At 41.8% G+C, this 127,304-nt stretch overlaps 4 protein-coding genes across 6 annotated transcripts; 3 read left to right on the top strand and 1 right to left on the bottom strand.

Moving 5' to 3' along the window:
- The first annotated feature begins 23,198 nt into the window (after positions 1 to 23,198).
- On the top strand, positions 23,199 to 34,944 carry LOC109900408 (synaptopodin-2). Its single transcript, XM_020496098.2, has 3 exons — positions 23,199 to 23,441; positions 27,503 to 29,703; positions 32,980 to 34,944. The coding sequence occupies exons 1-3, from the start codon at positions 23,204 to 23,206 to the stop codon at positions 33,517 to 33,519; spliced, it is 2,979 nt and encodes a 992-aa protein (XP_020351687.2). The 5' UTR covers positions 23,199 to 23,203; the 3' UTR covers positions 33,520 to 34,944.
- A 3,994-nt stretch (positions 34,945 to 38,938) lies between these two features.
- Positions 38,939 to 52,109, top strand: LOC109901048 (myozenin-2). Of its 2 annotated transcripts, none has more exons than XM_020497035.2 (6): positions 38,939 to 39,082; positions 40,345 to 40,467; positions 42,068 to 42,234; positions 49,291 to 49,393; positions 50,827 to 51,010; positions 51,393 to 52,109. In XM_020497035.2, exons 2-6 carry the CDS (start codon positions 40,386 to 40,388, stop codon positions 51,622 to 51,624), a joined length of 768 nt encoding a protein of 255 aa, XP_020352624.1. In that variant the 5' UTR covers positions 38,939 to 39,082; positions 40,345 to 40,385; the 3' UTR covers positions 51,625 to 52,109. The 2 variants fall into 2 exon arrangements, with proteins under 2 accessions (XP_020352624.1, XP_020352625.1); XM_020497036.2 differs by having other exon boundaries at positions 38,953 to 39,124.
- Positions 52,110 to 53,676: 1,567 nt separating this feature from the next.
- On the top strand, positions 53,677 to 107,326 carry usp53b (ubiquitin specific peptidase 53b). Of its 2 annotated transcripts, none has more exons than XM_031837610.1 (19): positions 53,677 to 54,364; positions 58,199 to 58,389; positions 58,661 to 58,836; positions 59,093 to 59,185; positions 59,608 to 59,742; positions 61,909 to 62,022; positions 62,494 to 62,576; positions 67,394 to 67,499; positions 73,342 to 73,488; positions 75,305 to 75,454; positions 78,429 to 78,597; positions 81,176 to 81,286; positions 83,108 to 83,230; positions 84,601 to 85,396; positions 85,783 to 85,847; positions 98,723 to 98,801; positions 98,932 to 99,815; positions 100,101 to 100,189; positions 103,300 to 107,326. In XM_031837610.1, the coding sequence occupies exons 2-18, from the start codon at positions 58,323 to 58,325 to the stop codon at positions 100,175 to 100,177; spliced, it is 3,375 nt and encodes a 1,124-aa protein (XP_031693470.1). In that variant the 5' UTR covers positions 53,677 to 54,364; positions 58,199 to 58,322; the 3' UTR covers positions 100,178 to 100,189; positions 103,300 to 107,326. The 2 variants fall into 2 exon arrangements, with proteins under 2 accessions (XP_031693470.1, XP_020352622.1); XM_020497033.2 differs by having other exon boundaries at positions 85,780 to 85,847.
- A 183-nt stretch (positions 107,327 to 107,509) lies between these two features.
- fabp2 (fatty acid binding protein 2, intestinal) lies at positions 107,510 to 109,517 on the bottom strand. Its single transcript, XM_020497032.2, has 4 exons — positions 109,340 to 109,517; positions 108,763 to 108,935; positions 108,120 to 108,227; positions 107,510 to 107,793 (listed from the first exon to the last, which is right to left on the bottom strand). Exons 1-4 carry the CDS (start codon positions 109,404 to 109,406, stop codon positions 107,743 to 107,745), a joined length of 399 nt encoding a protein of 132 aa, XP_020352621.1. The 5' UTR covers positions 109,407 to 109,517; the 3' UTR covers positions 107,510 to 107,742.
- Positions 109,518 to 127,304: the final 17,787 nt, after the last annotated feature.

The following is a 127,304-nucleotide window of genomic DNA, read 5'->3' as shown; positions in this document are numbered from 1 at the left end:
CTTTCTTTCTCTCTCTCGGAGGACCTGATCCGTAGGACCATGCCTCAGGACTACCTGGCATGATGACTCCTTGCTGTCCCCAGTCCACCTGGCCATGCTGCTGCTCCAGTTTCAACTGTTCTGCCTGCGGCTATGGAATCCTGACCTGTTCACCGGACGTGCTACCTGTCCTAGACATATTATTTCACCATGCTGGTCATTTATGAACATTTGAACATCTTGGCCATGTTCTGTTTTAATCTCCACCCGGCACAGCCAGAAGAGGACTGGCCAACCCTCATAGCCTGGTTCCTCTCTAGGTTTCTTCTTAGGTTTTGGCCTTTCTAAGGAGTTTTTCCTAGCTAACGTGCTTCAACACCTGCATTGCTTGCTGTTTGGGGTTTTAGGTTGGGTTTCTGTACAGCAATTTGAGATATCAGCTGATGTACGAAGGGCTATGTAAATACATTTGATTTTATTTTATTTTCTAACTGCTAGCTTGTTTAGCATCGGCCTGCTAACTGTCTGAATCGCCGTGGACCCATATGTTCACTTGGCTACGCATGCCTCTCTCTAATATCAATATGCCACCTCCATTACTGTCCTGTCTTATTTCACTCTAGCCCTGTGTCACGCCCTGACCTTAGTTATCTTTGTTTTCTTTACATTTTTGGTTAGGTCAGGTTGTGACATGGGTGATTATATGTTTAGGTCCTGTCTAGGGGTTTTGTATGTTTATGGGGTTAGTACCAGTCTAGGGGTTTTTGTATGTCTATGGTTGCCTAGATTGGTTCTCAATTCGAGGCAGCTGTTTATCGTTGCCTCTGATTGGGAACCATATTTAGGCAGCCATATGCTTTGGGTATTTTGTGGGTGATTGTTTCCTGTGTCAGTGTTTGCGCCACATGGGACTGTTACGTTTATATTCATTTTGTATTCTGTCATGTTCATTTATACTATTTAAACATGGACACTTACCACACTGCATATTGGTCCGATCCTTGCTACTCCTCTTCAGACGAAGAGGACGATATCCGTGACACCCTGCTCAATATGCCTTAACCAACCATGTTATCCCACCTCCTACATATGCGATGACATCACCTGGTTTAAACGTCTCTAGAGACTATATCTCTCTCATCATTACTCAATGTCTAGGCTTACCTCCAATGTACTCACATCCTACCTTACCTTTGTCCTTAAACTATGCCTTGAATCTATGCTATCGTGCCCAGAAACCTGCTCCTTTTACTCTCTGTTCTGAACGTGCTAGACGGCCAGTTCATATAGCCTTTAGCCGTACCCTTATCCTACTTCTCCTCTGTTCCTCTGGTGATGTAGAGGTTAATCCAGGCCCTGCAGTGCCTAGCTCCACTCCCACTCCCCAGGTGCTCTCATTTGTTGACTTCTGTAACCGTAAATACCTTGGTTTCATGCATGTTAACATTAGAAGCCTACTCCCTAAGTTTGTTTTACTCACTGCTTTAGCACACTCTGCTAACCCGGATATCTTAACCGTGTCTGAATCCTGGCTTAGGAAAACCACCAAAAACCTTGAAATCTCCATTGCTAACTATAACACTTTCCACCAAGATAGAACTGCCAAAGGGGGTGGAGTTAGTCTGCAGAGGTATGTTATGCTGTCCAGGTCTGTGCCCAAAACAGTTGGAGCTTCTACTTTTAAAAATCCACCTTTCCAGAAATAAGTCTCTCACTGTTGCCACTTGTTATAGGCCCTCTCAGCTCCCAGCTGTGCCCTGGACCCCATATGTGAATGGATTGCCCCCCATTTATCTTCAGAGTTTGTACTGTTAAGTGACCTAAACTGGGATATGCTTAACAATCCGGGGCATCTAAGTTAGATGCCCTCAATCTCACACAAATGATCAAGGAACCTACCACGTACAACCCTAAATCTGTAAACACGGGCACCCTAAGATGACAAATATATGGTTTTATCTATTGTCCTATAATGATGGAATGATGCCAAACCTATATCCTAGACAGCCACCTGAGCAATCCACCCACTAAGGAGAAGTCCTTGTCCATTTCCTAGGCTTACTGCAAGTAGCCTAAGCAGACAAGACAGAAAGGTGAACGCGGTCAGAGACCCACTAATGCAGCACTGCCTCAAGAGTCTGAGCCTGCCTGGCAGGGTTGGTCCAAAAGCCAAATCCCCCGGATGGGTGAGCATAATATACAAGTATTTTCTCAAAGCTACTAATGAGAACCTTGATAACCTCGTACCTAGCTGATGGGAATTCCATTGGAGTACCACCACCCAAGTAGTGGCAGTGCTGTCAACACTGGCTGCAGTAACACATGGGGTGGGAGTCACACTAGCCATTCAGAGAGGGGGCATATTATTGTGGCCCTGGCGACACAGAATAATCAACAGGTTTGACTGCACAGAGGTGCTTCGGAAGATGGGTTACAACGGGAGACAAGCGTGTGTGTGTTGGGGGAAAGGGAGGTATTTGAGCTCCATCAACTAGGACTAGATATTGGTTAATCAAATCTTCCCATTCCTGCTCAATTTGGCACGTCTTCTTAAACAGCCAAACTTGATTGACGTTCACACATCAAGTCCTCTCTTGAATTGGGCTTGGGGATGGAACAACTGTTGAACATTTGAGTTTCTGGTTGTGTGAGAGTGCATGTGTGTGGGAGTACTGGGGTGAGTGAGTTTACGTTTCCACCTCTGTTGACAACAATGTAGATTTTCTACTGCCAGTCATTGTTATAGTTAACAATCCTTTGTAGAAGTGCTTGTATTATTTTGCATATTATTTGTCAATTGTTGGAATAAATTAAGATATGCAAGATTTTTTTTATAAATAGGTGCAGTACAACCTAGGTGAATGTATTATAAATGGTTTTGGCTGCAAAACTGGTTCTGTACTGTAGGTGGCACCATGTGCTCTTTTTAAAGGATGTGGGCCCCTATCTCTCAAAGGTCCTAGGATCCATGTGTACAGGGGTGGTCAGCCAGTCACGGGGACGGCAACCCAACATGGAATGGGGGGAGGTTTTAGGTTTTAAATTTACAAACATATATTATGGTAACTATAATCAAAATGTGTATCTCATTATGGTAAGTGTGGAAATAGGTATAGCTAGTTATGATTGTAATGGCTTTGCAGATAATAACAAAAGACAATCCGTTTTTACCTGGCTAAAAAAGAAGGAATATAACTCATTCTACACCTTTAGTCAAAATTGTAAGGAAAAAGGAATGGGGGGCTAAATATATTTCTCCCATGGGCAATTAAACTAAAAAGGGGTGATGATATTAATTAACAATAATTTTGATCCGAATGTGAAAACTGTTCAAACAGATCAGCACGGTGGATCTAAAAGGTGGATCTAAAAGGTGGATCCTTTTATATATGATATTGGACCATAAACAGATTTGGCACATTAATCTATATCGTCCAAATGATGATCCATGCTTCTTTGAAAATATATATAATAACTTATCCAGTTTACAGGCAATCCATGACTCAATTATTATGAGATTATAATAGGGTTTTAAGTAACTAAATGGACCGGACCGTAAAGGAAATCACACTACAAACTATCACCCTTATGCACTTAAGAAAATCACAAATGTTATGGATATCTTGGAACTAGTGGATATACAGTGCCTTGCGAAAGTATTCGGCCCCTGTTACGGTTTTCTAGTGGTGATGAAGGAGAGTCGGACCAAACTGCAGCGTGTCGATTGCGATCCATATTTATTTAAACAAAAACACGACTAAACACTAAAAAACAATAAACGGAATGAAAACCGAAAACAGCCTATCTAGTGCAAACTAACAGCGAGTACACGTAAGACACTAAGGACAATCACCCACGACAAACTCAAAGAATATGGCTGCCTAAATATGGTTCCCAATCAGAGACAACGATAAGCACCTGCCTCTGATTGAGAATCACTCCAGACAGCCATAGACTTTGCTAGAAAACCCCACTAGCTACAATCCCAAATATATACACACCAAAACCCCAAGACAAAACACACCACAATACAAAAACTCCATGCCACACCCTGGCCTGACCCAATACATGAAGAAAAAACACAAAATACTTAGACCAGAGCTCGGGAATGAGAGAATGCTCAGGAGTGAGAGGAAGCTCAGGAGTGAGAGGAAGCTCAGGCAGGTAGATATATCTACCAGATCCTGGCTGGCTGGCAGATCTGGAAGAGTCTGGTTGACTGGCAGATCTGGAAGAGTCTGGTTGACTGGCAGATCTGGAAGAGTCTGGTTGATAATAATTTTGCACACCCAATTTTTCAGTTTTTGATTTGTTCAAAAAGGTTTGAAATATCCAATAAATGTCGTTCCACTTCATGATTGTGTCCCACTTGTTGTTGATTCTTCACAAAAAAATACAGTTTTATATCTTTATGTTTGAAGCCTGAAATGTGGCAAAAGGTCGCAAAGTTCAAGGGGGCCGAATACTTTCGCAAGGCACTGTATGGAGGCTTAAATATCCTGACCTAGTGACATATACATAGCAGAGGCTCAGTCAAACTAGTCATATTGAGTACTTTCTTATGTCATTTTCGCTGGCACCAAAAGTTAAAAGAATGTTGATAGGGGACAGAATACGGTCGGACCATCAAATAATTGATATACACATTACTCTTACAGATTTTCCACGAGGGCAAATATATTGGATATTTAATAAAAGCCTAGAGGATGACAACCAAGACAGAAGAATTTATAACATACTTTTCCCTACATAACATACTGTAGGTACAGCAGATTCCCTTATTTTATGGGACACTTTATATGTGCCTTAAGAGGTCATGCAATTCAATACTCATCTTTAAAACAAAAACGATTTAGGTCAAAAGAGTTCATCTTAACAAAGGAAATAGAGGAACTAACAGTACAGACAGATAGCAATAAAAAACTGTAACATAGAGGCACAGAATAAGTTAGAGGAAAAATACAAATAAATGGAGGAACTTATTCAAGAATGATCAAGTGTAATATATTACAAAAATGTAGCGAACTGCATAGAATATAGGGAAAAATGCACTCAATATTTTTTACATCTTCAACATTGAAATTCTACCAAAAATAAATTACATAACATAAACTTGTTACAAATGACGGAGTCATCCATGATTCACTATTACTACTACTACTACTAACAATATTTTGAAAGAGGAAGCAAAGTTCTTTAAACATGTGTTTTCATTGCAGTCTCCAGTAACTGAAGTTAATTGTAAATATGTTTTATATTAATAGTGTAAAATTGTACAGAAAGACTCATGTGAAAGCTTAATTACAGAGGAGGAACTAAATTAAATTAAATGCAATTAAAGTCCAGGAAAACTCCAGGTCTGGATGGCAATTTTCAATGTACTCAAAGGTCCATTATAAACATGTTTAAACCTTTCCTATAAAAAATGTAAATGATCAGATAATCAGCAAGAAGGTCTGCTTTCACTATTATTGAAGCAGGACCCAGGTGGTAAATATAAAGATCCAGTCCACCTAAAAAACTGGAGACCACTTACACTTCAGTGTTTTGATGCCAAAATACAACTTTTACATTACCGTTTAGTTTACCAAAACAGTGGTCTGACGGTGAAGTGGACATGCTCTGTATTCATGTCCCAAAATAAATGAATAATCTCACTGCAATACATTTTAATAGAAAGTTAGCCAAATTAGATAAGGTCTTGTTTTTGTGTAGAAATCCCATGAATTCATTCTTTAGTCATATCCCAGTTTACCTATTTACTTATGGCCCTGCCTACACCTAATGACAAAAAAATATTCCACTTCATTTGGAACGGCAAGCCAGACAAAATTAAATGGGCCTATTTATATAATTCATATGAATTCGGAGGGCAGAAGTGATTAAATATTAAAACTTTATACCTGTCTCTTAAGGCTTTAGTCATGCAAAAACTATATGTAAATCCAAGCTGGTTCTCGAGCAGACTAGTCATTCATTCAGATTAGAACCCCTCGCTTTTGGTTTTTGTAAATGTTTTGATATGCAGTAGGGTAAATGTTTAGCATGTTTATCCATGTAATGTTTCAGAACAAGTTATCCTGATTATTGATTCTTTGCGTGTAGCGAGTTTGTTCGTGTTAGACTTTAAACAAGGGATAAAAATAGCTTTTCCTAATTGAGAGCATATTGTTCACACTGAAGCACTCTACAGCCAAATAATCTCCAAAATATCCCTATTTTTAAAACAAGCCATAGAATGCTGGTTGCAATTTCAGTTCAATCAAATAAAATAAAATTTGATTTGTAACATGTGCCGAATACAACAGGTGTAGTGGACCTTACAGTGAAATGCTTAATTACAAGCCCTTAAACAACAATGCAGAATTATTAAAATACTTAAGGTGGAGAGGGGGGGGGCAATGCATATAGTCTGGGTAGCCATTTGATTAGCTGTTCAGGATTCTTATGGCTTGGGGATAGAAGCTATTTAGGAGCCTCTTGGACCTTGACCTGGCACTCCGGTACCGCTTGCTGTGTGGTAGCAGAGAGAACAGTCTATGACTAGGGTGGCTGGAGTCTTTGACAATTTTTAGGGCCTTCCTCTGACACCGGCTAGTATAGAGGTCCTGGTTGGCAGGAAGTTTGGTACCGGTGATGTACTGGGCCGTACGCACTACCCTCTGTAGTGCCTTGCTGTCGGAGGCCGAGCAGTTGCCATACCAAGCAGTGATGTAAACACTCAGGATACTCTCGATGGTGGAGCTGTAAAACCTTTTGAGGATCTGAGGACCCATGCCAAATCTTTGGGGGAATAGGTTTTGTTGTGCCCTCTTCACGACTGTCGTGGTGTGCTTGGTCCATGTTTGTTTGTTGTTGATGTGGACGCCAAGGAACTTGAAGCTCTCAACCTGCTCCACTACAGCCTCGTCGATGAGAATGGGGGCGTGCTCAGTCCTCCTTTTCCTGTACTCCACAATCATCTTCTTTGTCTTGATCACGTTGAGGGAGAGGTTGTTGTCCTTGCACCACATGGCCAGGTCTCTGACCTCCCTATAGACTGTCTCATCATTGTCAGTGATCAGGCTGTTGACACTGTTGTGTCATCAACAAACTTAATGATGGTGTTGAAGTCGTGTAGTCATGAGTGAACAAGGAATACAGGAGGGGACTGAGCACGCACCCCTGAGGGGCCCCCGTGTTGAGGATCAGCATGGTGGACGTGTTGTTACCTACCCTCACCACCTGGGGGTAGCCCGTCAGGAAGTCCAGGATCGAGTTGCAGAGGGAGGTGTTTAGTCCCAGTGTCCTTAGCTTAGTGATGAGCTTTGAGGGCACTATGGTGTTGAACGCTGAGCTTTAGTCAATGAATATCATTCTCACATAGGTGTTCCTTTTGTCCAAGTGTGAAGGGCAGTGTGGAGTGCAATAGAGATTGCATCATCTGTGGATCTGTTGGTGCAGTTTGCAAATTGGAGTGGGTCTAGGATTTCTGGGATAATGATGTTGATGTGAGCCTTAACCAGCCTTTCAAAGCATTTCATGGCTACAGACATGAGTGCTACGGGTCGGTAGTCATTTAGGCAGGTTACCTTAGTGGTCTTGGGCACAGGAACTATGGTGGTCTGCTTGAAACATGTTGGTATTACAGACGCAGACAGGGAAAGGATGAAAATGTCAGTGAAGAATCTTGCCAGTTGGTCAGCGCATGCTCAGAGTACAGGTCCTGGTTATCCATCTGGCCCTGCGGCTTTGTGAATATTGACCTGTTTAAAGGTCTTACTCACATCGACTGCGGAGAACGTGATCACGCAGTCGTCCGGAACAGCTGATGCTCTCATGCATGTTTCAGTGTTACTTGCCTCGAAGTGTACATAGAAGTAATTTAGCTCATCTGGTAGCCTTGTGTCACTGGGCTCTTGGCTGTGCTTCCCTTTGTAGTCTCTAATAGTTGGCAGGCCCTGCCACATCCGACGAGCGACGGAGCCAGTGTAGTACGATTCGATCTTAGTCCTGTATTGACGCTTTGCCTGTTTGATGGTTCATCGGACGGCATAGCAGGATTTCTTATAAGCTTCCAGGTTAGAGTCCCTCTCCTTGAAAGTGGCAGCTCTACCCTTTAGCTCAGTGTTAATGTTGCCAGTAAACAATGGCTTCTGGTTGGGGTATGTACGTACAGTCAATGTGGGGGCGACATCCTCCATGCTCTTATTGATAAAGCCAGTGACTGATGTAGTGTACTCTTCAAAGCCATCAGAAGCATCCCAGAACATATTCCAGTCTGTGCTAGCGAAACAGTAGTTCAGCATCTGCTTCATCTGACCACTTTTTTATAGACCGAGTCACTGATGCTTCCTGCTTGAATTTTTTGCTTGTAAGCAGGAATCAGGAGGATAGAATTATGGTCAGATTTGCCAAATGGAGTGCGAGGGAGCATTTGTATGCCTCTCTGTGTGTGGAGTAAAGGTGTTGTAGAATTTTTTTCCCCTCTGGTTGCACATTTAACATGCTGATAGAAATGAGGTAAATCTGATTTAAGTTTCCCTGCATTAAAGTTCTGGGCCCCTTGAAGCACCGCCTCTGTATGAGCGTTTTCCTGTTTGCTTATGGCGGTATACAGCTCATTGAGTTTTAGTGCCATGATCGGTCTGTGGTGGTATGTAGACAGCTATAAAAAATACAGCTGAAAACTCTCTAGGTAGATAGTGTGGTCTACAACTTATCATGAGATACTATACCTCAGGCTACTCTAACTCAGGAGAGCAAAACCTCAAGACTTCCTTAGATTTCGTGCACCAGCTGTTGTTTACATAAATGCGTAGGCCCCCACTCCGTGTCTTACCAGAGGCTACGGCCACTTCTCCAGGTGTTCAATATTTTCTGTGTGGGAGAGCTTCAGAAAAGCAAACTAAATCAAATTGAGTGCATATTCTATAGTCATGGTTGATGTGAAATGTCCTAAATATCAGTAGCTAATTTGAATCTGCCATGAATAAGAGAAAATGCCCTTTCCGAGAGCAGCACACGTATACACTCTATAGCAAGAGAACAGGGAGGGGGCGAAAAAGTAGTCTGTGTGTCGTTTAGGATTGACATCACATTTATTGTAGCCTATCTCACAATGACTGTGTAACGCAAATGAATGATTACAATGTGAAAGTTTGCCTACTTTCAGCAGGCTACACACGGTATTGGTCCCACATACAAAATCTACAAAAATGTAAGCTTCTCTGAAATGAAGCCATATACACAACAACTGTCATTTTGCACACATTGTTTTTGAAGAAAATCCCCACGAGGACTGGTAGCCCAAGATCCGGTCATTTAAACAGCACACACTTAACCATTGATTCAGAACCATGGAAAGATAATGTTAGATGCATTGCCAATTTCAGCGTTGCCTCAGCACAACCAATAGGCTGCATTGGTCATTGTCCCCATACCCGAAAAATAACGCAAAGCTACAGTGGGGCAAAAAAGTATTTAGTCAGCCACCAATTGTGCAAGTTCTCCCACTTAAAAAGATGAGAGAGGCCTGTAATTTTCATCATAGGTACACTTCAACTATGACAGACAAAATGAGAAAAAAAATCCTGAAAATCACATTGTAGGATTTTTTATGAATTTATTTACAAATTATGGAGGAAACGTGACGCCATCCCTATAGGTGAAGCATGATGGTGGCAGCATCATGCTGTGGGGGTGTTTTGCAGCAGAAGGGACTGGGAGACTAGTCAGGATCGTGGGAAAGATGAACACAGCAAAGTACAGAGAGATCCTTGAGGAAAAACTGCTCCAGAGCGCTCAGACTGGGGTGAAGGTTCACCTTCCAACAGGACAACAGCCCTAAGCACACAGCCAAGACAAGGCAGGAATGGCTTTGGGACAAGTCTGTGATTGTCCTTTGGTGGCCCAGCCAGAGCCAGGACTGATCCAACGTCTCCGGGGAGACCTGAAAATAGCTGTGCAGCGACTCTCCCTATCCAACCTAACAGAGCTTGAGATGATCTGCAGAGAAGAATGAGAGAAACTCCCCAAATACAGGTGTGCCAAGCTTATAGCGTCATACCCAAGAAGTGTCGTGCCTGTAATCACTGCCAAAAGTGCTTCAACAAAGTACTTAGTAAAGGGTCTGAATACTTATGTAATTGTGATATTTCCAGTTTTTTTTATACATTTGGTAAAATGTATTTTTTTTAAAGGTTTTGCTTTGTCATTATGGGGAATTGTGTGTAGATTAATGAGGAAAAATAACAATTGAATCCATTTTAGAATAATGCTGTAAGGTAACGAAATGTGGAAAATGTCAAGAGGTCTGAATACTTTCCAAATGCACTGTATGTCTCAAATGTTAATCCATGTTTCAGTGCCAACACCATTTTTTTTTTTTGCTCTTGGCAGTGCCCAGCCCTTTTCGGATATTCATGCTAATTAGCCATCTATAATTATTCAGCTCACCGCTTCCAAAACTTAACAAAGCTATGTGGGTGTAGCCTATAGTGTGACACGGCACAACTTTCTGTATTCTAAGAGGACTGGATTGAATTCTTGGACAGCCTCACAACTGACCATCACCCAATTCATACTGCAGATAAGAACCATGCGGGGTCCCGGTACACATCCCTGAGTAACTTCAACTGTTTGATCACTTGGCTTAAATCAGCACAGCAGTGCACTGGTTGCTGTTTTAGGGTTTTTCCCTACAGGAATTCTTCATTGATATTTCCAGGTACCTAAGGTAGGTCATATTAAATAAATAATAATGGATACTTCTAGTTGAAAAGAGTTGTTGTAAGTGTGAAAATTGTTTTGTGTTGATATTATCAGAAATAACAGGGCTGGAGTGACAATACTTGGAGCAGTGTTACGTGGGGGAGAGGTAATAGTGCTAGTAGTGAAGTTTTTAGTTTTACAGTAGCAGTGTGATATTCTATTTGTCTATTTATTTATTTAGGTTTTCATTCAAGGTTGCTATGGAATTCAGAACTGTTCAGCTCAGGGCAGATATTATAAAGTAATTTTACCATTGGAAATGTAAATGTAAAGATTAGTTATTTGCATGGTCCGTGCAAGCAAAGTGTGTGCAGAGCCTATAGAGTATTTGGTATATACCTCAAGTACAATATGTATAACATCGTCAGAGACTTAAACAAGGAAATATGTGTACAATTAACTTTACACTATAAACGGAATCATAAGAGTTTTCAGCATGTTACTTGTATCTATGTGTATGTTTTGCATTTCACATTCATTTGGACCCCACACTGGGTTTTAAATCAAATATTATATTATGTAATGAAGATAATGAGACATTATTTTTTAAAGTTTTGCGTAATATACTATCCCTTGCTGCTATAATAAATGATATTTTAATGTAATATAAACATAACAAATCCATTCTCACCCCTTAATTTTATCTGAATGTTTTGACATCTTAGCCATGTACTGTTATAATCTCAACCCGGCTCAGCCAGAAGAGGACCGGCCACCCCTCTGAGCCTGGTTCCTCTCTAGGTTTCTTCCTAGGTTCCTGCCTTTCTAGGGAGCTTTTCCAAGCCACTGTGCTTCTACACCTGCATTGCTTGTGGTTTGGAGTTTTAGGCTGGGTTTCTGTATAGCACTTTGTGACATTGGTTGATGTAAAAAGGGCTTTATAAATACATTTGATTGATTGATTGATTGATCTTTTAGAATCATACTGTAATTGTTAAATATCCACAAGTGTCTTAACAACTATGACATTTGAGATTTGTTGAGGACCTGACAAAAATATTATATGGTTCTCATTAGTGGGTGACATGAAGTGGTCTAATTGGCTGATGAGACCATGGAAATAGCTAATCCCCTGACTCCAAGCACAACCCCCCTCTAGGGGTCATACACCAGATTATGGGGTCATCACGGGGTCTCCACTGGTCATGGATGCTTATTTCACTTTGCCCTGGCAGGACGAGTCATGATACTGAGGGCATTGCCTTACTAGGTCAAAATTGAAGTCTTCTTACTGATGTAAGGAAGGAGTGCACCAACCTTGACAGTGGATCATGACAGTTAAGTGGTATCGCATGAATTACTGTTGAATGTGCTTGAAGGGACATTCCAGTCCAAAAACTATGCTTTGGAGACCTCCAAAGTGGTGTTCTCTAGAGATGTTGTATTTGTATTTATTAAGGATCCCCATTAGTTGCAGCTACTCTACCTGGGGTCCAGCAACATTAATGCAGTTATATACAATAAAAAATATTACATGACAAAATATTACATGACATTGCATTTCATAACACTTTTTTCACAACACATTAAGTGGGTGCCCTCAGGCCACTACTTTGAAGATCTCACTCCAAAATCATGGGAAGGCTTTCCACTAGATGTTGGAACATAGTTACAGGGACTTGCTTCCGATCTGCCAACTCCTGTCTGTAGCGTCCGAAGAGTTTGGGCTACACATTAATATGACCAGGTGAGACTCTCACGGACATGAACAGTAACAGTTAAAAGTTTGGACACACCTACTAATTCAAGGGTTTTTCTTTATTTTTACTATTTTCTACATTGTCGAATAATAGTGAAGACATCAAAACTATGAAATAACACATATGGAATCATGTAGTAACCACAAAAGTGTTCTTTAAAAAACACCCTTTGCTTTGAGGACATCTTTGCATACTCTTGGCATTCTCTCAACCAGCTTCACCTGGAATGCTTTTCCAACAGTCTTGAAGGAGTTCCCACATATGCTGAGCTCTTGCTGGCTGCTTTTCTTTCACTCTGTGGTCCGACTCATTCCAAACCATCTCAATTTGGTTGATGTTGGGGGATTGTGGAGGCCAGGTCATCTGATGCAGCACTCCATCACTCTCCTTCTTGGTAAAATAGCCCTTAAACAGCCTGGAGGTGTGTTGTGTCATTGTCCTGTTGAAAAACAAATGATAGTCCCACTAAGCCCAAACCAGATGGGATGGCGTATCACTGCAGAATGCTGTGGTAGCCATGCTGATTAAGTGTGCCTTGAATTCTAAATAAATCGCTGACAGTGTCACCAGCAAAGCACCCCCACACCATAACACCTCCTCCTCCATGCTTTACGGTGGGAAATACAAATGCGGAGATCATCCATTCACCCACACCTCGTCTCACAAGAGACACGGTGGTTGGAACCAAAAATCTCCAATTTGAACTTCAGACCAAAGAACACATTTTCACTGGTCTAATGTTCATTGATTGTGTTTCTTGGCCCAAGCAGGTCTCTCCTTCTTATTGGTGTCCTTTAGTAAAACATTATTTTCAGTAATTCAACCATGAAGACCTGAGTCACACAGTCTCCTGTGAACAGTTGATGTTGAGCTGTGTCTGTTCCTTGAACTCTGTGAAGCATTTATTTGGGCTGCAATTTCTGAGGCTGGTAACTCTAATGAACTTATCCTCTGCAGCAGAGGTAACTCTGGGTGTTCCATTCTTGTGGTGGTCCTCATGAGAACCAGTTTCCTCATAGCTCTTGATGGTTTTTGCGACTGCACTTGAAACTTTAAAGGTTCTTGAAATTTTCCGTATTGATATAATGTCTTAATATAATGATGGACTGTCGTTTCTCTTTGCTTATTTGAGCTGTTCTTGCCATAATATGGACTTGGTCTTTTACCAAATAGGGCTATCTTCTGTATATTCCTCCCCCTACCTTGTCGCAACACAACTGATTGGCTCAAACGCATAAAGAAGGAAAGAAATTACACAAATGAACTTTTAACATGGCACACCTGTTAATTGAAATGCATTACAGGTGACTACCTCATGAAGCTGGTTGAGAGAATGCCAAGAGTGTGCAAAGCTGTCATCAAGACACTGGGTGGCTATTTGAAAAATCTCAAATCTCAAATATATTTGGATTTGTTTAACACTTTTTTGGTTACTACATGATTCCATATGTGTTATTTCATAGTTGTTATGTCCTCACTATTATTCTACAATGTAAAGAAAATCCCTTGAATGAGTAGGTCTTCTAAAACTTTTTACCAGTAGTGTATGTTCCTGAATGTATCTAAGCATGGCCAAAAAGGACAACAACCACCCAAGCCACTGCCTGTTCACCCCGCTATCATCCAGAAGGCGAAGTCAGTCCCAAAGCTGGGACCGAGAGACTGTAAAACAGCTTCTATCTCAAGGCCATCAGACTGTTAAACAGCCATCACTAACATTGAGTGTCTGCTGCCAACATACTGACTCAATCTCTAGCCACTTTAATAATTCATAATTGGATGTAATAATTGTATCACTAGTCCCTTTAAACTATGCCACTTTATATAATGTTACATACCCTACACTACTCATCTCCTATGTATATACTGTACTCTATACCATCTACTGCATCTTGCCTATGCCATTCAGCCATCGCTCATCCATATTTATTTTTATGTACATATTCTTATGTATTCCTTTACACTTGTGTATAAGGTAGTTGTTGTGAAATTGTTAGATTACTTGTTAGATATTACTGCATGGTTGTAACTAGAAGCACAAGCATTTCGCTACACTCGCATTAACATCTGCTAACCATTAACATCTGCTAACCATGTGTATGTGACAAATAAAATTTGGTTTGATTTGACAAAGGGAAGCATGATTTATGTCACTTTAGATCATGACCGCTAGAGGGAGCAAATGTACAATGTTATAAAAAATGTAAAGCAGTCAGTAAATTCATATCACACATCATAGATACAAATTGTCATAAAAAACTGTAGCTTTACAAGGTATAACATGGTGTGTTACAGTATAATATCATAATATCATAATAATAGTATAATGTATTTGTGTATTTGGATCCCCATTTACTGTTACGATCCCCCCTCCCCCCAAAACATAACTAATCAAAACAACAATGAGACAATAACAATACACAGACAACAAAACACACTTTTTTTAATAAACCCATGTGAGGACAAATTACTGATAAAAAAAGGAAAACAATTATCATCAGGCTGAAATTAATGTTAATCAAATCTGTTTTGACATTGTTGTAGTAATGACACTGTGTGTACTGTGTCTAGGCCTTATTGTTGAAAGTAAATGAATGTGTTACTAGCCATGCCATAATTTTGAATTATTGGATAATTAGTGTGCCTGCAAACATTTTGTGTCATCTTCATAGCACAAAAGCAGTATGCATGAAAAGTGCCTATTATTCCATTGAGCTGCCTTCTTTCACTGTTGTGGTCTTGGACTGTAGCCATGTGCCCCTAATTAGTTCCATGGTCCTGTTCAGTAGCCAAATGTTGTCGAATGTTGCAAATAGAAATACAATGATTCTTATTCTACATGTCAGAGAGGCATGTTTTTGCAACATGGCATATTTCTATTTGAATGTTCCAAAACGTTGTGTCTTGCTGAACGTCCCCTTGTTCATCCCTATTTGAACATGGATCCCTTGCAAAACAACTCTCAACTCCATGGAAAAGAAAGACGGGTATCTTGACCTACTTCTGAGAAACATTGTCATAGATCATATTAGAAATATGCTACTAGCTCGTGTCACAGACATCTCAGCGGCCAAGAGGTGGCTGCACAGTCGCGGCTTGAGGACTTAAATATCAAAGTATGGCAGTGAAGAGTAAGCACTTCTTATGAAATACGAAAATATGCTTTATCTCAAAGTACCAGCTCTGAGGGGTGACTAATCTATCCAGCAGGTATATCTCTCTAGTCACCCCCAAAACCAATTCTTTCTTTGGCCGCCAGTTCTCTGCTGCCAATGACTGGAACGAACTACAAAAATCTCTGAAACTGGAAACACTTATCTCCCTCACTAGCTTTAAGCACCAACTGTCAGAGCAGCTCACAGATTACTGCACCTGTACATAGCCCACCTATAATTTAGCCCAAACAACTACCTCTTTCCCAACTGTATTTAATTTTAATTTATTTATTTATTTTGCTCCTTTGCACCCCATTATTTTTTATTTCTACTTTGCACATTCTTCCATTGCAAAACTACCATTCCAGTATTTTACTTGCTATATTGTATTTACTTTGCCATCATGGCCTTTTTTGCCTTTACCTCCCTTCTCACCTCATTTGCTCACATTGTATATAGACTTGTTTATACTGCATTATTGACTGTATGTTTGTTTTTACTCCATGTGTAACTCTGTGTCGTTTTATCTGTCGAACTGCTTTGCTTTATCTTGGCCAGGTCGCAATTGTAAATGAGAACTTGTTCTCAACTTGCCTACCTGGTTAAATAAAGGTAAAATAAATAAATAAATAAAAATATCATGGACAGGTTCACATGTAGGAAGTGACAATTTGGCGCAGATTTTACTTCTGGGTAACCGAGATAAGAGGTGACATACTAGCTTTGGAGACCCTTAAATGTAGTCTGCTGTATGTTAGTCCTAGTTAATGCTGATAGTGCAGTATATCTTAAACGGTTGGCGCAATGGTTTCTCTGTAAATCAAGGTTGATGCCATCAACTTTAGGCATAAAGGTCCCTTAACATGGTAAAATGTGTAGCTATTGTTGCACCACTACGGCAATTGCGGACCATTCCACAAGGTGGGCTCAATGAGTTAAGTAAATTTAAAAAATACAAATCCAAGATTGAAGTTTTGCAGATGTTTTCAGACCTCCAGAGAAGTATTTTGTCAAGAAGAGTCCATGTCTCTGGCCATATGTCGTGCAGATCCATATTATGTCTCAACCCAAAATTTATGGAAAACATAAGCACATTTGGAAATGACATGGTACTTATATTTGCTATTTTGACATATAACTGGACATGGACTCATTTTGATATTAGACTACTTTAAAGTGCTGAAAACATTTGACTAAATTAGAGTTTGGAGAATAATTTCCCTTTAAATCCTGAATAAGAACTGCCTTTCATGCTCTAGAAAGAGAGCTCACACAATGTGTAGTTGCATCAGAATCTTTAGCAACCTGGTAGAAAAAGTACCCAATTGTCATACTTGAGTAAAAGTGAAGATACTTTAATAGAAAATGACTCAGGTGAAAGTGAAACTTGCCCAGTAAAATACTACTTGAGTATAGGACTAAAAGTATGGATAGCCAGGGGCACACTCCAACACTCAGACATCATTTCCAAACAAAGTATATGTGTTTAGTGAGTCTGCCAGAGGCAGTAGGGATGACCATGTATGTTCTCTTGATAAGCATGTGACTGGACCATTTCAAATCAAATCAAATGTTATTTGTCACATGCTCCGAATGCAACAGGTACAACCTTACAGTGAAATGCTTACTTACAACAAGCCCTTAACCAACAATGATTTAAGAAGTTAATAAAAAATGTTTTAAAAAAGAAGTGTTAAGTAAAATATATATAAAGAAAAAATAGAAAATAAAAGTAACAAATAATTCAACAGCAGCAGCAAAATAACTAGTGAGGCTATATACAGGGGTTACCAGTATAGAGTCATTGTGCGGGGGCAGTGGTTAGTCGAGGGTTGAGGTGATATGTACATGCAGGTAGAGTTAAAGTGACTATGTATAGATTATAAACAGAGAGTAGCAGCAGTGTAAAAGAGGGGTCTGATTAGCTGTTCAGGAGTCTTATGGCTTGGGGGTAGAAGCTGTTGAGAAGCCTTGAACTCAGTGAGGATGTTGCCTGTAATCCATGGCTTCTGGTTGGGGTATGTACGTACGGTCACTGTGGGGTTGAAGTCATTGATGCACTTATCAACAAAGCCAGTGACTTATGTGGTGTACTGCTCAATGCCATCGGAGGAATCCCAGGACATATTCCAGTCTGTGCTAGCAAAACATTCCTGTAGCTTAGCATCTGCTTCATCTGACCACTTTCTTATTGACTGAGTCACTGGTGCTTCCTGATTTTTTTGCTTGTAAGCAGGAATCAGGAGGATATAATTATGGTCAGATTTGCCAAATGGAGGGCGAGGGAGAGCTTTGTATGCGTCTTTGTATGTGGAGTAAAGGTGGTCTAGAGATTTTTTCTTCTGGTTGCACATTTAACATACTGATAGAAATGTAGGTAAAACTTATTTGAGTTTCCCTGCATTAATGTCCCCGGCCACTAGGAGCGCCACCTCTGGATGAGCTTTTTCCTTTTTGCTTATGGCTGTATGCAGCTCATTGAGTGCGGTCTAAGTGCCAGCATTGATTTGCAGTAGTATATAGACAGAAAAATATAGATGTAATCTCCTGGTAAATAGGGTGGTCTACAGCTTATCATGAGATACTCTACCTCAGCCAAGCAAAACCTTGAGCCTTCCTTAGATTTCGTGCACCTGCTGTTGTTTACAAATATGCATAGGCGTCGCCTCTCATCTTACCGCTGTTCTATCCTGACGAAAAGCTTAATACCCGCTAGCAGTATGTTAATCATGTCGTCGTTCAGCCACGACTCAGTGAAACATTACAGTTTTTATTACAGTTTTATTACAGTTTTTAATGTCCCGTTGGTAGGATATACGTGCTCGTAGTTCGTCTAATGCACATTGGCTAATAGGACTGATAATAAAGGTAGATTACCCTCTCGGCTATGGATCCTTACAAGGCACACGGACCGTCGTCCACGATTCAGTTCAAGTCGGAAGTTTACATACACTTAGCTTGGTGTCATTAAAACTAGTTTTTCAACCACTCCACAAATTTCCTGATAACAAATTATTGTTTTGGCAAGTCGGTTAGGACATCTACTTTGTGGATGACACAAGTCATTTTTTCAACAATTGTTTACAAACAGATTATTTCACTTAATAATTCACTGTATCACAATTCCAGTGGGTCAGAAGTTAACATACACTAAGTTGACTGTACCTTTAAACAGCTTGGAATATTCCAGAAAATGATGTCATGGCTTTAGAAGCTTCTGATAGGCTAATTGACATAATTTGAGTCAATTGACGGTGTTCCTGTGGATGTATTTCAAGGCCTACCTTCAAACTCAGTGCCTTTCAAAAGAAATCATTCAAGATCTCAGAAAAATGTAGACCTCCACAAGTCTGGTTCATCCTTGGGAGCAATTTCCAAATGCCTGAAGGTACCACGTTCATCTGTACAAACAATAGTACGCAAGTATAAACACCATGGGACCCTGCATCCATCATACCACTCAGAATGGAGACGCGCTCTGTCTCCTAGAGATGAACGTACTTTGGTGTGAAAAGTGCAAATCAATCCCAGAACAACAGCAATGGACCTTGTGAAGATGCTGGACGAAACAGGTACAAAAGTATCTATATCTGCAATAAAACGAATCCTATATTGACATAACCTGAAAGGCCGCTCACAAGGAAGAAGCCAGTACTCCAAAACCGCCATGAGAAAAGCCAGACTATGGTTTGCAACTGCACATGGGGACAAAGATCATACGTTTTGGAGAAATGTCCTCTGGTCTGATGAAACAAAAATAGAACTGTTTGGCCATAATGACCATTGATATGTTTGGAGGATAAAGGAGGAAGCTTGCAAGCTGAAGAACAACATCCCAATCGTGAAGCATGGGGGTGGCAGCATCATGTTGTGGGGGTTCTTTGCTGCAGGAGGGACTGGTGCACTTCACAAATATATGGCATAATGAGGCAGGAAAATTATGTGGATATATTGTTACAACATCTCAAGACAAGAAGTTAAAGCTTGGTCGTAAGTGGGTCTTCCAAATGGACAATGACCCCAAGCATATTTCCAAAGTTGTGGCAAAATGGCATAAGGACAACAAAGTCAAGGTATTGGAGTGGCCATCACAAAGCCCTGACCTCAATCCTATAGAAAATATGTGGGCAGAACTGAAAAAGCATGTGCGAGCAAGGAGACTCAAGTAACCCAGCTCTGTCAGGAGGAATGGGCCAAAATTCACCTTTATTGTGGAAGGCTACCCGAAACGTTTGACCCATGTTAAACAATTTTAAGCCAATGCTACCAAATACTAATTGAGTGTATGTAAACTTCTGACCCACTGGGAATGTGATGAAATAAATAAAATCTGAAATAAATCATTCTCTCTACTGTTATTCTGACATTTCACATTCTTAAAATAAAATGGTGATCCTAACTGACCTAAGACAGGGACTATACTAGGATTAAATGTCAGGAATTGTTAATGTCAGGAATTGTTAAATGTATTTGGCTAAGGTGTATGTAAACTTCTGACTTCAACTGTATCTCCGTCTTTTCCTCCTGAAAATGACGGGGATAAGGGTTGGGTGTCTGGAGTAAATCCTTCCCGTCCGACTCATTGAAGAAGAAGAATTCCTTCAGAATGGGGTGAGCTTTCGCTGCCCTGATATCAAGAAGCTGTTTTTTCAGTCATAAGACATGGTGGCAGAAACATTATGTACAAAATAAGTTACAAATAACGCGAATAAACATACACAATAACACAATTGGTTACGAGATCGTAAAATCGGCTTCCATCTCCTTCGGTAACATTATTTTCCTGTCCTGCTAAGCATTCAAAATGTATTATTGGGTGTCAGAGATTTGTATAGAGTAGAAAGTACATTATTTTCAATGGGAATGTGGTGAAGTAAAAGTAAAAGTTTTCAAAAATATAAATAGTAAAGTACAGATACCCCCAAAATGACTTAAGTAGTACTTTAAAGTATTTTTACTTTACACCACTGATAGCAACGTGTGCTCTACCTAGCCTCCTCACAGGGTAACTCAACTCACAACTCAATTCACATGTTCTCTCAACCAATCAAATCAAATTCCCTCCCTCCTGTAAGAATTACATCACTCAAGATTTACTGAAACACAGGTCCTACTATTTACCCCATATTACCACAGATAACTACAAACAACCCCATACAAGAAACTACCCAAAACAGCTTCCACAAAACTATGCAAAAACAAAAAGTAGCTGTTTGGGGTAGTCTGGTATTTTTTGGATGCTTGAGGTAGTCTGGGGTGTCTGTTTGCTTTAGTTTCTAGTATTTTGGGGTTATTTCTGGTATTGAAGATGTTTGCAGTAACTGTTTTGGGTAGTTTCTAATATGTAGGGCTTGTTTTGGGGTAGTTTGTAGTACAAATCAAATCAAATCAAATCAAATTTATTTATATAGCCCTTCGTACATCAGCTGATATCTCAAAGTGCTGTACAGAAACCCAGCCTAAAACCCCAAACAGCAAGCAATGCAGGTGTAGAAGCACGGTGGCTAGGAAAAACTCCCTAGAAAGGCCAATACCTAGGAAGAAACCTAGAGAGGAACCAGGCTATGTGGGGTGGCCAGTCCTCTTCTGGCTGTGCCGGGTGGAGATTATAACAGAACATGGCCAAGATGTTCAAATGTTCATAAATGACCAGCATGGTCTAATAATAATAAGGCAGAACAGTTGAAACTGGAGCAGCAGCACAGTCAGGTGGAAGTTGAAACTGGAGCAGCAGCATGGCCAGGTGGACTGGGGACAGCAAGGAGTCATCATGTCAGGTAGTCCTGGGGCATGGTCCTAGGGCTCAGGTCAGTTGAAACTGGAACAGCAGCATGGCCAGGTGGACTGGGGACAGCAAGGAGTCATCATGTCAGGTAGTCCTGGGGCATGGTCCTAGGGCTCAGGTCCTCCGAGAGAGAGAAAGAAAGAGAGAAGGAGAGAATTAGAGAACGCACACTTAGATTCACACAGGACACCGAATAGGACAGGAGAAGTACTCCAGATATAACAAACTGACCCCAGCCCCCCGACACAAACTACTGCAGCATAAATACTGGAGGCTGAGACAGGAGGGGTCAGGAGACACTGTGGCCCCATCCGAGGACACCCCCGGACAGGGCCAAACAGGAAGGATATAGTACAACTGTTAGGGAATTTTTTGGTGATTTTCGTTATGGGAAAATTAAAAGTGTTATTTGCTCATGCATTTCTTACATATTACACTTTTACTGTGCCACAATATGAAATAAAGAGCTCCCTTAATAAAACATTTTTAAAAAAGAGCTTCCTTAGCAACAGTACTATCATATAAAGTGCTACCCTTAACTGTAATTAAGTAGCAGTGGCTTTGTTGCTATTTAACTTTGAGACTTCTTTTTGGCAACACTTTATCAAACACATCTAGGATTTAGTTCTTAAATGGAAATGCCAGCAATCCAAATCCGCTCAGCCGAGTGATATGTTTGTATGGAGGAGTGGAAAAAAACTCTCTTTGTATAAATCATAGCTTGGAAAACCGCCTTGGATGTGAATGCTGTTTCCAGTGTGATATTGCATACCATTCCATTTAGAGTGGTGGCAGTGCTGAAGAAATTGCTGACGCAAGCCACTGCGCCTCCTATTAGGAATAAAGAATGCATTGATCACACAGTAGCTGAATTGCAAACTCAATTTCTTGTGGAACATGTGGCTAAATCAGCTGCATAAGTTAGAACTGTAGTTGCTTGTATTTGGTGTCATTAGCTAATTTAATTTAAACATCAAATATTAACTTCACTGCTTGAGATAGTTAAAGAATTCTCTCATCAGAATTGACAATGATGGTGGTGTGTGTGTGTGTTATGTGCGTGTTTGCATGTACGTTGATGCATGCACATGTGTGCATGTGTCTGTGTGCGTGTTCAAATCGTATCACATTGCTTTGCTGCTTTGTGTTTACAGCTGCAAGGAGATATTGTTGACATTGATAATGAATACTTAATACTGTATACGTGATCAATTTCTTAGTGGAAGGTCCCTGTCTTCTTATTTATCATGCTCTCTTGTCTCTTGTCTTGTTCTAAATGTTGCATTTGTCACATCCAGGACACTGTCTGTGTCTGTAACATACTAGACATGGAGCCAGAAACAGAGGACCAGGAGAGCACTGTCATGGACTCTTGGTCAGTCTCTGAGTACGGCCACTCCTCTGACGACCTTTACATCTCAGAGTCCCGGGATGGATCCTACTATGAAGAAAGGAAGAGTGATACAGAGCTCCCCATAGATCCGCAGCACACCCACATTAGACAGGCCGAGTCCCCCCATTCTGTGGAGTCCCCTGAACCATACACCAAGAAAGCCATGGTGGAACATCAGAGACCACCATCGAACTACAGCCCGGAAGAACGTAGCCAGGTCAGTGGACTGAGCCCCAGCAGAAGCCAGGAGATAGACACCTTATCACAGGGGCCAGGTAGCGTCTACCCTGGGGAATCCTTGAGCTCCGATGCCGAATCCTACCCAAGCACCCCTTCACCGATTCCCCCAAAGTCCCCACAAGCCCCCACCCCGAACCCCAACTTGTGTCAAATGTCAAGGCAACGGTCATCCTCCTCTTCCTCCATTGGCCGGAGTGAGATGACCCTAACTCTGACCCATGGGCAACCCAGGGGGGACGGCAGGAGGCTGGGCTCTGGGACCGGGGCCAGGGGGAATGGGAGTGTTGAGTCTCTGGAGGAAGGAGGGCACAGCGAAGCACCTCCTGCTCATCTATCCTTTGGAATTTCAGCGCAGGGTGCTGAGCAGGCAGAGCAGTGGAACTCTGCGTCTGAGAGAGATCTCCCCAGTCCCAGCAGACACAGGGTGAGGCGCGCACGTAAGTAGCCACCCTCCTCCTCCCCCCACCCCCTCATTCATTTACTGTAGATCGTGTACCAATGTAAGTCTGTGCAACTCAAAACTATGTGGTAACTTTCTCTGTGTCGCATTCGGCTTATAATGAAATAAAACAATGTTAGAAATGTTATTTTAATGCAATAATTTGAAAAGAAAAGGCATGTCAAAATGTAACTGGCTTGTTGTCACTTAAATCATGTTCTTTGTCATGTCAATGAACTGCTGTTATTGCTGCTACAAAGTACAGTGACGTTTATAAAGCAAAATAGATAATGATGCAATGTTTGAATTTGGACTAAAGGGCATGACTGCTGGGATGTGTGTTTTATTTGAACTGGGCTTATAGGCTGACTCTCCTGTGCATTTAATAGTCTGAGTGGATAAGAATAAAATACGACCATGCCTCTGATGAGGCTGGCAGATGTTAATTTGACGGACACCAACATGTGTCATCCTGGCTTGACACCCGATCCCCTTCAAACCGTTAGCTTTGACTGTGTAATGGAAAGTTAGCTCCTCAATTTTCTTGCCTCATAGACCCCCCCCTAAGTTAGCTCTGAAATGACACTAGTGTTTTTATTGCATCTTGCAATGTGGACCTAAAAATAAAAGGACACAGTTGCAGAGTCGGCAGGTCCAGGTGATACTGAAAGCACATTAAAAGTAGCAGTCCAACGTTGCTGAATGTTTACCCTCTTTGGATTTGCTGTCTGCTTGCTCTATGCACATGGCAAAAAACTTTGTTGCAAACACCGTGCAAACAATATATTTATTAAGTAGTCGATTTCGTTTTTTTTTCATTAAATGTGACGTTTTCAATGGGGCCACAGATGTTTTGATAAATATTATTTAAATTAACACAAAGTGTCATTATGTGTTTATACATTGTTATTCTTTTTTAAAGTCTCAACTATATCAAATGCAATGAATAATTTGCGTTCATTCAGTCTACAACACTGGCAGATGGACAATAACAGAAAAACATGGATAAATCAGGTTGACCGAACATAAACTGGTGCTTCAAGACATTTCGCAATAACTTATTTGAAGTGTTTAAGGAGAAGTTGAGTATTTTAAAATGTAATTTTAGATGGTTTTCTTTCAACTTCAGCTAAATTTAGCCACCACTAGCTAAAAACAATGGGAGTGATGGTGGCATGTGGTGCCTGTTAAAAAAAGCTGGATCACCTTCAATTCAAGTAACTTTAAACAAAATAACTTAGTTGATTTAAGTTGATTTGGCCATGAACATTTAAAAAGGCACTGCATTACTTCCATAGATTTGTTGCTTCTGTATAGTATAATACTGAACATCCCTTTTAAGATTTAAAGTGTTCATTTGGCAACAATGTAGGAGTATAGTAGTTAACATATTATTTTAATGTAAAGATGAAAGTTGTAATATTGACAGGTTGTGTCTGTTGTCTAATGTTACAAATCCTAGTATGTAAATTGGATGTATTTATCAGCAAAAATACATATATTATCATCCTCTAGTGAGCACTATAAAAACTTTATAGCTCTAGGATAAAATCAAAATAAAATCAAAATGTCAACTGACTAAAATCTAACTTGTATTCGTTTGCTACTTAATAATAAAAGTATTACTCGACTGCACAGGGTCTTTATATAAGCTACAGGTAAGTGGCTAGGTAACTATAATGGGTTTAGCTAAAACTGTGCAGTCAGTTTATATGACATCCATCACGTCAATGGATGACAGTGTTCCGTAGACCTTAGGGTGGAAGCTTCAAGTAAAGGGAAGTGTTTGCTATAATACAATATGATAGGAAAGACATTTGTCAGGAGTCATCGTGACAGGATAATAAATAGAAGGTCTGGAATTACATTTCAAATCTCTAGCTCTCTATTTGTTCCTTTTATTTTGGAGATGTCTAAATGTTATGAAGAGAAAGGTTACTCTAAAATATTGGTCATTAATGTTCGAATGATTTGTAATACATTATGAAATAATAGAGCTTGTTGTTTCCAAAATTGTCTGCCTCCACGACTTCTATTTATAATGTAGTAAACTAAGGTACGGTACGTGATAAATTCCTTTCCTCATGAATCATGTCATGATATTAGCACTGTACATTCATAAACACTAACTGTTTTGCAGAAGGGCAAAGGATTAGATGTGAACCATACTAATTCAATTATATTCCAGACTAAGAATGGCTAGATTTACCATAGGTGCTGAGATCAATAAGTCACAAGCAACTAAGTTGAACAATGTCAAAAGATTAACTACTTGACATTGTATAGTATTAATCAGATATTTCTATTCAATATCCATTATATTCTACAGCTATCACCATGTACAATGCATTCGGAAAGTATTCAGACCCCTTCACTTTGTTAACTTACAGCCTTATTCTAAAATGTATTCAATTTATGTTTTTCCTCGCCAATCTTCACACAATACCCCATAAGTTTTGCAAATGTATAACAAAAAAACCCTGAAATAACTTATTTACATAAGTATTCAGACCGTTTGCTGTTTCCATTGATCATCCTTGAGATGTTTCTACAACTTGATTGGAGTCCACATGTGGTAAATCAAATTGATTGGACATAATTTGGAAAGGCACACACCTGTCTATGTAAGGTGCCACATTTGACAGTGCATGTCAGAGCAAAAACCAAGCCATGAGTTCGAAGGAACTGTCTGTAGAGCTCCGAGACAGGATTGTGTTGGAGGATTGGATCGGGGGAAGGGTATCAAAAAATGTCTGCAGCATTGAAGGTCCCCAAGAAAACAGTGACCTCCATCATTCTTAAGTGGAAGAAGTTTGTAACCACCAAGACTCTTCCTAGAGCTGGCCGCCCAGCCAAACTGAGAAGGGCCTTGGTCAGGCAGGTGACTAATGACCCAATGGTCACTCTGACAGAGCTCCTCTGTGGAGATGGGAGAACCTTCCTGAAGGTCCACCATCTCTGCAGCACATCACCAATCAGGCCTTTCAAAAGCAAGGCACATGATAGCCTGCTTGAAGTTTGGCACCTAAAGGACTCTCAGGCCATGAGAAACAAGATTCAAGATTGAACTCTTGGCCAAGCGTCACATCTGGAGAAAACCAGGCACCTCTCATCACCTGGCCAATACCATCCCTACGGTGAAGAATGGTGGTGGCAGCATCATGCTGTGGGGATGTTTTTCAGTGGCAGGGACTGGGAGACTGGTGAGGATTGAGGGAAAGATGAACAGAGCAAAGTACAGAGAGATCCTTGATGAAAACTCCAGGGCGCTCAAGGCCTCAGGCTGGGGCGAAGGTTCACCTTCCAACAGGACAATGACCTTAAGCACACAACCAAAACAACGCAGGAGTAGCTTCGGGGGGCAAGTTTCTGAATGTTCTTGTGTGGCCCAGCCATAGCACGGACTTGAATCCAACATCTCTGGAGAGACCTGATAAAAGATGTGCCAAGATGTGACGTTTCCGCTGCCCGCCTGAAAGAGCTTGAGAGAATCTGCAGAGAAGAAATTGAGAAACTCTCCAAATACAGGTATGCCAAGCTTGTAGTATCATAGCCAAGAAGACTCGAGGCTGCCAAAGATGCTTCAACAAAGTGTTGCGTAAAGGGTCTGAATACTTATGTAAATGTTATATTTCAGTTTTTTTATTTTTTATACATTTGCGAAAAAATCTAAACCTGTTTTTGCTTTGTCATTATGGGGTACTGTGTGTAAATTGATGAGGAGATCAAAATTATGTATTGCCTTTTAGAATACGGCTGTTACGTAACAAAATGTGGAAAAGGTGAAGGGCTCTGAATACTTTCCGAATGCACTTGAACTTAAATGGCAATTGAGAAAGCTACACCCTAAAGCAAAAATGAATCGGTTGATGACATTCTCAAGACACAGATCATATGAAATGGGTAGACAGTTCTCTTGTAATGTACTGTATGTGGGCTACTTTTATGTGATACCATCTCACATTACATATGCATCATTCTGAGGTAGCAAACAATTATAATTTATGTAATTACATTCTCTTTCTATCTCTGTGCTCTCTCCTCATCTCTCCCTCACAGGGCCCAGACAGAGTGAGAGCCAGTCAGACAGGCAGGTGAAGGAAGCCAAGTCTAAATGTAAACGCATTGCTTTGCTGTTGACCGATGCACCAAATCCCAGAAACAGAGGGGTGTTAATGTTCAAGAAGCGTCGGCAAAGGGTTAAGAAGTATACACTTGTCAGCTACGGGACAGGTCAGCACCAGTTTGACGACCAAAGCGGCAAAGACGAAGAAAGTGAATACGGCAAAACGGTCAGGTTTACTTTGGCCACGAATGATTATTCAGAACTTGATGAAGACTACACAGTGAATGTACGAGACCGAGACGTCAATTTAAACTGGGAGAACCTTGGAATAGACAAGATATTTCACCACCTGGAAGAGATGGAGCAACTGCCAGAGACAAAAGGCAAGGGCGTGGCAATGTTTGTGCAGCGCCGCCAGAGGATGGATGAGATTGCCCTAGAGCACGAGGAAATGAGGCGCAAAGGCTTACCCGTCAAAGGTATCGTAGAGCTTGAAGACACAGAAATGTACAAGTCTTACAAAACAGATGAAACGTATGTGCAATCCAATCAAATTCAATACAGTGAAAGGCATGCTGGTCAGATCTACATGGATGGTCATGGCAATCAACATCTGCAGTACAAAGAAAACCAACAGGAGATGCAACAATATGCTCACATGATGAACAGTATGCCCAACCTCCTAGCTAGTGCCATACCAAAGCCTCTTGTGCCCAACAGAACAGCTAAGCCCTTCTTGGGATCCCAAAACAGAGTGCCTGTCCCATTTTCTCCTCTTAGTGGTGTCACTAGCCCAGTGAAGCATCATGAACTCAAATTCAAGGTATCAGTCCCTATACACACAGTTCCACAGGTCTGGTCCCCAACTGGGGACTTCATAGCTTCGCGTGACGAACGCATATCTGTACCAGCGATAAAGACGGGCATCCTACCAGACTCAAAAAGAAGAGGTGCTAATAGAGCGGCCTCTGATCAACCCTCCAATGCCTATATTCAAAACAGAGGGGAAAGAAGATCATATATTGAGTCAGGCGAAGAGGAAGACTACTTTAGTCTTGGTGCTGAGGCATGCAACTTTATGCAACCCCAAACAGTCAAGCACAAGAATCCCCCACCTGTTGCCCCAAAGCCTATCATTAACCCAGTCTGTCCACCATGGTTGAAGGAGAGTCCCTCGAATGTGCTACTTCACCTGGCAAGGAGTCCAATCCCGGCATCTTTCCCAAATCCAGTGGGGTCTCCTCCTCAGCAATACTTCAAACAACAAGACTGGCTTTCGCCTCAGCAAACGGCGAACCCTCGGGAACCACCCCAAACTCAGTCACGACCACAGCCACCCATGAACACTGGGGCACCAGCCAACTCAACATCACCCTCTCAACTTCATCCAACCATGAATAGCTGGAGTCCACAGCCACCGCGGTCCCCAGTGAGTATTCAGGCCCCGAACCCAACTCACACGGCACCTCGCCAACCCACAGTCTCAAAGAATAAGTCCCCAAATCCTTCGGTGGCATCGTGCCCACCCCAACGAGGGAGCTCTTACAGCCACGCAGCCAAGGCACCACCTACTTCTTCAATGGGTCACATCTCTGAGGGCCATGTTAGTCCAGCCATAAATGGTCCAACTCTGAGGGGAAGAGGTGCCGAACTCTTTGCCAAGAGGCAGACCCGTATGAAGAAGTTTGTGGTGGATGCCGAAACAGTTCAGGCCAACAAAGCAAAGTCTCCTTCCCCCACCGCCTCCCTTCCAGGTGCTTGGAGATACTCTTCCAACATCCGAGCCCCACCTCCTGTGTCATACAATCCCCTTCATGCTCCTTTCTACCCCCCTGCAGCAGCTAAACAGCCCTATTCAACAAGTCCAAAAATCAAACCAAAGGCCACTGTGAAAACCAAACCACAACCCTCCAAGCACCTGGATGCCCTAGATGTCATGAAACATCAGCCCTATCAGCTGGACTCATCACTCTTTAGATATAACGTAGGCACTGAGGCTGAAGGCCTTAGCCCTAGCCTCAAAACGGCCCCCATCCCAACCCCTGAGTCAAACCCAACCTTGAGCCCTAAACCTGCCCCTGTTGTCAGCCCTAGACCTGCCTTTACCATTTCTCCTTACTCTTACCCTGGCCATGACCTTCCCCCAGCAAAACAACAAAGCAAGCCCATAGCTCCTGCTAAGTCTACTAGATCGGTGAGTGTCCTATACCCTTTTGACTGTCAACCTACACAGTCAAGTGAACCACTCCCAGTTAGCAAGCAACTGGATTGGAAGCATAATGCTTCACCTGCTGTGCATGATAGCGCCAACAAAGCTCATCAAGCTCCAAGCACCCACTGCCCTATACCCACAAGCACTCCCTGTCAGCTATCTCTCAGTGTCAACTCAGCATCTTTGTCTTCTATACCCTTTGATGCTGATGTCCTCTCTAGAGGTACCATTCAAATGGCTCCTCGGCCTACATTTTCTGCCAAAAAACAAGCGGTAGCAACCAAACAGTGGAGGCATGTCGTTCTCCAACACTAGTTCCAACCCACTGCCCCATTTTGATGTTGCAGAAAATGCAGAGATTATACACTATTTCTTACCTTTTCTAGAGAACCATTTATTTAAAAATATATATATATAATTAACTTGTTTTTGGTAATATCTTTGCATTGTTGCAGTTTCAAAATGTCATCCTATATCTTCTTACTTTCTGCTGTACATAGTATGCAAACATAGCACAAAACATTTTAAATTACAACTTAGAACAACAAAACTAAACAATGAATTCAATCTTTAAAGAATGTGCAATATGCATGACAGGTCAACAAGGGGAAACAATGCTTTACCAAAATGTTGAAAGAAATAGCAGGACATTTACATTTATAGGAAATTAACATAAGAAAACCAAATGCCTCTGTCTCACTGAAGTCATTTTCCAGACCAACTATCTGGCTTATAGCAGTGATTTTATACAGACAGAATATTTCAATAGATAGATATCACTTCATATGGTTGTTATCATTAATTGGCCACCCCTCCTCGATCTACCTCCTTTGCTTGAGTTAACGCCCCACTTCAACTTGATAATGCTGTCTGTTTGCTTTATAGCTTGTAAAACAATGAAATTAGAGGCTATTGTAGCTGTACGTGAGTGTTTCTCAGCTGATTGAAAAACTATTGAGAATGAGAGACTATTGTAGGTGTTGTTAATGAAGATGTGAATGAAGCTAATGTTAGCTTCTGCTAATACCAATGAAGGTAATGTTTGCCAATGAAGCTAGTTAGCTAATTTTGCTAGCTATTGATACACAGTTTAGCAAGTAAATTCGTTAGGTAGCTGTTATATTGTTTTCTGCAGCGCAGGTCATTCATGAGGATACAGATACTAGCAGGGGAAAGTGATATACACATTAGGCATAAGAGGCAGAATTCAACAAAAAAGTCCCCTCCTTGGCTGAAGCTTTGGTTCCACTAGGGATACATCGTGTTGAGTAATTTCAGCAAAATGAGATCAGTTGTGTGTGCAGCTGAAAAGAGGAAATATTTCTAGTTTGTCTATGGTGCCTTGCCTCACTTTTTTTTTTGTAAATTAATTTATGTTTAGGGTAGCCTTTATTCACCAGTGGTCTCATGACCACATGCAACATTACCATTTTTGGAACAGTAATGTTCATACCCATAAGGAAATGTAAAACAGTGTAGGTAGGTTGGATGCTAGTCAAAATCATGTTTGCAATGTATGCAATATGATAGCAATGAGAGTGCATTACATAAAAACAGGGGGGTTTGTCCATACTTTTATGATGACGCTGATTGGAAGAGATATAATAATAGAAGAAGAATAATAGGCACTATATTTGGATGCAGACCTCTTACAATTCCTTCAGTCTCATTCCAAACTATATTTAATAGTGTGATACAGCTCAAAGCTTTTGCTAATTGTGTTTTTAAAGTCCCCTCTACATCTTTGTGTTGTTGACAATGTGGAATTTTGTATTTTATTGTCAATTATGGCCAGTTACTTAGTTGTTCATCAAACATTATTTATTTTCAGGTTAAACGCAATTGATATATATATATATATATATATATATATATATATATATATATATATATATATTACAAATAATCCTTCCAACCAGATTGCTGACTTTACCTTTCCTGTCCTTTGTTACATTTATTTTTCCTCTTTTATCTGTTCCATTGTATATTGCACTTCTTGTACTCGGCACAATCTTGCTATTAAATATCTCCCTTTAACTTTCCCTGTGTATGTTTTCATATTTCATTACTACTGCATGGACTCTTGCAACGTTTTCTTTTATGAATGCATCACACTTTAATTATTGTACCACACTCTTTATTCATTTGTAATACCTCTTCTATTTTAATGTTGCTTATGTATTCATTAATGTTGCCAATTCTTAGTACCTTAAGCAATATCTGGTTAAAAACAGTAATGATACAACAATGATTGCCTCACCGTGCATCATGCAGGTTAGATCACATCTTCTACTTTACAGCAAATTAAACTATATTTGAGTCCTTTCCACCTGTATAAGACGCTTTGGTAAGTTTAAGTTTTCAATAAACCACAAGGCAATGTGTTACGTCCTCTAAACAGGTCTTTGTTGAAACCCAATGTTTGCATGGAGACCTGCTATGAGCAAAGGGCTCATCTGTTTCCAAATATAGCTCAGACTCACCATCTTTAAAACCTGCTATCCCTTTTGAAAAGTTAGCTCTGCTAAGCAGAGACCCGATAGGATCAACCCATGCCAAAGGTAAGTGCTGAAAACTAACTCTCTTCCCATCCATTGGTCTTAATTGGCCATGGGGACTCATGTATTTTAGGGAGAAACGACCCCATTACGTCACCCAGATATGTTTGGAACATGAACACTGAACAAAATGTGCAGTAATGTTGCATCATTAGGTTTGAGGGCCGTTCACTACTGTGATTATTTATAGGTGTTAATCTCCAGGCAACAATGACACTGTATGAGAGAGTGATATGACTTCTATGTTGTGAAAAAATAGCAATAATCATGGGGAAATGTAATGGACGGTGATGAACACACAGTTGAGTAGAATTGGCCTGTGTCCATTTTGAAGAGTTTGAAAGGGGATAGCCTGCCCTTTCACGGGAGGCAATGCTCTCTGACACTGTGTGTGTTTTATTGGACCGCAAAATGAATCACCTTACTCCAGTGCACAGGATGAGAATCTTCTCCCCTTCTCGGCTCAATCCAGGCCAAACCAGGTTGTGGAGAACTACTGTTTTTCTGTGTATTCTACCCCAAATTCTTTGTTGGGAACAGAGGGTTACAATGTCATGAACACATTTATTTAATGCCTTATAAATACATGTGAATTACAGTATATTTGGTATTTTATATTTTGACCCTGAGCCCCAGTGTGTACAGTATGCTTAATATTACCAGAATCACATCAATCCAGTACAATGTCCTTTTCTTCCAGGGACTTGGCAGAAGCTACTCTCTGTCCCTACCCAGACGGATGTGCTCCATGTCCTACATGCCCTCCCAGTCATCTATGTCCCCTGTGACCACCCCTGTCTTCCATCCATCTCTCGGGAGGCAGACCTCCTGGCAGGAAAAAGCTGCCCTCAAGCCCCCCAGCCCTTGGGAGGCTGCCTCCCGGAGCCCTCTGGGCCTGGTGGACGATGCCTTCCGATTCCAGAACTTCCCTCAGTCCATCGCCACTAACGTCAACTCCGCCGCCAACCGACGATCTCTTCCAGAACCTCCGGACGAATGGAAGCGCAAGGTGACATTGGACGCCCCCAGTGTCAGTGGTGGTTACTATCATGCTCCACCCCCAGCCATGCATACTAGGTCTATGAGCATGACCTCTGCCCCTGTCTATGGGCCTCCCTTCAGACAGGCCCAGCCTCTGTGGTCAGCCGTGAGTGCTAGCGCTGGACATATGGGTCGAGGCCCGGGCCACCCGAGTCAGTCCCTCTACGCTACCTTGCCACGCACAGCTATGAGAAGGTAATCTCCTCAGCTAGAATTCAAACATATAAACAGTGCACTTGTAAGAACAAACGTAGAAAATATAATTGGATGTACAGATGTAAACAATAGGGCCAGCATATTATAATTAACAATTTGATCAAGGTAGTGTTTATTTTTAAAGACAAATGTTTGGAATCAATGAGGAAATACTGACCCAGATAGTGATAACGGTCTACAGGAGCATGATAAGGTGAATTACACGTTTGAAGGTGGATTCTGCAGGGAAATGGCGCGACTGTTTGCCCCACCACCATTGTTATTGTTTTTGTTTTGAGGTGAGGAGCGTTTCACAGCGTGAAAAAAAAAACATTTGTAGTATTAAATCTGCTGTTCTATCATGCGTGCAATGATGTCAGAGGGGGAAAAACAGTGTTAGTTGTTTTTAGTAACTTTGTTTCACCATTATGGAGTCTAGCTTTAAAGGTTTTCATTTCTGGGGGGAAAAAAGTACTGATGTTAATGGTCTTTGGTTTAAAATGGAGTTTGTTTTTCTATATGTGTGTGCATGTACAGTATTTTGGTTTGAGCATGGATTGTTTGTGCATTTTGTCCTGTGGCCACAGGGGGCAAAGAAGTGGTTTCTCGCTCTCCACTATAATTCTGATCAGTGAAGTGCATTCACACACATCTATAGTATGTACTGCATGTTCCATTGAATGTTCTGTACCTGAAAGGTTTCAATTCTAAACATGTTTTATGAATTTTGATAAATGGATACATGATAGGCCTATTATTTATTTGCATGTGCATAAAAATAAGAGGTTTGCAAGGTGATGAGTGAGACAATGACAGATGGAAGGGAAAAGAAAGTTAGATGTGTTGAACCTATAACTTGTTTTATTTTCCACATAATATGAAAACGAAATAGAAACATGGATTGAGTATTGTTATGTGATGTAAGCGGTAACATCTAAAATATCAATACAGTAGAGCGGATTTCAAATGTACTGCTAGGGTTCCTTGATGGTTTGTGTAATATGTGCGATAGCATGTGTAGCAGGTTAGATAGTAAGTACCAAGTGCACATACGGATGAAAACAACCAATATTCAAGTTCACTTTCTGTTACTATGAAAATTAAGGACATTTACAAATGTCTTACATTTCTTAAAATAATAAATCAAATGTCAGATTTCATTGCTGAAATATAGAACATTAACAATGTTTTTGTTCATACCATTGTCAGTTTGCAAAACATAGGCACACACTATATTCTAGACCACGTCATTGAATACAGGTTGACGTTTCTGCGATTGGTTTGGCACTTCCGTGAAAGGCATATGAAATGTGCCACACTTGTGAATGTGTTGAAGATATTGTTACTTTTATCACTTGATCGTGTTGTTCATTTGTTGCAGCACTGACGATAAATATTGTACTCTTCCAATAAAATGTTGTTGAGTACACCGTGCCTCTGATGTTTTATTTCATTAACATGTATGTAAGATATGTAGGATTTGTCAAATGTTTTTTACACTTTGGAAATTGTTGGTTTACCTATTCAAAATGTGTGGTATGCTGAATTCGTTGAGAAACAAACAATTGCTGAAATACCAATAAAACACGTAGTAATATATTAGATTACATGTATAGAAATGGAGTGGAATGTGGAGTTAGTAAAGTAGAGAAAGTACTTTTCTAAAGTTACACTCCACTGCAGCCAGTGTTTGATTTGCTAACATGTCAGGTTATTGCTCCGACATCCGTCACAAAGCATCTCCACAAGTCCATCCAGGGACTAGTAACCAAAGAGATGGTTACATAATCACAGACTGAGCTATTGGGAGACGACTGTTGGGAGACTTTACACAGGAAGTTGAAAAGAGAAAGTTAAAATGTTAAGTATGAGAAAAAAACTAAAAATGAATCTCACTCATCTCATTGCCAAACATTTTTGTCGTTGTTAAGAGAGCCACATGACACCCCAACCATTTAAATCTATAGTGAACAAAAATATAAACACAACATGCAACAATTTCAAAGATTTTTCAGTCACAGCTCATATAAGGAAATGTGTCAATTTAAATAAATAAATTAGGCCCTAATCTATGGATTTCACATGACTGGGCAGGGGCGCAGCCATGGGTGGGCCTGGGAGGGCATATGCCCAGCCAATCAGAATGAGTTTTGCCCTAGAAAAAGCCTTTACTACAACCAGAAATACTCCTCAGCACCCCCCCGTCTCCCACTGACAATCCCGCAGGAGAAGAAGCCGGACCTGGAGGTCCTCGGCAGGCGTGGTTACTCGGTCTGCGGTTGTAAGACTGGTTGGACGTGCTGCCAAATTCCCTAAAACGACGTTGTAGGCTGCTTATGGTAGAGAAGTGAATATTCAATTCTCTGGCAAAAGCTCTGGTGGACATTCCTGCAGTCAGCATGCCAATTGCACGATCCCTCAACTTGAGATGTCTGTGGCATGTGTACAAGGTGCATGTGTAATGATCATGCTGTTTATAATCAGCTTTTTGATATGCCACACCTGTGAAGTGGTTGGATTATCTTGACAAAGGATAAAATGCTCACTAACAGGGATGTAAACAAATTTGTGCACAACATTTTTGATTTTTGTACGTATTGAACATTTCTGGAATCTTTTATTTCACCTCATGAAACATGGGACCAACACTTTACATGTTGCGTTTATATTTTTGTTCAGTGTACTTTTGTAGTTTCATTTTTACTCTGAATGTTTTAATATTAAAATGTATTGACACAAATCCTCCAACATGTCTTTGTATGAGGGTGGAATAACATGAGAAGAACCAGTCACTTCAGAAGTAGTTAGACAATTCAAGGCAGTAAGCTTGTTTCTTGGCAGCACTGTGAAGATAAATGATTTAGTATCTTGACAGCACTTATCTTAGAAGTCCCATGAACATACAGCTATTTCTATAACATTACCCCTGCAAAGTTGTTTGCTTGATTGCTACAACACAGTGTAAAAAATAAGTTCTATCTATGCAGTGGCAATTTTAGCATGTAAATCTTGGTGGGGAAAACTCCCCACTTTTTTTAGATGCATGCCAGCAAAGCCACAACACAACACTAAACAATACATTAATTGCACTATAACGGTGATAAACAGTGCCCACAAACTGTTAGTGCCTACATAAAGCTGTCCCAACAGCAGAGCTTTCTTTTCAACACCTTAGAGTGAATCGTTACCACTGCTACACCTGGCTATCACCGGAGCCTTGTCTGGCAGTGAAACAGTTCAGCCTCATTTACTGACTTAAAAAAAAACATAGCTGATATGGCTGACTTGCTTAAACAAATGTGGTTTCTACTGACAATTGAGATGTAAAGACTATGGCATAAGGAGATGATGAGTGAATAAGAGGCAATCCGTAATTTCAATTAAGACAATTAGTGAGCTAGGATGGTCAATAAATTATTTGTTCAGCACTTTTGAAATGTACAGCGACAGAATTCAGAACATGGGCCGTTCTTACAGTATTCTCCCTGTACAACAAGTCAGAACCGAAGGATACGTAAAGGGGGCATACAAGCAGACAATAAAAACTCTTACAATATTCAATGATTACATTTCTCTAAAAGAGTATAGGCTACATTTTATTTTTATTTTTTATTTTACCTTTATTTAACCAGGTAGGCAAGTTGAGAACAGGTTCTCATTTACAATTGCGACCTGGCCAAGATAAAGCATAGCAGTTCGACAGATAAAACGACACAGAGTTACACATGGAGTAAAAACAAACATACAGTCAATAATGCAGTATAAACAAGTCTATATACAATGAGCTATAGGCTACATGTGCACCATCAAGTCAGAACAGTAAGCTAAGTTATGAGGGGGATAGGGACTAAATAGTTAGGATGATGCACATGGGCCACTAACAGCATACTACACAACATACACATAGTATTACTTTCTTAGCTACAGTATACATATCTCCCTGGCATATTACACCATTTATGCAGCAGCATACAATACATTTTTGGACTCACATTGTTGTGCTGTGATCTCTTGAACAGGGAGGTAGCGCGGCAGTCCTTGTGGGCAAATTTTGGCATTCTCTGGATTTATGTTGCTTTCAAGATAACCAGAAACTCTGAAAAAAACAAGGTTGAATCATGATGTCAGTGATCTCCAGGTCAGAGCTTTAGAAAGAGGCCCAAATTCCCAACTTGGAATTTTCCCAGTCGGAGCTCTTTTTTTCCTTCCAGTTTCCAGTTGTCTTGAACTCACTGAAGTCTAAGGTTTCCCAGTTTAGACTTTCCAGTTGTTTTGAACGCTTCAGAAGTCATGCTGGATTGACAGCATGGCCAATGTATTCATCCTTTTCTGGCCCATGGTGTTGAATACTTATCCTTTTAAGATTGGAAAAGAGACCCTTAAACACAGACTTGGACCACACACACCTTGCTTGGGCCAAGAAACACGAGCAATGGACATTAGACCGGTGGAAATGTGTCCTTTGTTCTGGGGTCCAAGTTTCAGATTTTTGATTCCAACCACTGTGTCTTTGTGAGACGCAGAGTAGGTGAACGGATGATCTCCGCATGTATGGTTCGCACCGTGAAGCATGGAGGAGGAGGTGTGATGGTGTGGGGGTGCTTTGCTGGTGACACTGTCTGTGATTTATTTAGAATTCCAGGCACACTTAACCAGCATGGCTACCATAGCATTCTACGTCAATACTCCATCCCATCTGGTTTGCGCTTAGTGGGACTATAATTTGTTTTTCAACAGGACAATGACCCAACACACCTCTAGGCTGACCAAGAAGGAGAGTGATGGAGTTCTGCATCAGATGACTAGTACTCCACAATCACCCAAACTCAACCCAATTGAGATGGTTTGAGATGAGTTGGACTGCAGGGTGAAGGAAAATCAACCAACAAGTGCTCCATATATGTGGGAACTCCTTCAAGACTGATGGAACTGCATTCCTCACGAAGCTGGTTAAGAGAATGCCAAGAGTGTGCAAAGCTTTGCAAGGCAAAGGATGGCAACTTCAAATAACACTTTTGTTATTGGTTACTACATGATTCCATATGTGTTATTTCATAGTTTTGATGTCTTCACTGTTATTCAACAATGTAGAACATAAAATAATAAAGAAAAATCCAAACTTTTGACTGGTATTTCATTTTTTTTTTTAGACCAGAGTTAAGAGTGCCTCCTACCGCCCCTCCAACACTACTTTCAGTGTCATGTCTTCCCTATACATACCTAGGGTCCAGGAAACACAAGCGCTCTTAAGGGGAGAGCCCTCCTTTGGTGTGGTTCCAGTGGCATAGGTCAGGCGCCCCATCCTCTCCCTCTCTCTGATAGCCTCCCCCCGTCCCCATTGCTTTTGTGAGTGGTTTTGAGTGTTTGGTCTGCTAAATTTAGCCTATTGATGTAAGCTACATTCCATTGACAACAGACACAGAGACACCCCCCAGCAGTTTGGCTTCAGTGGCCGGGAGTGTGAAGATCAGGGTGGATCAAAACTACCTAGGTCGACCCCTGAGCCTCCTTGCCTTCCAGTCAAGGATACAGGTCGTTTAAAAGACAGACAGGACACACACACACAGGTATGGACTAGTCCCATCAAGGTGTGCAGTTGTGATTCCGAGGTATGGCAAAATACTAGTGTCAATGTGTTGTGCTTTGACCATTCACAACAACTAACTCTGATTATGCTATTTTCTGTCGTATTCAGTCATATAACCTTTGTATTAATCAATATCTCACATCCCTTACTAACAAACCTCATTATTTTGTGAAGACAAAACAAGAAGCTACAAACAAAATACAATTGTTAGGTTCTACTGTAATCACTCTGAAATAAGGTTTCTATGATTATGTTGTATGAAGAGCTGATTATGAACATTGTGTTCAATAACATCTCTATGTTCTAATTATATTTCTCATGTTCGATATGTAATTTATTCTTGTAAATATTTAAAGCACTATAAATGATCTACATTTTAGTCATAACATTGAGAATAAAGATTTTGTACAACATGTCTGAAACATAATGCAAATAGGAGAGGATATGAACATGATGGGGTAACATTGAGAGTTTAGTGAAAGTTGTGATGTGAATACAAAGGGCATTGTTGTTTCGTTTAATTTGTTTGCAAGGCAAAAACATCTACATTTTAGCACGGTAACTTCAGTTTTTTAGGACTGCTGCAATTAGATTTAGGGTAACTAGGCTATTATATTTGTCACGGAAATTTATCTTTTTTTCTCTAAACGCCATTGTGCCGAAGTAAAAATATTTATTTTGTCAAGATCACGTTAAGGATTTCCAGTGTCACATACCTGGGACACAATGTTCAGCCCTCACCCAACACTGATGATTCACAATGCTGAATGCCATGTGACACCTTAATGCGCATCAACTAGTATTCTTTACAAGGTTATTTTGTTGACTTTGCTCTTCAAGCGCAAACAATGAATGACACCTGCCATGTAATGTTTTGGTTTGGGGTTGACAGAAACCCTGTCCTTGAAGTAAATGTCATAATGCTTACCTAATGCTATCATAAACCAGACATGAGGCCCATCATAATATTTTATGACCGTTAACTCACAGGACATTAATGGCATATCATAATGTGGTCTAAACAACATGCAGTAGTTATCCGATAGGTCAACCAGTATTGCACGTGCTATGTGAGCAATAACTCTTTACCACAAACCCTCACTAACAGTAATCTTATTTTATTTATAGCAGTACAGTATGTTGGCTCTCTAATGTTCAGTTCATATCAACACTATAACAGGGAAAACATTTTCTGCTGGGGTAGAACAGAAAGTACATCCTGTGTCCTTTATGTGTTTCCAGTACCCAGGGGAAAATCGTGTGCCACCCTTCCCAAAGCCACAATGTCGCAATTCTGTACAATGCCAGCTGGAGAGAGGAAGATGCATGCAGCGGCTATTTCTCGAGAGGTCCACGGTGCCAATGGTATGATCTGGGCCCCGGGCTCAAAGACAGCCTCAACAGCAAAGAGAATCAAACTTATTCTGGTGGAGGGCAGTTATTCAGATCCGGGTTGAACATGTCAGGGCCATTTCTCTAGCAGTTGCCATAAATAAGCTAATGAAGATTTTTTACTACCTATGGCGACAAATCCTTCTGTCGTTGTCCTTTTGAAAGTGCTATTTTGGGGCGGGTGAGGTGGGGAGTTGTGGAGGGCAGGGTAGGACAACTGTGTGTAGCCATTTAGGGGACCGTGAGTGTTTGCGACAGCTGAAGTACATTCTGTCTGGGTATAGCGCATCGAAGCAGTATCATGTTCAGCATACAATAAGTAAAAAGAACAATAACATAATAAAAATGGAATTCTATAAGAAATAATACATACAAAATTGCAAGACTGCATTTGTCTCAATCAGATTTGAAGAGTACAATCATAATTCACCTAGACTTTCTAGAACTTGCAAATAGCAAGTAGCATTAGCACTGTTGAGTGCAAATCAATGGAAATTCACTAGGCTGTGGTTGCATTGTCCAAAGAGCATGCCTAAATCAACTCAATGCACAATTTTGTTTAACAACCATACAATGTAGAATTACTGAGAAACCAAATGATTACTAAACTATTCAGATCAAATCAATCAAATCACATTTATTTGTAAATCCCTTCTTACATCAGCTGATTATAACAGAACATGACCAAGATGTTCAAATGTTCATAAATGACCAGCATGTTCAAATAATAATAATCACAGTAGTTGTAGAGGGTGCAACACGTCAGCACCTCAGGAGTAAATGTCAGTTGGCTTTTCATAGCCGATCATTAAGAGTATCTCTACCTCTCCCGCTGTCTAAAGAGTTGAAAACAGCAGGTCTGGGACAGATAGCACGTCCGGTGAACAGGTCAGGGTTCCATTTCCGCAGGCAGAACAGTTGAAACTGGAGCAGCAGCATGGCCAGCTGGACTGGGGACAGCAAGGAGTCATCATGCCAGGTAGTCCTGAGGCATGGTCCTAGGGCTCTGTATACTGTATATTGAGGCAACCAATTATTATTATATACATGCAACCTTTTATCATATTGTGATGCGTACTATACATCTTGTTTTGAAGCTACATTCATTGGATTTAGGCATGCTAATTGTCAGGAGAAAGGAATTTTGAAGGAACAATATGTCGTTGATATTAACCCTTCAGATGATATCAGAATAATAATGTGAATTAACTTCTCCTTTGATAAAGGTCTCGCTGTAATCATAAATGGTTAAAAATGCATGCTATGTACAGTATGTCTTAGGGAGAGTGTCAGAACAAAATATATACTGTATATCTTTAGGGAAACTATATATTTTGTGCAACTAAGACATACTAATAAAGTCTTGAGGGAATCTTGCACTATTAGCTCATCCTAATATGGACATATCTCAAAAGTGGGTACAAATTGCAAAGAACCAATTGTGGCAGATTTTGACAGATTTAAATTCTGTTGTTATTTATGTCTGTAAACAGGAAGTTGTTCAACCGTGTCTACCTTTAATGGAAAGTCAGTCAAAGGCATCTACTGAAACTTGTTTTGGTTCTTTTCCCAGGGGACACCATGGACCTGGGGATAAAGGTTAGCACTCCCAAAGACATCATGCTGGAGGAGCTGTCACTGCAATCCAACAGAGGCTCTCGTCTTTTCAAAATGCGCCAGCGAAGATCGGAGAAATACACGTTTGAAAGTATCCAAAATGAGGCAAACGTGCAGCTGAGTGTAAGAACTTTTACATTTACATTCATGTAATTTAGTAATCTAGACGCTCCTATCACAAAGACCAACAATAAGTGGATGCAAATATGGAGACTTAAACAACCACAAAATACAACACACCTCACAACTCACATTCACTACCAATATCATACATCTGGGTGACGCTACAGCAGCCATCTTTGATAGACAGGTCAGATGGATAGTGCTGCAGGACGCTTGTTCCACCGCTGTGAGGTTGTGGCAGAAAGAGCTGTGACAGGCAGGGTCTTGTTTGTAGAGTTTCAGAAGACAGCTTCATTTTGGACTTACACTCAACTCCAGGACCGGCACTAGGACGAAATCCATGGGGGTGCACCTGAAATGAATGAAGGTCACAACTCGTATTACATTATAGCCCTTATAACACAAGGTAGATATTGGTCCCACTACGACATACAAGTGTATTCGAAATGTAGCCATAGGCTACACCTAAACCATAGCCTATCAAAAAATAATTTCACATACAGTATGTAATAGTAGATGTAAAGACAATATAAATTGTACTATGAGGCACAGAATGGAGTGCAATGGCGCATGTTTTTTTATAACAAAAAGGCAACGTTTTTAAATTCTCATATACAGTCACACGCAGCCCATATTATTTTTGTGTCTATATAGAATTGAAAAAAAGACATCTTATTAAAGAACGACTGCAGTTCCTGATTTTGCCTCGTTTTAGACTTGGTTCATTAAGAATTGCTAAAGACCATGACAGAATTAAAACGTGAGTTGGTTTCAGGGTGTGGTTTGATATTGGTGTCTCGTGTGTGTTCGCAAGTGGGAAGAGTAAGACAAGTTATTTTGCCAATTAGCTTCAGCCGGCTTGTTTTCAACCTTTGCCTAATTAGTTTGATTTTGGATAGCCTATTAAGGGGGTAGTTAGGGACCGGCAATACATGTAAATGAGAAAATATTTTCATGTTCCACACCTTTTTTCTCATTAAATGCTTTCAATATTTGTATATTAATTCGTACAATGTATTATTGGTCTGAGATTTTTAAGTCATTTAAATTTGGAGCTATTGGAATTTTAAGGTATTGTCCCATGTAAATTGTGCCATTTACCGATAGTTCCTAATATCCAAAGGGATATCCAGAGTCAACATTTACCACAGCCATTACAATCGGGTCACGTGCAGCTGCACTCCCAATTGATGATTAATTGTGCTGTCAGCTGTTGGCATGTGCGCAGGATTGAAACAAACCCAAACTTAATTTACGTTGTAATGCAGTCACGATCAGTCTCATAAAACTCAGACTGACTTTATAACCAAAATCCTATTTACACATGCCCGGTTCTGCCACCCCCTAATGCCGGGCCTAATTATATCAGACACACAGTTATTATTGTATCTTGGACATTATGGGTTGAGGGTCCAAATCCTGGGATCACATTATTGGATCTCTGGACTTACGGATTCAAAAAGTATTTGCGATTCTTTTCATTTACGGTACAGTAACATTGTTTACTTGGATCCAAAAGTGCTTTATTGCAACCAGATAACTGGATTTTAAATACGTTTCTGAGTGTCTAATGGTTGCATTAAGGATGTGTGCACCCCGACAAAAGTGTTAGAACACATGGGAGATATGGTGAAACATGTGCCTGGTGCCCTTTCCCTGCACCTACTCTGGCCAGAGGCTCCTGGAGCACTTTGCTCAAGAGTATCTATGCTGCTTATCAGTTGCTTGCTGATTGTGTGCGTGTGTGTGTGTGTGTGTGTGTGTGTTACTTCAGAAAGTATTCACACCCTTTTACTTTTTCCACATTTTGTTGTGTTATAGCTTATAGCCTGCATTTGAAATTGATTAAATGCCGATATTTTTTGTCACTGGCCTACACACAATATCACATAATGTCAAAGTGGAATTTTGTTTTTCGAAATTTTTACACATTATTTTAACATGAAAAGGTGAAATGTCTTGAGTCAATAAGATTTCAACTCCTTCATTATGGCAAGCCTAAATAAGTTCAGGAGTAACATTTTGCTTAACAAGTCCATAATAAGTCGCATGGACTCACTCTGTGTGTAATAATAGTGTTTAACATTACTTTTGAATGACTACCTCATCGCTGTACCCCACACATACAATTATCTGTAAGGTCCCACATTCGAGCAGTGAATTTCAAACACAGATTCAACCACAAAAGACCAGGGAAGTTTTTCAAAAAATGACTATCCCTTTTTGCATGGTAAAGTTATTAATTTCACTTTGGATGGTGTAGCAATACACCCAGTCAGTACGAAGATACAGGTGTCCTTCCTAACTCAGTTGCAGAGAGGAAGGAAACTGCTCATGAGCCAATGGTGACTTTAAAACAGTTTAATGGCTGTGATAGGCTGTTTAATGGCTGTGATAGGAGTTTAATGAGTTTAATGGCTGTGATAGGAGACTGGATGGATCAACAATATTGTATTTACTCCACAATACTAACCTAAATGACATAATGAAAAGAAGGAAGCCTATACAGAATAAAAACATTCCAAAACATGCATTCTGTTTGCAATAAGGCACTTAAAGTAAATTTCTCAGTCAATGATTTTGCAGTTATGTTTGGTGGCAAATCTAACACATCACTGAGTACCACTCTTCATATTTTCAAGCATGGTGGTGGCTGCATCATGTCATGTGTATGTTTGTCATAGGCATGGACTACAGAGTTTTTTAGGATAAAATAAAAACGGAATAGAGCTAAGCACAGGAAAAATCTTAGAGGAAGACCTGGTTCAGTCTGCTTCCCAACAGATGCTGGGAGACAATAACCGAAAACACAAGGCCAAATATACACTGAAGTTGCTTACCAAGACGACATTGAATATTCCTGATTGGCCTAGTTACCGTTTGACTTTAATTAGCTTGAACATCTATGGCAAGACTTGAAAATGGTTGTCAAGCAATGATCAAAAACCAACTTCACAGAGGTTGAAGGTTGAATTTTTAAGAGAATAAATGTGCAAATATTATACAATCCAGGTGTGCAAAGCTCTTAGAGACTTACCCAGAAAGACTCACAGTTGTAATTGCTGCCAAAGGTGATTTCATCATGTATTGTGTCACGTTCTGACCTTTATTTCCTTTGTTTTGTCATTATTTAGTATGGTTAGGGCGTGAGTTGGGTGGGCAGTCTGTTTTTCTATGATTTGGGTATTTCTATGTTTCGGCCTAGTATGGTTCTCAATCAGAGGCAGGTGTCATTAGTTGTCTCTGATTGAGAATCATACTTAGGTAGCCTGGGTTTCACTGTGTGTTTGTGGGTGATTGTTCCTGTCTCTGTGTTTTGCACCAGATAGGGCTGTTTAGGGTTTCACACGTTTCTTGTTTTTTGTAATCAGTTGTTCATGTTTACGTATTAAAAGAACCATGGACACTTACCACGCCGCATATTGGTCCTCTGATCCTTTTCGCCTCTCCTCTTCGGAAGAAGAGGAGGAAATCCTTGACATATTGACAGAGGTGTGAATACTTAAAATGAGATATTTCTGAATTTTGTTTACAATAAATATGCAACTGTTACGGTTTTCTTCCGTCGAAAGAGAGTCGGACCAAAATGCAGCGTGGTAAGTTAGATATATGTTTAATAAACGAATAAACACGAAATACAAAACAACAAATGGAACGTGAAAACCTATACAGCCTATCTGGTGAAATAAAAAACACTGAGACAGGAACAATCACCCACGAAACACTCAAAGAATATGGCTGCCTAAATATGGTTCCCAATCAGAGACAACGAGAATCACCTGCCTCTGATTGAGAACTGCCTCAGGCAACCATAGACTTTGCTAGAACACCCCACTAAGCCACAATCCCAAAACCTACGAAAAACCCCCATATATAAACACAACACAAAATAAACACATGTTACACCCTGGCCTGACCAAATAAATATAGAAAACACAAAATACTAAGACCAGGGCGTGACAGAACCCCCCCCCCCCCCCCCCCCCCAGGGTGCGGACTCCCGGCCGCACACTAAAACCCATAGGGGAGGGTCCGGGTGGGCGTCTGTCCACGGTGGCGGCTCCGGCTCGGGACGTGGACCACACTCCAACCAAGTCTTAGTCCCCCTATAACGCGTCCTTTGATTGGCGACCCTCGCCGCCGACCTTGGCCTAATAACCCTCACCCCTTGGTCCTTACCCCACTGGACTGAGGGGCAGCTCGGGACTGAGGTAGAAGCTCAGGACTGAGGGGAAGCTCGGGACTGAGGGGAAGCTCGGGACTGAGGGGAAGCTCGGGACTGAGGGGTAGCTCGGGACTGAGGGGTAGCTCAGCACTGAGGGGAAGCTCAGCACTGAGAGGATGCCTAGTACCGAGAGGAAGTCCAGTATTGAGAGGAAACTCAGGCAGGTAGTAGGCTCTGGCAGATCCTGGCTGACTGGCGGATCCTGGCTGACTGGCGGACCTGGAAGATCATGGCTCACTGGCGGATCCTGGCTGACTGGTGGATCCTGGCTGACTGGCGGATCTGGAAGATCACGGCTGACTGGCGGATCCTGGCTGAATGGTGGATCCTGGCTGAATGGCGGATCTAGAAGATCCTGGCTGACTGGCGGATCCTGGCTGACTGGCGGATCCTGGCTGACTGGCAGATCTGGCTGCTCCATGCAGACTGGCAGCTCTGGCTGCTCCATGCAGACTGGCAGCTCTGGCTGCTCCATGCAGACTGGCAGCTCTGGCTGCTCCATGCAGACTGGCAGCTCTGGCTGCTCCATGCAGACTGGCAGCTCTGGCTGCTCCATGCAGACTGGCAGCTCTGGCTGCTCCATGTAGACTGGCAGCTCTGGCTGCTCCATGCAGACTGGCAGCTCTGGCTGCTCCATGCAGACTGGCAGCTCTGGTTGCGTTGAACAGGCAGGAGACTCCGGCAGCGCTGGAGAGAAGGAAGGCTCTGGCAGCGCTAAACTGGGGGGAGACTCCGGCAGCGCTGGAGAGGAGGAAGGCTCTGATAGCGCTAGACAGGCGGGAGACTCCGGCAGCGCTGGAGAGGAGGAAGGCAGTGGAGAGATACCACCCCCCCCCCCGCCAGCTCCTCCACCATACCCCTCATCTCTTCCACCAGGGCACTTTCCCCCGAGTCCACTTGCTCTTCCACCGTCTCCTTCTCCAACACTCCTCCCTCGCTTTCTTCTCTCTCATGCTCCTCCACTCGGTTGCCTTCTTCCGCCGCTTTTCCTGGTTCTCCCACTCCCGTGCCTACCGTTTCCTTCTCTCTTCCATCCGCCTCTTCTTGCTCCTCCTCCTTCCTTGTGGCCTTCCCCTCTGGACCTGTACTCTGGTCATGAGGCGTGCTTCCGTCCCCTCCTCTTCTTCCCCCATCCCCCGCTCCTGCTCCCCCCCCCCAGCCGCAGATGCATATGACCTCTGACGAGCCGGGCACCCCCGCCACAGGTGTGCTGACGATCCACACCCGTGGCACGCCTTAGGCTTGTCACAATCCCTCGCCTCGTGTTCCTCAGATCCACAAAATCTGCATGTTCTTGTGCTGCACGAGGCGAATATGTGGCCGTAGGCCATACAGCGCCTGCAAAATGGGGGCTGACGTGCATAAAACAACGTCCCCCTGTCAGCCCCTAGGGAGAACATAGCAGGAGGATGGAGGTAGCCACCATGTCCCTTTGGGTCCTCCCTGAGGAGGGCCTGGAAGCCTCTCCTCCCATTCCAAAACCCAAGGGAGTCTTTGAGGTGCCTTGCTGAGGAGACGTTATCCATGTATCTCCCCAGAAAGGCCCTCACCTCTTCGTCCTTAATGTATGGGTTGTAAATGTTGACAGTTACAACCCTAAAGTTGTTCTTCGCCAGGCTTGTTATTTCATAGTGGCTCATCGGCCTCTCACCTCCCACTGCTCTTGCCCTTCTCAGGATATCATCGTGTTTCTCCTCTGTATATAGTGCCACGTCGTATGCTCCCTCCAACGAGTTGCCTTGGAAACAAAACACGTCCTTCACCGTCAGCTTTAGAATACCCATCAATATTATCCTTCCAAAAGTTTCCCGTCCTAAAGGCTCCAACTCCTTTTCCTTCCAAGCAAACCGAATCGTGTTGGCCAGCCCAATCCCAGGGACCGAACGTGTTGATGTATTTAGCACCATCTCCGCAAGGAGAATGGCGCTCGTTCTCTTCTCTTCCAAAACAATGAAAAAAGAAAATCCAAAGTGACTGAGTCTATCTGGTGACAACTAACACAGAGACAGGAACAATCACCCACGAAACACTATGAATATGGCTGCCTAAATATGGTTCCCAATCAGAGACAATGAGAATTACCTGCCTCTGATTGAGAACCGCCTCAGGCAACCATAGACTTTGCTAGAACACCCCACTAAGCCACAATCCCAAAACCTACGAAAAACCCCCATATATAAATACAACACAAAATAAACCCATGTTACACCCTGGCCTGACCAAATAAATATAGAAAACACAAAATACTAAGACCAGGGCGTGACAGCAACAATGTCTACAAACATATTATCACTTTGTCGTTATAGGGTATTGTGTGTAGATGTATGAGAAAAATATATATTTAATCCATTTTTAATTTAGGCTGTGAAAATTGTGAAATAAGTCAAGAGGTATGAATACTTTCTGAAGGCATTATATGTTCATGTGTGCATTGGTTAGATGCCAGTCCACAGGGGGTATCTGGGGTGGTGGGGGTGTCTGGTTGCAAATTACTGTTTTTACTTTTGGCAACTGTTCAAATGGAGCAACATTGCACATAAATTCTCAACATTGCAAACAAACATGAACTAGTTGCTATTTCAAGTATTTTGATGGACATTTTGGCGGTAGCTGATCTTGCTTTGACGTTATGCCCAAGCTTTAGCTCAGTGTGCTAAGCTAACATGCTTGTAAAACCTGTGAGCGCCCTACCCATTTACCTAGTGGGCCTCATTTACGCAAAGTTAACAATTTGGTGCAGCTAATCCCCAAATGAATAAATTAGATAGGTTCAGAACTGCGCAAAGGGGGAAAGCTTAGCTAATGACAAAATACTTTCTAATTTTTTCCAGAGCGATCTTCTAGCTGAGAATGCAGACAGTGCCGAAAACAAAGAGGGATCGAAAACACTTCCTTACACACCCACCCCAGGAAACCCAGAAAGCATTGCACCAGGTATGTAGCTATCACATCAAAACATACCTTCTGTTATTTTCAAAATGTATGAATGCTTATTAGGCAGAATAATATAGATTAAGGGGATAATAAGGCCTTATTGAAATATCTTTTTCATTATTACGTAGTGTTATACATGAGTAATGCTTCACTTGAAGGGATACTACATAAGGACTTCATAACACAATCATAACTCATACATACCGCATTCATAAGTAAATGGTATTTATCAACAACTACAAATTGATATGTACGCTATGTCTTGCAATGGTTGACTTTAGCATTTATGAACTGCTTATGTACTGCTTATGAATGGGTTGTGAATGTATTTTTAAGGCCTATGTAGATGCTCATGTTACCTCTAAGGACAAGTCTTATTCCCCATAGCGACTCAGCAGACCTCTGGCCTTTAAGCAGGATACATGAGAAGCATTTCCTTTCCCTGTGGTGCCTTGCTCTCTGTTAAATTGTCAGCAGGGGATCCCAACAGAACACTCTTGTAGAATCTGATATGACCAAGCATGGTGTCAACCCATGTCAAATGGACCAACCCGCTTTTCACACCAAGGATGAAAGCACACTTACGGTGTGCACTATTTTAAGACTTGAGATGATAAAGATCGACAAATTGTGTTGAGTCTTCATCACTTTTTCCACTGCTCTAGTTAATACTGTTATTTAATGACAGTGGCTATTGATAAAACAGCACTGCCACAGTCATGTTGACACCTATTTTGTTTCCCAAACAATAAAAACAGATAATACTAAACCAAAATGTACATTTTTTTTGTTATGTCTTGATAAAATTAGCATGGATGAAAAGGTGGTAACAACTGAGGGACTAATTTGTTGTCTTTGCTACCTTGCTCAGTCTACACCAGGGATCATCAACTAGATTCAGCCGCGAGCCAGTTCTTTCTGGAGCGGATGGTCGAGGGGCGGAACATAATTACAAATAATTTGTAGACTGCAAATTGACTGCATGAAGATCAAACAGATATAATGTTGGACTAAAACATAATAATTCAAACCTTACTTACATTTGTATACAATCCCGTGTTTCTCTATAATGCTTGAGAATACTTGGGAGCAGATTTCTTAAATTAAAATCAGTTGGAGCTGATTACCTGTTGTTTTTACAGTGTTTTATGTCCAACAATGAAAATTCAACACAAAAAGGCCACCAGTTGGGGAACCCTGGTCTACGGGTTAAACCATTAATTCAAACTCACCTCTCACAACAAGATAAATTCTCAATGCCCTAGTACTTCTTTATATTTCTTGTGAAAGGACAACAAGCAAGAAATTGCCAGTAATCATGTATCCCACCTAAGTCCAACCCCACAGATCTGCTAATGTGTTGATAGGATAAGTGAGTGTCTGTACGCTGCACTGTTGGTCTTATGATCCTGTCTTCTTGGTATGTGTCTCAGGATATGGAGGCCCCTTGAAGGATGTCCCTGCAGAGACGTTCAACTCTACAGCTATACCCAAGTCCTACCATTCCCCTTGGGAGCAGGCTATAATTAACGACCCCAACCTGGCCGCGAGCCTCAATATCAGGATGCCTGTCCCTGAGCCCAGACCAGAGGCTCCTGACTACAAGAGCTTTAACAGGTGAGGGTAATGTGAAAACAGGTGTTCTGAGGAGAGTTTTCAGACAACTGCTATTCAACAGCTCAAGATTTAAGCCAAAGATTTGCGTACTACTTGAACATAGTGCATCAGTCATGCACTTCTCTCATGGCAGATTTTGAGTTAAGTATGCCAATCTGAAGTCTAGGATAATACTCTCAGTAGAAATGATCATCAGTACATATAATGACATTGATATTGCAAACATTTCCATGGAATGAAATGGTTTTCTTATAACACAGTTCAGATTCACTGTTACATGGATGCACTACTATAACAGCCTATAAAAAGCCAGCTTTCTATATTCTACGCAACCGTCACATCTTTAGAGATCTTCATTTTGATCACCACATCTGATTTACAGGGTGGCCACACCATTTGGTGGTTTCGACAAAGCCCCCCGGAGCAGCGGGATCACGTTCAAGCTGCCCGAGATCGACCTAAACCTCCACAACTACTCTGAGCTCCAAGACCCAGGGGTGAAAAGACCCACCTTCAACAGGGTCGCCCAGGGATGGATATCCGACGGCATCCCACTGATCCTGCCCACCGTGCCTCTGGAACCTATGCCCATCCCTGAGTCCGATGACCTCTAGATGACCTTTAGATGACCCATAATACCCTGGAAAGACAAGAGAGCACTAGTTTGACAAAATCCACTGCTGTCACCTCTAACCATACTGCCTGATCTGCGATGTAGGGGTTGGAGCTGAAGCCTAAATCATGATTTCTGATTATGTGCAACCGACGACAAACTGATGGTTTAAAATGGGGCTTCCATGCTGCCCTGTTTCAATTCTGTGCCATTTGCCTGAGTAATGATACTGATGGTTAGTTTTGCATTGTGTATTCAGAGAATAACATGTAAATAAATAGCACACATGGCTGAAATGTTATTGAAATGTCTAAGAGGAAAAAAAACATGAGCAATACATTGAAACTTCAATGCATCTGTTGGCTTATATTGGATATCAGATCCAAAAGTATCTTTGTCTTTTAATTATGTAGACATGTTGCCAATTAATCTTTTAGAATGGGCTTATCGATGTGCAAATAAAAAATATCTATCTCTTTGTCATGACATTGTATAATGAATTGGCTTATGTAAATCAATGTGTGATTTGGATATGTGGAACAAATGAACCTGTACAGAAACATGCAAATGAAAAGAAAAGTAATTGGGCTACTACCCAGGAACTGTATGACCAACCTCAGACCAACAACCATACACCAACAACAGTTGATGATGGCTGATCCATTTACACACACACACACACACACACACACACACACACACACACACACACACACACACACACACACACACACACACACACACACACACACACACACACACACACACACACACACACACACACACACACGCACGAACACACACACTAAATTATCTGCTAGGGTCCGTTGACAGACCACATTTAAAGAAGGTGAAAATAGCTTTGCAACAGATGTACACCACCTCAAAAGAACTTCCAGAAATCATTTCACTTTTTTTACGACCAAAATCACAAATTCAAAGGAGAGGAAAATACCTAGAACCAATGTCATTATTGTAAGTCATTATGTTAAACAGTTGGGTTAAATTAGCCTATAGCTTTATCCATAGCAATGTTGTTAGTGTTAACTGCAGAATGTGACCTGCTCATTAGCCACAATGGCTGGCAAACGAATTATAGCAGAAAATATGGATCGAACCATCAGTGTGAAACAATTCTCTGTAGTCTGAGCAGTCTGAACATAGCACTGTAGGCCTATGTGTAATTTTGTAATATTTGAAAGTACATTCATTTCAAACAAGTATGCTGTTTTAACATTATAACAATAATAGTGTCTTGACAGTAGCAAGGTTTGTATCCATTTGGGGACAGATTTTTATTTGGATATTCCAGAATACACGGAATATATGTTCATTTTCCCACCAGTGGTACAGTATGTTTCCATCAAACGGACTTGTTGCAGATAAAAATCAGTGTGTGTTGAGGTAGTGCACACAGAATTAGCTTTTTTGCTTAATTTTTCATGTACCAAATAAAAATCTAAAGTTCAATTTGTTTCCATTGCATTTTCAACTCTACCAATATTTTTGTCACAAAAACTGTTGTGTTAAAGAGCAAATGTGCCAAACCTGGTCTTGGCGCCTGCACTCTACCCAACAGCTCGCATATACAGTGCGGGTAGGCTGTGCGGGTTGGCTAGTCTACATGATCAGATTATTATGGATAAGAGCGAGAATATTTTGATTTGTCAAATGGCAGTCAAGCATCATCATGTCACCAGAATAAGACCCTCTGTGCACTTTCACCACCCTGTGAAGTTCATCATAACTTATTTCATCTGTAGCCTAATAAACTGTGTGGTTTCCCTATTCGTAGTGTGAGGACCACACACCATATCATCATGACTCCATATTTACTTTCATATATGAACGTAATTATATCAATAGTTATCTATAAAGGCATTTCCACCACCATTTCCCGCATAATTAATTTTACCTACACAAAAAAAGCCCATGTCTTATGTTGGCATTTATAAAATTACAACGACACTTCCTGTTTCTGTCAAAGCTGTCATGTTTTTTTTTTTAATAAGATATGACTTTACTTGGATGACAAGGACCATGGTCTTCAGATAATTGCATTTTATAATTGCAAACGTCAAAGCATAGCTTAATATAGTAAACCCAGAATATTGCCACGTTACATGCTGCAGTCAGCATTATTGGAAAACAGTTTTTTGAGTCATGTGATTTCTAGTCTCACCTCAAATGGGACAAACCAAACGCCGAATGCTTGTCTGCTCTGCGAGAAAAGCAATTTGCCATCAAATGCGCCCATGCGGCCGAAATTTCTCTTTTGGAATTGCATTAGGCTACTGTACACTAGGGGCGGATTTTGACCTCGCAACTCTCAAAACATCACTAATCTGCGGATGACATTCAGGCATAGACCGCTGCTGGATTTATTTCCCGAAATGAATTCCGCTGTTGAACCGAAAACGTCAAAACAGCAAGAAAATTGTCAGGCTAGAATAAGACAAGAGCTAAAAAGTCTTCGGGTATGACGGTTAAAATGCGGGTTGGAATTGTATCACTGCACTAACGTAGCAATTGATTGTAGCTATGCAGGCCTTAATACTGCATTTGCCCACAGATTCCATCCACCAGTACTACCTGACATCCACGAGCGTGTCTGTGTAGTCTATTGCAGTCATTTTTGCTTATAGGATTTTTACGGGACAAAACTTGTGGTAATCTAATGTTGACAACTAAGCTGCTTTGGGAGATCTATTATATCGGCCAAATATTATCGACGAGATACGGTGAGTATTGCATGTGTGCTATGACATTTTGTATCGAACGGGTATGTTTTTCTGTGATGCAGTGATGCGAGTTGCGGTAAATAAAGCGGTTCCCCCATAACACGCATGCGTCCTAACAGGTGTAAATTGCACGATATGCAATGGCATCTGAAGTAGCCCTATGCGTGGTAGAAAAGTCCCTCATGTTCGTATAAACCCCTCGCTATTTCGATTAATACAGTGCATGCAAGGATGGAGAATTTTCGGCTAAATTAAATCATATGAAGGTTTAGGTTTAGGTTATAATTATAGGGCTTTGAAAAGCATAATTTTTCTATTTGAAGAATACACCACATGTGCAGATAAACACATTGAATAATATTTGTTCATGTCTATTTGCTTGTGATTATTCAGGTTCATATGTATACTGTACCACTTTTTGGTCACAACATGGGCTGGATAACTAGCCTGGACACCAGGGTTGGGCTCAATTCGAATTGAAGGCAGTGTATCTAGTGTATCCAGTAAACATCTTGCACATTTTGTAAATATTTGATTCTTACAAGCAAAAACATATTATTTGCAAATAGCAAAAATAAGGACAATCATGGGTCAACTACAGATGCAGTTAGATATTATGCTTAAGTCAGTGATGGCAAACAGAATGTGAAAGGATAGTTCACAAAAAAAGCACATCTAATTTCATGCATACCTAAAGTAATGTATCGATAGGTGGGATGTTCTGTCATGTTGCTTATTCTTATCCAAACCTTTCAGATCTGCATTAGTGCCTAACAGGTTGTTTCTGGACAAGGCGTATAGCTTTTTCAAACCAAGCTGCAGCCCTCTCCAGAAGCAAACATCCTCTAGCCCCTACATCTAGGTAGTTATGAAACAATATCAGATGGAATGCTGGCGCTATTGCCTCTAGCTCTTGTATGATCCCTGAAGTAGGTTTGTAGAGCACTTTGGGTTGGGATTTCTTGTTTAATACATGGCTATTAGTAGGAGCTATTGGATGCATCCCAAATGGCACCCTATTCTCCATATAGTTCCGTATGGGTCCTGGTCAAACATAGAGAACTTCAAAGGGAATAGGGTGCCATTTGGGACACAGATACAGTATTAATGGGAGGTATAATTCATCCTGTTCATTGTTTCCATGGCACATCTGAGATCTGACTACATTGTCAGACAGGAGGAGGATAACCATCTTTCAAGAAAAATGTGGCTGGTTGGACCCAGAAAATATTATAGAATATAAAATATTATGTGTTATATAGCAGTGTCTTTATGGATAAGAAACATTAAAGTGATAGTCCATAGCCAACTCTTAGAGAAGAGTATGAGATGCTTTACCGGTAACATTTCCATTATTTTTGCTCTTATACCTGTGTATTAACACTGTAATTACTACAATAACAACTTTGTAATAACATATTATTTTAGTAATGCTTTACAATCACATAGTGATAGAGATGGAGTTCAATGTAGAATAAAGTGCAATTGCAGTGTTATTACACTCCTATAAGAGCAACCTAAGGTTTTGTAATGTGCTTCTGGGTTACCTACCTGTAGGCTATTAAGCTTATTACTTGGCCGAGGCCTAATCCTACTTCATATGGAATTAATTCTGTGGATTCCTGGAAAACATCAGGACTCGGCAGCATCACAGCTCAGCAACAAGATCAACAACCTGTCCTGTCTGTAATGTTTGGGTGAATTTTAATTGAAGGCAGTCAATTCAGGAAGTGATTTAAATAAAATTAAAATAAAAACAGTGATTTAATTTTTTAAATGTTTAAATACACTATATATACAAAAGTGTGTGGACACCCCTTCAAATTAGTGGATTCGGCTATTTCGTCCACACCCGTTGCTGACAGATGTATGACATCGAGCAGACAGGAATGCAATCTCCATAGACAAACATTGTCAGAAGAATTTCTTGTCGTGATGTGTGTTTTGTCCTATATTTTTATTTAATTAATTGTATTATTAATCCCAGCCCCCATCCCCGAATTTGTTCTTAACAGGCTTGCCTAGTTAAATTAAGGTTAAATAAAAAAAATTAAAATAAATGGCCTTACTCAATGAGTTTCAACGTGGCACTGTCATAGGATGCCACCTTTCCAACAAGTCGGTTGGTCAAATTTCTTTCATGCTAGAGCTGCCCTGGTCAACTGTAAGTGTTGTTATTATGAAGTGGAAACATCTAGGAACAACAACGTCTCAGCAGCAAAGTGGTAGCCACACAAGCTCAAAGAATGGGACCTCCGAGTGCTGAAGCATGTAAAAAATCATCTGTCCTCCGTTGCAATTCTCACTACACAGTTCCAAACTGCCTCTGGAAGCAACGTCAGCACAATAACTGTTCGTCAGGAGCTTCATGAAATGGATTTTCATGGCCGAGCAGCTGCACACAAGCCTAAGAGCACTATTGCACATGAGTGGTGTAAAGCCATTGGACTCTGGAGCAGTGGAAACGTGTTCTCTGGAGTGATGAATAACGCTTCACCATCTGGCAGTCTGATGGATGAATCCGTCAGATTCGCCCAACATCAGTGCCCAACCTCACTAATGCTCTTGTGGCTGAATGGAATCAAGTCCCCGCAGCAATGTTCCAACATCTAGTTGAAAGCCTGTCCAGAAGAGTGGAGGCTGTTATAGCAGGAAAGAGGGGACCAACTCCATATTGATGCCCATGATTTTGGAATCATGATGTTCAACGAGCAGGTGTCCACATACTTTTGGCCATGTAGTGTATCTTCTACTCTTCAGTTAATTGAGAAGTCATTGTAAATAGATGCCCTTTTTTCAATTATCCGCTTGGAATGTCAGTTTACTTCCAGAATCGACTGACTTCCATTCATATTGACCCCAACCCTGCAGGGAGCCTCATTGGCCTAGTTAGCAAACTATATGTGCTGTTTTGGTATGGGGAGTCTCCAGACCTTCACACAGTCCTAAAGTGATTAAATAATTTGATGAAATGCCAGGGTGAACTGTATTTTTCAGTGCTGTGACAACCCATGACTTGAAAATGCAGCTACAGCCTGTGAACTGACTGTTGAGTCAGTGTCCAAGTAAGCTATACAGTTCCAACATTGTCCACCTAGCTCACGTCAATCACAACACAGAGTAGCCATTGCAACTGTAGGCCTAGTCTCTATGGTCACTAGTATCTAGTATCTATAGTCACTTATATAACTATCATCATCAAGATTCTATTTAGGTGTATGTAAAATAAAATTATAACACTTTGAGAAGGTCATAAACAATGTATTAAGGCATAGGATAAAACAATGGCAGTAACGCAACATAATAGCAGGGGCGATTCTAAGAAGTATTTTAATGGGGGGCCAGAGCAGGGACCAAGCACCAGAAAGGGGTGGCCATGGGAAATCAGGAAATTGTATCACAAATAGCATTGGCAAATAGCATTGGCAATTGGCTTAAACTATGATGCATTTTACTGAAAAACTGTTTCAACTGTTAATTTGTATCTGTCCCTAATCTGTTCAAAAAATCTATTTGAAAATGAACACAGGGAAAATATTCAAGTTAGATACATGAGAACCTAAGTGGTAACTCACTGCTATTAAATATTAGGGCAATGCAACGGTAACAGAGTGACATTGAGAACCAGATTTTTCACTTTAAAATGTATTTCAAACAAAAACCAATGACTACTACTTTTAACAATTCCTGCATATATTTTTTTTACAAAAGCACATTTACTTGTAGAACAGAGCAGATGCAAAGTTTGGTAACAGAATGATGCTTTGTGCTGTTTGTGCCGTCATTGCCCAGTGTTTTTTTTTAAAGCCAACGATTTGTCCCATTTCTCTTTAGACTTGGTCCCATTGTCATTCAATGTACAATAGTGCTATTCCAAATTTTCCCTATGGATGAGCCTGGGAATGACTTCAATGGATCTCTTTGGAAGTGCAAGGCAGGGATGTAATGGATTGGTCCCATGGCCTGCCAGCTCCCTCTTCCCAGTATGTCCAGCTGTGGCAAACCTCCCCCACTCTCCGGAGAAGGTAAACAACAGCTCCCATCACACAAGTCACTAAATCCTACCAAACCCAATGTATGATCAATAACCAGAATAACCAGTGGCCAAGTGCTATTTCCTCTCTAAGATTTGCATGGACACATAAGGACTTACCCCTCAGGATGTATTGTATGATTAAAGTGTTTTCTATGGATATATCTCATAACAGGGGTCTTAAACTCCTGGTCCAAGAGCCACATTTGTATATCCCATTGCTATTAGAACATAAAAACAACTGGTGACTACTCTCCCTCCAGGGTCAGGCTCTAACTCTCTGGCATGGGTCAAACTCTTCAAAAAGCCTGGAGGTGTTGGTGGTGGTGGGGGTCTGGGGAAGTCCTATCAGCCTGGGAGCATGTTGTCTCTGGCTCTCACCAAAGGCCTGCTGAACGAACCAGGCCAGAATAGCTGCTTCCTCAACAGTGCCGTACAGGTGAGTGCTAAACCTTGTCAATATGCAGGTTTATGCAATAGTTTAAACATAGCTTATTTCCTAAGGAAGGCTAAGGGGCAAGATTACTACTGAATTAAGATGTATCCATGTTTTAAGTAAGACTTAGGTCTACGTTTCATGTAGAACTTCATGTAGGACTAAAACAGTAATAACATTTTATGTTACAGATTTTGTTCGATGAATACACATATAAATGTGATTTGAATATGACCTGTCTGTCATTTCACCGGAACAGGTGCTATGGCAGTTGGACATTTTCAGGAGGAGTTTGAGACAGCTTCCTGGTCATTTTTGTCTAGGGGATGCCTGCATTTTCTGCGCTTTAAAGGTTTGTATATAATATCATCATCACAATACATCTTCCACCTAGTTTGATGACTTATTCAAGAGATCACAAGATGTCCAAGTTCACCATACCACTCATTAAAATGTAGAATAGTTATTATGTTTCTATTTAAACAAAAATAGCCGTTGATATTTGTAGATATTTTAAACCCACCCACTGGGAACACACTGGTTGAATCAATATTGTTTCTACTTTATTTCAATAAAATAATGTTGATCCAACATGAAATAGATGTAAAATTGACATCTGTGCCTAGTCGGCAGTGTTCCACATCTAGAATTAAGACTAATCCTGGACTGCATTGAACATTCTTTCTGGGTCCAGGAAACCGGCCCTTAGTGACTTGATAAGTAAGGCAACTTACAGTACTAAGTAATTCTCTACGATGCATTTTCCCCCTGCAGAGTATTTTCAGCCAGTTCCAGGAGAGCCGAGAGCGAGCGTTGCCTTCAGATAGCCTGCGCCACGCCCTTGCCGAAACCTTTAAGGACGAGCAACGCTTCCAACTAGGCCACATGGACGACGCTGCAGAGTGCTTTGTAAGTCAGAACTGTAGCGCTTTCTTTTTTAGCGGTCGCAATGTCATATCAGCCTTTTTTGTTGAACTAAAGTAGTTTCCCCAAAACTCTCCTTTGGTACCCCTTACATTTGCTAAATTCCAGTAACTTCCCAAAAGTAATTTTGCAACCCTAACCCAGCCTACTCTATGTATTCCAGTACAAATACACCTGATTCAACTAGTCACTTAACCAGTTAAGTCAGCTGTGATAGTTCTGGAATAAATCAAATAAGGGCAAATGGCTGGGGTTACTTTAAGGAGAGGTTTGTGAAACACTGAGCTAAAAGAACAGAAGCTAGGAGGTCAGAGGGTATTTTCTGCTTAGCACAGACAAGGTTATAGCTCCAACTGAGATATTTGGGGATTCTCCCAGAGCTGTCCAATGGTACCATCTTAGGTGAAGACCATAACAACCCAGGAAGACGCCAGGGGTAAGACAAGATGACATTTCTCCTATGCTGCAAAAAAAATATGTTTCAAATTTTGAGCAGTTGAGTTTCTTTTTGGTCAACTCTGTTAACATTGTTTCATTGATTACATAGTTGAAATGTGAATTCTTGCACAGTATATTAATAGTTCACCACTGAATCAGGATTGAAGTACTTGTTTAATATTTCTGTATGCTTACTTTGCATGTTATCATTTTCGGCTAACATTAGCATGCCATTGATAGTCATTAAAATTCAACATAATATATCAGTGAACAGTCATTTTAAATGGATAGTGCGAGATAAATTATTTAATATACACTGAGTGTACCAAACATTAGGAAAACCTGCTCTTTCCATGACATAGACTGAACAAGTGAAAACTATGATCCCTTATTGATGTCACCACTTCAATCAGTGTAGATAAAGGGGAGGAGACAGGTTAAAGAAGCTTTGAGACAATTGGGACATGGATTGTGTATGTATTTGTATTTATTAAGGATCCCCATTAGCTGCTGCAAAGGGGTCTTCCTGGGGTCCAAGCACATTACAGCACTTACATTACACATAGATAAAACAGTACATCATATAACATTATACCACCACTACATATCTACAATACAAAATGTATAATACCACCATACAACAATATTACAATGTACGTGTGTGGGGAGTGCGTGTGCTAGTGCCTGTGTGCGTATGCGTGTGTCTGTACCTGTGTGTGTGTGTGTGTGTCTCTTTACACTCCCCGCTGTTCCATAAGATGTTTTTTTATCTTGAAAAAAAATCTGATTCTACTGCTTGCATCAGTTACCTGATGTGGAATATAGTTCAATGTAGTCATGGCTCTATGTAGTACTGTGCACCTCCCATAGTCTGTTCTGGACTTGGGGATTGTGAAGACATCTCTTGCGAGGTATGCATGGGTGTCCGAGCTTTGTACTACTGGAGTAGTTTAAACAGCCCGGTGCATTCAGCTTGTCAACACCTCTTACAAAAACAAGTAGTGATGAAGTCAATCTCTCCTCCACTTTGAACCATGAGAGATTGACATGCATATCATTAATGTTAGCTCCCTGTGTACATTCTGAGCCAATTGTCATTTTCCTAAGTCCCTCTTTGTGGCACCTGACCACACGACTGAACAGTAGTCCAGGTGCGACAAAACTATGGCCTGTAGGACCTGCCTTGTGGATAGTATTGTTAAGAAGGCAGAGCCTTGCTTCATTATGGACAGATGTGTCCCATTCAGAGGGTGAATGGCCAAGACAAAAGATTGAAGTGCCTTTGAACGGGGTGTGGTAGTAGGTGCCAGGAGCACCGGTTTGAGTGTGTCAATAACTGCATCACTGCTAGGTTTTTCACGCTCAACAGTTGCCGTGTGTATCGAGAATGGTCCATCACCCAAAGGACATCCAGCAAACTTGACACAACTGTGGGAAGAATTGGAGTCAACATGGACCATCATCCCTGTGGAATGCTTTCGACACCTTATAGTCCATGGTCTGACGAATTGAGGCATGGACTACAAGTCCAACTCAATATTAGGAAGGTGTTCTTAATGTTTTGTACACTCAGTGTACACTGTTGTGTTTTTACTCACAGATATGTGTATCAGGATAGTTTGGACTTCATATGCTAAGGATGTAATGGAAAACTCTTAACAGTAACTGACTTCAGATGTCTGACCTCATTTTGTTTAATTCTTGGTGCACAAGGAGAACATTCTGGAGAGAATTCACCTGCACATAGTTTCTGACACAGCGACTGAGGCCTGCACATCCAAGTCCTGCATTACCCACCAGAAGTTTGCCATGACACTTTATGAACAGGTAATGTGATGTATTTATTCCACTGTTGATTGGGAAGAGGGAAAAGGAGAGACATATAGACTATTGGATAACACTCTACTTAAGGGATATAGGTATAATGCATCATGATACGTATATAATGCATTATAAGCCTTGCCAATAGTATTTATGAAGTGTTTATAATGTGTTTTCATCTTATAATGAAACTGCTATTTTCAGCCATTTTCAGTTGATACATTTCCACATAAAAAGATGTAGCATTTTATAAGTTCCTTTATAAAACAGTTATAAGGACTTATACATGCTTGAAACAAGTAATAATACTGTATGCCTTAAGTAAAGTGTTACCCAATAGTGAGATACTCACTAACAACAAAAATATTATTATCTGGTAAGGCCTATACACATATCGTCGGATTTCCAATTTCAACTTTCTCTATAGTTATTCTGTTATTTTAATTTGACATGAAACTTGTTTTTCTCGCCCTACAGTTTGTATGTCGTAGTTGTGGCGCCTCCTCGGACCCCCTTCCTTTCACAGAGCTAGTGCATTATGTTTCCACCACAGCCCTATGGTAAGTACTTCCAAGAAACTTGTCAAACTGAACTGAATCTTTGCTCTAAGCCAAAATTGGATTCTCTGGTGAGATGGCGCTGCAGTGGATAGCTGCCGTCTTACGGGCTCCTAATATTTTGTGTTTTTTTTACGCTGATCTTAACTTAATTCCACCATCATTTCCTGTGACCGAAAACAGCTTCTGAACATCAGAACAGCGATCACTAACCTCGATATGGATGAACATTTCTACTACAACGAGTCGGCAACTCTGGACATTATGCTTATCGCCGGGATTCGAAAGAGGAAGAGGCGGAGAAAGAGAGGCAAGCGAGGCAGAGTCATGATTAAGCTATGTCAGCGAGCATCTAGAACGTCATTGCCCTCTGTTTTGTAGGCGAACGTACAATCACTAGATAACAAACTGGACGAGCTCCGTTCGAGACTATCCTATCAATGCAACCTGAAGAACCGTAATATCCTATGTTTCTCGAAGTCGTGACTGAACAAGAACTTGGATAATATACACCTCGCTGGCTTTTCCATGCACCATCAAGATCAGACGGCAGCTTCGGGTAAGATGAGAGGGGGAGGGGTGTGTCTCTTTATTAACAACGGCTGGTGATCAATCTCTAATGTTAAGAAAGTGGCAGATTTTTGCTCACCTGAGTTAGAATACCTCATGATAAGCTGCACACCATACTATTTACCAAGAGTGTTATCATCTAGATTTTTGATAGCTGTCTATTTACCACCACAAACTGATGCTGGCACTATGACCACACTCAACGAGGTGTATAGGGCCATAAGCAAACAAGAAAATTCTCATCAAGAGGGGGTGTTTTTCCAGGGGGGGCACTTTTTGTTTTAACTAATTTTACCATCATGTCACCTGTGCAACTAGAGGCAACACAACTCTAGATTACCTTTACTCTACACACAGAAATCCGTACAAGGCGTTTCCCTCACCTTCCCTTTGGCAAATCTGACCATAACTCTATCCTCCTGATTCCTGCTTACAAAAAAAAACTCAAACAGGAAGTACCAGTGATGCACTCAATACGGAAGTGGTCTGATGAAGTGTATGCTAAGCTACAGAACTGTTTTGCTAGCACAGACTGGAATATGTTGCGGGATTCATCTGATAATGTTGAGGAGTTTACCACATCAGTCACTGGCTTTATTAATTATTGCCTCGAAGACATCGTCCCCACAGTGACCATACGTACAGTACATATCCCAACCAGAAGCCATGGATTAAGGGCAACATCCTCACTGAGCTAAAGGCAAGAGCTGCTGCTTTCAGGGAGCAAGATACTGATCCGGACGCTAATAAGAAATCCCACAGACCTTCTAGGAGCCATCAAACAAGCAAAACGTCAATACAAGACTAGTATCGAATCCTACTACGGCCGGGCCTCTGACACTCGTCGGATGTAGCAATGCTTGCAAATTATCACAGATTACAAAGGGAAACCCAGCCTCGAGCTGCCCAGTGACACAAGCCTAGCAGACAAGCTAAATGCCGTCTATGCACGCTTCGAGGCAAGCAACACTGAACCATGCATGAGTGCATAAGTAGTTCTGGACAACTGTGTGATCTCGCTCTCCGCAGCCGATGTGAGTCAAACCTTTAAACAGGTTAACATTTACAAGGCCGCGGGGCCAGATGGATTACCAGGATGCTTAGTCAGAGCATGTTCTGACCAGCTGTCTGGTGTTTTCACTGATATCAACCTCTCCCTGACCCAGTCTGTAATAAATGCATGTTTCAAGCAGACCATCATATTCCCTGTGCCCAAGAATGCCAAGGTAACTTGTCTAAATGGCTATCCCGCTGTAGCACTCACATCTGTAGCCATGAAATGCTTTGAAAGTCTGGTCATGGCTCACATCAACACCATCATCCCAGGCACTCTGGACCCAGTGGTTAGAGCGTTGGACTAGTAACCGGAAGGTTGCAAGTTCAAACCCCCGAGCTGACAACAAATAAAAAATGTTACCTTTATTTAACTAAGCTAGTCAGTTAAGAACAAATTATTATTTTCAATGACGGCCTAGGAACAGTGGGTTAACTGCCTGTTCAGGGGCAGAACGACAGATTTGTACCTTGTCAGCTCGGGGGATTGAACTTGCAACCTTCCGGCTCTAACCACTAGGCTACCCTGCCGCCTATAGAGAGGAGATCTGTGACCTGGCAGTGTGGTGCCAGGAAAACAACCTCTCCCTCAACATCAGCAAGACAAACGAGCTGATCGTGAACTACATGATCAGCTCGTTTGAGAGCTTCAAGTTCCTCTGTGTCCAAATCACTAAGGAATTAACATGGTCCTTACACACCAACACAGTCCTCCCCCTCAGGAGGCTGAAAAGATTTGGCATGGGCCCTCAGATCCTCAAAACGTTCTACAGCTGCACCATTGAGAGCATCTTGACTGGCTGCATCACCACTTTGTATGGCAATTGCTTGGCATCCGACCGCAAGGTGCTACGCATGGCATTGCGATCCAGGACGTCTATACCAGGCGATGTCAGAAGAAGGCCCTATAAATTAACAAAAATTCCAACCACCCAAGTCATGTTTATAATGTTTATAATATATCCTGATGCCTAGTCACTTTACCCCTACCTATATGTACATACAATACATGGCCAAAAGTATGTGGACACCTGCTCGTCGAACATCTCATTCCATAATCATGGGCATTAATATGGAGTTGGTCCCTTTGCTGCTATAACAGCCTCCACTCTTCTGTGAAGGCTTTCCACTAGATGTTGGAACATTGCTGCGGGGACTTGCTTCCATTCAGCCACAAGAGCATTAGTGAGGTCGGGCACTGATGTTGGGCGATTAGGCCTTACTCTCAGACTGCGAGACTGCATTCCAATTCATCCCAAAGGTGTTCGATTCATCCCAAAGGTGTTCACCGATCTCGACAAACCATTTCTGTATGAACCTCACTTTTGCATGGGGGTATTGTCATGCTGAATCAGGAAAGGGCCTTCCCCAAACTCTTGCCACAAAGTTGGAAGCACAGAATCGTCTAGATTAATGTCATTGTATGCTGTAGCATTAAGATTTCCCTTCATTGTAACAAAGGGGCCTAGCCCAAATCATGAAAACAGCCCCATTATTCCTCCTCCACCAAACTTTACAATTGGCACCATGCATTGGGGCAGGTCGCATTCTCCTGGCGTCCGCCAAACCCATTTGTCATTCGGACTTCCATATGGTGAAGCATGATTCATCACTCCAAAGAACACATTTCCAATGCTCCAGAGTCCAATGACAGCGCGCTTACACCATTCCAGCTGACGCTTGACATTGTGCATGGTGATCTTAGGCTTGTGTGCGGCTGCTCGGCCATGGAAACCCATTTCATGAAGCTCCCGGCGAACAGTTATTGTATGTAGTGAGTGTTGCAACCGAGGACAGACGATTTTTACGCGCTGGGCACTTCAACATTCGGGGGCATTCCCGTTCTGTGAGCTTGTGACCTAACAATTTGCTGCTGAGCTGTTGTTGCTCCTAGACGTTTTTACTTCACAATAACAGCACCTACAGTTGACCGGGGCATCTCTAGCAGGGCAGAAATTTGACGAATTGACTTGTTGGAAAGGTGACATCCTATGACGGTGCCATGTTGAAAGTCACTGAGCTCTTCTGTAAGGCCATTCTACTGCCAATGTTTGTCTATGGAGATTGCATGGCTGTGTGCACAACTTTATACACCTGTCAGCAACAGGTGTGGCTGAAATAGCAGAATACAGTAATTTGAAGGGGTGTTCACATACTTTTGTATATATAATGTATCTACTTCAATTACCTCGTACCCCTGCACATCGATAACCTCAATTTGTCAGGGCATGGACTACAAGGTGACGAATGCGTTCCACAGGGATGCTGGCCTGGATATCCTTTGGGTGGTGAACCACTCTTGATACAGAAGGGAAACTATTGAGTTTGACACACTCAAACGGATATGCCTGGCAACTACTACCATACCACTTTCAAAGGCACTTAAATATATTGTCTTGCTCATTCACCCTCTGAATGGCACACATATACAATCCATGTCTCAATTGTCTTATGGCTTAAAATAATTCTTTAACCTGTCTCCCCCCTTCATCTACACTGAATGAAGTGGATTTAACAGGTGATAGCAATAAGGGCTCATAGCTTTCACCTGGATTCACCTGGTCAGTCTATGTCATGAAAAGAGCAGGTGTTCCTAATGTTGTGTACACTTAGTGTCTAAGCAAGTTATCGTTACTCATTGTGCATGTATTCCTTGTGTTATTATTTTTTCTATATTTTTCTCTCTGCATTGTTGGGAAAAACCTGTACGTAAGCATTTCACCTGTTTTATGAAGCATGCGACAAATAACATTTGATTTGACAGTGCATAGTCATCATTCTACGATAACTATAAGGCAATAACCTATGCGAATGCCTTGTACCAGGTGTGTAAGCACAGCTAGTTATAGAATAGACCTACTGCTCTAACTTTTAGTTCCAAAGTACTCCAACTGCATAATGTGCTAGTGGTAGGTAAGACTTTACACTACAATGTTATTATAACTGTTTAACTTGTGTGTGGTAAGTACAGTGTGTCAGTACAGTGTAGTAACTATACAGTAACTGTACTGTACTTACAGAAATAATTACACAGTAATAAGGGCTGTAAGGCACTAATGTAAAGTGTGACCTACTAGCCTGCTACGGGTCACTGCATACATTTGTTCCTCTTCCACTTGCTGTTAGTTTTGGATAAGGCTTATGTGATTTAAAGTGCAGAAAGACACCCCTATTATCCCACCTCCTCTGTGTCCCAGCCAACAGGTGGGCCACGTCCTGGGGAAGAACGACAGGCTTCGGTCGGACATGTTCGGGGAATTGCTGCAGGCGGCAAACACCATCGGTGACCTACGGAACTGTCCGGTATGTTGCTAGCTCATTTTCATTGTGAACCACAGTTTGAAGTCGAATATCCAATGTGATATATTTGTTTTTGACATGTGGCCATGTTGTTATCTATGCAGCCATAAAGTTGGTGCTGAACAATGTGACTGCAATGTGTGAAAGTCCCTTACTGAAGCAATGTTCAGTATGAATGGATTCTACCAGCTATTCTATCAGTATCAAAAACATTCTGTGATATAAAATACAATGAGAAACATCTTCACAGTAAACGCTACTCTTTAAATACTACAATACTGTTTTATTGAACTGAACCCTTAAAGTATGACCATCAGAACAATATATTATAGCTACTGTACCTGCAGTATCCCAAAGCAAGTGAATGCAGATCCAGACATTATTTAATTCAAACCCGCATTGAGCTGATTTCTACTGTCTGTATTCTGCTGTGTGACATTATGATGGGAACAGGCCTGAAGGAGAGGCTGCCAGACTAGTGCTAGGGATATAAATAGCAGTTAAGGCTTATCCACTGTTGCTCTCTCATCTCGATTGGCTAGCACTGGTCTACCACTTCAATGTGCGTCAGCCCTGGTGAAAGTGCTATGTTCCATTAACCCTTTCTACTGTGCCTGGGAAAAATAAAATCATATCACACAGGATTCTTAAAGTTAGATATTAAAGCTATTTTTGTATTTTCTGTAATGAAAGTTGTTTTACATTTTTCATATTAACAACATTAAGAATAATTAACAACATGTAAATAATAATTATAAAGGATTAGTAAATAGTTTATTCATCATTTATTAATCATTACTCCATTTAAAATATGTTTAATGTATTTCTATTCATTAGTTAAGTATTTTTGCATGGCCTCGTCTAGTGTGGGCTATTTATACCTTAAAAATACTTAATAAATATTTTGAGATACCAGTGTAATTTCTCACAAAAAGATGGCCATTGGTAGACATTCCAGCAGTACCTGATGCTCCTGAAGGTCTCAAAATGGCCCCTAGAACATATCAATGTTTACACAATAAGCACACAATACAGAGGGTCTTTAAGAAAATACACTGCTCAAATAAACACTAAAATAACACATCCTAGATCTGAATGAATGAAATATTCTTATTAAATACATTTTTCTTTACATAGTTGAATGTGCTGACAGCAAAATCACACAAAAATGATCAATGGAAATCAAATTTATCAACCCATGGAGGTCTGGAAAACCACACTACAGGCTGATCCAACTTTGATGTAATGTCCTTAAAACAAGTCAAAATGAGGCTCAGTAGTGTGTGTGGCCTCCACGTGCCTGTATCAAATCAAATCAAATGTATTTATATAGCCCTTCGTACATCAGCTGATATCTCAAAGTGCTGTACAGAAACCCAGCCTAAAACCCCAAACAGCAAGCAATGCAGGTGTAGAAGCGCGGGGGCTAGGAAAAACTCCCTAGAAAGGCCAAAACCTAGGAAGAAACCTAGAGAGGAACCAGGCTATGTGGGGTGGTCAGTCCTCTTCTGGCTGTGCCGGGTGGAGATTATAACAGAACATGGCCAAGATGTTTAAATCTTCATAAATGACCAGCATGGTCGTATAATAATAAGGCAGAACAGTTCAAACTGGAGCAGCAGCACGGTCAGATGGACTGGGGACAGCAAGGAGTCATCATGTCAGGTAGTCCTGGGGCATGGTCCTAGGGCTCAGGTCAGTTGAAACTGGAGCAGCAGCACGGCCAGGTCCCAGTCTACCTGTCACACAGGTAGACTGGGGACAGCAAGGAGTCATCATGTCAGGTAGTCCCGGGGCATGGTCCTAGGGCTCAGGTCCTCCGAGAGAGAGAAAGAAAGAATTAGAATTAGAGAACGCACACTTCACACAGGACACCGAATAGGACAGGAGAAGTACTCCAGATATAACAAACTGACCCTAGCCCCCCGACACATAAACTACTGCAGCATAAATACTGGAGGCTGAGACAGGAGGGGTCAGGAGACACTGTGGCCCCATCCGAGGACACCCCCGGACAGGGCCAAACAGGAAGGATATAACCCCACCCACTTTGCCAAAGCACAGCCCCTACACCACTAGAGGGATATCTTCAACCACCAACTTACCATCCTGAGACAAGGCTGAGTATAGCCCACAAAGATCTCTGCCATGGCACAACCCAAGGTGGGCACCAACCCAGACAGGATGACCACATCAGTGAATCAACCCACTCAGGTGACGCACCCCTTCCAGGGACGGCATGAGAGAGCCCCAGTAAGCCAGTGACTCAGCCCCTGTAATAGGGTTAGAGGCAGAGAATCACAGTGGAAAGAGGGGAACCGGCCAGGCAGAGACAGCAAGGGCGGTTCGTTGCTCCAGAGCCTTTCCGTTCACCTTCCCACTCCTGGGCCAGACTACACTCAATCATATGACCCACTGAAGAGATGAGTCTTCAGTAAAGACTTAAAGGTTGAGACCGAGTTTCCGTCTCTGACATGGGTAGGCAGACCGTTCCATAAAAATTGAGCTCTATAGGAGAAAGCCATGCCTCCAGCTGTTTGCTTAGAAATTCTAGGGACAATTAGGAGGCCTGCGTCTTGTGACCGTAGCGTACGTGTAGGTATGTATGGCAGGACCAAATCAGAGAGATAGGTAGGAGCAAGCCCATGTAATGCTTTGTAGGTTAGCAGTAAAACCTTGAAATCAGCCCTTGCTTTGACAGGAAGCCAGTGTAGAGAGGCTAGCACTGGAGTAATATATACATGTCTTTTAAAGGCAGTAAGGTTTTAAACGTAATTGGATAGTTCAGCGGAATAATGTATTCAGATATGTGCTTCCTTATCTCGTAAGCAGTATATGGACTGCTCTGGGCAGTAGATAGCCTGGCGGGTTGGAGCACCGAAGGTTGCTGGATCGAATCCCCGAGCTGACAAGGTAAAAATCTGTCATTCTGCCCCTGAGCAACACCGTTAACCCATTGTTCCCTGGGCACCGAGGATGTTGATGAATTAATGCAACCCTCCCCATCTCTCTGATTCAGAGGGGTTTGATTAAATGCGGCAGACACATTTCACTAAGTAGACCTTTTCATGAGGATAAATTCTGTGCGTAAACCAAATCATCTGTTCGCAGGAGTAGTTTCAGTGTTTGGGTTTTCGTCACTGATTATTTGGATGTACCAGGAATGGGTGAATGTAGTGCTTAAACGTTGACCGCTTCATGCGTGTAGCGAAATTACCGGAAGGAGGCCAGGGGCTTTGGCGGAGAGTTTCCTTTTGCTTTGGCGGAGAGTTTCTTTTGCTTTGGCGGAGAGTTTCCTTTTGCTTTGGCGGAGAGTTTCCTTTTGCTTTGGCGTAGAGTTTGCTTTGGCGGAGAGTTTCCTTTTGCTTTGGCGGAGAGTTTCCTTTTGCTTTGGCGGAGAGTTTCCTTTTGCTTTGGCGTAGAGTTTGCTTTGGCGGAGAGTTTCCTTTTGCTTTGGCGGAGAGTTTCCTTTTGCTTTGGCGGAGAGTTTCCTTTTGCTTTGGCGGAGAGTTTCCTTTTGCTTTGGCGGAGAGTTTCCTTTTGCGAGCATAGACTTCGCAAACACAAACACGCAAGGTTTTAGTTCTGGGTTAACTGAGATTCGACTGTCTAAAGGAGTGACTGCAATCCACACTTTGGTTTTGGTAGAAAAGTCACTGCCAAAAGAACATGTACAGTGCCTTCGGAAAGTATTCAGACCTCTTGACTTTTTTCACATTTCTTACGTTACAGCTTTATTCTAAAATGTATTAAATTTTTTTGTTCTTATCATCAATTTACACACAATACCGCATAATGACAAAGCAAAAACAGGTTTTTAGACATTTTTGCTAATTTCTTCAAAAGTAAAAACAGAAATATTACATTTACATAAGTATTCAGACCCTTTACTCAGTACTTTGTTTAAGCACCTTTGGCACCGACTACAGCATCAAGTCTTCTTGGGTATGACATTACAAACTTGGCACACCTGTATTTGGGGAGTTTCTCCCATTCTTCTCTGCAGATCGGATGGGGAGTGTTGCTGCACAGCTATTTTCAAGGTCTCTCCAGAGAAGTTCAATCGGGTTCAAGCCGGGCTCTGGCTGGGCCACTCAAGGACATTCAGAGACTTGTCTCGAGGCCACTCCTACATTGTCTTGGCAGTGTGCTTAGGGTTGTTGTCCTGTTGGAAGGTGAACCTTCGCCCTAGTCTGAATTCCTGAGCCATCTGGAGCTGGTTTTCATCAAGGATCTCTCTGTACTTTGCCCCCAGTCCCTGACGCTGAAAAACAGCCCCACAGCATGATGCTGCCACCACAATGCTTCACTGTAGGGATGGTGCCAGGTTTCCTCCAGACATGACACTTGGCATTCAGCCTAAAGAGTTCAGTCTTGGTTTCATCAGACCAGAGAATTTTGTTTCCCATGGTCTGAGAGTCATTTAGGTGCCTTTTGGCAAACTCCAAGTGGGCTGTCATGTGCCTTTTACTGAGGAGGTGTTTTCATCTGCCCAGTCTACCATAAAGGACTGATTGGTGGAGTGCTGCAGAGATGGTTGTCCTTCTGGAAGGTTCTTCAATCTCCACAGAGGAACTCTAGAGTTTTGTCAGAGTGACAATTGGGTTCTTCGTCACCTCCCTGACCAAGGCCCTTCTCCCCAGATTGCTCAGTTTGGCCTGGAAGAGGAAGAGCCTACGTGGTTCCAAACTTATTCCATTGAAGAATGATGGATGCCACAGTGTTCTTGGGGACCTTCAATCCTGCAGACATTTTTTGGTACCCTTCCCCAGACCTATGAATTGACACAATCCTGTCTCAGATCTTTCCTTCGACTTCATGGCTTGGTTTTCGCTCAAACATGCACTGTCAACTGTTGGACCTTATATAGACAGGTGTGTGCCTTTAAAAAATATTTCCAATCAATTGAATTTACCACAGGTGGACAATTAAGTTGTGGAAACATCTCAAGGATGATCAATGGAAACAGGATGCACCTGAGCTCAATTTCGAATCTCATGAATTTATGCTTGTGTAAATAAGGTATTTAAGTTTTTTTTTAAATACATTTGCAAACATTACTAAGAAACTGTTTTTGCTTTGTCATTGTGAGGTATTGTGTATAGATTCCTGAGGTTTTTTGTTGTTATTTAATCCATTTTAGAGTAAGGCTGTTACGTAACAAAATGTGGAAAAAGTCAAGGGGTCTGAATACTTTCCGAAAACACCGTGCGCATATATTAGCATTTTCGTTATTTTCCTCAGCATTTGTACAAATGTACACATCACAATATTACAGCAGTGTGTAATTGAATTTTCAATATATTTTCTTAAAATCCTCTGTGTTGTGTGCAATATGCACAATATATTAAACAATATGTTTAACCATTGATAAATTCTAGGGGCCATTTTGAGACTGCTGGAATATCTACCAATAACATATCTTGTGACACTGGTCCCTCAAAGCATTTATAAAGTATATATAGCCCACACTTTAGATGAGGCCACACAAAAAGACTTAACTAACGATTAGGAAATGGCTTATTAAACATCTTATACATCATTATTAAATCATTTAGAAGTTGTTTATAAATGGTTACTAGGTTACTAACATTTACAAATGTGGGAGTAGTGATTAATAAATTATGAAACGTATTTACTAATCCATTATGAATGCTTTATTTAGGTGGAGTTATTATAAAGTGCTACCATAGTTCTGTATATATTATAGTTTATGATTCCAATATGATGCAACATGTTTCATGGCAAAGTTGACAAGGTTTCTGGAATAAAATACATCGATTTATAAATGGATTTCTGCTTATAATTACCTCTCATGGATGATAGTTTCTCATCTTCTTTGCAGAGCAACTGTGGCCAGAGCATCAAGATCCGTCGGGTTCTCCTGAACTGCCCAGAGATCGTCACCATTGGCTTCGTGTGGGACGCAGAGCAGTCTGACCTTACAGAGGATGTGGTTAGGTCACTGGGTCCACATCTCAACCTCTCGGGGGTAAGAGTTAAAAATACACAATGGAAGTTTAGTCGCTACTTGTTTACATCAAATTTGGCTTGACGGTTGACTGAATGGTTCATATACAAGATTATTGAATATTAATAAATTCATTAAAAAAATAACAATGATAATAATACAGAATAAGATAACAATAATTATTCATAATAAAAACTATTTACACGACCGTTCAAAAGTTTGGGGTCACTTAGAAATGTCCTTGTTTTTGAAAGAATATTGTGAGCCGTCTGTTTCTCAAACTAAATACTCTAATGTACTTGTCCTCTTGCTCAGTTGTGCACCGGGGACTCCCACTCCTCTTTCTATTCTGGTTAGGGCCAGTTTGCGCTGTTCTGTGAAAGGAGTACTACACATCGTTGTACGAGATCTTCAGTTTCTTGGCAATTCCTCGCATGGAATAGCCTTAATTTCTCAGAACAAGAATAGACGGATGAGTTTCAGAAGAAAGGTCTTTGTTTCTGGGCCTGTAATCGAACCCACAAATACTCCAGATACTCAGCTAGTCTAAAGAAGTCCAGTTTCATTGCTTCTTTAATCAGGACAACCATTTCAGCTGTTCTAACATAATTGCAAAAAGGTTTTCTAATGATCAATTAGCCTTTTAAAATGATAAACTTGGATTAGCTAACACAACGTGCCATTGGAACACAGGAGTGATGGTTGCTGGTAATGGGCCTCTGTACTCCTATGTAGATATTCCATTAAAAAACTGCCCTTTCTAGCTACAATAGTCATTTACAACATTAACAATGTCTACACTGTATTTCTGATCAATTTGATGTTATTTTAGTGGACCAAAAAAATGACTTTCTTTCAAAAACAAGGACATTCCTAAGTATTTGGTGTTTTGATATGTTATTAGGATCCGAGGAAATTTCTAAATGTGACCCCGCACTTTTGAACGTTAGTGTATACATTTAGCAGACTTTTATCCAAAGCAACTTAGTCATTTTTGTATGGGTGGCCCCAGTGCCATTCGAACCCACAATCCAAGCACCATGATCTACCAACTGACCCACACTGCACCCCAATCCCATTCAACAACACAGTCCTTAATTTTAGAATATTTTTAAATCCTACATGGGTGTCCAATTATGTAATTTCTGCACAATATTTTATTCCATTTCGTGGGCCCTTTTGGTTTCAAAAGCACCCCCAGAGGCAAATCTTCAGTATACAGTATTATCCTTAAAAGTTCAATCTGTACAATTTCCAGTGGTCTCATTGTATCTGCTAAAATAAAGTAACTACGCCTCCATAACTACATGTATAGGAGAACTTTAGGTGTAGTGCTATACAGGTATAACAGATGTAGGTTATATGTTACAATGTGTGCCTACACTATAATTACACTGACTGCACCTGCCTACAGTATGTAGGTGGAATTTATTCATGCCACAATCAGGTATAACAATTGTTAGTAGTATGTAGCAATATGTCATTGTAATTACACTGTATCTGCCTTTGTAGCCTACCATTTAAATGCAAAGTTATTAGGGGCACATATTGTGAAGTATGATCCAAGAACAAAAGTATGAACACACTCCAAATAGGAAATAGCTCACACACAAAGAGACATGATTGTCCACTGTTTATGTTCACATTCCAGTATGACTAAATCCTATCCAGGTGCTGTGAGATCTGGCAGGCGTCTGTAAAGTAGCCAGACTGGATAGCTGTATTAGGGTTGCTTGAGTGTTAACTAAGTGTCAAAGTTGGTTGAAGATTCCTATCCTAATTGATAATATGTATCCATTGTTTGTGTATGCCATCTTTCATGTATGTCTTATTTCAGCTGTTCAACCGGGTCACTGATGAGAATGCCAAAAGGAGTGAGTTACGTCTCGTGGGAATGATTTGTTTCTCCAGCAAACATTACTCTGCGTTCGCTTATCACACCAAGTCCTCAAAATGGGTCTTCTTTGATGACGCCACCGTTAAAGAGGTGAGTGTTTAAATGAATGTGTTGGGGTCTGTTTCAAATGAATTGAGAAAAATGCTTCTAATATCTCATAGATTATCTATTTGTGCAGATGTTGCAGAAGTCATGTCAAAACATTGAAAACAACCTCCAAAGTGCTCTTATGTTGAGATAAGTCCCAGGCCATCAATTCAGACGATCCAGCTACATCAAATGAATCAGAACGTTAAGGACCAAATCATTTCCAGATCTTATTAGGTGCTTATCTTTTCCATTCATTTGGTGTTGGCATACATATACATTGACACAATCCAATGTGGATTCATCTTGATGTTAAGACTACATTTGAGGTCTAAAAACATCTGGCAAATGTTGATTTTGGAGTGTAAATGTCCCTTTAACATAGCCAACGGCAAACATAATCTGTGTTTAATGAATGAAAGAAAGTAGGTTATTGATGCTAAATATATTTTTTTGACAAGAGCCATAAAAAGCAATGCTTTCCTTTTAACGGCTGGGCTATCCTTTGAGCTATCCTTGGGATCCTTAGTCGCGCAGCAGTCTAAGGCACTGTATTGCAATGCTAGAGGTGTCACTACAGACCCAGGTTCCATCCCGGGCTGTATCGCAGTCCCATAGGGTGGTGCACAATTGGCCCAGCATTGTCTGGGTTAGGGAGGGTAGGCTGTCATTGTAAATAAGAATTTGTTCTTAACTGACTTGCCTAGTTAAAAAAAATTACATTTAAAAATTTAAAAAGCTTAGCAATCAACTAAAGGCTCTCACAAGAGCTCTGCCAAATTGTAATGATGAAACGTGAAGGCAAAATGGACAGGTTCACAAAAGATGGAAGCCATTTTAACATCTTACTCAAACTATCCATCGTTAAGCTGATAGTTATACAAGGTCTATGCCTCACCAACAAAAATACTACACTAGACCTTGTTTCATTTGGAATCACCACACACTGTACCAGTCAAAAGTTTGGACACCTACTCATTCAAGGGTTTTTCTTGATTTTTTACTGTTTTCTACATTGTAGACACAGTGTTAAAAACATCCAAATATATTTTATATTCTTCAAACATATGTGTTATTTCATTGTTTTGATGTGTTCACTATTATTCTACAATGTAGAAAATAGTAGAAATAAAGAAAAACCTTTGAGTAGGTGTGTCCAAACATTTGACTGGTTGGTACTGTAGAAATACACCGAAAATTCTCTGTACTTCACATTATATGAAGAAAATAAAAACGTTATGTATGTCAACATACAGGGCCTTGCGAAAGTATTCGGCCCCCTTGAACTTTGCGACCTTTTGCCACATTTCAGGCTTCAAACATAAATATATAAAACTGTATTTTCTTGTGAAGAATCAACAACAAGTGGGACACAATCATGAAGTGGAACGACATTTATTGGATATTTCAAACTTTTTTAACAAATCAAAAACTGAAAAATTGGGCGTGCAAAATTATTCAGCCCCCTTAAGTTAATACTTTGTAGCGCCACCTTTTGCTGCGAATACAGCTGTAAGTTGCTTGGGGTATGTCTCTATCAGTTTTGCACATCGAGAGACTGACATTTTTTCCCATTCCTCCTTGCAAAACAGCTCGAGCTCAGTGAGGTTGGATGGAGAGCATTTGTGAACAGCAGTTTTCAGTTCTTTCCACAGATTCTCGATTGGATTCAGGTCTGGACTTTGACTTGGCCATTCTAACACCTGGATATGTTTATTTTTGAACCATTCCATTGTAGATTTTGCTTTATGTTTTGGATCATTGTCTTGTTGGAAGACAAATCTCCGTCCCAGTCTCAGGTCTTTTGCAGACTCCATCAGGTTTTCTTCCAGAATGGTCCTGTATTTGGCTCCATCCATCTTCCCATCAATTTTAACCATCTACCCTGTCCCTACTGAAGAAAAGCAGGCCCAAACCATGATGCTGCCACCACCATGTTTGACAGTGGGGATGATGTGTTCAGGGTGATGAGCTGTGTTGCTTTTACGCCAAACATAACATTTTGCATTGTTGCCAAAAAGTTCAATTTTGGTTTCATCTGACCAGAGCACCTTCTTCCACATGTTTGGTGTGTCTCCCAGGTGGCTTGTGGCAAACTTTAAACAACACTTTTTATGGATATCTTTAAGAAATGGCTTTCTTCTTGCCACTCTTCCATAAAGGCCAGATTTGTGCAATATACGACTGATTGTTGTCCTATGGACAGAGTCTCCCACCTCAGCTGTAGATCTCTGTAGTTCATCCACAGTGATCATGGGCCTCTTGGCTGCATCTCTGATCAGTCTTCTCCTTGTATGAGCTGAAAGTTTAGAGGGACGGCCAGGTCTTGGTAGATTTGCAGTGGTCTGATACTCCTTCCATTTCAATATTATCGCTTGCACAGTGCTCCTTGGGATGTTTAATGCTTGGGAAATCTTTTTGTATCCAAATCCGGCTTTAAACTTCTTCACAACAGTATCTCGGACCTGCCTGGTGTGTTCCTTGTTCTTCATGATGCTCTCTGCGCTTTTAACGGACCTCTGAGACTATCACAGTGCAGGTGCATTTATACGGAGACTTGATTACACACAGGTGGATTGTATTTATCATCATTAGTCATTTAGGTCAACATTTGATCATTTAGAGATCCTCACTGATCTTCTGGAGAGAGTTTGCTGCACTGAAAGTAAAGGGGCTGAATAATTTTGCACACCCAATTTTTCAGTTTTTGATTTGTTAACATTTTTTGAAATATCCAATAAATGTCGTTCCACTTCATGATTGTGTCCCACTTGTTGTTGATTCTTCACAAAAAATACAGTTTTATATCTTTATGTTTGAAGCCTGAAATGTGGCAAAAGGTCGCAAAGTTCAAGGGGGCCGAATACTTTCGCAAGGCACTGTAGTAGTTGCTATTCTTTAGCGTTTAGTCTCAAACATGTCAGTTACACATTAAAACATTATTTTCACTTTTATATTATTTTTATGTTCTTCTTAGATCGGATCCAAGTGGAAAGACGTGGCCTCTAAATGCATCCGGGGACATTTCCAGCCACTGCTCCTGTTCTACACTAACCTGGAGGGGACCCCAGTCTCCAGCGAGGACGCACCCAGACAAACAACCATGTGTCCCCGCTTTAAAGCCAACATCAACGGGGAAGTGCCAGGTAAGACGAAACATTATAACGGTGGGTTTACGTGTGTCACAAAAACAGTTGGTTTTTACCTGCTACACTGGACTCGTTACTTTTGCCATCGTGAGCAGAGCGTGAGCCACTTTATGAAGAGTTTTTGGCCGTGTGCTGCACTTCAAATTCTTGAAAATAGAACCAGAGCATAATTTTATGCAACGTTTTGTAGGTTCTTGGTTATATTGAAATGAATGAGAGCGTCTCACGCTCAGCAAAAATTATGTGTCCAGTGTAGCAGACCTTTAATGGGAGGTGTGGGGCAGGTTAGGTTATGGTCGTTAAACGTTTACTTAACTTTTTCGGTCACTACCACCTGGTGCAAAAATTTTGGTAACACTTTACTTAAGGCATTTAAGTGGAATGCATTTTACCTAAATGCCTTAAGTAGACTTTGTTTCACAGTCGTCCTCACTGTCTTTCCACAATTTTCTTGCCCATACACAAGGTTCTATCTTAATCACATATCCACCACCCACAACCCAGCAACAATACATTTCCCCTCAAATAACGTAGCTGTGGAAAGAGAATATGTACTATCCTGCTTCCACTACATGCGTAATACAGAGTCCTACAGTACACAACTAACTCTGCCGTCGCTTTGAGAGAAAAAAAACATACTTTCAATGTGATGGCGCCTGGCATTGTTTTTATATCCGCTCCCCAGACGGAGCGTTGGGGATTGGGATTGTCCTCCCTTTGTCGTGTGCAGAGTTGAACTTGATATGAGGATGTCTGTGGCGTGCAGATTACTGCCCACGCCTGCCTCCATGCCTAATCCCTGCTTTCCCTGCAATCCCTGCTCCCCGGGTCAAGTGCGCTTGGTAGCTTTCACTCCCTCCAGTGATCTCCCATGCCGCGTTTGTTCCCATTCTAATTATGCACTTGCTTTCGGAAATGGTGTCCTGCTCTTTGAAATGGACCGTTTAGCCTGGGCGTCGTATCCGGTCACCTCTTTTGGAATGGGATTTGATTTGCATTATTATGTGGATAAGAGTAAGTAATTAAAGTGTTGTGTTTCGTTATTGTTTGAGGTAGATTATTGGTTTATATAAGGATGTATATTTGTAATACTTCTTTTGGGCAGTATTGGCTGGATTATCGATGCTGTTGATAGTTTTTTTTAGGCATTTGTTAACCTGCCTTAGCAGTGCTCTTGTCTGAGAATAACGTTTCCCGAATTGGAGATTGTGTAACTTGTGGGCTCGCCACAGACTACTCAGAGCATAAATACTTATTTTATGTTGAAATCCAATCCAATCAAATATAAATACACTGTTACCATACAATATTTGGCTAATTATAGAAAGTAAACAAAGAGTGCATTTTTTCTTTGATATCGATACACCTGTAAAGCGGAAAAAATTGGGGGGACAATCAAACAGTGGACTACTAATCAACGTGCCGACAGATAAAAGTACTTTATTTTGGCCTTGCATGCCTTTCCATGATCTAATTGAAGCCTGGTTAACTGGCAAATACTCCTCACTGGTTGTTCTATATACTGTATAGTCACACATGACAACTGATTTGGATGAAGAGTAGCTGGTATGCTGTAACACTAGTTAGGCGTCCAAATTCTCTACCTGTCTTCCAAAGTGTGCACTGCCAAATTGGATGCTCTTCCCTAATGCATTTAAAAGCATGATCGAAAAAGCATATTAAATCATTTACCTAATTGCGCATGTGGGTTGATTCCAAAAGCAAGAAAATCCTTTGAGGGCCTAATTCCAATCGGAATCAGATATCAGTCTGGACCCCACAAGAAAGCATTTTATGGGCCTGATATAGCTCCCATGGGTTTGAGACCCCTGGGTTAAAGGGAGTTTCCACCGTATTCTTTGCACCACTCTTTTCCTTTTAAATCCGTGAAGGCAACTGAACATGTGTACACACAAAGCAGCAGGGTAGAGAATTGGGATGCAGCATGGGCTGGCTAGATGCTACCAAAAATGGAGTGAACTAATGCCAGACTGGGCCAGTTGCTGTTTTCGGGAGGCGGAACACCGTGGCAAGGATAGACACACAGGTTTCTGACAGGCAAACTACTGGGGCTAGGTCATGTCATGTGTCGTAAAAAACACCAATGGAGCAGACAACATTTGTGGAAAATGTGCAACATTATTATAACGTTTTTTTAAATGCATTGTCCAATGTTGCATTTTAGCTTACAGCAGCGGTGGCCAACTCTCCTCCTGTGCAGTTGGCCACCACTGCAGGATTTTATTCTAGCCCTTCTTTAACATACTTTATTCTGCTAACCGTTGGGAAACTCAATCAGTTGGGTTAGTGTCAGGCTAGAGCAAAGGTCTTCATACACATAGGTTGCTTTCCAGACCAACTGCATTGCAGATGTTGCATTGGTTGTGTGCCACGTCATTGACTGCGCAGTTAAGCATCAGATTGCTATATCATATGATGTGGATAGCTGACATGTTAAACACCCATCCAAGCGTTCTGATATCTGGCATGCATCTGAAATGTAGTCAGCCTGGAACATGGCCAATAGCTCTCACCTCATCTCACTGAATGCCTGTTTGATGTTCTGCTTCTGCAGCAGGGATGAAGAAGTTGGATGCCGTCCGGGAGAAAGCAGGCCCACTCCGCTCCAACCAGGGGCCCTATAAGCAGATGCTACCTCCACCCTCCACCTCAGGCTACAAAAGAGGTAAGATCCGGGTCAAGGCCAGTAGGCACAGAACAGTAAAGGCTTTGAAGCGTATTGAACCTAATTTTCGATTACATTTCAAAACATTTAAAATCGTCGTACTTCGGGGTGCCCTGAAGAACATGACCCAGGCCCCTTTGGCCTTAGATGAAATACAGGGGGATGAACAAGTATTTGATACACTGCCGATTTTGCAGGTTTTCCTACTTACAAAGCATGGAGAGGTCTGTAATTTTTATCATAGGTACACTTCAACTGTGAGAGACGGAATCTAAAACAAAAATCCAGAAAATCACATTGTATGATTTTTAAGTAATTCATTTGCATTTTATTGCATGACATTAGTATTTGATCACCTACCAACCAGTAAGAATTCCGGCTCTCACAGACCTGTTCGTTTTTCTTTAAGAAGCCCTCCTGTTCTCCACTCATTACCTGTATTAACTGCACCTGTTTGAACTCGTTACCTGTATAAAAGACACCTGTCCACACACTCAGACTCCAACCTCTCCACAATGGCCAAGACCAGAGAGCTGTGTAAGGACATCAGGGATAGAATTGTAGACCTGCACAAGGCTGGGATGAGCTACAGGACAATAGGCAAGCAGCTTGGTGAGAAGGCAACAACTGTTGGCGCAATTATTAGAAAATGGAAGAAGTTCAGATGACGGTCAATCACCCTCGGTCTGGGGCTCCATGCAAGATATCACCTCGTGGGGCATCAATGATCATGAGGAAGGTGAGGGATCAGCCCAGAACTACACGGCAGGACCTGGTCAATTACCTGAAGAGAGCTTGGACCACAGTCTCAAAGAAAACCATTAGTAACACTACGCCGTCATGGATTAAAATCCTGCAGCGCGCGCAAGGTCCCCCTGCTCAAGCCAGCGCATGTCCAGGCCCATCTGAAGTTTGTCAATGACCATCTGGATGATCCAGAGGAGGAATGGGAGAAGGTCATGTGGTCTGATGAGACAAAATAGAGCTTTTTGGTCTAAACTCCACTCGCGGTGTTTGGAGGAAGAAGAAGGATGAGTACAACCCCAAGAACACCATCCCAACTGTGAAGCATGGAGGTGGAAACATCATTCTTTGGGGATGCTTTTCTGCAAAGGGGACAGGACGACTGCACCGTATAATGGGGAGGATGGATGGGGCCATGTATCGCGAGATCTTGGACAACAACTTCCTTCCCTCAGTAAGAGCATTGAAGATGGGTCGTGGCTGGGTCTTCCAGCATGACAACGACCCAAAACACACAGCCAGGGCAAATAAGGAGTGGCTCCGTAAGAAGCATCTCAAGGTCCTGGAGTGGCCTAGCCAGTCTCCAGACCTGAACCCAATGGGAAATCTTTGGAGGGAGCTTTTCTGATGTATCAAATACTTATGTCATGCAATAAAATGCTAATTAATTACTTAAAAATCATACAATGTGATTTTCTAGATTTTTGTTTTAGATTCCGTCTCTCACAGTTGAAGTGTACCTATGATAAATATTACAGACCTCTACATGCATTGTAAGTAGGAAAACCTGCAAAATCGGCAGTGTGTCAAAAACTTGTTCTCCCCACTGTATGTCAGGGTCCCAAGGCAAATTGGCAGAGGAAGACAACTAAGATTTCAAAAAATATATTTTAAAAAAATAGCTTAAAACTAACAGCAGTGTTTTTTAACCTTTTTTTGTGGTATACTTTATGATTTTAAATGTTTTGTATTCACATTGTGTGGTTGAATTGTGTTTTTAAATTGTACAATAAATCAAATCAAATCCAAAGAGCATGTGTTGTAACTCATGTGTTATCCCAATCCCAATATCCCTAGTGAAAGGCCCACCTGCTAGTCCCAACACATTCCGGGATCCTTCCAAGGAGACTTCCCAGAGGGTGGTAGAAGGGATAAAGAAAGAGGCCGAAAGAGGGCATCGAAAACTAGATCCACACAAAGGTAACGTGCAGTACAGTGATTGTTATACTCACAAGGTAACATTTTACTGTACTTTGAGGGGTACGTTGAAAAACAATGACGAGCGCTGATGACATGCATAAGAACCAGTATATTGTGTCCATAGTCTCTTTGTCGAAACAGTTTTAGCTTACAGTGGCAGTTAGAAATGACTATTCACTGAATCAGAGGCAGTTACTTGTCACCGACTACCACAAACTTAATGTTGTGTGTGATGAGTGAACTATACAACCAAACAGTGTATACTTGACTGTGTTAACCTGAATGTAGATTATTAAAATGCAACGGTTTTCTCCTCATGTGTGGTTGTATGATTTTTCACACTGTTTATAGCCACAAATTGTATTAACTATAATGTGATATGATGATGCGGTGCACTTCCAATAGATTGCCTGATGGGTCACTTGGATAATGTTTTGGTGCATTTTATTTTAGATGTGGCCCTGAAGAAAAGGGCAAACTAACGGCAGCAATGGCCAATCTCTAAGAAAAGAGCATAACATCTGTCCTACACAGATAAAGTTGGTTCAGGGCAAACAGAACCATGCAATATGGAAATAATTGGTTCCAGAGTGCTTCATCACTTTCATTTTTTTTGTTTAGTTCTAATCTTAGCTTTTATTCTTACATTTTCAGTTCAGAGGTATGTTTTCTGATAAAGCTAAACAATGTGCGTTGCATTTTGCCAGTGTTTCCCAGAAGACCATGTGACATGTGTCCCAAAAGTGCCCTCTCCAATCAGATTTCTCGACCCAAAATTCCACCTGAAACAGAATATTCAGAGAAAGATGATGTAATATTGTCTTTTGGCATATCTGGACGATGTTGGAAGGCGTTGTATCCTAATGTCAAATATCATCGGCTTTTACGATATAAACCTTGGACCAAGTGCAGGAGATTCTCTTCTCTCAATCGAGCCATTCATCTTTTATGCAAAATGTATCCAATCCTGAGAGATATATTTAAAAACCACCTATATCAAGCTTATATGTAGATTGTAGGCCTAAATACATTTTACAATGCTACATATGTACAATATGCACGCTTGGCACACTAAAACAGAAATGCTGTTTCTTACATATGTAGGATCTTAATTTGATCACCCTGTTGCAGTAGAACTTTCCTGCAATCTAGGAAAATAAAAATGTGAAGTGTATTTGAGGTTTAGAATTTCTAAAGTTTGTAATTTCCACTTTGAAATTTCAGACTTGATCTGCCTTAATGTATCAACCCCTACAAAAATTTCCATTAATTATAATTATTCACATTTCCTGTTGCTGCATGATTATTGTCCTGCTGTAGCAAACTGGCACAAATGAAGATCCTATATCTGTATGTCACTTCCTGTTTAGATATGGCCTATGCCAGATCCCCTTCTGAGGGCGGGTTGAGGCAGCACGCCGACCAGAGGTTGCGAGGCGGGAGTGGCGCCCGGGCTGACAAGTTGTCATCCTCCCACCAGAACAGAGCTTCCCAGGACCCACGCTCTCAATCCTGTTCCCTTGGTGGACACAGTTGGAGACAGGAAACCTCCCCTGGTCGCCAAGAACAGGGCGGCAGCCAGGATGCGTGGGAGAAGGATGGCGGGTCGGGAGCGGGCCGCAACAAAGCCAAGCCTTCCTGGAGGCCCATCCGGGAAGTTCTGAACGTGGACAGCGTCTTGAATGACCTTGAACGACGGCAACAACAGCAGCAGCACGGCGGCAGTGGTGGTAGCCCCCGGCTCTCTAAACCCTCCTGTGAGGAGAGGCCTCACGGCAGCGAACGGGACAACCGGGACTGGGAAAAAGAGCGGGAACGGGAGCGTCTCAGGATAAGGGAAGAGCGCAAGCAGCAGAAGTGCTTGATGACGATTTACGAGGACGAGCAGCGGCAGGAGACAGAGAGCCACAGCTCCCTCGAATCGGAGGGCAGGGCAAGTGGGCACGGAGACCAGGGCGGTGGAGGGGGTGGGAGCAGAGGTGGAGGGAGGGCCAAGGGCGGGCCCAAAGCCCTGTTGCGCAGCGACACCTGGACTATCCAGAGGACTGAGTCGGGATACGAGAGCAGCGACCGGCTGAGCAGCGGCTCCACCAACCCTGACTCGCCCGGGGTAGACAGCTTTGCCGGGAAGGAGCAGCGGTTGACGCCAGAGGTGCAGTCTCAGAGGTATGTGTGACAGACTAGGTTTGAACCCAGATCTAGAGACCGGGCTTTAGCCTGCTGAGCTAAAGCCTAGGAGCATAGGTTAGTGCCAGGTGTGCAGTCACAAAGGTGGACTTTGTTTACATTCAAGTCTTGTATTAAGTGACTGTAATGCACTATTCATTACTTTTAATCGAGTTCGTAGTTTGACACCTAATAAACTTGCCTTATATTTGTTTACATAGATTTTTTTGTCTTTTCAGGGGACCCATGTGCTAATACAATGCATTTGACACTTTAAATATCACACAATGATAGTTGCACCACAATGTCCATCATAAGCTTCATCTCTTGGGGCATCACAACGATCTTACTCTCAAGAGTTGAAATCTTCTTATTTTTTTCAGCAGGGGTCAACTTCACCCAAACAGATGTGATTCAAAACCTGACGCGGTACACTCCTCTTTGTATCAAGGTACGTGGATGTTCTGAGCTGAGTGTGTTTTTAATATAGAAGTTGTTGTACAGATGTATGATCTTATTTTTATCACTCTTTTGTTTCTGAGAATTTTTCTGCAAAGCAGGAAAGGCAGATGGGCTTCATGATTTACATAAATTCACTGAAAACATGGTTATGTAGCCTAATTTTGGCCGGCTAATAGCCTAACCACTAATATAGCCTAACCACCGATCAAGCAACATGCTGCAGGATTATTTTTGCTGCGGCAATACTGGTCCAATTAAGATCCTACAGCTGTAGTACTGTATGTAGTGAAGGTTCATCATTTGTAGTTTAAACTGAAAGACAGTCATGTTCTCTCTAAGGGACAGTTCGAAAATGTACTGGGGTGGGAGGGCTGCTCCAAAACAGGGGAGTACATTTTTTCCCTGATTTACAGTCACCATTTTGCAGGTTTTCATGATTTATTTCAGCTTTTATTACTTTCATCACATTCCCAGTGGGTCAGAAGTTTACATACATTCAATTAGTATTTGGTAGCATTGCCTTTAAATTGTTTAACTTGGATCAAACGTTTCAGGTAGCCTTCCACAAGCTTCCCACAATAAGTTGGGTGAATTTTGGCCCATTCCTCCTGACAGAGCTGGTGTAACTGAGTCATGTTTGTAGGCCTTTTTCAGTTCTGCCCACACGTGTTCTATAGGATTGAGGTTAGGGATTTGTGATGGCCACTCCAATACCTTGACTGTGTTGTCCTTAAGCCATTTTGCCACAACTTTGGAAGTTTGCTTGGGGTCATTGTCCATTTGGAAGACCCATTTGCGACCAAGCTTTAACTTCCTGATGTCGCGAGATGTTGCTTCAATATAGCCATATAAATCAAATCAAATCAAATCAATTTTTATTTGTCACATACACATGGTTAGCAGATGTTAATGCGAGTGTAGCGAAATGCTTGTGCTTCTAGTTCCGACAATGCAGTAATAACGAACAAGTAATCTAACTAACAATTCCAAAAAACTACTGTCTTATACACAGTGTAAGGGGATAAAGAATATGTACATAAGGATATATGAATGAGTGATGGTACAGAGCAGCATAGGCAAGATACAGTAGATGATATCGAGTACAGTATAACATATGAGATGAGTATGTAAACAAAGTGGCATAGTTAAAGTGGCTAGTGATACATGTATTACATAAGGATGCAGTCGATGATATAGAGTACAGTATATACGTATGCATATGAGATGAATAATGTAGGGTAAGTAACATTATATAAGGTAGCATTGTTTAAAGTGGCTAGTGATATATTTACATCATTTCCCATCAATTCCCATTATTAAAGTGGCTGGAGTTGAGTCAGTGTCATTGACAGTGTGTTGGCAGCAGCCACTCAATGTTAGTGGTGGCTGTTTAACAGTCTGATGGCCTTGAGATAGAAGCTGTTTTTCAGTCTCTCGGTCCCAGCTTTGATGCACCTGTACTGACCTCGCCTTCTGGATGACAGCGGGGTGAACAGGCAGTGGCTCGGGTGGTTGATGTCCTTGATGATCTTTATGGCCTTCCTGTAGCATCGGGTGGTGTAGGTGTCCTGGAGGGCAGGTAGTTTGCCCCCGGTGATGCGTTGTGCAGACCTCACTACCCTCTGGAGAGCCTTGCGGTTGAGGGCGGTGCAGTTGCCATACCAGGCGGTGATACAGCCCGCCAGGATGCTCTCGATTGTGCATCTGTAGAAGTTTGTGAGTGCTTTTGGTGACAAGCCAAATTTCTTCAGCCTCCTGAGGTTGAAGAGGCGCTGCTGCGCCTTCTTCACGATGCTGTCTGTGTGAGTGGACCAATTCAGTTTGTCTGTGATGTGTATGCCGAGGAACTTAAAACTTGCTACCCTCTCCACTACTGTTCCATCGATGTGGATAGGGGGGTGTTCCCTCTGCTGTTTCCTGAAGTCCACAATCATCTCCTTAGTTTTGTTGACGTTGAGTGTGAGGTTATTTTCCTGACACCACACTCCGAGGGCCCTCACCTCCTCCCTGTAGGCCGTCTCGTCGTTGTTGGTAATCAAGCCTACCACTGTTGTGTCGTCCGCAAACTTGATGATTGAGTTGGAGGCGTGCGTGGCCACGCAGTCGTGGGTGAACAGGGAGTACAGGAGAGGGCTCAGAACGCACCCTTGTGGGGCCCCAGTGTTGAGGATCAGCGGGGAGGAGATGTTGTTGCCTACCCTCACCACCTGGGGGCGGCCCGTCAGGAAGTCCAGTACCCAGTTGCACAGGGCGGGGTCGAGACCCAGGGTCTCGAGCTTGATGACGAGCTTGGAGGGTACTATGGTGTTGAATGCCGAGCTGTAGTCGATGAACAGCATTCTCACATAGGTATTCCTCTTGTCCAGATGGGTTAGGGCAGTGTGCAGTGTGGTTGAGATTGCATCGTCTGTGGACCTATTTGGGCGGTAAGCAAATTGGAGTGGGTCTAGGGTGTCAGGTAGGGTGGAGGTGATATGGTCCTTGACTAGTCTCTCAAAGCACTTCATGATGACGGATGTGAGTGCTACGGGGCGGTAGTCGTTTAGCTCAGTTACCTTAGCTTTCTTGGGAACAGGAACAATGGTGGCCCTCTTGAAGCATGTGGGAACAGCAGACTGGTATAGGGATTGATTGAATATGTCCGTAAACACACCGGCCAGCTGGTCTGCGCATATGCTCTGAGGGTGCGGCTGGGGATGCCGTCTGGGCCTGCAGCCTTGCGAGGGTTAACACGTTTAAATGTCTTACTCACCTCGGCTGCAGTGAAGGAGAGGCCGCATGTTTTCGTTGCAGGCCGTGTCAGTGGCACTGTATTGTCCTCAAAGCGGGCAAAAAAGTTATTTAGTCTGCCTGGGAGCAAGACATCCTGGTCCGTGACTGGGCTGGATTTCTTCCTGTAGTCCGTGATTGACTGTAGACCCTGCCACATACCTCTTGTGTCTGAGCCGTTGAATTGAGATTCTACTTTGTCTCTGTACTGGCGCTTAGCTTGTTTGATAGCCTTGCGGAGGGAATAGCTGCACTGTTTGTATTCGGTCATGTTACCAGACACCTTGCCCTGATTAAAAGCAGTGGTTCGCGCTTTCAGTTTCACACGAATGCTGCCATCAATCCACGGTTTCTGGTTAGGGAATGTTTTAATCATTGCTATGGGAACAACATCTTCAACGCACGTTCTAATGAACTCGCACACCGAATCAGCGTATTCGTCAATGTTGTTATCTGACGCAATACGAAACATCTCCCAGTCCACGTGATGGAAGCAGTCTTGGAGTGTGGAGTCAGCTTGGTCGGACCAGCATTGGACAGACCTCAGCGTGGGAGCCTCTTGTTTTAGTTTCTGTCTGTAGGCAGGGATCAACAAAATGGAGTCGTGGTCAGCTTTTCCGAAAGGGGGGCGAGGCAGGGCCTTATATGCGTCACGGAAGTTAGAGTAACAATGATCCAAGGTCTTTCCACCCCTGGTTGCGCAATCGATATGCTGATAAAATTTAGGGAGTCTTGTTTTCAGATTAGCCTTGGGAAAATATAGCAAAACACAGTTTTCTATGAATGCAGCCTCCGGATAAATCGTTTCCAGTTTGCAGAGAGTTAAATAAAGTTCGTTCAGAGCCATCGATGTGTCTGCTTGGGGGGGGATATATACGGCTGTGATTATAATCGAAGAGAATTCTCTTGGTAGATAATGCGGTCTACATTTGATTGTGAGGAATTCTAAATCAGGTGAACAGAAGGATTTGAGTTCCTGTATGTTTCTTTCTTCACACCATGTCACGTTGGCCATAAGGCATACGCCCCCGCCCCTCTTCTTACCAGAAAGATTTTTGTTTCTGTCGGCGCGATGCGTGGAGAAACCCGTTGGCTGCACCGCTTCGGAGAGCGTCTCTCCAGTTAGCCATGTTTCCGTGAAGCAAAGAACGTTACAGTCTCTGATGTCCTTCTGGAATGCTACCCTTGCTCGGATTTCATCAACCTTGTCTCAAGAGACTGGACATTGACAAGAAGAATGCTAGGGAGTGGTGCACGGTGTGCCCGTCTCCGGAGTCTGACCAGAAGACCGCCTCGTTTCCCTCTCTTTCAGAGTCGTTTTTTGGGGTCGCTGCATGGAATCCACTCCGTTTCCCTGTTTGTAAGGCAGAACACAGGATCCGCGTCGCGAAAAACATATTCTTTGTCGTACTGATGGTGAGTTGACGCTGATCTTATATTCAGTAGTTCTTCTCGACTGTATGTAATGAAACCTAAGATGACCTGGGGTACTAATGTAAGAAATAACACATAAAAAAACAAAAAACTGCATAGTTTCCTAGGAACGCGAAGCGAGGCGGCCATCTCTGTCGGCGCCGGAAGTAAGTAAGTACTCATTTTTCCTTCCTCATGATGCCATCTATTTTGTGAAGTGCACAACATGATGCTGCCACCCCCATGCTTCACGATTGGGATGTTATTCTTTAGCTTGCAAGTCTCCCCCTTTATACTCCAAACATATCAATGGTCATTATGGCTAAACTATTTTTGTTTCATCAGACCAGAGGACATTTCTCCAAAAAGTATGATCTTTGTCCCCATGTGCAGTTGCAAACCGTAGTCTGGCTTTTATAGTAGTGCCTTCTTCCTTGCTGAGCGGCCTTTCAGGTTATGTCGATGTAGGACTCATTTTACTGTTGGATATAGATACTTTTGTACCTGTTTCCGCCACATTCAAATAATATTACTAAAAATATTGATATTCATGAAATCACAAGTGCAATATAGCAAAACACAGTTTAGCCTTTTGTTAATCCACCTGTCGTGTCAGATTTTGAAAATATGCTTTACAGCGAAAGCAATCCAAGCATTTGTGTACGTTTATCGATCGCTCGACAAAACATTATGAACACCTAGCATCAAATAGCTTGGTCACGAAAATCAGAAAAGCAATCAAATGAATAGTTTACCTTTGATGATCTTCGGATGTTTTCACTCACGAGACTCCAGTTACATAATAAATGTTCCTTTTGTTCCATAAAGATTATTTTATTTTTTGCGCCGTTATGTTCATAAATCCACAGGAAAGAGCGGTCACGACAACGCAGACGAAAATTCCAAATAGTATCCGTAACATGTCAAACGTTTTTTATAATCAATCCTCAGGTTGTTTTTAAAATATATAATCGATAATATATCAACCGCAACTGTATTTTTCAGTAGGAGAGGGATAGACAATGGCTGCCCAAACTCTGTTGCGCTTACAAAACGCTGTTGGCACCCAGCCATACAATGACACGATGTTATCGTTCTCACTCATTTTTCAAAGTAAAAGCCTGAAACTATGTCTAACGACTGTTGACACCCTGAGGAAGCGATAGGAAAAGGAATCTGGTTGATATCCCTTTAAATGGAGCAAAGGCAGGCTATGGAACATGGCGTTTTCAAAATAGAAGCCACTTCCTGGTTTGATTTTCCTCAGGGTTTCACCTGCAATATCAGTTCTGTTATACTCACAGACAATATTTTGACAGTTTTGGAAACTTTGGAGTGTTTTCTATGATAATCTGTCAATTATAGGCATATTCTAGCATCTGGTCCTGAGAAATAGGCCGTTTACTTTGGGAAGGTTATTTTTCCAAACATAAAAATAGTGCCCCCTAGCTTCAAGAGGTTATTAACACTATTTTTATGTTTGGAAAAATTAAGTCTTTAAGAGCTTTGCACACCTGGATTGTACAATATTTGCACATTATTATTTTTAAATATCTTCAAGCTCTGTCAAGTTGTTTGTTGATCATTGCTAGACAGCCATTTTCAGGTCTTGTCATACATTTTCAAGACAATTTAAGTCAAAGCTGTAACTAGGCCACTCAGGAACATTCAGTGTCGTCTTGGTAAGCAACTCCAGTGTATATTTGGCCTTTTGTTTTAAGTTATTGTCCTACAGAAAGTTGCATTTGTCTCCCACTTTTGCCTATGCTTAGCTCTGTTCCGTTACTTTTTATCCTACAAACCTCCTTAGTCCTTTCCCATGACAAGCATACCCATAACATGATGCAGCCCCCGCCATGCTTGAATATATGAAGAGTCAGTGATGTGTTCTGTTGGAGTTACCCCAAGCATAACGCTTTGAATTCAGGACAGGAAGTTAATTTCTTTGCCACATTTTTTTAACATGATGCATGATTTTGAATATTTTTATTCTGACATGTAGGTATTATAATATTATATATATTTTTTTTAATTCAAATGTAGGAACTGGGTTCTACAGTTTCAACCCCTGCTGTCTCTTGCTCCACACTCACCCAGCCCGACCATCTAGATTTATAAGCTAATGATCCGTCTTGTATGACATTCCTGGGAGTGTGTAAACTTAAATGTTGTATTACCATAACATTTTTGTATGTTCTCTATAGTTATGTACTTGAAAATGTATCAATTGACCAATTCGGCACATTTGGGCAGACTTGATACAATATACTGTGCAGTATTGCAACGCTTCACTGGATGAATCTGAATCTTTGCACACACGCACTGCCCCCATCTAGTGGCCAAAATCGAAATATAATCTAAACTGCAATATTATATTATGGCCTTTCTCTTGCATTTCAAAGATTATGAAAAAAAAATTGAAGACATGTTTTTTTGTTTGTATTATCTTTTACCAGATCGAATGTGTTATATTCTCCTACATTAATTTCACATTTCCACAAACTTCAAAGTGTTTCCTTTCAAATAGTATCAATAATATGCATATCTTTGCTTCAGGTCCTGAGCTACAGGCAGTTAGATTTGGGTATGTCATTTTAGGTGAAAATTGTAGTGACTGGGTATATTTATACACCATCCAAAGTGTAATTAGTAACTTCACCATCTTCAAAGGTATTTTCGATATCTGCATTTTTTTGTTTTACCCATCTACCAATAGGTGCCCTTCTTTGCAAGGCATTGGAAAACCTCCCTGGTCTTTGTGGTTGAATCTGTGTAAGAAATCCACTGCTCAACTGAAGGACCTTACAGATATGTGTATGTGTGGGGTACAGAAATGAGGTAGTCATTCAAAAATCATGTTAAACACTATGACTTGTTAAGAAAATGTTTACTCCTGAACATATTTAGGCTTGCCATAATACAGGGGTTGAATACTTATTGAGTCAAGACATTTCAGCTTTTAATTTTTACAAAAGCTTTTAATTTTTACAAACATAATTCCACTTTGACATTTGGGGTATTGTGTGTAGGCCAGTGACACAAAGTCTCAATTTAATCATTTTTAAATTCAGGCTGTAATTATTACAACATTTTGAAAAAGTCAAGGGGTGTGAATACTTTCTCTAGGAACTGTATCTATTTTTAAATGACATTCTTAATATATATCACCATCAGGAAACCTGCAGAAAATAATATCCTGGAGTACTGAAATTCCCACAGAGGAATGTTGTTTCTTAATGTTCTGAGAACATGACTTTAAATAGGACCATGAGGAAACCTGTAGAAAACGTTCTGCTGAAGTACTGAAATTCTAACAGAATGACATTGTTTCTTAACGGTCTCTGAAAATTTTGAGAACATTACTATAAATAGAACCATGGGGAAACCTGTAGGAAACGTTATGCTGAAGTACTGAAATTCCCACCTAAGAAACATATGGTTCTCAGAATGTTACACCACATGACCAAAGGTATGTGGACACTTGCTCATCGAACATCTCATTCCAAAATCATGGGCATTAATATGGAATTGGTCCCCCTTTTGCTGCTATAACAGTCTCCACTCTTCTGGTAAGGCTTTCTACTAGATGTTGAAAAATTGCTACGGGACTTGCTTCCATTCAGCCATAAGAGAATTAGTGAGGTCAAGCACTGATGTTGGTCGATTAGGCCTGGCTTGCAGTCGGCGTCCCAATTCATCCCAAAGGTGTTTGATGGGGTTGAGGTCAGGGCTCTGTGCAGGCCAGTGAAGTTCTTCCACATGATCTCGACAAACCATTTCTGTATGGACCTCGCTTTGTGCACGGGGGCATTGTCATGGTAAAATGGGAAAGGGCCTTCCTCAAACTGTTGGCACGTCTAGAATGTCATTGTATGCGGTAGTGTTAAGATTTCCCTTCACTGGAACCAAGGGGCCTGAACCAGACCGTTATTCCACCTCCACCAAACTTTACAATTGGCACTATGCATTTGGTCAGATTCCAATAGTCCAATAGCGGCAAGCTTTACACCACTCCAGCCTACGCTTGGCATTGCGCATGGTGATCTTAGGCTTTGTTCGGCTGCTCGGCCATGGAAACCCATTTCATGAAGCTCCTGGCAGCTTTTGTAGAGTTTAGAACTCGGTAGTGAGTGTTACAACCGAGGACATCTACATGCTTCAGCGCTCAGTGGTCTCGTTCTGTGAGCTTGTGTGGCCTACCACTTAGTGGCTGAGCCTTTGTTGCTCCTAGACGTTTCCACTTCAGATTAATAGCACATACAGTTGACTGGGGAAGCTCTTGCAGGACAGAAATGTCATGAAATGACTTGGTGGAAAGGTAGGTGGTACCCTATGACAGTGCCACATTGAAAGTCACTGAATTCTTCAGTAAAGGCCATTCTTCTTCCAATGTTTGTCAATGGAGATTGCATGGCTGTGTGCTCAGTTTTATTCACCTGTCAGTAACGAGTGTTGCTGAAATAGCCAAATCCACTAATTTGAAGGGGTGTCCAAATACTTTTCTATATATAGTGTATGTGCTACAGTAGCTGGGTATCCTGCACCATTCCCAGAATGTTTTGGGAAGGTTGTATGCAAAATAACCATAGGACAACCACGCACTCACCAAGCTCTAAGAAACATATGGTTCTCAGAACGTTATGTGCTAGCTGGGTAGTCTACCAGTCAACTGTCTATACTGCCTTCTATCCATAGTGACAATCGTGGTAGGTTAATCTTTTGTCAAGATCTGCAATAGGTTAACTATCAATCACACCACACAAAAATATATTAAATTGAGTAAAATTCTACTCTGGGCTGTAAATTGTAATGGTACAAAAGCCCTGTTATTTGAATGTTTCATTCCATTAGGATCAGTTGTGGGTCTACTCAGGACAGATTATAGAAAGGCACAGTAGCAGGACAGTCTGGCTGTATATTTACTTCTGATACTAATGCGCTGTCTGTTGCCGATCATCATTCTCCAAAGTCGTCCTATATAGTGTCCACATAGGCCTATGCTCCCAGCAGGCCCATTATTCAGGAAAGTTGTCACGCCTGCTCCCGCTCCCCCTTTCTGGCGCTCGGCCCACCATTACGCACACCTGTCACCATCGTTATGCGCATCAGTGCTTCATGGGAATCTGTCACGGTCGTCCTCCTCTTCATCTGAAGAGGAGAGGTAAGAAGGATCGGAGGACCAAAATGCGGCGTTGGATGTGTTCATGATGAATATTTAATTAAAGAAAGTACTGAACACTGAATACAAAAACAATAAACAAATAACGACCGTGAAGCTATAAATGAGACCTGTGCTGACACAAGCAACTAACATAGACAATCACCCACAAACAAACAGTGCACCCAGGCTACCTAAGTATGATTCTCAATCAGAGACAACTAATGACACCTGCCTCTGATTGAGAACCATACTAGGCCGCAACATACAAATCCCCAAATCATGATTGTCTGAAAAACAAACATAGACTGCCCACCCAACTCACGCCCTGACCATACTAAATAAATACAAAACAAAGGAAATAAAGGTCAGAACGTGACAGAATCACCTGGACTCTATTGCTTTATTGATTGCCTCCCCTATATCTGTCACTTCCTCAGTTTCTTCTCATTGTCTGCATTAATGTTGTTTTTTCCCCCCTGTCCAGACGCTGTTCTTGTTTTGTTTTTGTCCGTGTATCTATTAAATCACTCCCTGTACTTGCTTCTCATCTCCCAGTCCCACTCTGTCCTCACAAAAATATAACAAGTGTTCTGCCTCCGATCCGAGCAGATATTCTTTGACCTAGAACCTAATGCTTCAATATAGCCTAAATATTTGTAATTTCACTTTTAAAATGTATTACCTTTTATGTGTGGCATTAACACAACTAGTCACAGTGTTTTAATTTGATTAGGCCACTTCAAAAGTCTCCCGTTGGCTATCTTCTCACATTCATACACTGAATATATTTCCATTATCCAAACTGCTTAACTGCTATTCGATTCATGTAAAGAGACAACTGTTACAAAACACACAAAAAATGCCATGACATTTGGAGATTGTCAAACCAAGCCTTCGATATTGATTAGGGAGGGATGTATTTTCTGTTTTTTCGAGACTGACATACTCTACTTGGTTGTGGTGTTGAAGACACAAACCATGATGATGAGTGCTTGAAGTTGGTAATCGGTATGCAGTTATTTATTTCTTATTGGTTGTGTGGTGCATTGGCATAGAAACCTGTTGGTGGAAAATTAATTTCATATATTTTATATCATTATAAATATTGCATAAAAATTTTGAAAATATGATTCCCCCCTCCAGTAGCTGATCATTGTCTGCATTTGGCTCTTGTCGTAGTGTAAAGATACAGGCAGGGAGAGTGAGCTTGTCCGTGGTGGTCAGCGAACCCTCATCCTTCTAAAGACGATATCCACATTTATAAACACAAGGTTGCTACTGTTATTGTTATTTATGGTGGTAATAATTATTTTTTATTTAATTTTGAGGGGGATTGTGTGCAGAACATTTTACAGTGCAAGAGGAGGGTCATGTGAAAATATTTTTTTCATATTTCAAACTGTCCCTAAAGAGTTGCATTCATAACAAATCTCTCAGAACACTTAAAAAAAGGTTTATTCTTGCAAAGATCTAGCATTATAACTGCAAAATCATAGTAATAGTTCTAAGTCAATACAATACATAATGTATCTTCTATCTATATTGTGATGGAAATGTTTTACTTAATTTCCATCACACTATCATAGTTCAACCCTTGATAAAATGTTCAAACTGTATTATAAGATGACTTTGTATTTACATCCGAGCAAAGACAAAATCCTCAGAGTTTTGAAAAGAGATATATCAGTATTATCTTCCCCTCCCCCATACAATGTTTCAGGGAAACATAGGCTTTAAAGAAGAAGGAAAAGCAGATTAAGGGACTTTTCATTTTGATCCCCTGATGTAATGGTGCTAGATTATGGACAACTGAATATGGGGGCAATAGGCCCTAAACGCAAAGGATTTTTGTCATGATTGCACAGCCCTGGTGAGTCATGCAAGACCAAGCCCTTCAAATCTCTTACGTTCTAATCTGCACTAGCTATTTAAAAAACATTACGATTTCCGAGAAGAAAACGCTAAATAAACCTAGCGTGGAAATAGATTTTGAGCCAAACTAACAAATGGCCAACTGTTGCTACTGTAAATAGCAGTACTGTAAGTGTCACATCAAAATCTATCAGACATGTGTAGTGTACAGTAGGATATGTGTTGTGTAGTACTGTAGGTTTCTAACTATTTTCCACACGGAGAATGAGGCTAGGCAAAATATAAAAATGCAGTAACATCCTGACTATAATTTGTTGTTGTCATGTTGAGTGCTTGATCTTAGTATTGAGGGGCCAGAGTATGGCATTTTAGGTACGTTTTATCCTGTGTGTGTTCAGAGGCTAAAGAGGACATTTTAGTCACAGAAAAAAAAATGAAAACACAGTATGGGGTGAATAAATGTAAAACAGAATGTCATTTTGGATTGTGCGCTGGTTGTCTGTATGTCTCTAGAATGTCCACCTGTTGATTTAACCTGTTCACCCACAAAGCCCCTCCACATTCATTAATCTGACAGTAATCCCCAAATGCTTGTTCAGATGCCGCAGCTGGACTTCACTGTTTCCATCTTAGTCATATGTTAGCTTGTGTGTAGAGCACTGTGTGCTCTAGTAGGATATGCTCCCCGTAAAATATATAAAAGCTAAGCTATTGAAAGCTTTTATTATAACTGAATCAAGTGAGTGCTGGCCCCTTTTTCAATTTTCATGTGATCGAGTGTTGACTGCAAGCACTCTTTCATTGTTTTATGCAAGAGCATAGAGTTGAACATGTTTTATCCCTTTATCTGAATGCGTTAGCTTATAGCAATGCTTCCTTCTACAGTCAAGCCTGTGTGAATCGAGAGCCAAACCGTCTCCCACAGCTTTTATCCTTGCATGGACCTCTAGGTCAGTGGGGGAAAAAAAGACGCTTCTATTTTTAAAGTGGATGAATTTAGCATGCATACTGCCTCCTGCTGTGCTGGCCCGTCTGCCGATTGGTCGATCCGGTGGCAGGGACAATGGCGGTGGAGATCAACACTGTGCTGCCACCGTGCTTCAGAAAAACAGAAATGCTTTTACTCTCCCAACTCACTGGCACTGTGAGAGAAATAGGCTATCTCCCTGAAAATAGGCCATTCCCTATTTTTCTCTCTCTCTCTCTCTCTCTCTCGCTCTTTCTCTCTTTCTCTCTCTGTTTCTGTCTGTCTACCTGCCTGTCCATCCCTTTCTTTCTTTCTCTCGCTTTCTCCCTCGCTCTAATGTTTCTCTGTTTGTTATTTCTCTGCGATTAGGTGTCAGTTTCTATCTGTCTCTAGAAAATGGAGGTTTAAATGAAAATGTCAAATACTTATTCCTAATTTAGAAATCATGAATAAATAGACCTGATTAACTGTTGATTGAATTTATTCAATGGAATCACCCCCAAGTTGTATTACTTTTCCCTTTTGGACAAAATATCAAGAATTATTGTGGGGGGAAAACTATCCATACTTTATAAATAATGTAAATAAATAACTCCATTAAATGTTGGTGGTTGCATGATTTTGGGGTTTCATTTGAATTTTGTCCTAAGCAGTGAGTCAGCTTTGTCTATTTGCTTTCTAGGCAAACATCAACTGACAACTCAGGGAAAGAACTGCGACCATCAAGTTTCACATCTCCTGAAAAGTAGTCCAAGTTCAAGGTAATGTACCAACTTGGATATTGTTATTGTTATTGATATGTTTAATGTTGTTAATTGTCAATGTGTACATCCATATTTTGTGCACTTAAAAAGTATATTGTGTTCTATTCTATTGTATTCTATTCTACAGGCGAAAATGTAGATACAGCTCTGGCAGTTCTAAGAAAGGAGCAGGTCTAGAGAGGGACGCAAGCTCCTCAGACAACAGGAGTAGTCACATGATGGGATCGCCAGAGATGAGTAACAACAACAGAGGTGGTCACCATGGCGACAGCCCCGCCGTGCGGCGCTTGGGTAAAACCTGCAGCTCGGAGTGGAACAGCTCTGACGACCTGGCTGTAAATCTCTCGGAACCAGAGGACAGTGCCTACCGCTCCAGCAACATCAAGCCCCCTCTGTCCGAGTCTCCCTGCCCCTGTCCCCCCCACCACCTGGCCTTCCACCAACCCCCCCATATCGAACTGGAAGAACCCTCATCTCAACATCAGCCCTCCATGCCGTCACTGCCTCACCCTAAAGCCGCCCAGCGAGCTTCCCCTCACCAGGGGGATGTTGGCCGCCATTGCTTCCGTCCCAGGCTACTCCAAGAGCCCTCCCAGACCAGCCCCCGGCCCAGCGTCCGGCCCACCCCGGCCTCACATAACCCCAGCCCCAACCAGAGGTCGGAATCCAATGGCCCTCTGCAGAGGCCCTCGTCGAGTTCCAGCTCCAAGTCGGGCTCGGACCCAGAGAGGAGCAACCCGTCATCGGGCGAAAGCGAGGAGAGGCTCCCCATCTGCAGGCCACCTGGAGCCGAGTCAGCGGAAGCCCAAGGGGTTTCCCTCACCACGTACTTCAGCGTGGACAATTGCATGACAGACACATACAGACTTAAGTACCATCACCAGCGACCCCTCCTACTCTCAGCTATCATGCCCAAAGCACCAACGGAGCCCGGAGAACACCCCAGCCACCACCTGCACCCCGCAAACACACACTCCATGCTAGACCCACCCAAAACCCGGCCTGATGCAGGTAAGCTTGGACAGTCACAGCAGCTTGTAAAAACACCTACGGGCAGTCATGTAGAGTAAGTACACTGTTCCAAAACGAGTGGTCGCAACAGTAAACTTACAACTCTAATTAGAAATATAAAGCATCCAAATATTTTAAAAGCTGGCATCTGCCCAAAATTAGCTTTGACCTCATCTGTCAAAAAAAAAAAAAATATATATATATATATATATATTTTTCATGTGTGTTTTTTCATTGAGTTCATCTATATCTATATATATTGTTTTATTTTTTCCACAAAAACAGGCCATAACAGCAATAAGCCCACTGCAAAATGGAACCCAGTGACAGCCAAAGGACTGGATGAGCGTGGCTATTTGTGACGATATTACCTGGTAAGTGATACGCTGTGACCTTTCAGGAATTGCCATGCATCACAGTTCCTCTTATCAGCACCTTTTTGATTGCTCCGCGACCAGATCCTTTTATGCATACAGATGCAGTTTATTTTGTGCATTACAGCATGACATGCTGCACTCGCCTGGGTCAAAATCAGTGAGAGAAGGGCAGGCACAAATTAATTTAATTTCACTGGTGATGATGAGGACACATTCATTTAATGCAGTAAAAAATCTCTCTATATATTTACATATATGTATACATATATAAATGTATATATGGTTATGGATGTGTCACTGCAACCTTAAAGGTCCTCAATGATGTCACCATTGCCCTTGAGTCGAAGCAACATTGTGCTGCTATTTTTATTGACTTTATTGGCTAAGGAGTATTGGTGTCTCTGAGGGGTCTGTGGCCTGGTTTTCTAACTATCTCTCTCAAAGAGTGCAGTGTATAAAGTGAGAAGATCTGCTGTCTCAGCCACTGCCTGTCACCAAGTGAGTACTCCAAGGCTCAATCCTAGGCCTCACGCTTTTCTCAACTTACATCAATAACATAGCTCAGGCAGTAGGAAGCTCTCTCATCCATTTATATGCAGATGATACAGTCTTATACTCAGCTAGCCCCTCCCCAGATTTTGTGCTAAATGCTCTACAACAAAGCTTTCTTAGTGTCCAACAAGCTTTCTCTACCCTTAACCTTGTTCTGAACACCTCCAAAACAAAGGTCATGTGGTTTGGTAAGAAGAATGCCCCTCTTCCCACAGGTGTTATTACTACCTCTGAGGGTTTAGAGCTTGAGGTAGTCACCTCATACTAGTACTTGGGAGTATGGCTAGACAGTGCACTGTCCTTCTCAGCACATATCAAAGGCTAAAGCTAAATCTAGACTTGGTTTCTTCTATCGAAATCGCTCCTCTTTCACCCTAACTGCCAAACTAACCCTGATTCAGATGACTATCCTTCACATGCTAGATTACGGAGACATAATTTATAGATCGGCAGGTAAGGGTGCTCTCGAGCGGCTAGATGTTCTTTACCATTCGGCCATCAGATTTGCCACCAAAGCTCCTTATAGGACACATCACTGCAGTCTATACTCCTCTGTAAACTGGTCATTTCTGTATAACTGTCGCAAGACCCACTGGTTGATGCTTATTTATAAAACCCCCTTAGGTCTCACTCCCTCCTATCTGAGATATCTTCTGCAGCCCTCATCCTTCACATACAACACCCGTTCTGCCAGTCACATTCTGTTAAAGGTCCCCAAAGCACACACATCCCTGAGTTCGCTGCAGCTAGCGACTGGAACGAACTGCAACAAACACTCAAACTGGACAGTTTTATCTCAATCGCTTCATTCAAAGACTCAATCATGGACACTCTTACTGAGAGTTGTGGCTGCTTTGTGTGATGTATTGTTGTCTCTACCTTCTTGACCATTGTGCTGTTGACTGTGCCCAATAATGTTTGTACAATCTTTTGTGCTGCTACCATGTTGTTGTTATGTTGTGTTGCTGCCTTGCTATGTTGTTGTCTTAGGTCTATCTTGTTGTGATGTGTGTTTTGTCCTATATTTATATTGTATTGATTTTATTCCCAGGCCCCCGTTCCCGCAGGAGGCCTTTTGCCTTTTGGTAGGCCATCATTGTAAATAAGAATTAGTTCTTAACTGACTTGCCTAGTTAAATAAAGGTTAAATAAAATAAATAAATATATTAATCTGTATTCTAGAATTGAAGCTGTTCAATTACCACTACTCAGGACAAGCACTGACTTTGCTACTTATTGAGGAAATGTTTGCTTACAGTAACAATGTTTCCATCCACAGCTGTGATGGGAGCAGTTTCGATACAATTGTATAAATGCCGACCGATAATGTGTTTGTTCGAAGTGTGAATTTTTGTGTCTGTAAAATGTCGGTGGAAAAACCTTTATACACATATATTGATATAATAACCATCGTATCGAAGTAAACTTGGAGTCACGCGATGATATGGTGTGTGGTCCTCCCACTACCACTCGGTAAACCAAAAGAGTTTAGGCTATATATAATAAGTTATGATGAACTTCTTGATGCTCCTTTACAATAAATATCGAAGGTCTTATTCTGGTGACATGATGATTGACATTTGACAAATAAAATATTCTAGCTAAATTTTATTTTGAGAAAAGTTAATTTTGCTAAAAAAGAATTGCCCATTTTAATGGAAATCTATTACTGTAAGGTACTTAATTGTTACCGAGAAACGAGTTGATATTCATATATAAACAGCTGCATTGGGCCATTAAGACAAATGCACTAACTAAGCTGCTCTGAATACAAGTGTCTGCTAAATTACTAAAATGTCAACTTAAACAAGCAAAAAACAAGAGCTGAAAAATGCACAACCAATAAACCAGACTTAGATCAAATACATAGGTTGAGTAGTTTAAATACTTTAAAATATCTGTTAATCAAAAATATATAGTTTGTGTGGTGCACTTCTAGTATTATTGCATTGGTTTCATTGTACATTTCAATATCTGTCATTGTTCATTTCATTGTACATTGAAATGAAACTCCATGTATTTGAAAATATTTGACATTGACAGATATTGTACCCAGGTCTGCAATACAAGAAGTGTGTAAGGACAAGAAAGGTTTTTAGCAACCAGCTCTATAACACACATTAGTAATGCGGTCCTCTGTTGCTCAGTTGGTAGAGCATGGCGCTTGCAACACCAGGACAGTGGTTTCAATTCCCACGTCCACCCATACATAAACAATGTATGTATGCTTTGGATAAAAGCCTCTGCTAAATGGCATTTATTTCTTAATGTAAACAGTGAAAATGTATTCATGGCGTACACATATAATCCATATCATAATAATCTACTGTCATAATAATCTACTGTCATAATAATCTACTGTCATAATAATCTACTGTCATAATAATCTACTGTCATAATAATCTACTGTCATAATAATCTACTGTCATAATAATCTACTGTCATAATAATCTACTGTCATAATAATCTACTGTCATAATAATCTACTGTCATAATAATCTACTGTCATAATAATCTACTGTCATAATAATCTACTGTCCTCTTCTTACTCATAGGTCTGATGTCCATGTAAAATAAGCTATTGAACTGGATGCCAAAGAGTCTGCTGGCTGGAAAAGTGTTGCTCCCAGAACTTCAACTGTAATCAGTGTCAAATGTCAAATCACTGATGCACTGTGGGTTACTGAAGTACTTCTATGTATTTTAAAGTAAGATACAGTTTGATAGTCCACTGTCAGAGAAAAAATGTACCTATGTTGATAGATGAGTTGGAAAGGGCAGTCCAAGTCATAATACAGTAAAATATAACGATTACCTGTTGAGTATACACTCTATACCTTTTGGTTTAAGGTAATGTGCAACACAAATTCTGTTTCCGAATATAAGAGGCCAATTCAGCAATCTCATAATACAAACACTATCATTGTGTTTGTATACTTGTTATCCTGCTGAATAGACAACTGTAATAATGTTAGCCAACCTGCATGAGGACTTATAAAGAGGTAACAATAGTGATGTGTACAGTATGAGCATGCGCATGGCATACTTTACATTTGTATCCAACTGACATCCAAATTCCAATTGGTTTATGTTATTGGGTCTACTTAAATGATATCTACACTTTTTTGACCTGCCTCAATTTTTCCACATACAGTACCATGCAAGTACTTTATAGGGAAGGAGAGACATCAGATTTATTTCAACCACTGCTAACTTGACCAACTTTAGCCACTGCTAACCAAAAAGTGAAAGGAATGATAGGGTAAAGCTCACTATGTTCAGAATTAGAATTAGAAGTAACTTCAAACAATCAAATGTTTTTATAAATACCTTTTTACATCAGCAGATGTCACAAAGTGTGTATACAGAAACCCAGCCTAAAACCCCAAAACAAGCAATGCAGGTGTAGAAGCAAGGTGGCTAGGAAAAACTCCATATTGCAACATAGATACTGGAGACTGAGACGGGGGGTCGGGGACACTGTGGCCCTACCCGACGATACCCCCAGGCGGGGCCAACCAGGCACGATGTAATCTCACCCACTTTGACAAAGCACAGCCCCCACACCACTAGAAGGACATCAACAGACCACCGACTTACTACCCAGAGACAAGGTGGCGTATAGCCCACAAAGATCTCCCCCACCACACAAGCCCAAAACCGGACAGGAAGATAACGTTGAGTATAGCGGAAAAAAAGCCTTGCACGACGTGATGCACCTCTCTTAGGGACGGAATGGGAGAGCACTAACAAGCCAGTGTAGAGAGGGGAGCCGGCCAGACAGAGACGGCAAGGGCGGTTTGTCACTCCAGTGCCTTGCCGTTCACCTTCACACCAGTGATTTGAAGGTATTTGAGTTGATTTGGTCGTACAATTTTGAACATGGTGAGCTTGCCCCTATCACTCCAATTGTTCATAGTGGCTATTTAAACAAATCAAACCTGTGGATGACAGTTTCTTTGGCCCCATAGACTACTTTCAGAGTAAGTGGAAAAAATAGAGGTAAGTTTGAAAACAGCAAAAAAATCCTTTAAGTTGTTATTATTTATTGTATTTATTTAGGGAGAAGATAACGGCAGGGATTCAATATGATCGCGAGTTATAGCTATTGCTGCTTTTAAAGCCAATGTTTCCACATTCACGGAGATGCTATTTACGGTAAATGCTGCTAATGTTGTCTCAATCGGAAAATAGCGGAAGTCTGAAAAAAGCATAGTGTTCCAAGGTGTGGGATACTATGCTAGTATGATTGTGTCAATATGTTTTCATCAATGTCTATAACCTACGATCGGATTGAATCCGGGCCAAAGTGTTGGACACTATGTAAGCATGATTGTGTCAATACGTTTTTGGCAATGACACCCATAGTATCACAATTTAAGGTGCAATTGATTTAAATGTTGGTAAATCTGATAGCAAGTTGCCCTCTAGATGTTTCTGAATGAAGCCAAACAAATATAATTCACATTAGAATTCATTTCATACTGTTTTCATTGGATAGGTCAGGAGTCATTTCCCTGTCAAAAACCAGGAACCATAACTTTTATCATAACTTTTTTACATACAACATTTTCACATTTCACATTGTTAAAGGAAGAAAAGTATTAGGTAAATAACCCAATGGGAGATGGCTTCAGTTTTGGTGATCCATAAAACCATTCAGATCATGCTAATGTGTAAACTTTAAAGGCCCAGTGCAGTCAAAATCTTGTTCTAATATATATTTCCACACTATGAGGTTGGAATAATACTGTGACATTGTGATAATGATGAATACCATTTTAGTGTAAGCTGTTTGAAGAGAGCGTCTGAAATTTCTGCCTGTTTTGGTGGGAGGGAGTATTGGCCTTCCATGGTGACATCACCATGCAGTAAATTAGTTAATAGACCGAGAGATGGGTCGAAGATACGAGAGTTCCAAACCTCTCCGCCATTAACAGCAAAAGCTTTTTCTTTTATTTTTGTAGTTTTCCCCTGCTCAAAACACTCCCAGGCAGTCCTAGCAAAATTCTTGCTCGAGAATTTGCCATTCCTAATAACAAATTTTAATTGAAAACAATCAAAGTAAGGCACTTCATTTTGTTACCTAGAAATGATTTGATATTGAGATAAAAACAGCTGCATTTAACCTTTAACACTTCACAGTATAACACTTTGTTGGTGACAGTTTGCTTGAGGAAACTATCCGTAATATTTTATATAGGTGGGATGGTACTTTATCCATGGGGATTTCTGAACACTGCAGCTCATGATTTATGTTGCAATTTTGCAGCATTTGGAAATTGCCTTGGATCATGTGTCATTACATATTTAAAATGTTATGGTTAGTTTGCTGATGCAAAGTGCTTCTTTGTGAGAGGAAAATGTCTCTTGAAAACTTTCCAGATATCTCAACTCCATTGCCTGTTATAAAAGATTGCAACAGAGCTACATTGTAGTTTTATGGTATTTAAGTCATCAATAGGCAAAACTTCATTGCGGCTAACTGGGGATACGTATGTAGATTCATTAACGTAATGATTTATTTTCATTGCAATGTTCCTCTATCCATTTGCAATGTGTGCAAAGAACAGGTAAAGCAATTATGGTTGGGCCGAACCAAAAACAAAACTTCTGAATCTTGCCCCATGTCCCAGAGGACCCTGCTACTTTCAGAAGAAAAAAAATCATTTAAAGGGATAGTTCACCCAAATTACAAAATTACATGTTTGTCTATGCAGTCTATGGACAAGGTGAGACATCAATCCGTGCTTTGGTTTTGTTTACCTGGCCACTGTCTCCAAATGCAAACTTTTTACCATCTAATGGCACAAATTCAATGCAAGTCAATATCCCCGATATTAGAATCTTTTACATTCATCAGCATAAAATGTAGTGCTGCGTCTATGTGCACAAATTTTTAAGATAAAAAAGCTATTGAAAACTTAGCATCTTGGCTGTCCTTTTTCAGTTATCAAAACAAAATGTAATACAATTGTGATCCGTCATTTGATTTTTGTAATTTATTTAAATCCATGCTGCTTCAAAATTAATGGTTTTGCCATTATGTCTGGTAAATTTCATTTTTTGTTCTGACATTTTGGCATTCAAATAATTCGGGGTAAGACTCAACAAACCGGGACACTAACAACAATGGATGCCATAGTATTTGCCCACTAATGTTCCTAGGCTGTTGATATATGAATCCTCTCTAATCTTTTTGAGCTCAACATGAAACTGTGTTCCCAGTTCTCACTGGTAGTGTTTTTATTTGCTTGTTGTAAAGTTGGTTATTTCAATGCTTTACATTAATATATTCATGTAATATACAGTTTATTATTTATTTATGTAAGTCTTGCTTCAGCGGAAAGGTTTTAATTGTTTTTCTCACTGGGTATTTTTGGGAGTATGGATTTTGTATATATTGCTCTGCTGTTATATCTGGAGTGCCTTTGCATTTTTTCCATGAGAAGGTTCAACATGTTCCATTTGAAAAGAAACATGTACAGTATAGCTGACTGTGTACACTTTATATTTTTGGAGATGCCTATGCATTTATTTTTATTCATTGTTTAATAAACTTAAAATTATGCAATCACTAAACGTTTTTTGTATGCCTCTGGTTTTTGCAGTCACTTGATTTCCATTGATGATTGACAACAGTGAGTCACAGTCATTGGCAATAGTGTACTGCGCTAGTGTGCTTGCACTCATCTAATCTTGAATATTCCCGAAATATCTGTATACATTTTGTGGACATTGAGAAATTCAGAAAATCAGTCCATAAATAATTCAAAAAATGTGTTTACTTCTTAAAATATCAAAACTTGAAGTGCAAATAAAACCTGCTTTACACATTTCTATTACAAACAGTGCATCTTGTACAGCTAAAAATTATGTTGGCGTTACAAAGACCTAAAGTGGTCCAGTGGCTTCAGAAAGGTTGTAAAATGGTATCATTCTGGTTTTGAACGTAGCTCTTCTTGGTCTTAGTGGTTGGATTGTTTGATCGGTTTCCTCTAACCCCTCTTGAAAATTCTCTTGGCTTCGACTCCATCATAGCTGTAGCTCTGTTGGAGGAAGAGTATGTATTTTATTATGACAACAAAAATATCCTACAACCAGACCTGGTTCAAATCCATATCCATGACAAATACTTCTGTCAAATGCTGCTCTTGATTTGGTTTGCCCTGTATAATTAAACCAATGGAATTGTCCCAACATTGCAAACTCCAAGGTAAATCAAGCTAGGTACTTTCAAGCATTTGATTTGTACTTTGGCCAAGGTCTGCTGTCTGTTTTCTTCTTCAGAAGTGTAAATATGTTTTCATTTAGAACAGGGTGCATATACACTTTTTTCACATGCAAATAACATTTTCCTTAGAGGGTAACTAACCTGTACAAGTTCCTCTCCAACAATGGCTCTGGTAGTTGTCAGCACCTTTCCATTGTCCTTTCTGGTGAATGTACCTTTCATCATGTCTCCTTCCATGCCCCATGAACCCTGAGGGGTGAAAGGTCAAATAATTCATCATGATACTGGTCCAAGAATCAAGTGGCAACACGCCAGGTAATCTTTTTTGCAGTCATGCTGCACATCGAAAAAGATTTCCATATCATATTCATCTAGTTGCTGAAAGGTTTTATACTTCATCAGGCCTGTGTTCCTAAATGTACAGTAGCAAACTGTACATAATGGAGAAATGTATTGTGAATGTGTTTTAACTGGTATCCTAGTGTGGACATGTTGGAACAGTGCCAATGTGACTGTGCCCTCTACTTTGCAACTCATTATCAAGTATTGAATAGCTTCGAGCGCAGAAAAATAATGCAATAAACTTTTGTTATTGGAAATAACAGATAGGAATCAAATCTTTGAATTGTGGTATGCACAAATTCAATTATGTTGTTACCAATTTCTTCTCCTGGGAATACACTATGCATCAACATAAAAATTAAGCCTAGGCTCTACCACAGCCATTGTATGTATGGCTGCAAGAATATAATACTATATAATACTGTATAAATGCATTGCTTACTGATAGCATTGTCCCATCTGCAAGAGCATATTCAAAGGTGACTCCCAGGGTAAATTCCAAATCCAGCGTGCGGAAAGAACTGGCCTCCTTCACGACAAATTTGTCTCCAGTTTGTTCAAGGGTAATCTTGAGGTTATCGTGAGCGGCCAGCTTCCTCTTGACCATGTTGACACCTGTGAACAGAGACACAATCCATGTGTCCAACTCCAAATCGAATTGAACCATGCGTAAATGACTATACAAGATATTTCATTTGGATGTACTACAGTGCAGCACCTGGCTAGATATTATGCAATCATTTTACAGTGCCTTATGTCAAATGTCAGAAAACATACATAGTCCTCTAATCTAAAGGCATTTAATGCATTAAAAATCGCTTTTATACAAACACACCACTGAATTGCCTGTGGTACAAACAGTTAATTGACTTCATTTGCATTAAATGCACTTTGTATGCCTGTTTATGTAAACATTTTGTAGGCCTACTTGTCTTTGCTTTCAACATCCACCAAAAGGCCATTTGTGCCGAAGTGTCTTTCCCCCAAAACTAATTTTCCAAAAACTATTGCTCTCTTACCCATCTGCTCCATGAATTTCTCATAGTTCTCGCTGCGGTCTACTTTCCAAGTGCCGTTGTAGGTCATGGTTGCTGAAAGGGTTGGACTGGCTCTACTCTATGAGTGACCTGCCGTAGCCTACCACTTGGCCTTTTAAACCACTGCCTGTGTTAGCTCACTCTCTTATCGCTCTCCCCTATCTCATATGCTGATGTGGTGTGTAAAGCTCATATTTCCTCAAGGCTACACAAGTCATTATCTTCCACTGTGTAGTGCCAATAGCTGTGTTTTGGGACAATGGTAATTGTCCCTTTAATGATCATACAATATGCAAGGTTATTGTTTCGACATCCTTTGCCCTTTACTATCACATAGTTATTTGTGGCCGCATATAATCTGTGCTGTGCTTCGGATGTGCAGGATGGTTCCTTTGTTATAAACAATGAGTCACTGTTTTCCATCTATTTAGTAGAGCAGTATTGCTGCTGCTCCTACTCCTACTACAAGTTGTAGCAGTAGTAGACAAGTAGTAGTAGTAGTAGTAGTAGTAGTAGTAGTAAATAGTAGTAGTAGTAGAAGTTGCTGTAGTAGTAGTAGTAGTAGTAGTAAACAAGTAGTAGTAGTAATAGTAGTAGTAGTAGTAGATAGTAGCAGTTAGTAGTAGTAATAGCAGTAGTAGTAGCATTAGTAGTAGTAGTAGTGCATTAATAGTAGTAGTAGTTGTAGTAATAGCAATAGTAGTATTAGTAATAGTACTAGTACATTAGTAGTAGTATTTTATTTATCCATTATTTTACCAGGTAAGTTGACTGAGAACACGTTCTCATTTACAGCAACGACCTGGGGAATAGTTACAGGGGAGAGGAGGGGGATGAATGAGCCAATTGTAAACGTGCTTCTACACCTGCATTGCTTGCTGTTTGGGGTTTTAGGCTGGGTTTCTGTACAGCACTTTGAGATATCAGCTGATGTACGAAGGGCTATATAAATACATTTGATTTGATTTGATTATTAGGTGACCGTGATGGTTTGAGGGCCAGATTGGGAATTTATCCAGGACACCGGGGTTAACACCCCTACTCTTACGATAAGTGCCATGGGATCTTTTGATGTCCTCAGAGAGTCAGGACACCTGTTTAACGTCCCATCCGAAAGACGGCACCCTACACAGGGCAATGCCCTGGGGCATTGGGATATGTTTTTAGACCAGAGGAAAGAGTGACTCTTACTGGCCCTCCAACACCACTTCCAGCAGCATCTGGTCTCCCATCCAGGAACTGACCAGGACCAACCCTGTTAAGCTTCAGAAGCAAGCCAGCAGTGGTATACAGGGTGGTATGCTGCTGGCCGCAAGTAGTAGTAGTAGTAGTACAGTAGTAGTATTTTATTTTTTATTTAACCTTTATTTAACCAGGTAGGCTAGTTGAGAACAAGTTCTCATTTGCAACTGCGACCTGGCCAAGATAAAGCATAGCAGTGTGAGCAGACAACACAGAGTTACACATGGAGTAAACAATTAACAAGTCAATAACACAGTAGAAAACAAAGGGGGAGTCTATATACAATGTGTGCAAAAGGCATGAGGAGGTAGGCGAATAATTACAATTTTGCAGATTAACACTGGAGTGATAAATGATCAGATGGTCATGTACAGGTAGAGATATTGGTGTGCAAAAGAGCAGAAAAATAAATAAATAAAAACAGTATGGGGATGAGGTAGGTGAAAATGGGTGGCCTATTTACCAATAGACTATGTACAGCTGCAGCGATCGGTTAGCTGCTCAGATAGCTGATGTTTGAAGTTGGTGAGGGAGATAAAAGTCTGGCAGCAGAGTACTGGAACGAAAGGCGGCCAAAAGAGGTGTTGGCTTTAGGGATGATCAGTGAGATACACCTGCTGGAGCGCGTGCTACGGATGGGTGTTGCCATCGTGACCAGTGAACTGAGATAAGGCGGAGCTTTACCTAGCATGGACTTGTAGATGACCTGGAGCCAGTGGGTCTGGCGACGAATATGTAGCGAGGGCCAGCCGACAAGAGCATACAAGTCGCAGTGGTGGGTGGTATAAGGTGCTTTAGTGACAAAACGGATGGCACTGTGATAGACTCCATTTTGTAGATGACAACGCCGAAGTCGAGGATCGGTAGGATAGTCAGTTTTACTAGGGTAAGCTTGGCGGCGTGAGTGAAGGAGGCTTTGTTGCGGAATAGAAAGCCGACTCTTGATTTGATTTTCGATTGGAGATGTTTGATATGAGTCTGGAAGGAGAGTTTGCAGTCTAGCCAGACACCTAGGTACTTATAGATGTCCACATATTCTAGGTCGGAACCATCCAGGGTGGTGATGCTATCACCAGCTTCAGTGATTTTTGCAGTTCGTTCCAGTCATTGGCAGCAGAGACCTGGAAGGAAAGGCGGCCAAAATAAGAATTGGCTTTGGGGTGATGCTGGATGGGCGGGCAGGTGTGGGCAGTGTTCGGTTGAATAGCATGCATTTAGTTTTACTTGCATTTAAGAGCAGTTGGAGGCCACGAAAGGAAAGTTGTTTGGCATGGAATGGCTCGTCTGGAGGTTAGTTAACACAGTGTTCAAAGAAGAGCCAGAAGTATACAGAATGGTGTCGTCTGCGTAGAGGTGGAACAGAGAATCACCAGCAGCAAGAGCGACATCATTGATGTATTAGTAGCAGTCTGGCAGTCCCCATAGAGACTGCCAGATGTCCGGACAACACTGAACTCTATCAAAGACGTAGTTGGTGAAGGAGTAGCAATCATTTGAAAAACCAAGGCTGTTGAGTCTGCCGATAAGAATGTGGTGATTGACAGAGTCGAAAGCCTTGGCCAGGTCAATGAATACGGCTGCACAGTAATGTCTCTTATCGATTATGATATCGTTTAGGACCTTGAGCGTGGCTGAGGTGAACCCATGACCAGCTCTGAAACCAGATTGCATAGCGGAGAAGGTACGATGGTATTCTAAATGGTTGGTCATTTGTTTGTTAACTTGGCTTTCGAAGACCTTAGAAAGGCAGGGTAGGATAGATGTAGGGCTATAGCAGTTTGGGTCTAAAGTGTCACCCCCTTTGAAGAGGGGGATGACCGCGGCAGCTTTCCAATCTTTGGGAATCTCAGATTCAATCTACTGTATAGATAGCCTGCAGAGTTCTGCAGAGTTCTGACCTACTATCCAGGTATATGCCCAAACAGTTCGAACTACTACTTTAAAATCCATCTCTCCAGAAGTAAGTCTCTCACTGTTGCCGCTTGTTATAGACCCCCCTCAGCTCCCAGCTGTGCCCTGGACACCTTGTGTGCATTGATTGCTCCCCACTTCTCTTCAGAGTTCGTACTCTTAGGTGACCTAAACTGGTATATGCTAAAATCTAAGCTAGATGCCCTCAATCTCACACAAATGATCAAGGAACCTACCGTGTACAACCCCAAATCCGTAAACATGGGCACCCTCATAGATATCATCCTGACCAGCTTGCCCTCTAAATACACCTTTGCTGTTTTCAACCAGGATCTCAGCGATCACTGCCTCATTGCCTGAGTCCGTTATGGGTCCGCGGTCAAATGACCACCCCTTATCACTGTCAAACGCTCCCTAAAACAGTTCTGCGAGCAGGCCTTTCTAATCGACCAGACCCGGGTATCCTGGAAGGATATTGACAGCATCTCGTCAGTAGACGAGTTCTTCAAAAGTGCCTTCCTCACCATATTAAATAAGCGTGCCCCTTTCAAAAATGTAGAACTAAGAACAGATATAGCCCTTGGTTCACTCCAGACTTGACTGCCCTTGACCAGCACAAAAACATCCTGTGGCGCACTGAATTAGCTTTGAATAGTCCCCGCGATATGCAACTTTACAGGGAAGTCAGGAACCAACATACACAGTCAGTTAGGAAAGCAAAGGCTAGCTTTTTCAAACATAAATTTGCATCTTGCAGCACTAACTCCAAAAAGTTTTGGGACGCTGTAAAGTCCATGGAGAATAAGAGCACCTCCTCTCAGCTGCCCACTGCACTGAGGCTAGGAAACACTGTCAACACCGATAAAACCACGATAATCCAGAATTTCAATAAACACAGCTACTGGCCCAAGCCCCCCTCCGCTTCTCCAAATCCAGACATCTGATGTCCTAAAAGAGCTGCAGAATCTGGATCCCTACAAATCAACTGGGCTAGACAATCTGGATCCTCTCTTCCTAAAATGATCGGCCGCTATTGTCGCAACCCCTATAACAAGTCTGTTCAACCTCTCTTTCTTGTCGTCTGAGATTTCTAAAGATTGGAAAGCTGCCGTGGTCATCCTCCTCTTCAAAGGGGGAGACACTCTAGACACAAACTGTTACAGACCTGCCCTGCCTTTTTAAAGTCTTCAAAATCCAAGTGAACAAACAGATCATCGACCATCTCGAATCCTACCGTACCTTCTCCGCTATGCAATCCGGTTTCCAAGCTGGTCACAGGTTCACCTCAGCCACGCTCAAGGTCCTAAATGATATCAGAACTACCATCAATAAAAAAAACAGTGCTGTGCAGCCGTCTTCATCGACATGGCCAAAGATTTCGACTCTGTCAATCACCGTATTCTTATCGGCAGACTCAACAGCTTTGGTTTCTCTAATGACTGCCTCGTCTGGTTCACCAACTACTTCTCAGATAGAGTTCAGTGTGTCAAATCGGATGGCCTGTTGTCCGGACCTGGCAGTCTTTATGGGGGTGCCACAGGGTTAAATTCTCAGGCCGACTCTTTTCTCTGTACATATCAATGATGGCGCTCTTGCTGCTGGTGATTATTTGATCCACCTTCAGATGACACCATTCTGTATACATCTGGCCCTTCTTTGGACACTGTGTTAACAAACCTCCAAACAAGCTTCAATGCCATACAACATTCCTTCCTTGGCCTCCAACTGCTTTTAAATGCTAGTAAAACTAAATGCATGCTCTTCAACTGCTCGCTGCCTGCACCTAGCATCACTACCCTGGACGGTTCTGACTTAGTATATGTGGACAACTGTAAATACCTAGGTGTCTGGCTAGACTGTAAACTCTCCTTCCAGACTCACATTATGCATCTCCAACCCAAAGTTACATCTAGAGTCGGATTCCTATTTCGTAACGAAGCCTCCTTCACTCATGTTGGCAAACATACCCTCGTAAAACGGACTCTCCTACCGATCCTTGACTTCGGCGATGTGATTTACAAAATAGCCTCCAACACTCAACTCAGCAAACTGGATGCAGTCTATCACAGGCCATCCATTTTGTCACCAAAGCCCCATATACTACCCACCATTGCGACCTGTATGCTCTCATTGGCTGGTCCTCGCTACATATTCGTGGCCAAACCCACTGGCTCCAGGTGATCTATAAGTCTTTGCTAGGTAAAGCTCCGCCTATACTCAGCTCACTGGTCACCGTAGCAACACCCACCCGTAGTCTTTGCTAGGTAAAGCTCCGCCTATACTCAGCTCACTGGTCACCATAGCAACACCCACCCGTAGCACGCACTCCAGCAGGTAAAAGCCAACACCTCCTTTGGCCGCCTTTCCTTCCAGTTCTCTGCTGCCAGTGACTGGAACGAGTTGCAATTATCTTGGCCAGGTCACAGTTGTAAATGAGAACTTGTTCTCAACTGGCCTACCTGGTTAAATAAAGGTGAAAAAATAATCATAACTAAACTGCACATTTTAGAGTGGCCTTTTATTGTCCCCAGCACAAGGTGCACCTGTGTAATGATCATGCTGTTTAATCAGCTTCTTTGATATGCCACACCTGTTAGAAATGCTAACAGGGATGTAAACAAATATGTGCACAAAATTTGAGAGAAATAAGCGTATGGTACATTTTGGGGATTTTTTATTTCAGCTCATGGACCAACACATATTTATATATATTTTTCAGTGTATGTTTTGTTGTCTCTCAATATTTACCAGCAGCCATCATGGTAGTGATAGGGCAACTGCCTTTGAGAGCTTTTAAGTTAAAGGTGTGATTTCTTATGTAATAGTAAGATGGTTCCTTACCCTGCAAGCAGCCTATGAGCCAGGATCAACTAATCCATGGTTGGGATTGGTTTATGGGAGCAAATGGAGGGAGGATACACCACAAATGTAAGATTGCAGTGAAAGATCAACTAAAATCACTTCAAATCAACCGAGAGATTTGTTTTTCTCCTGACATTACCACAGAGTTGGAGTTATAACCTAGGATCCCCCCCCACAGAAACACCCAACCCCAGCATCTCACCTTGCTGCAACCACCTTCAAATTTCTCTCTTTCAAATCTCATCTGGTGGGTGATACCCCGGCAGCCATTTTTGCACCAGAAAGTTCACCACTCATCTAACACTCACAAAAATGGAATACTAAAGCAGTTCTTATTTTGGGAGTGGTAATAAACATGTGTATTGCAGTTTTGTGTTTAGCTGATGTGTGATGAAATTTCTGGTGCAAAAATGGCTGCCGTGTCATCACCTACCAGATGATATTTGAAAGACAGAAATCTGAAAGGGAGACTAATGCACTTAGATGCCTTCTGTTGTTAATTCGTATATTTGGAAGAAAACCTTGTATCTCCACAATGGGAACTTTTCAGGAAATGGACAGCACAAGAATGTAGGTGAAAGATTGATGAGTTATTTCCTCCCCACTAGTCACATGAACTCTATCTGGAGTTGGATAAGACTCATGGCCACGTACAAACTGAAGCCCTGTTTTTTCCTGGTGCTCACATGTGGTTGTTGTCATCCGATCAAGAGGATCCAATCACCATAATCTGATCAAAATTTGTCACACCTACAATTGGCATTAAAATGTGTATTTTATCAGTCACTGTGTCCGCATTGTGACCAGATTTTGTGGGTACAGGGTCATCTTTTGGTTACACTTAAAAAGTGGTTCTATAAGCATTTAATCCATAATCTAATAAATAACCGTTCATAAACTACATTTAAACCACTTTATAAATGTGTTTTTTCAATCAAGTATTCTTTAAAAATAAACTGTTACCAATCGCCTAATCTGTTACCAACTGTTACCTAATCATGTATATTTATTCAATAGCACAATGTGCTGTATACAGTGCCTTGCGAAAGTATTCGGCCCCCTTGAACTTTGCGACCTTTTGCCACATTTCAGGCTTCAAACATAAAGATATAAAACTGTATTTTTTTGTGAAGAATCAACAACAAGTGGGACACAATCATGAAGTGGAACGACATTTATTGGATATTTCAAACTTTTTTAACAAATTAAAAACTGAAAAATTGGGCGTGCAAAATTATTCAGCCCCTTTACTTTCAGTGCAGCAAACTCTCTCCAGAAGTTCAGTTCATCTCTGAATGATCCAATGTTGACCTAAATGACTAATGATGATAAATACAATCCACCTGTGTGTAATCAAGTCTCCGTATAAATGCACCTGCACTGTGATAGTCTCAGGTCCGTTAAAAGCGCAGAGAGCATCATGAAGAACAAGGAACACACCAGGCAGGTCCGAGATACTGTTGTGAAGAAGTTTAAAGCCGGATTTGGATACAAAAAGATTTCCCAAGCTTTAAACATCCCAAGGAGCACTGTGCAAGCGATAATATTGAAATGGAAGGAGTATCAGACCACTGCAAATCTACCAAGACCTGGCCGTCCCTCTAAACTTTCAGCTCATACAAGGAGAAGACTGATCAGAGATGCAGCCAAGAGGCCCATGATCACTCTGGATGAACTGCAGAGATCTACAGCTGAGGTGGGAGACTGTCCATAGGACAACAATCAGTCGTATATTGCACAAATCTGGCCTTTATGGAAGAGTGGCAAGAAGAAAGCCATTTCTTAAAGATATCCATAAAAAGTGTCGTTTAAAGTTTGCCACAAGCCACCTGGGAGACACACCAAACATGTGGAAGAAGGTGCTCTGGTCAGATGAAACCAAAATTGAACTTTTTGGCAACAATGCAAAACGTTATGTTTGGCGTAAAAGCAACACAGCTCATCAACCCTGAACACACCATCCCCACTGTCAAACATGGTGGTGGCAGCATCATGGTTTGGGCCTGCTTTTCTTCAGCAGGGACAGGGAAGATGGTTAAAATTTATGGGAAGATGGATGGAGCCAAATACAGGACCATTCTGGAAGAAAACCTGATGGAGTCTGCAAAAGACCTGAGACAGGGACGGAGACTTGTCTTCCAACAAGACAATGATCCAAAACATAAAGCAAAATCTACAATGGAATGGTTCAAAAATAAACATATCCAGGTGTTAGAATGGCCAAGTCAAAGTCCAGACCTGAATCCAATCGAGAATCTGTGGAAAGAACTGAAAACTGCTGTTCACAAATGCTCTCCATCCAACCTCACTGAGCTCGAGCTGTTTTGCAAGGAGGAATGGGAAAAAATTTCAGTCTCTCGATGTGCAAAACTGATAGAGACATACCCCAAGCGACTTACAGCTGTAATCGCAGCAAAAGGTGTCGCTACAAAGTATTAACTTAAGGGGGCTGAATAATTTTGCAAGCCCAATTTTTCAGTTTTTGATTTGTTAAAAAAGTTTGAAATATCCAATAAATGTCGTTCCACTTCATGATTGTGTCCCACTTGTTGTTGATTCTTCACAAAAAAATACAGTTTTATATCTTTATGTTTGAAGCCTGAAATGTGGCAAAAGGTCGCAAAGTTCAAGGGGGCCGAATACTTTCGCAAGGCACTGTATATATTATTTATTTAACATTATGTATAGTTTATATTGCCTCTTTAGTTTGTATTGTATGTCATGTCTATGCTAGGTAAAGCTCCGCCTTATCTCAGTTCACTGGTCACGATAAAAACACCTACCCGTAGCACCCGTTCCAGCAGGTATATCTCACTGATCACCCCCAAAGCTAACACCTCATTTGGCCGCCTTTCCTTCCAGTTCTCTACTGCCAGTGACTGGAACGAATTGCAAAAATCGCTGAAGTTGGAGACTTTTATTTCCCTCACCAACTTTAAACATCAGCTATCTGAGCAGCTAACCGATTGCTGCAGCTGTACATAGTCCATCTGTAATTAGCCCACCCCATCTACCTACCTCATCCCCATACTGTTTTTATTTTATTTACTTTTCTGCTCTTTTGCACACCAGTATCTCTACTTGCACATCATCATCTGCTCATTTATCACTCCAGTGTTAATCTGCTAAATTGTAATTATTCGCTCCTATGGCCTATTTATTGCCTACCTCCTCATGCCTTTTGCAGACACTGTTAAGGCTTTTATGAAGGGTGGGTGGAGGAGTCAAGTGCAGAGAGCAGGTTAGTTCCGTAAGTAGATCTTTATTCCAATGACAGCGAAAAACGGACATGCAAAACACAAGGCCGCATGAAACAACCCGTCCAAACAAACAGGGCTTAAACTGTCCGGGAGACCACAAATTAAACCAACACCATAAAACAGAGAACAAGCCCGCACAATAGCCAGCGGGCCTAGTGCCCTTAAATAGCCTACAAACAAAACTAAACTCAAAACAGGTGTAACCAATTAGACCAAACTAACAGAAACAGAAGGAAAGGGAAACGATGGCAGCTAGTAGGCCGTCGACGACGACCGCCGAGCGCCGCCCGAACAGGAAGAGGCACCATCTTCGGCGGGATTCGTGACACACACTGTATATAGACTTTCTTTTTTTTCTACTGTGTCATTTACTTTTTTATTGTGTTATTGGCTTGTTTATTGTTTACTCCATGTGTAACTCTGTGTTGTTGTCTGAGTCACACTGCTTTGCTTTATCTTGACCAGGTCACAGTTGTAAATGAGAACTTGTTCTCAACTAGCCTACCTGGATAAATAAAATAAAACATGTGCTCTGTCATCCTGCCTGTAGATCAAATGTCCCTATTAGTCCATTAACTAAATATGATTAAATATAGGATGACTCTATATAACTAAAATACTTTCTCAATGGGTCTCCTGGTTGTGTGTAAAATGTGGTGTTAGTTATCATCAAGGTCACAATAAAGAACTTCCCTATACTGCTCATTCCTAAAAATCGGATCCATACATAATTCATTACCATTCCAATTGTTTCACACCATATTTTGTGTTGTATTATGACATCCATTGTATTATCCATTTTTATATTGTGTAGACAACAATTGACAACAAAGGACTCTGACAGAATCCCGCACCCTTAAAATGGAGTCAGCAGGAGCAGCTGCACCTCCTCTCCCATCGATGGAGGAGTGAGTACTCCATCATACGGCCATTCTCACCAGATCGGGGCAGCAATGGACCAGATGATGGAGAGAATAGACCGATGGGGAGAGGAGTGGCCTCCCTACCTCACCCCCAGCTCTGCTTCCGCCAGCACCACCACCCCTCCTCCGGCTCCGGATCCGGTGCCCTGCATCGGATCGCGCATGGCGCTCCCCAGGGAGTACGATGGAACAGCGGCTGGGTGCCAGAGGTTCCTACTACAGCTGGAGCTGTACCTGGCTACCGTTCGTCCGACTCCCTCGGGGGAGGAGAGTGTGAGCGTCCTCGTCTCCTGTCTGATGGGTCGAGCACTGGAGTGGGCCAACGCAGTGTGGAATTGCTCAGACTTGGCGAGGGATCACTACCCCGAGTTCACCCGCTGGTTCCGGGCTGTGTTCGACCACCCACCAGAGGGCCGAGCGGCGGCTGAACGGCGACAGGAGACGAGGAGGACCTGCGACAGGTGACGAGGAGCCCGCAGGACTTTGCGCTAGAGTTCCGGACCTTGGCCGCCGGGGCGGGTTGGAACGACAGGGCCTTGATGGAGCACTATCGCTGTAGCCACCGGGAGGACGTCCGCAGGGAGCTAGCTTGTCGGGACACCACCCTCTCCCTCGACAAACTGATTGACATGTCCATCCGACTGGACAATTTGCTGGCTGCCCGCGGGCGTCCAGAACAGGCCCTGTTGATTCCACCACCACGCCCTCCCGCTCCAATCTCCATGGAGTTAGGGGGGGCCGCATCGAGGGGGACCGGAGGAGGAGGCTCCTCCTGCACCAGATGTGATCGGAGAGGACACACTGCCAATCGATGCTGGAGGAGCTCATCTGGGAGTCGGGATGGCAGGCAGAGCACTCCTCGTTCACATCAGGTGCTGGCTCATCCGGACCCTCTTTGGCGTTCATAGTGGAGGTGGACGCGTCCGAGGCTGGGGTGGGAGCCGTGCTATCACAGCGCTCGGGCACGCCACCAAAGCTCCACCCCTGCGATTTTCTTTCAAAGACATTGGCTTGAGGGGGCCAAGCACCCTTTCCTCATCTGGATTTACCATCGTAATCTCAAGTATATCCAGGCAGCGAGGAGATTGAATCTGCCTCAGGCCAGGTGGGCCATGTTCTTTACCCGTTTTCGTTTTACGATTTCATATCGGCCAGGCTCCCAAAATACGAAGGCCGACGCGATGTTCCACCTCTTTTACACCGAGGAGCGGCCCATCGAGCCGACTCCCATCCTCCCAGCTTCATGTCTGATGGCACTGTTGGTATGGGATGTGGACGAGGAGATCGAGCGGGCGTTACGGTTCAGTACGTGCCGCTTGGTGTCCATGATAAGTTGATTCAATGGGCCCATACACTACCCTCTTTGGGTCATCCTGGGATCGAGAGGACAATGCGGAGTCTTAGGGGGAGGTACTGGTGGCCCACGTTGGTAAAGAACGTGAGGTTTTATGTCTCCTCCTGCTCGGTGTGCGCTCAGAGCAATGCTCCTCGACACCTGCCTAGAGGGAAGTTACAGCCCCTCCCCGTTCCACAACGGCCGTGGTCGCACTTGTCAGTGGACTTTCTCACCGACCTTCCCCCGTCTCAGGGAAACACCACGATCTTAGTCGTTGTGGATCATGCCGTCTCATCCCATTGCCCGGTCTCCCTACGGCCAAAAGGCTTTCGGAGCCATCATCGACTCAGTGGGTTTTGTCCAACATGTCTCTGGACCCACTCACTCTCACAGTCATACGCTGGACCTAGTTTTGTCCCATGGAATAAATGTTGTGGATCTTAATGTTTTTCCTCATAATCCTGGACTATCGGACCACCATTTTATTACGTTTGCAATTGCAACAAATAATCTGCTCAGACCCCAACCAAGGAACATCAAAAGTCGTGCTATAAATTCACAGACTACACAAAGATTCCTTGATGTCCTTCCAGATTCCTTCTGTCTACCCAAGGACGCCAGAGGACAAAAATCAATTAACCACCTAACTGAGGAACTCAATTTAACCTTGCGCAATACCCTAGATGCAGTTGCACCCCTAAAAACTAAAAACATTTCTCATAAGAAACTAGCTCCCTGGTACACAGAAAAGACCCGAGCTCTGAAGCAAGCTTCCAGAAAATTGGAACGGAAATGACGCCACACCAAACTGGAAGTCTTCCGACTAGCTTGGAAAGACAGTACCGTGCAGTACCGAAGAGCCCTTACTGCTGCTCGATCATCCTATTTTTCTAACTTAATTGAGGAAAATAAGAACAATCCGAAATTCCTTTTTGATACTGTCGCAAAGCTAACTAAAAAGCAGCATTCCCCAAGAGAGGATGACTTTCACTTTAGCAGTGATAAATTCAAATTCAAATCAAATTACGGACTCCTCTTTAAATCTGCGTATTCCTTCAAAGCTCAGTTGTCCTGAGTCTGCACAACTCTCCCAGGACCTAGGATCAAGAGAGACGCTCAAGTGTTTTAGTAATATATCTCTTGACACAATGATGAAAATAATCATGGCCTCTAAACCTTCAAGCTGCATACTGGACCCTATTCCAACTAAACTACTGAAAGAGCTGCGTCCTGTGCTTGGCCCTCCTATGTTGAACATAATAAACGTCTCTCTATCCACCGGATGTGTACCAAACTCACTAAAAGTGGCAGTAATAAAGCCTCTCTTGAAAAAGCCAAACCTTGATCCAGAAAATATAAAAAACTATCGGCTTATATCGAATCTTCCATTCCTCTCAAAAATTTTAGAAAAGGCTGTTGCACAGCAACTTACTGCCTTCCTGAAGACAAGCAATGTATACGAAATGCTTCAGTCTGGTTTTAGACCCCATCATAGCACTGAGACGGCACTTGTGAAGGTGGTAAATGACATTTTAATGGCATCGGACCGAGGCTCTGCATCTGTCCTCGTGCTCCTAGACCTTAGTGCTGCTTTTGATACCATCGATCAACACATTCTTTTGGAGAGATTGGAAACCCAAATTGGTCTACACGGACAAGTTCTGGCCTGGTTTAGATCTTATCTGTCGGAAAGATATCAGTTTGTCTCTGTGAATGGTTTGTCCTCTGACAAATCAACTGTACATTTCGGTGTTCCTCAAGGTTCCGTTTTAGGACCACTATTGTTTTCACTATATATTTGACCTCTTGGGGATGTTATTCGAAAACATAATGTTTCCTTTCACTGCTATGCGGATGACACACAGCTGTACATTTCAATGAAACATGGTGAAGCCCCAAAATTGCCCTAGCTAGAAGCATGTGTTTCAGACATAAGGAAGTGGATGGCTGCAAACTTTCTACTTTTAAACTCGGACAAAACAGAGATGCTTGTTCTAGGTCCCAAGAAACAAAGAGATCTTCTGTTGAATCTGACAATTAATCTTAATGGTTGTACAGTCGTCTCAAATAAAACTGTGAAGGACCTCGGCATTACTCTGGACACTGATCTCTCTTTTGAAGAACATATCAAGACCATTTCAAGGACAGCTTTTTTCCATCTACGTAACATTGCAAAAATCAGAAACTTTCTGTCCAAAAACGATGCAGAAAAATTTATCCATGCTTTTGTCACTTCTAGATTAGACTACTGCAATGCTCTACTTTCCGGCTACCCGGATAAAGCACTAAATAAACTTCAGTTGGTGCTAAATACGGCTGCTAGAATCCTGACTAGAACCCAAAAAATTGATCATATTACTCCAGTGCTAGCCTCTCTACACTGGCTTCCTGTCAAAGCAAGGGCTGATTTCAAGGTTTTACTGCTAACCTACAAAGCATTGCATGGGCTTGCTCCTACCTATCTCTCTGATTTGGTCCTGCCGTACATACCTACACGTACGCTACGGTCACAAGACGCAGGCCTCCTAATTGTCCCTAGAATTTCTAAGCAAACAGCTGGAGGCAGGGCTTTCTCCTATAGAGCTCCGTTTTTATGGAACGGTCTGCCTACCCATGTCAGAGACGGAAACTCGGTCTCAACCTTTAAGTCTTTACTGAAGACTCATCTCTTCAGTGGGTCATATGATTGAGTGTAGTCTGGCCCAGGAGTGGGAAGGTGAACGGAAAGGCTCTGGAGCAACGAACCGCCCTTGCTGTCTCTGCCTGGCCGGTTCCCCTCTTTCCACTGGGATTCTCTGCCTCTAACCCTATTACAGGGGCTGAGTCACTGGCTTACTGGGGCTCTCTCATGCCGTCCCTGGAAGGGGTGCGTCACCTGAGTGGGTTGATTCACTGATGTGGTCATCCTGTCTGGGTTGGCGCCCCCCCTTGAGTTGTGCCATGGCGGAGATCTTTGTGGGCTATACTCGGCCCTGTCTCGGGATGGTAAGTTGGTGGTTGAAGATATCCCTCTAGTGGTGTGGGGGCTGTGCTTTGGCAAAGTGGGTGGGGTTATGTCCTTCCTGTTTGGCCCTGTCCGGGGGTGTCCTCGGATGGGTCCACAGTGTCTCCTGACCCCTCCTGTCTCAGCCTCCAGTATTTATGCTGCAGTAGTTTATGTGTCGGGGGGCTAGGGTCAGTTTGTTATATCTGGAGTACTTCTCCTGTCCTATTCGGTGTCCTGTGTGAATCTAAGTGTGCGTTCTCTAATTCTCTCCTTCACTCTTTCTTTCTCTCTCTCGAAGGACCTGAGCCCTAGGACCATGCCCCAGGATTACCTGACATGATGACTCCTTGCTGTCCCCAGTCCACCTGGCCGTGCTGCTGCTCCAGTTTCAACTGTTCTGCCTTATTATTATACGACCATGCTGGTCATTTATGAACATTTGAACATCTTGGCCATGTTCTGTTATAATCTCCACCCGGCACAGCCAGAAGAGGACTGGCCACCCCACATAGCCTGGTTCCTCTCTAGGTTTCTTCCTAGGTTTTGGCCTTTCTAGGGAGTTTTTCCTAGCCACCGTGCTTCTACACCTGCATTGCTTGCTGTTTGGGGTTTTAGGCTGGGTTTCTGTACAGCACTTTGAGATATCAGCTGATGTACGAAGGGCTATATAAATACATTTGATTTGATTTGGAGGCTCTGTTTACCCATGTCTTCCGGCACTACGGGGTGTCTGAGGATATCGTTTCTGATCGGGGTCCCCAGTTCACGTCCAGAGTTTGGATGGCGTTCATGGAACGGCTGGGGGTCTCGGTCAGCCTGACCTCGGGTTTCCACCCCGAGAGTAATGGGCAGGTGGAGAGAGTAAACCAGGATGTGGGTAGGTTTCTGTGGTTGTATTGCCGGGACCGGCCTGTTGAGTGGGCGAGGTACGTCCCATGGGCGGAGCTAGCCCAGAACTCCCTCTGCAACGCCTCTACTAACATGTGTCTGTTCAAGTGCGTGTTGGGCTACCAGCCGGTCCTGGCTCCATGGCATCAGAGCCAGACTGAGGCTCCTGTGGTGGAGGAATGGGTGCAGCGCTCGAAGGACACCTGGAGAGCCGTCCAGGAATCATTAAAACAGGCTAGTGGACGGCAGAAAAGGAGTGCTGACCAGCACCGCAATGAGGCCCCCATGTTCGCACCGGGGGACTGGGTCTGGCTCTCAACCCGAAACCTGCCCCTCCACCTGCCCTGCCGGAAGCTGGGGCCGCAGTGTGTGGGGCCATTTAAAGTCCTGAGGAGGATAAACGAGGTGTGTTATAGGTTACAGCTTCCTACTTACTATCGTATTAACCCCTCGTTTCATGTGTCTCTCCTCAGGCTGGTGGTGGTTGGTCCCCTGCAGGAAGGTGAGGTGCCGGAGGTCCCTCTGCCTCCTCTGGACATCGAGGGGTCCCTGGCGTACACAGTACGTGCTATTCTAGACTCGAGACGCCGGGTGAGGAGCCTACAGTACCTCGTGGACTGGGAGGGGTACTCGCTGTGGGAGATGCGCGTCAGGGGGGGGGTTACTGTCACGACTCCCACCGAAGGTGGCTCTCCTGCCTGTTCTGGCGGTGCTCGTCGTCGCCGGTCTACTAGCCACCACCGATCCCTTTTTCCTTTTCTGTTCGTTTGGTCTTATTAGTTGCACCTGTTCCTTATTGTGTTTCTTGATTTTTGTCTGTTAGTTTGTGGGTGTTTGATGGTATTTTATTTTTCCAGACATTTTGGGTCCTGCGTATGGACCGGTCAGTTGATGCGCCTTGTGGTTTTAGCGTGACCGTTTTTTCTGGTAATAAAATATACATTTATTCGAACCCTCTGCTCTCTGTGCCTGACTCCAAACCCACTGTTCTTATAGGACTCTGACACATGTCATACACTCTATCCTGTTGAAACAGATAACCTCATTGGGGTCATAACATTCATGCACCGATAACCACAATTTAGCTACCTCTGATAAGTGGTTATCATACTGAAATATAACCCACAGACATTGACCTCAATGAAAATCATTTTTAGACTTTGTCCCCCCCAGAGTGGACCAATGTGAAATGTGGCCCTCTGGCACATGTCTTATATGGGACAATAAAGATTTTAAAAAACATTCACCATGAACTTCTTGCCTTTTGATCGTGCATAGATAGCGCTGCCTATTTTTTATTTTGTGTATGGACGTCAAATTATTTTCCACACCAGTTCTTTGTGGCAGACTGAGTGCACCATAAGAAGCGCATCTGCTATTCTCCTATAGGACAGTAAATATGTCAGGATAAGGACAGTTATGTGTTAGGGACTGGTTCACATCGGTGGCCTTGGATCTTAACCATTGCCTCTCTCTTGCCTAGCTTTATTTTATTTTTTATTTTTTATTGAACCTGTATTTAACTAGGCAAGTCAGTTAAGAACAAATTCTTATTTACAATGACGGCCTACCCCGGCCAAACCCAGGTGATCCTGGGCCAATTGTGCACCGCACTATGGGACACCCAATCACGGCCGGATATAATCATCTGCATCTCTGATAAAGTTTGGTTCTATAAAAGACTTTAATCTTAATCTTCCCACTACTTGACCTAAAAATGACGACCTTTGTAGATGTCAGTTAATATTGCACAGGGATAGTGTAAGCCCTAACAGATAACGTATTGTGACATCTTTAATGTCTTATAGGAGAATAGCAGATTATATTTTCTGTTAAGATTCCCTCAATTTAGGTGGTCTGCCACAGAAAAAGCCAATGGAGAAATAATCTGACGTGTAGGAGAACATTAGCTGTAATGAATGGATTGGCGTTTGTGTGGCACTGGGTTTCTTTGTTTCTGCTGTTTATTTCTACAAATCTGTGTAGCTTTCTTTACAATGGAAATATAGGTTAATAGATAGAAAAATGATTCCCTATCTAGCACCATTTCAACATTTTATGCTACCTACAGTATGTCAGGTTCTTTTTCACTGAAGAGTTGAACCATATTCACCATGGTACACACAGATTTATTCCAGAAGTCTCGAAATGAATGAATGAATGAATGAGTACTGTGCAGTGTGCAGACATGACACAACTGCCATCCTAAGAGGTCCTTCTGGACACCATTTTCCATTAGCAAACTTCACATGATCTATACACACACCTCAAAGAAGCTGTCTTTGGAAGATGCCTTTCTATTTTAGCTGTGGTAATGTAATCAATCAAAGGAACATTACTCAACAATGTAGATGTGGGAGGTTAATCATTAACAGCATTATACTCAGTAGTAGTGATAGGCATCCATTTGGAAAGGCTATATCGATATCTGTAAAAAATAAATGATAATGATATCGATATCGATATCAAGCAAATTGCATTTGAGCCCGGCACATCAAAAAGCTCAGAAGATTGGCCTAGAGTTCACCACGTAGGCTAA

The sequence above is a fragment of the Oncorhynchus kisutch genome, linkage group LG12 (genome assembly GCF_002021735.2).
Source record: "Oncorhynchus kisutch isolate 150728-3 linkage group LG12, Okis_V2, whole genome shotgun sequence".
NCBI classification, from domain to species: Eukaryota; Metazoa; Chordata; class Actinopteri; order Salmoniformes; family Salmonidae; genus Oncorhynchus; species Oncorhynchus kisutch.
Note: the sequence above shows the minus strand (reverse complement) of the source record. Positions and strands in the feature narration are given on the sequence as shown.

Bases quoted from the DNA above. Each gene is read 5' to 3' on its own strand.
- LOC109900408 (XM_020496098.2), top strand. From the start codon at position 23,204: ATGACCCTAACTCTGACCCATGGGCAACCCAGGGGGGACGGCAGGAGG. The intron at 23,442-27,502 runs GTAAGTAGCCAC...TCTCCCTCACAG, and splicing joins ACACAGGGTGAGGCGCGCAC to GGCCCAGACAGAGTGAGAGC. The intron at 29,704-32,979 runs GTGAGTGTCCTA...CTTTTCTTCCAG, and splicing joins CTGCTAAGTCTACTAGATCG to GGACTTGGCAGAAGCTACTC.
- LOC109901048 (XM_020497035.2), top strand. From the start codon at position 40,386: ATGTCGCAATTCTGTACAATGCCAGCTGGAGAGAGGAAGATGCATGCA. The intron at 40,468-42,067 runs GTATGATCTGGG...TTCTTTTCCCAG, and splicing joins AGAGGTCCACGGTGCCAATG to GGGACACCATGGACCTGGGG. The intron at 42,235-49,290 runs GTAAGAACTTTT...AATTTTTTCCAG, and splicing joins AGGCAAACGTGCAGCTGAGT to AGCGATCTTCTAGCTGAGAA.
- usp53b (XM_020497033.2), top strand. From the start codon at position 58,323: ATGGCCTGCCAGCTCCCTCTTCCCAGTATGTCCAGCTGTGGCAAACCT. The intron at 83,231-84,600 runs GTAACGTGCAGT...CTTCCTGTTTAG, and splicing joins AAAACTAGATCCACACAAAG to ATATGGCCTATGCCAGATCC. The intron at 85,848-98,722 runs GTACGTGGATGT...TTTGCTTTCTAG, and splicing joins ACACTCCTCTTTGTATCAAG to GCAAACATCAACTGACAACT.
- fabp2 (XM_020497032.2), bottom strand. From the start codon at position 109,406: ATGACCTACAACGGCACTTGGAAAGTAGACCGCAGCGAGAACTATGAG. The intron at 108,228-108,762 runs GTAAGCAATGCA...TTCACCCCTCAG, and splicing joins CAGATGGGACAATGCTATCA to GGTTCATGGGGCATGGAAGG. The intron at 107,794-108,119 runs GTTAGTTACCCT...TTCCTCCAACAG, and splicing joins TTGGAGAGGAACTTGTACAG to AGCTACAGCTATGATGGAGT.